This window comes from Oryctolagus cuniculus, chromosome 10 (assembly GCF_051225735.1).
Source record: "Oryctolagus cuniculus isolate XC-2025 breed Fujian yellow rabbit chromosome 10, ASM5122573v1, whole genome shotgun sequence".
Lineage (NCBI taxonomy): Eukaryota > Metazoa > Chordata > Mammalia > Lagomorpha > Leporidae > Oryctolagus > Oryctolagus cuniculus.
The window spans coordinates 2,382,977-2,522,168 of record NC_142876.1 but is presented as its reverse complement, the minus strand read 5'-3'; the positions used below and the strand labels follow the sequence as shown (position 1 = coordinate 2,522,168).

The 139,192-nt window shown below is 55.5% G+C and overlaps 1 protein-coding gene across 20 annotated transcripts; it reads left to right on the top strand.

The window, feature by feature from the left end:
• The first annotated feature begins 29,394 nt into the window (after positions 1 to 29,394).
• ZNF236 (zinc finger protein 236) lies at positions 29,395 to 133,182 on the top strand. Of its 20 annotated transcripts, none has more exons than XM_089304951.1 (32): positions 31,030 to 31,423; positions 37,462 to 37,850; positions 43,972 to 44,114; positions 45,140 to 45,304; positions 53,905 to 54,083; positions 58,384 to 58,508; positions 60,628 to 60,800; positions 62,819 to 62,962; positions 66,631 to 66,834; positions 67,644 to 67,872; positions 72,658 to 72,930; positions 73,980 to 74,183; positions 78,963 to 79,104; positions 79,615 to 79,875; positions 81,987 to 82,240; positions 84,550 to 84,651; positions 85,004 to 85,155; positions 87,419 to 87,522; positions 92,707 to 92,858; positions 94,966 to 95,178; positions 100,491 to 100,770; positions 103,948 to 104,051; positions 105,413 to 105,778; positions 107,071 to 107,216; positions 107,309 to 107,549; positions 107,776 to 107,955; positions 116,660 to 116,847; positions 120,834 to 120,965; positions 124,566 to 124,763; positions 126,543 to 126,672; positions 129,977 to 130,153; positions 130,983 to 133,182. In XM_089304951.1, exons 2-32 carry the CDS (start codon positions 37,847 to 37,849, stop codon positions 131,102 to 131,104), a joined length of 5,487 nt encoding a protein of 1,828 aa, XP_089161077.1. In that variant the 5' UTR covers positions 31,030 to 31,423; positions 37,462 to 37,846; the 3' UTR covers positions 131,105 to 133,182. The 20 variants fall into 20 exon arrangements, 18 of the variants coding, with proteins under 18 accessions (XP_051694547.1, XP_051694546.1, XP_051694553.1 ...); XM_089304952.1 differs by lacking the exon at positions 37,462 to 37,850 and adding an exon at positions 32,666 to 32,713 and having other exon boundaries at positions 31,165 to 31,423; XM_051838589.3 differs by lacking the exon at positions 31,030 to 31,423 and adding an exon at positions 34,866 to 36,792.
• Positions 133,183 to 139,192: the final 6,010 nt, after the last annotated feature.

The following is a 139,192-nucleotide window of genomic DNA, read 5'->3' as shown; positions in this document are numbered from 1 at the left end:
AGGAAGACCTTTCTCTCTGTCTCTCTCTCTGTGTCCACTCTGCCTGTCAAAAAAAAAAAAAAATGATTCTGGCCCTCTAGAGAGCCTGGGCCCGTATAGGGAGGGGAGGGGACACGCGCCCCTCAGGGCCGGCCAACACTCCCAGGGCAGACGCCCTCTTGGGAGACCCTGACACTGACTGGCAAAGCCTGCCCTGCCCCCCTGGGCAGCTCCTGAGTCTGCAGGGTGCGTGGGGCTGCGGCCAGGAGGCAGAGCTGCCTGCTCCATCTCGGGGGCCAGGAGGCAGAGCCGCCTGCTCCATCTCGGGGGCCAGGAGCCGGCAGGTTGCAGCCAGGCCAGCCTGGGCTCCTCCCCCGCCTGCTGAGTGACTGCCCCGTGCAGGGGAGGATGGTCGGTGCCCCAACGTGTGCACGCAGGCAGCACATGGCTCAGTCCTGAGAGCTGCTTTGCTGGCACTTCGAAGCTTCCTGTGCTGGCTCCCGGGGGCCATAAGCCTCTGGCCACCTGTCTGCAGCCACACCCACCATGCAAGTCCCCTGCAAGCCGAGTGGGTGGCCTGTGGCCCGGAAATCTTGCACCCAGGGCAGCCCCAGGCCGTGCGTGGCCCGAGTAGGCCCTCGGATCTCCTGGGGCAATGACAACACTCCTGGTGGTGGACACTGGGGCAGCAGGCAGAGGCAGCCATGGCAACGCACTCCAGGGGAAGGAGAGAGCCCGGGGGGCAGCACCCCACCTCCCATGCTGCTAGGGGCCCGTTTTCTAGATGCTTCCATGGAACTGGGGACTTGCATCAGGCGGTGCTAGGCGTGGGAGGACAGAGCTCATAGGCCAGGTGGAGCCACAGAGCCTGCCAGCAGGGGGCAGTGTGCCTTACAGTCTAGGCAAGTCTAGGTTAGTCCCTTTGGCCCTGGAGCCATGATCCTGCTCACGCACTGGAGGCCTGGGAGCCTCATGCTGGCATTGCCCCTTGGCTGTTGGGGGCCCAGCCAGAAGCCTGGGTCAGGGGAGCCAGGCTGCGTTCATGGGGTAGGGCTGGGTGTGGATCTGCTGGGCACAGCCTAAGTTTAGGGGCAGAGGATGACGTGTGGGGTGGGGCAGGCAGGCGTCAAGGGCGTGGAAGAACCAGAAAGCGATTCTCGGGCACATTGGTGATGGCAAATAAATAAAGTGTGGCCAAAGACGAGGGCCTTCAGAGTGTGGCGTGAGCAGGGTTGCTCTCCTGGGACGCAAGGCAGACGTCCCTGGGGACGACGGAAATGAAGGGAAATTTCAGAAGCCAGAAAAGGTCTGGGGGCCCAGGGCGGAGGTCAGCTGCTGCTTTGTGTAAGGGAAGGTTGTGGCAACCACTCAGGGCCTGCGGGCTGTCTCTGTGACTTGACCGCCACGGCAGGAAGGTGCCACACACCCTGCAGAAACAAGCGGGCATGACTGTGTCCCACAGAACCCCCGTCACAGCAAGCACTGGCCCTCAGGCCCAGTCTGCTGACCCCTGGTTGGGGATGGGAGTGTGGACATTACCCCAAGACCCAAAACCTAAGCCTTGATCTGCCCTCAGGCCTCCCGTTCCTCTCTCTGAGCCAGTTTCTTCATTAGAATGGGGGGCTCGGAGTGCCTACCTCTGGAGCTGGTGTCACAGGGGCAAAGCTCCCGGCACCCTGCAGCCTGCTCACCTGCAGGACTTCCCACTGGAGCAGTCGCAGGGGCAGATGGTGGCTGGGAGCCCCAGTGCTCTGTTGCCTCCGATTCAAATTCCGCGAAGGGTGTGTCTGCCTCTTTGTTGGACCTGACAGAGTGAACACTCTCCTTGTGTGTTCTGCAAGGCGGGCTCTCCAAACTCACCGCCCTGTCACTGCAAGCTTCGGGCGGCACTCGGAGCTGTGGGAGGGCCCTGGCGAGCACGCCGCACCAGAGCACTGCTGCCCTCCACTTAAAGCTCTAACAGAATCCAGGACAGAAGTGCCAGATCTGGGGGGAGGCTGGAGAAACAGGAACTTCTTCCTGGGAATGCCCTCCCTAAGCACATGTTTGGGCAGACGTTTGTGATAACAGCCAGGCAATAAAACATCCCAGCATGTTCTAAACCCTGCAATTAGGGTTATTTGTGTCAAAGAAAATTTGGAAGGCGTGGGTAGCTAAAACAGAACTGACTGCATTTGTGGCTCAAACTTTCACTAAAATATCTGCTTGGAAGATGTCGCTCATCAGAGACACGAGAACGTAGATGGAAAAAGATAGCATCGGGATGGGTGGGTTCTGAAGCCGACAGCGACTCAGGAAACACTGAGGCCACTGCTGCTGCTCGGCTCTGTGTCAGGGAAGGTCCGTGGCATCTAAGGACAGAAAGGCTGTGCAGTGCACGACCTCTAAAATGGGGGAGATGGGGAACAGTCAGTACTGCTAAACCAAAACAAGGAAGACTGCGCCACTTTTATGTCCAGACTTACTTCCTGTGTAAGTGAACAATGGCAACAACGGTGATGGAACCGGTTCCAGATATCTCATAAAGGTTTTATGTGGTTGGGGAAGGAAAAGTTTAGGATTTCTAAATAAATAAATAAAGTTTAGAAAAGATGGAAGCTTTTCCCATTAAGATATGAATAGGACAGGATTTTTGCTTTCATGCCTGCTATTTAACATTGTGTTGGAAGTTCTAGCCAAAGCACTCATGCAGGAATAAATAAATAAGATATACAAGCTGGAAAAAAAGTATAACTATTCCTATTACAAATTATTTGATCCTAAATATAAAATCCACAGAAAAACTATCACGGATTATTTTAAAAATTCATCAGAGTTTCAGCATACAAGATAAACACACAAAATATCAGTTGTATTTCTATGCACCACCAGTAAAAATTCCAAAAAGGAAATTAAGATAACAGTTCCACTTATAGTAACATCAAAAAGAATAAACTACCTGAGAATAAATTTAAGAAGGTGACAGACTTATACACTAAAAGCTGTAAGTTATTGCTGAAAGAAATTAAATAAGTCCTAGATAAATGAAAATGTATACCATGTTCATGGATGAAAAGCCTGATCAGGATGACAAAACAACCTACAAATCTTCAAATGTAACCCATACTAATATCCTAAGAGTATTGCAGTAGACTCAGAATGGCTAAATAGCTCTTAAAACAAAGCCGAAGGACTCACCTTTCCTCATTTCAAAGCAAGAATAACCAAGACAGTGAGGTGTATCACAAGGACAGTCATGTGGACCACTGGAATAGAATTGAGAGTCCAATGGTAAACCCACATCTCTGAACAACTGATGTTCAACAAGGGGGCGAGAACTGCTACCAAAAGTCCAGCCTTGTCAGTGGTGCTGAATCAATATAACAAGGTTGTAAGACAAAGGGAAGAGAAAGTTTAACTCACAAGCAGATGAGGATGGGAGCAGACTGGGAGTCTCAAGAACCCTGTCCGGCTCAGTGAGGGGGGCCCTGGGGCCTTTAAGGGATGTAAAAGGGAGGCTGGGCTGCTGAGGACATGACGAACAGCAAGTCAGGAGCAGATGGCCAGGTGCGCCTGCTAACAGGATGTTTTATCAATCTTGGATGCCAGCGTGGCTCCTTCTGACACTTGCCTGGTGGCTTGACTTTACCATGAGGGCATTGCAGGCACCTAAGCAGCCAGAGAACCATCTTGGGCTGAAAAGGCAAAGTGTGTGTTAAGCTATTCCAGTGTGTCACTCACCAGGACGAAGCCTGCAGCCTGGAGCCTATGTCTGGTGTGCCCTTCATCACTTGTACCCCTTTACGTTCCTGTCTAATGAATTCAGCCCTCTGGTCACACTGACAGGGGAGGGTTAGGCTACTTTGCAACTTCAGCTGGCTTTCCTAAGGTCAGTTTTGGGAATTCACAGGTAAGCATTATTTGTGTTTTGGATGGAACAGACACTCTAGTTAGCTAAAGGATCGGTAGTAAGATTTCATCCATAAGAACATGAAAAGGAAAGATGCATTCGGTGCAGTTGTAAGACAGTTCAGCAGGGAAAGAGTGGTCTCATCAACAAGTGGTACTGCACCAACTGGACATTCACCTGTGTAAGGATGAGTTTGATCTCTTACTTCACGGCAAATATAAATACTAACTGGACGGCCGTCACCATGGCTCACTTGGTTAATCCCCCGCCTGCGGTGCCAGCAATCCATATGGGTGCCAAGTTCTAGCCCCGGTTGCTCCTATTCCAGTCCAGCTCTCTGCTGTGGCCCGGTGTCGCTCCCCCTCTTCGTGGAGGAACGACACAGGACCCTGCGCTGTTCTTTCGTCTGCTCGGCCCTCCCCGGGTTTGCTGCTGGTTCTTCCCGGGTTGGCTACTATCCCTTCCACCTCCGTGGAAGGGCGGTTCCCCCTGGCCACTTTCCCCACTTCCGCAGGGGAGCGGCACACCGCCGGCCGGCTTTCTCGGGGGGCTGCACAGGTGTTCCTTCAGCTAGATGTTCCCCATAGATGTTCCTCACCCCACTGTGCTCCTGATGGTATTTTCTTGATGACTGATGAGGCTGGGCATCTTTTCCCGGGTTTGTTGCACCTGCGCAGCATGGATCTTGAATTCGCTGTGCTAAGAGGAAGAAGCCGGCCACAGGGAGACACGTGTTCCGTGGTGCCATTGGCGTAGCCACACTTGCAGGGACAGGCTGGGGCGGAGAATGGGAAGACGCTGACAGGATGATGGGCACCGGGTTTCTGTTTGAGACAAGAGGTGGCAGTGGTAGCACGGCACAGAACTGTGGCCACGGGCATTCGCAGCAAGGTCCAGTCCCGGGGGCGTGTGAGTGGTCGCAGGTTGGAGCCGCGCTTGTGCGGGGAGATCCAGCCAGTTCCAGCCTGACTTTGTGGAGCCCACCCAGAAGGCCATATCTGGAGGGCACCTCCTGAAACATCAGCTCAGTCCTGGATCTCACTGCTAACGCCCCCTTCCAGGCGCCGCAGCCTGCAGAGCCCACGTTCCACAGGAAACAGGGCGTCCAGTGACAGGGACGACCCACGTGGACAGGCGGCAGCATTTCCTGTAGAGTGACCCCGCCCACCGACATTAGGCGGTCTTCCCCCAAGGGCAGGGCAGGGGCTCCGTGGACCCCAGAGACCAATCACTGCATCTCCACCGGAGCTGGCGTTTCCTTCCCAAGGGGCGCGCACCCGGTGCCTGGGCCGGGTTGCGTCTTCCCCAGGCTGGCGATCTGGGAGAGCTTCAACGCTGCTGAATTCCCTGAGTGCACTTAGCCTGCGGCCCTGAGGAAGACCTAATACGTGCTCCCCCAACCCCCACCCCAGACCCTTGGTGCTGGGATTGGGTATGGGGGGTATTGGCAGAAACCAGACCACGTCTTCTCAAAGGAAGCCAACAACCACTGCTGCGGTCCTTTGGTCTCCTGCGGCCTGTTTTACAGCTCTTTTCCTGCAGCCACTGGGGCCTGGCCAGTCCTGGGAACCCACCCTGCAATGCATGCTGCAGCTGCGTGTGCACATCCTTGGGGCCTCCAGTGTGCAGGGCACGGTGGCCCCCTGGCCTGTGGGGGACAGGTCCCACAGATGCACATCTGTTTGCTGTCTCACAGCTCCGGAAGCTGAAGTCCCCAACCAGGGGGCTGCCAGGACCGCTCTCCCCATGGGGGCACGCGAGGCTCCCCTGCCTCTCCCTGCTGGACCTCCTGGCCTGCCGCAGAGCCCGCCCACCTCTGCCCAGGCTCACACGGGGCTGTGAGGCCCCCTCTGTGTGTGCGCGTCCTGATTTCCCTTGTCGGGACTCCAGTCCCTGGAGCTGGGGCCACCCTGGTCCACTGCGACCTCATCTTGAGAGATCATGTGCACACACACGCTGTTTCCAGCTCAAGTCCCCTGTGGAGGCTGCAGGTGGTATGAACCGGGGGACAGCGTCCCGCCCAGGGCAGGAGCTAGCGAGGACGACAACAGGACCCTGGACAATGATGGATGCATCTCCGCTTAGCTGCATGGGAGGGAAGTGGCCTGACACTAACAGCCCATAATAGTCTGCCTGTTGCCTAGTTACTTGCTATCCTTTCATAATTGTCTCTACCCAAAAGACTGCCAGGCTGTCTTTTTAGGCTCTCTGATAAAAACTGACAGAACTGGCCCTAACCAGATTTGTGCGGGCAAGTGCACTGGCCACTCAGACAGACAGGAGAGTGACCGCGGGCTGCGGGATCCCTGTGGAAGGGGAAATGGCGCACCTGCGATGGCCCTCGGCTGCCATCCTGGAAGCTGGCGCCGCGAAGGCTGGAGCTGTCAGGGCTTGAGGTCTCCTGGCAGGCGCCCTCCCTCCCCAAGGCCAGAGCACAAGACAATCCCTGGGGCCACGCAGTGTGGAGATTCTAGAAGCGGATGGCCAGAGCGCGCCGTGTGCCTGTCATTGTGTCCACGCGGACGGCGCGGCAATGCGTGAAACGCAGTCCTCGGCCTTGGTGGGTTTGTGCCGTGCCCCGAGAAAATGCCTGCGCTCAACCAGAAATACTGAACAGAGCGGCGATGAGGGGCGTCCTTCGAGGGCTCTCCCACATACTCACGGTTGATGTTTGGTCACATTTAGGCACCAAGCATGCCCAAGCAGAGTCTTCAAGAGCGTCAGTCACATAATTGGCAGTGCAAAATGGAAGGAAGGAGAAGCTGTGTGTTCCCCCGCTAATTAGCGGAGCCGTTAATTGGGACGGTGGTGACGCGGCCGCAGCTGCACAAGTAACTCCGTGAATCAAACGGACTTAAAGACGCAGGCGAGCGCCACCAAGGCCGCCTGGCGCAGGCAGACACCGGCGGGCGTCTCCGTGCAGACTTTCCGAACGTGGACCGCGAACACTGCAGACTGCGCATGCGCCTGCTCACATCCTTGTTGGAGACAATGTGCCGCACGTCAGGCCAGAGCCAGGGTGGCACCCGGGGGAACCGGGGCGTGGCGCAGAGGCTGGTGGTGCTCGGCCTCACTTCGTCCCCATCCCACCACCCAGAGGGCACAGCACACGAGAATTCCTGCCCCGCTCCCTTCGCGGACTGAATCTGCGAGGGATGGCTGGCGGCTAGCAGCCCAGCGCCTGCACACAGACTGCCCTCGGTGCTCTGCCGCGCCCAGAGGACGACACGGAGTCGCTGGCTTTCCCGGGGTGAGCGGAGCCCGAGGTCAGCTTCTCTGACTTTGCTGTTCCCACTGTAGGAGTCCAGGGAGGGCCCCCGAGCGACAGGGCCAGCGGGTGCCTCGCCATTTCCATGGGGACCTTTAGACCGGAGACTGCCACCCCAGAACCTGCCCAACGAGCTATTACCCGTCTGAGAGCCAGGCCCACCACCGTTTTCTCGGGAATCAACTCCTCGAGTCAGACTCCTTGCCCAAGTAAAGAGATCTTTGAAAGCAGAGAAAAAAGTATTTTCTATGTATGACGTGTTCAGCATTTCTGGTGCTCCTGGGAGCACCTGAGCCCAGAGCCTCTGCAGGGTGCGTGCGCCACCCCTCCCAGGTCCTCGCCTGCTGGGTCGCCTGCTCTGCCTGGGAAGTTCACTCAGAACTCAGGACGTCGCATGCACGATTTCTGCTATGGTTGCGGGCAGCACAAGCCACCAGAGATGCTTGCTTACCTAGTTTACTTGAAGACAGCGTGCATTGTGTTGTAAATTTTTGACACTGTTTACACCGGGCGTTCACCTTTCAAATTGGGTAAAGGGTTTCAGGTGAAGCTTCTTGGGAAACCCGACCCCTGGACCAACGCAGGACTCATACAGGAGCCTGGGGCTGGGTGAGCCCAAGCCGGAGCCGGGGGCTCCGTGTCGGCGTCCCCACTGCACCCAGCTGAGCAGCCGACTCGCCTTCTGCACCGCCGGTCACGGTCACTGCTCACCCAGAGGCCTTCGGGACACAAGTCCGCTCCCTTCACTGGGCTTCAAACACAGTCTCTCTGACTGCCATGTGGCTGGCTTCAAGCCCTGTCCATGTGTGTGGCAGAGCGATCCTCCCTCCAGCCCGACTGACCGTCTCACCAACGCCACGATACAGAGAACTGTGGCGACTGCAAGCCGCTCACCCAATTGACAGACTTCTCACGATGAATGGGCGGAGTTAGCAGACAAGAGGGGTTGGGCCAGATTGATTAAGAGAGGAGAAAGGAGGCCGGCGCTGTTGCTCACTTGGCTAATCCTCTGCCTGCGGCGCCGGCACCCCGGATTCTAGTCCCAGCTGCCCCCCCTCTTCCAGTCCAGCTCTCTGCTGTGGCCCAAGAGGGCAGTGGAGGATGGCCCAAGTGCTTGGGTCCCTGTACCCGCATAGGAGACCAGGAGGAAGCACCCAGCTCCTGGCTTCGGATTGGTGCAGCGCCAGCTGTGGCGACCACTTGGGGAGTGAACCAATGGAAGGAAGACCTTTCTCTCTGTCTCTCTCTCTCTCACTGTCTAACTCTGCCTGTCAAAAAAATAAAAAAAAAAAAAAGAGAGAGAGAGAGGAGAAAGGAGACCACAATTTTCTCAACAAACAGGGTGAATCAGTGGTTGCCAAGGGTTAGGGGAAGGGGGGCTGCGGGAGGGAGCCCCGGGGGCTCTTGGGGCAGTGAGGAGCCCTTGTGGGATGACACAATGGTGGTGACATTTCATTGTAAGTCTGTCCCGCTCACAGATGGCCCCACACCCAGAGTGGATCCAGAGCTAAACCATGCACCTTGGGCGACAGTGATGTGTCAGCCTGGGGTCAGTGCTGGCTGCAAATGGCCCTCAGATAACCGGAGACCGTGCTCATGTGGGGCAGGTGTACCTGGGAACTCTTTGCATTGTCTATTTTGTTTTGCTGTGGCCCTAAAACTTCTCTAAAAAGTACTCACTAAAAAGTGGCAATATGTCACAGTACTTTATGTGATGAAGTAAAACATTGGATATTCCCCTCTGCAACAGTGTTAATTTATCATATGAGATTGCAATCCAATGCTTGAACAAGATTGGTTAAATTTATGATTCACTTCTGAATCTAAGAAATTTATTGACAAATCCAGTTGCTATTGCCTCAGCAGGATGAGGTATTTTAAAAATGAAATTAATAAGTAAACAACCACCTAAGGACTACAATGACTCACAAAAGATGATCTAATTTGGCATTTCTGGCAATGGAACACAAATCATGCTGTTATAATCCAAACACTGCAATTAGCAATTTTGCTGAAATGAAGACAAGAAAAAACAAAGCTATGATAACTCGTGAATTTAGAAAAACATGAAATCCCAGTCCCGGGGCTGGGAGAGGGCAGGAAGGACTGCGGGGGGGGGGGGGGGGGGCTGGGGAGGAAGCAGCTCTGGTGCCAGAGGCCAGGGCACAGGGTCAGGACAGAGGTCAGCTCAGCCCAGCAGCGGGAGCCCGAGCAAGGGGCGTGACACGGCTCACGGCTGCCTCTGTGTTGTCTGGCTACCTGGCTCCTGCGATTGATTCACATTCTGGCTAAAAGTAGAGAGCTCATGTCAGAACATTGAGGACGCACAAAAAAGGGTAAAGCAAAAAACCGCATGGAAGGTTCTTATGGAACTGGGACAAGCGGCGAGGAAGTGGCATTGTCAGAGCTGTGAGCTGGAGGGGCTGCAGCAGCACCAGGCGACCCGGGACCCCCGAGACCCTGCTGACAGCGCCTCTGACGTCCTTCTCCGCCCACCCTGGGCAGGGCGTGTGCGGTTGTGTGTCCGGGGTCAGGGACAGAAAGCGTGGCTGCGACTTGTCCTCGCTGCCCTGCAGGGGGCGCCTCACTTCCCTCGTCCTCTCACGCCCTGCCCCCTGTGCACCCTTCCTGCAGCCCTAAAGCCGGACGGAACCTGCCTGGCTCTCACTAAACCACCTGCAGGCTCTCAGTTTGGGGACGGATGGGTTTTTGTAAGAGCAGACACAACGAAGATGACAGAACGATTCTGTTTGTTAAGGCTGCGTCTCCTGATGACTTACTCTTCTAGCAGATGCTGCAAACCCTGGAGGTGACCGCACGCCAACCGTCCACAGCGTTCCGTCTGATCAGCGCTGGACCTGCCGACCTTGTCCTGTGGCTCGGGCAGACGCCAGACGGCTTTCAGGCCTTTCCCGATAGTCTTCCTGCCCGAAGCGTTGCTTGCTTACGGCGGCCCTTTCTCTTCCTCTCAAATAAAAAGGAAAGATTTTTATTACAAGAAAACCACTCAGTGGATTTGAAAGCCGACCGTGGAGTACAGAAGCACTAGAGGCTGGGAGCCGTGATGATGTCAGTGGCTGCGGTGTTTTGCACCCACGGCAGCTTGACTTTGGGGCTTGCTGGCTCTCGTTCCCGAGAGGCTGCTCACGATGGGATCCTGCAGAAGCAGAGAGCTTAAGCAGCTTCCTGGAAGTCATCTCAGGCAGGACCCCAGCCCAGGCTCCGCACAGCTAGAGGCAGGTTGAACCACAGTCTCCGCTTCCTCGAAGGCTGAAGACAGGGGGGCCAGGACCCGGGAGGGCTGGGAATGGTGCAGAGCCCAGGTCCTCAGGCTTGGGGGCCAAGGGAGCTCCACCCAGCCGGGGGCTGTTGGGATAGGCAGCCCCGGGGCAGCCCCGTCTGCTCCCTCGTTGGCCACATGAGGCAGCGGGCTGCTCCCCGTCTCTGGATCTCCGTCAGCTCTGGAGTTCATCAACGCCAAGACCTCACACTCGTTGCTTGCACATTGCTGGCACCTGCTGTTCTTCAACACGCTTGCCTGTGAGAAGGAGCACACACGTTTTATAATCAGCAAACTCCAAGGGAGGCCAGGTTATGGTTGCGAGGATACATTTAATATTGTGTCCAAAATGGATGCTATTTTATTTGTTTGCAAGACAGAGAAGGAAAAGGGCGCAGGTTCATTCTTTTGCATTGGAAAGCCAGTTGTCCCAGCACTGTTTGTTGCCTCCACGGAACGGGCTTGGCATCCTAGTGGAAAACCCAGTGACCAAGGACGCCTGAGTTTACCTGTGGATTCTCGGTCCTGTTGCACTGGTCTACATTAATCTGTTCCACTACATTGATCTTACACCAGCCTTTGTGCTGTTGAGATCTCTTTGGCTTTATAGCAAGTTTGAAACCACGACTCCTGCAACTTTGTTTTTCTCTTCAAAGTTGTTGACGTCCCTTGCAATTCCACATGGATTTTTTAGAGCAGCTTCTCCCCTTCCACAGAAAAGGCTATTGGAATTTCGACAGAGAATTTGCTGGACCTGTGTAAGGTCTGCTTCCCCTGGTTTGCACAGCCACTGTCTCCCTCCCGCCCAGGCCTCTTCCCGACACAGGCCTCCCCCGTCAGCACCTGTCGCAACCCAATCGCCCTCTGCTTCTGTATTCCTTCCCTCCAGGCAGCACTGTCCTTGTCTGAGTGCTTGGTCCCTTGGCTGTTTCTCCTCTGTTGCCCTCTGCTGGAATGTGAGTTCCCTGGCAGCAGGCTGCTGTGGCTTGGGGGTGGGCTGTGCCCCCACCAGGGGTCTGCTGTGATTGGCAGCTTGGGGGCGGGCTGTGCCCCCACCAGGGGTCTGCTGTGATTGGCGGCTTGGGGGCAGGCTGTGTCCCCACCATGGGTCTGCTGTGACTGGCGGCTTGGTGCCAGGGTGGGGTATTAGGACACGGTTTGAACCATATTGCGATGGGGCCTAACAGAGGGGGTTCTCGGGGCCCTGGGGGCACAGGGTAGTTCCCAGGCAACCCCTGGAGTCCCCGAGAGAGGGCTGCTAGCAAAGGACCAAGCTCCCTCCCCTGCTTCTCCTGGTTCGGGATTGTGGCCACTTGTCTGGACGTAGGGTATCCCTGCAGCCACTGTGCTATGATGCAGCCTAGAGAAAGCCCCGCCCCCAGACTGAGCCGATGCTGGTGCCACGTCCTTGCACCTCCAAACATGGGCTAAGCGACCCTCTGCCTCCCCACGCGTAGCCCCTCAGGTGTTTTGCTGGAGCAGAGAAAAGCTGATCGCAAGGGCTTGTATGTCCGATCAGAGCTTGAAATCACGGCGGCACGGAGGAGGTGGTAACCCGGGGTGAGTAAGCTCAGAACTGTGCAGGGGGGGGGGGGGGGCTGGGACTCTTCTCTGTCCAGGGCATGAGGGTGGCAGGGTCCAGGCCAGGACGCCGAGTCCCCCTCACCACTCCCGTCTGCACGGCACAGGAGCTGTAGGAAAGGCAGATGGGCTCGACGCTCACGGCTGTGAGGACGTCACAGAGGTGCTGGGCTCTTGTTGATACCCACGTTTCTTTCCCTTTCTCCTACTCAGATACTGTCCCTCTGCATATGGACAATACTTGACGCCAAATAAAGGCGCCGGCACTGGGGCATAGCAGGTAAAGTTGCCTGCAGTGCCAGGATCCCGAATGGGCACCAGTTCGAGACCCGGCTGCTCTACTTCCCATCTAGCTCCCTGCTGTGGCCTGGGAGAGCAGCAGAAGATGGCCCAAGTCCTTGTACCCACGAGGGAGACCCAAAGAAGCTCCTGGTTCCTGGCTTCGGATTGGTGCAGCTCTGGCTGTTGCAGCCATCTGGGGAGTGAACCAGCAGGTGGAAGACCTCTCTCTCTGTCTGCCTCTACCTCTCTGTAACTCTGCCTCCTCAAATAAGTAAATGTTTTTCTAAACAAGCAAATACAGGGGACAGTGTGTCTTTCTCCTCCTTCGTGTGTCACCCCAATAGGAGGATGACCTATTTGATTCAAGAGGCCACAAGCAAGGCGGCTTCGTACTCTGCGGGGCCCGGACGCCCGCTGAGGCTCTCACGCCACACACCCGTGTGCCAGCGGCATTTCTCATTCCGCTCAGTGACTCTGCTAGCACGGGGACACAGCTGTCCAGACTCAGCACCTGGTGGAGTAGCAGGTGTGCCCTGGAGGGCAGGGGCAGCGTAGAGCAAGCCAGGCCCTGCACATGCAGGTGTGGCCTCGGCTGACAGTCTAGGTGGCTGTGACCCTGGACCCAGACCTGCTCACAGCGACGCAGGGGCCAGATGCTGGCACCTGGCAGAGCTCAGAGAAGCAGGTGTTTGCTCTGAATATGAGAAGCAGCGTCTGAGACGCAGGGGTTTATAGCGGAAAGAGGAGGTGGGCGATACTCTGGGCGCAGCTGGAAAGCACGGAGCCATCAGCAAGGGGGATTTTAGTGAGCAGGGCATTTCTGAACCTCTCTGCTCTTTTTTTTTTAATTTACTTATTTATTTGAAAGGTAGAGTTAAAGGGGAGAGGGAGGGAGAGAGAGAGATGGAGGAGAGAGAGAGACGGAGGAGAGAGAGAGAATTCTTCATCCACTGGTTCAGTCTCCAAGTGGTTACAAAGGTCAGGGCTGGGCCAAGCTGAAGCCAGGAGCCAGGAGCTCCATCCGGGTCTCCCACATGGGTGCAGGGGCCCAAGCACTTGAACCATCTTCATCTTCTGCTGCTTTCCCAGGTGCATCAGCAGGGAGCTGGATTGCATGTGGAGCAGCCGGGAATCGAACTTGTACCCCTACGGGATGCCGACGTCACAGGCAGCTTAACCCCTTACACTACAACACTGGCCACCTCTTCTGTTTGTTTACTTTTTAAAAATGTGTTTTATTTATTTGAGAGGCACACACACAGAACGAGAGCGGTCCCCTGTCTGCTGGCTTACTTCCCAAACGCCTGTAACAGCAAGGCTGGGCCAAGCCAGAGTCGGGTGCCAGGAATTCAACCCAAGTCTCCCACACGAGGGGCAGGGCCCCCGATTCTTGAGCTGCTGCCTCCCAGAGCACACATTAGCAGGAAGCTGGGAGACAGCGGAGCCATGGCTGAAGACCAGGCACTGGACACGGGCGCCTCAGGGCAGGCTGCGAGCCTGGACGTCTGCTCCTCATTCTTCTGTGTAACAGGAGGCTGTAGAATGGGGTGGGTGGAACTGAAAACTTGTGGCTTTCTGCTTTAGCAGGGGTCAGACTGTTGACCTCTGAGTCGGGCACGACCCCGCGCCATGCGCCTGTAGGCTTTCCTCTCCGTTCTGCTCCGTGCGTGGCCTGCCGGTGTGCACTCAGCATCGGCTCCCTCCTGGAGGCCCCAGGTCCATCCCTGTCCAGCACTGAGCGTGGCTGGAGGAGCGGCACGAGGTCCCTGCGGTGACGGCAGCGCACAGGCTGTTCTGCCGTGTGCACAGCTGCAGCATTGTCTTCAGACCCCACGAGGAAATCGCTGTGATCCACAGAGGAACATGAAAATGGGTTCTCTCCAGGACGCAGCGAGATCGAGGGGCGAATCTGAGCCTGTACACAATGGAAGCCTTTCACACTTCGGGGCCACTGAAATGTCAGATAAGTCTCAGAGTAGGACGTGGGCTGCTGATTCCTGCAGAAGCCTCAGGCCCTTTGTGGGAGGAGGAGGAGGTGGGGCTGGAGCAGAGAGACAGTGGGCAGGCGGGACTTGGCCAGAGACCCGGCCTCTGCTCTTGCTCTGCTCGCTGTCCCCTGTCTCTGCCTCTGCCCTGAGGCACCTGCAGGGCTCTGGGGACACTCAAGCACTCCCCACGACGTGAGTCCCAGGTCTTCAAGGGGTACAAGTTTGTAACTGGAGAGGATCGTGCGACTTGAATGAGTTACTGGTGGATCAATCCCTGGAGCGATTGTTCCAGAGCGTCGTGTAAAATGCTCTCACAGGTCCCTGAGAAAAACCAGCCCACCCCAGAAGGGAAATGGTGGAGGGCCAAGCAAGAATCCACAGGAGACTAAGCGTCAACGTCCAATAAACGAGTGGAAGACGCCAGCCCAGACTCTGCCGAGGAAGAAACTCGAGAGCCCCCGGCTGCCGGCTCTACACGACGGCAAGGATCTCCCCCAACAGGAACAGCCGGGTGTGAGCGAGGACTTGGGCCGGAGGGAGGGGCGCCCTCTCCACAGGGAGGCACACTCATCCGCACACAGGACGGCTTGGGCTGGGCGGGGTCACGTCCACGTGGTCACCATTTCCCCTGGGGGAGCCGTGCATCTGCAGGAACGTGGGGGCACCCTCATCACTCTGCCTCCCACGGGACGAGAGAGAGAGAGCCGGATGTTGGGCAGAAGGGATGCAGCGGGGAGCCACCGCTCCTCCACCTCGGAGCTCCTTCCCCACAGTCGCACAGCAGCCTACACTCCTTCCAGGTTTTGCTTAGTGGATTCATGTACGTGGTACATTACAGAGCCACACAGTGCAGCTAAGCTCTCCACTGCCCTGAACAGTACAGTGTAGCACAGTGTAGACCAGCATAGGATAGACCAGTGTAGCACAGTATAGGACAGCACAGTGTAGACCAGGATACAGCAGGGCGCTATAGTATGTTACAGTGTCATACAGTGAAACAATGATACCTTGGATAGTGTTGCAAACTAAAAACCTAACTGACTTGCGTGCCTGTTGTTTGCATGGTTTTCTAAGAACTATTTGCTATCCCTGCAGGGTAGGCGAGCAAAGAAACACCATGTGAGCCAATCTCTGCATCCCTCCATCAGGAGCTCGGCAGAGACGTTAACAAGCAGCTGGGATAAAAAGTTGGTGCAGGGCCGGCGCCGTGGCTCACTAGCCTAATCCTCCGCCTTGCGGCACCGGCACACCGGGTTCTAGTCCCGGTTGGGGTGCCAGATTCTGTCCCGGTTGCCCCTCTTTCAGGCCAGCTCTCTGCTGTGGCCCGGGAGTGCAGTGGAGGATGGCCCAGGTCCTTGGGCCCTGCACCCCATGGGAGACCAGGAGAAGCACCTGGCTCCTGCCTTCGGATCAGCGCGGTGCGTCAGCCACAGCGCGCCGGCCCCAGCAGCCATTGGAGGGTGAACCAACGGCAAAAGGAAGACCTTTCTCTCTGTCTCTCTCTCTCACTGTCCACTCTGCCTGTCAAAAAAAAAAAAAAAAAAGTCGGTGCAGGAGCGGGGGTACCTGCCCAAGGGACTCTGCCCCCAGCATCTCCACACCTGTGCATTTCTGTCCAGACTGGCCGTGACGTGGCCTCACCTTGTCCCTCAAGATCAGCCGCTCGGGACAGCTGCCCAGCAGACAAGGGCTCCTGAGCTCCCCTCCCCTCCCAGCCCCTCCCGCCTAAGCAACGCCAGGTCTCTCATCCGGTCCCTGCACAAAGCAGAGCACTGTGGTGAGTGGTGGTGCACGTCCATGGTCCACGCAGAGGACGTGGTGAGCATCCCGTGAGCTGGCCCCTCCCAGCATCCTTGCTTCACAGTGGTCCAGGAAGAGGCCGCCATGGAGGCAGAAGGGGCCTGAGCCCAAGCCCAACAGTGTGGTTGCTGCCCCCAGTGGTGAGCCGGCTCCTGTCCCAGCTGACGGGACACACGTGAGTCCCCATGAACAGTGGCCACATGGTGGCAGCCTGGGTCCCATGCATTGTCACCCGGGTGGGGGCAGTCACTTCCTACAGGGTGCACGCTCCCCTCCTGCTCATACCGACTGCGGGAATGCTGGGCGGGGGTGGGCAGAGCGGGGACTCCCAGGCTGGGGGAGAGCTGGCTGGGCCCGCCACTGCCGTCAGCGGGTTACACGCCACTCCCAGTCCGTGACAACCCTCGGAGGGAGGCGAGAGGCGTCCCCAGCCCACAGCCAGGGAACAACGCGAGGACCGTCCTCCAGCGGGGGGCTGGCCTAGGACTGGCCTAGGACTGTGGACGCGAGCTGTCCTGCAGGGACGGCACTTGTCTGGGGCAGAACTGGGCCTTCTTCCCTGGGGTACTCCCTGTTGCCTCGTGGGTGCTCAGTTCTGCGGCTGACCGGGTTCAGCCCGACTCATCGGCACGCGCATTGGCGGCCATCACGGGAATCCGCCCCAGGCTTTGATTTCCTGCCTCCCGCCCCTCTGCTTGTTTCAGATCTCAGTTGAGATAAAGTGAAAGCTCTAATTTCCTCCCTCTTGTGGCCAAATGTCAGACATATCCTGCTATTTTTGCAGTTGGCTATGAAGCAATTTCCTGTCTCCAGGGTGAACCTCAGCAAAGCAGAGACGAGAGAGTGTGGGCACCAGAGGGCGCGCCAGCAAGCCTTGCTCTGAGCAGATGAAGGCAAACCAGCTCAGCAAACTCCAGGAACCTGGGCGCTAACCATCTGCCTGGGCTTAGGGAACCAACTGCTATTTAATCTGTAACAAGTCCTAAGGAAATTTACAACTGAAACAGTGAGGCAGTCCCACACACCCTCCACGCTGACACCAGTTGCGCCCAGGAATGCAAAATGGCGCAGTCACTTTGTTGTTTAGTTTTTCTTAGTGTGTATTTCTTTTTGTTTTTCATCTGCTTGAAAGGCAGAGTGACAGAGAACACAGAGACACGGAGAGATCTTCCTCTCTCTCGCTCACTCCCCAAATGGCTGCAACAGCCAGGGCTGGGCCAGGTGGAAGCCGGAAGTCGGGAGCCCAGAACGCCATCGGGGTCTCCCACGTGGGCGGCCCTGGAGCCGCTGCTGCTGCCCCCAGGGTGTGTCAGCAGGAGCTGGCCTGGCCCAGAAGCAGACAGCAGGAACTTGAACCTGCACTGATATGGGACAGAGTCACAGCGACAGCCCGATCCTCTGCACCCCAACGCTGCACGGAGGCCGGCTGGGCCGTCTCTCACAGAGCTAAGCGCGGTTTCACCCTGCGATTGAACACCGCAGTCCCTGGTGTTTACTCGATGGAGCTAATCCTCAAAAAGTCTTCACGCATCGCCCCCCAGTGGGAAGTAACAGGTGAATAAGGAGCAGCCTGCGGCGGACATGAACTTGTCAAGCCACAGAGAGATAGGAGGAAACGTCCCTGCCAGTCGTCCAGTCTGCAGTGTGTGACATCCCAGACGAGGCATGACGGAAGCAGGAACAGGATCGGGGCCGCCAGGGGCACAAGAGGGACGACCAGGAGGTGCAGCGCGGTGAGTGACAGAGCTGTCAAAACCCAACACTGGGGCCGGCGCCGTGGCTCACTTGGTTAATCCTCCACCTGCGGCGCTGGCATCCCATATAGATGCCAGGTTCTAGTCCCAGTTGCCCCTCTTCCAGTCCAGCTCTCTGCTGTGGCCCAGGAAGGCAGTGGAGGATGGCCCAAGTGCTTGGGGCCTGCACCCCATGGGAGACCAGGAGGAAGCACCCGGCTCCTGGCTTCAGATCGGCGTAGCTCCAGCCGTAGCAGCCATTTTGGGGGTGAACCAACGGAAGGAAGACCTTTCTCTCTGTCTCTTTCTCTCTCTCTCTGTCTAACTCTGTCCGTTAAAAAAAAAATGTCTGCTGGGGCCGGAGCTATGGTGCAGTAGTGCCAGTGAACCATATAGGCACTGGTCTGAGCTCCGGCTGCTCCACCTCTGGTCCAGCTCCCTGCTAATGCACCTGGGAAAGCAGAAGACGGTCCAAGTGCTTGGGCTCCTGCAACACATGGGAGATCCGGTGGAAGTTCCTGGCTCCCGGCTTCGGCCTGGCCCAACCCTGGCCATTGCGGCCATTGGGATGCTGATGTCACAGGCAGAGGCTTACCTGCTATGCCACAGCACTGGCACCTCTCTAATTTAAAAAAAAATTATTTATTCACTTAAAGAGGAGGGCTTCCCCCACCGGGAGAATACACAGCAGGGAAGCCAAACCAGGTCTGGGAAAAGTACCCTTCCAGAAGCTTCCAGGAAGCCGGGAGGAAGGGGATGGACAGAGCAGCTGGAGAAGGCAAGCAGCCTCAGTCCACTGTGTGTCCAGAACCCCCGCCTGCCGCCCATGCGCGCTCCCTGCGGGACACTGAGCAGCGTCATGTGACCCACTTCTATCCACACCGTCAGGGTTAAATGTGGCAGTTTGGGCTGTACTTAAGCGACCTCCTAGAAGAATCCTTTAGCAGAACCCCTAAGACTAGCGGTTCTCAAATCTGGGGCCAGTGAGAACCTGCTGGAATGCTCCGTGCATGCTCAAGGCAAAGGCAGACACTGCAGTTTCTGATGGGTCCTCAGGCCCACGGGGCGGCCGCCACTCCTCCCTCCTGACCCTGCAGCACCTGGCACAGAGGGAGGGAGAATGGAAGAGGCAGAGAGCAGGGTGGAAAGGAGCGGCTTCTGACATGGGCTGCTCAGGAACGAGGCCTGCAGCTGGCCTGTGCCCCTCTAGCTGAGAGTGAGCGCGATAGGCCCAAGGGTGCCTGGCCAGGCTTCACGACGTGAAGACAAACATGCCCGTAGGACAGGTCAGGCGCGTGAGACGCAGGCGTGTGACTGTTGTGTGTATCGGGACACACTCAGTGTCGCTCAGATACAGACCAGGGCCACCCTCCACTGGTCACCTTCAAGGACTCGCCCTCTCTGCCCAGCGGTCAGAGAGCATATGCACGGCCTTCCACACCCTGGCTCCACGGAGGCGTCCTGCACAAACCCAGGATGCACGTTAGCAGGTGGCTGGGCCATGCTGGGCCGGGCCAGGCACTGTCCATTATGCTGCCCGCCTCTCTGGGGTGTCAGCCTATCAGAGGGCGGCACTGCCCCGCTTCTCTCTGCTGAGCCCCGTTCTGCTGTCCTGAGGCGCGGCTCCAGCACAGTGCCTGGCCCAGCGCTGCTGGCCCGGGACCGGATCCATCCCCGTGGTGGGGCCGTCGTGTCCTGGGCACAGCAGCGCGCGCAGCCGTGTCCATCATGAGCCCGCCGTGCCGACCAAGAATGTCTCCAGGCATCCGCAGATGTTCCCCGAGAGGCAAACTTGCCCTGGGTTAAAAACAACTGAATACAAGGTGGGGAAAGCCGAGTGTGTGGGAGCCTCCTGGGACAGGTCCCCCGCGTGCCCACTGCCCAGATTTGATGCCACCAGCAGAGGTCTCCTCACGTCACTCGTGCTTTCCAGATTCTAATTTTCGAATATATTGTGATGTAATTGAGTCGAGCTCTGCTATGATATGGAAACCTGAGTTATTTTGCTGTATCGTGCTATGAGAAACACGCGTGCAATTAGGCTCTTTAACCATCCCCCACCTTGGCTGGACCTCAGCTTTCCGGGCCCCGTGCTGAGTACAGGCTGATCCTTACCTTGTCATTTCCCAGAGAGACAGTATGTCTGACATGGTCGGCTACTCCTCTGTGTGGTCCAGGCACCAAGTGGTCTTTCCAGCCCTTCACTCTCCGTGCACACATGAAATCATAATAAAGGGAACCCAGCCAAATTCCACCACCCTCCACGCCGGCCACTACAGACAGGGCTGAGTTTTGTCTGATGACAAATGAAAGGGCAATACCGGGGTGGGGTGCGCCTCGGCCTCAAGACTGCACAGCGTGTCAGGGGAGGGGTGGCTGGCTCACCGGAGGGGAGGGAAGCAGAGACGGGCACCTGCATGGAGCAAGAGAGCGGGTGGAACGCACGGGCAATGTGGTCCCCGGGGACGGGGTTTTTCCTACTGCAGGTCCAGGCTGACATGTGGCTGCCAACACTTTGGGCCTCTGCCCCTAAGACAGATGTGTTAGCAATACCTGGTCCCACAGCTGCTGTGTGGTCTCTCACACTTCTTTCCTGTTGAAACTCATTAATAGAGGCGGCCATGTGGCCCACTGGTGAAGACACCTGTGTCCTACGTCCGAGTGTCTGGGTTTGAGTCACTCCAGCTTCCTGCTAACCCACACCTTGGGAGGCAGCAGGTCAAGGCTCAGGTCCCTGGGTTCCTGCCACTCCCGGAGGAGACCTGGATGGTCCGGGGGAGAGCTCGGTGGTCTCGTGTGGCTGCCATCTGCGTGTCCTGCATGCTCTTAGCTTCCAGGGATGCCTACGAAAGGCTGTCATGGGATTGGTTGCTGGTGTTTTGGCTGTGGTTCTGATGAGCTCCTCGTCCTAGCTGCCTGCATCCGTTGCCTCCTCAGAGCCGAAGGTCCCCCAGGATGGTCGTGTTTGCAGAGCAAAGTGGGGGCTGGGGACAGGTGGCCCTCGGTGTTGCTGTTCTCAGGCCTGGTTAGCCAGAATCCCCCCCCCCCCAGGTCTCCTCTTACCCATTTCCCTCCAGTGGCCGTTACTCTGCCCCTCGGCCATGAATTCCCACCCTCCGTGTTGTGCTCAGAGTTGAGCCCACCTCTGCCCCGCGGCAAACTCCCTCTGGCGTGGTTCTGACACTGTGGGTAAAGGTCACGGTGCCCCGGGAACACAGTCTTGCTGTCTGTAACAAGGGTCATGTGGACGCAGTCTGTCCAGGCACTGATGGCACTGCCGGTTACTGCCGCTGTCACTCATTCCATGGGGACCACCGTGCCAGGGCCTTTGGAGGACAAGCATGCAGCCACTTTTTTTAAGCTTTTTTTTTTTTTCATTATTATTTTGTTTGAAGGTGAGGGCTAAATAAAGGGAGGGACAGGGAGATCTTCCATCCACTGGTTCACTCCCCAGATGGTTGCACTGCCCAGCACCAGGCCAGGCCGAAGCCAGGAGCCAGAAGCTTCTTCCAGGTCTCCCAGGAGGGTAGCAGGGGCTCAGTCACTTGGGCCATCCTCTGCTGCCTTTCCCAGGCCATTAGCAGGGAGCTGGATTGGAAGTGGAGCAGCTGGGACACAAACTGCTGTCCATATGGGATGCCAGTGTCACAAGCAGTGGTTTTACCTGCCATGCCAGCCCCACCAAGTCCACGGCTTTGATCCTGCCACCAACTCTGCCAGTAAACCTTGCTCGTCTGTCTCAGACAAGCAAACAGGCTTAGTGAGTGTGGGTGACATGCTGCAAATTCCATGCTTATGTGTAGTGTATTTGATTTCTACCCTTTTTGTTTTTAAAAGTATCTTTTAAAAATATTTATTTATTTATTTGGAAATCAGAGTTAGAGAGAGATCTTTGATCTGCTGGTTCACTCCCTAAATGGTTGCAATGGCCCACACTGGGCCAGGCCAAAGCCATGAGTCAGGAGCCACGAGCTTCATCTAGGTCTCTTACATAGGTTACGGGGCCCAAGCCCTTGATCTTCCACTGCTTTCCCAGGCACATTAGCTGGGAGTCAGATCAGAAGTGGAGAGCCAGGACTCCAACCAGTGCCCATATAGGATACTGGCATCACAGGTGGCAGCTTAGCCCACTGTGCCACAACGCTGGCCCCTCCATCCTACTTTTCAGTGACACTTCTCATCATGCCATACAGTGGTTTCCATCGGTGTCTCAGAAATTACACCTAAATGAATTTAATTAGCTCTTTAAATTTAGGTTCCTACAAAAGTTAATGTCCTAAAGATGTTGGAAACTCTTTCATGCAGACCTCTTTCTGTTTTCAGAATCACTGGCAGCGGTCTTCACATCGGATCCGTGAGACTCGCTCATTATTCCTTGGAGGTTATGATTTTCAACATGGTGGCTTTCTTTCTTGCGCTGATAAAAACCAGAAGGAAGCCTCCACGAACAAGCAGTCTCCAAGCTATCGATAGAGTTTGTCACCTGAGTTAAACACCCCAAGCCCCAGGGGCTGAGAAGGGCTCATGACTTCCTCCCCGCCTGTCATGGTAAAGACTTGCTGACGCAGCAGTCCTTAGATTAGTACAGCTTCTTATTTGTCTGGTCTTGGTCTGGCCTTCAAGTTCTTGTTGCCCGCGTCCCCACCTTCCTGTTACACACCATTAATCATGGTAAGCCAATCGACTGTTGTGACGACTCCCAACTCCGCAGGCCTTGCTGTTTGCGGGAATAGAGAGCAAGCAGAAGAGAGGCCGAGGCTGTTCACTCTGGCTACAGCAAGGAGTCGGGCTGTCACTTGGATTTGTCAGTAACTCAAAGGCAGGCAGAGGAGGGGGGAGGCTTCAGAGCAGAGAGGGAAACAGTGCCCTGGCTGGAGGCGGTCACCTGGGGCAGCTGCAGGTGGCTCATGGACACAGGCATCTTGTGGATTGCTTAGGGGAGCATACTTGGCTTTCTCTGATCCTAAGGAGGAACTGGGAACAAAAATGAAGGAAATCGTCCCTCATCGAGTCGTGCCCATTTGGGCCTGATTGTTACAGAAGTTGTTCAACTCTTGGATGGTAACAGGAGACAGCTCCTGGCTTCCTGCCAGTCTGACTTCCACAGGCAGTGGCCTGGGCTATTTATTGCAGGGAATGCCAGCTTTGTGGACTAGTGTCTGCAGGTTGAGTCAGAGTTCTGTCCGTGTTTCTGTTCCGTCTCTTATATGTTGACAGCAGCGAAGCATGTTAGTGGCAGAAATATGTAAAATCTGTGTGATTAGAGGTCAATTTTCACATTATTGAAAAGAAGTTCATACTTTGCACTGTTATTGATTTACTCTTAAAATAGTTATAGGAATTCAACATCAAATTTATTTGAGAGGAAGACACAGTAGTAGGAAGAGAGAGGAGGAGACAGGGCAGTGGGAAGAGAGAGATCCCCCATTCAGTGGTTCATTCCTCAAATGCCTGCATCAGATGGGATCCGGTCAGGTCAAAGCCAGGGGCCAATAACTCAATCCCCTGGGTGGTAGGAACCCACTTACCCGAGTCATCTCTGCTGCCTCCCAGGGTGTGAATTTGTAGGAAGCTGGGGTCAGGAGCCAGGGCGAGGGCTCAAACTCACGTATCCCCACATGGGACACAGGTGTCTTAACCACTAAACACCCGGCCCAGGAGTCAACTTTTTTCACTCATCAAATAGCTAAAGTGTTTTCCAATCCAATGATTTCACCTTACTGATGAAGAAAAATGCACTCATTTTCTTCAAATTTAATGGGAAATTCTAGCACTTTATTTAAAATTTTTAATTTTATTTGAAAGGTTGAGTCAGAGAGAGATGGATCTTCCATTTACTGGTTCACTCCCCCAAAGGCTGTGACAGCCAGGTCTGTACCAGACCAAGGCCAGGAGCCAGGAATTTCATTTAGGTCTTCCATGTGGGTGCAGGGGCCCAACCACCTGGGCCATCTTCCGCTGTCTTCCCAGGTGCATTAGCAGGGAGTTGGATCAGCAGCAGATCAGCCACAATTTGAACTGGCATTCCAATATGGGAGTCCAGAGTCATGGTCATCACAGGTGGCTTTAACCCGCTGTCACCATGCTGGCCTTGATGCCAATAGGTATACAAAACAAAGGGTGTCTAAGGAAATCAGCATGATAAACTGGTAGAAATCTCCAGAACCCCCCAGGAAGTGATCTCTCTAAAGCTCACAGTTCGTGGTGTGCTCGGCAACAAAGCCCCTCCAAGATAGTGAGATTAAAACACAGACCCCCAGGTTTCACCTTCAAACCCTCCCTAGTTCTACTCTTTCTAATGAACCATCTTGTCCCTGTCCCTGGTGCCGAAACAAAATATCAAGGACAAGGTTTGAGGGTAAAGGACAAAGTTTACTGTTAGCGATGAGAATGGTAGCAGACTGCCTATCTCACGCACTACTGTCCTGCTGAGACGTCTGGGTTTTTACTGAAGCTGCAGGGAAGAGGGCTGGTCTCCCAGAACACGCGGGAGGAGCAGCACGTCTTCAGGGTAGCTGTGCTAACGGCCAAAACCGGTCAGCCAGGCGCTGAGCAGGTCACACGACTGCCGCTCGGTGCTCGCGAGGCTCTGTGGGTGAGGAGGTCGAGCCCAGCTCTGGTTGCCTGAACAAGTCCAGACAAGATTTCTAGACTCCTATGGCATTGGCAAAAGGGGAAGCCAGCCACTTAACCTTGAAACATCACGTGGTGCTTTGCACCAGTGGCCTGGGAGACACCATGTGGCTGGGATGAGTGAGGCAGAGCTGTGCAGCTGTGCACGGCGGGAATCTGCCGCCCTGTGTTTGACAACGGCCAGAGCCCACTCCTGTAATGCTCACGTTGCCCTGCACCCGCTCACAATCTCACTCAGCGAAATTCTTCCCCAGAACCTTTGGGTGAACCCTGCTGCTTTGCTCTTCAGGATCAAGTTTAGACGCAGCTGCTCCAGGGTCTCAAAAGCTCTACCCACATCCACTTGCTCATTCATTTGGCTTCTCACGTGCACCAGGCCAGTGACAGGCTCTGGGCATACAGCTGCCGTGGTCAGGGGACCAGCTAACCTGTGGACAGGTATGGACACGTACGCACTGTGACACGTGAAATGACAAATGCCAAGCAGGGGACAAATAGTTAAAAAGCAAAGCCACCTTTTAATTGTCATTTAATTCTTGGGTATGAGAATGGGCTTAAGACCTTTATTCTTTCCTCCAGCCTCCAGGGAAGGGGCCAGTATGACACTGTTCTGGGCCAACAGGTACCTGGGTGCCCTGACTGAGCAGGGTTGGGCACTTTTGGCAGAGCCTCCGGGAAGTAGTTGATTTCAACATCTGTGCCTTTGTCAGTTAATGAAGCTCATGATTTCTCTTGTGGTAGAAATTAAAATGTATACAACTGATCACAGTGGACGATTCTTGTCCACAGCAATGAACATGGGGGCTGGCACTGTGGTGTAGCGGGTAAAGCCACCACCTGTGTATCAGTACCCGACATGCACGCTAGTTTGTGTCTTAGCTGCTCCATTTCCAACCCAGCTCCCTGCAAATGACTTGGGAAAAGCAGTAGATGGTGGCCCAAGAGCTTGGGTCCCTGCACCCATGTGGGAATCACAAATGAAATTCCTGGCATCTGTCTGGCCCACCCTGGCCATTGAAGCCATCTGAGGAGTGAACCAGCAAGTCAAAGATCTTTCTCTCTCTGTAACTTTCAAATAAATAAACACATCTTTTTTAAAAATGAATTTTGTTAACTAGAGATGAAACTGGCTTCTGTCCTGTAGGATCAATAACCCCACTGTACAAAATCATAAAATGTATATAACAAAATAAAACACTTGGGAAGACTTTGGCCTAGTGATTAAGACAACTTTTAGGGCACCTGCATTCCATAAGGGAGTTTCTGGAGTAGAGTCCTGGCTTTGTCTGATTCCAGCTTCTTGCCCCGGACACCCTGGGGAGCAGCGCCCAACAGCTAAAGTGCTTGGTCCCTGCCATCCATGCAGGAGACCTGGACTGAGTTCCTGGCTTCGATTTGGCCAAACGTGGGCTGTTGAAGCCATTTGGGGAATGAACCGGTGAGAGAGCTCTTTCTCCTGCTCAAATGAAGTTTTAAAATTTACCCTTTAAACATTCAGTGTGCGGTGCCACGGCACCAAGGCTATCCCATTGCTTTTACATTAAGTATGCAGGGCTGGGGCACCAGGCCCATTCATGTGGCTGTGCAGCCTTCCTTCCCCGAACCTCTTCCCCCACGAAGCACTAACTTCTCACCCATTTTTACCTGGCACCTGCATCTACTCTTCCACGTCCCGTCTTTTTGAATTTGGCTACTGCAGGGCCCTCATACAAGTGGAATCAGACTGTTCATCCTCTTGTGGCTGACATTTCACTTAGCTCCACGTCTTCATCGTGTCACCTAAAGTGACTTCCGGACATTCTATTATCTAGGAATGATCAGAAATGATCAGATTGTCTTTTCCCATCTGGGGAGGGAAAGATTCAACTCTGAGTAGGTTCAAAGAGGCTGCAGGGGTATGACTTCACCTTCATGACACACGTGGGACGCAGATCGGTTACTATGTGTGCAGGCTTTGCCAAGCACTAGGTGCTTGCTGCGTTTTGTCTCAGTTGTGGTAGATGAGTTAATTCAATCGGTGAAGGGGTAAGGGTGAAAAGGCAGGGAGACTGGTCAGGAGCCAGGGCCCAGGATGTGGCACCCCGAAAGATTCCACTTGGCATACAAGTCAGTCAGAGCTGAAACCCCTTACCTGCTGAAAAGCAGTCTCTGGAAAGACCTTGACTGTCATACCCCCCCCCCCCGCCCCCGCAACTTGTCCTCCCAGAGCTGAAGAGTCGGCACACATCCAGACCTGGTGCCACCTGTCTTTCCTAAGGTGTGAGCGGCTACCAGAGAGAAGCCCTCAGAACTGGAGGCGAGACTGATGGGAGAACGCCAGGCCCCAGTAGAGCCTGTGACCCTAACAGCAGAGTGGCTGTAGGGGAAGCTAGGTGAGAAGTGGTTGGCTTTGGCTCATAGGCATTGGGAGCAGACAGAACTGGGAAGGGGCCAACCGAGGACTTGGTAGAAGAGGACAAGCAGGAAGGATTCCCAGGCACTAACCAGCAGCAGAGAGGAAGAGGTACTTATCAACCAGAGATCAACTCCAAACTAAAAGGGGCCCAAAGGAGCATGCACTATACGGCCCCATTTCTATAGAACGTGAGAGATTCAAACTGGTCTACAATGTCACAAAGCAGAGGTGGACTCAGAGGGGGGGAGGGAGACGGTTGCTTCCAGGCGCTGGTTCAAGGTTCCTGCACATCCAGACTTACTGCAGTTTGCTGTACGTCAAGGGGGTCCAGAAAAGCTGGGGTGCAAAGGGTCTCGCTAGGTTTCCGGGGTACGGGATGGCAGGGATGAATGCTCCCATAGGAGGACTTGCCGAAGAGCCAGTGTGGCCGAGTGGGCAGGCTGGTGAGGTCTGAGCGAACTTCCAAGACGCACGGTTGGGAAGCTGGGAACAGTGAGGAAGCGGCTGAGCTCGGGGAAGAAACCCTGGCCAGCAGGACTCACTCTTCTTTCCGCGTCAGGTAGGCCTGCTGGCTGCGGACAGCGTTCCTGCTCACTTGGATTCTGGGCTCCGATGACAGCAGTCCTCTCTGGGCGGTGCCCGCTCCGGCTGTCTCTGTCCTCAGCCCCAGACTGCGGCCTCACGCTGCAAGCCTCATGGAACAAAACACAAGTCCTCAGAAGCCCCCCACGCCTTCTTCCTGTGCTCCTGAGGTAATAACCAGGGTGACAGGATGTCGGCAGGGACCAGATTCAGGGCCTGGGACAACAAACAGCCAAAAGAAAACCCATGTGCCACTGGGGAAGTCCCCACGTGGGAAGGGCACTAGGAGGCGACCTGCTGGCCGACTCTCTCCTGTGCTGGTCCAAGTAACACGTTCCTGAGGTTCCTCAACACCTCGCTTAGAAGCAACTACTTCGCTTTCATGCAGGTCAGGCAAAAACTGCCCACCTCCCGCTCCGGTTCTCAGGCTCACCAACCTTGCTTTGGTGTTAGACGTTTATCTTCTGCTAAGGGACGGTATTCAGAAACAACACCATAAAACTGGTCGGGGGTGATGTCCAAAATACTGCTCACCAGGGCTGGTGCTGGGTGTGGCAGGCTAAGCCTCCGCCTGCGGCGCCAGCGTCCCATGTGGGTGCTCACCCGTGTCCCGCCGCTCCTCTTCTGACCCAGCTCTCTGCTATGGCCCAAGTGCTTGGACCCCCGCACTCATGTAGGCCCAAATGAAGCTCCCGGCTTCGGACAGGCCCAGCTCCAGCCTCTGCGGCCATCTCGGGAGTCAATCAGTGGATGGAAGACCTGTTTCTCCCTCCCCCTGCAGCTCTGCCACTCAAATGAATCTTTTTTTACAGACTACTGCTCACCTTCACTATGCCTCAGCAGCCACACAAGACAGCAAGCTTATAAGATCAGCATCAGGGAAAACACGCGTTACTCAAACCACAGATCACTTTTATGCGTCTGACCAGGTAACTACACTTTTCCTGCTTCTTGGGCTAAGTGGCCCAGGGTCTGATGATTAATCTATGTTTTCCAACCATAACAGACCCTACGCAGTTAGTCTAGGCACTTTATTTTTTCTCCATCCTGATTTTTCATCTATATAATTTTGCAAATGGCTTCAATCCTTTTCAGATCACAATAGGATATAAACTCACATACACCCCAAACACCCGTATGTCCAGACACTTTTCTGGTTTGCCTTCCCACACACGCACAGTGCTGCTGTAGTTATCAGGTGGAGTCCTCTCTGGTGCAGCCAGAAGCCACGTGGGATTAAGGGTAAGCAGATTTGGTTCTTATCTTGGGTCTACTTACACCCACGTGGCCTCGGCCGATTACCGGAGTCCTCCGGATGCAGGCGTCTTTGGCCCCGGTAGGAACCATGCGAGCAGAGGCGTTTACGTCAACGCGCGGGCTAACACGACAGCTACCAAATCCCGTCTCGCAGCTCACCGCCCAGGGCTTCTCCGGACCCGGAGGAGAACGTGCAGACGCACCGCCCACCAAGGAGCCTCGGCTTTTTCCTTTCTTTGCTCGTCCTGGCCTCCAGCTGTTACAGATGCAACTGGTTCTTAAGACCCAGTTAAAAGAACACCTTTCCGGCTTCCACTCGTACTCACTCGCGGCGTGTCTCCGCGGCTCCACGGGCACCTGAGCGCCGCGGGGTCGCTCCGGCCCGCCGGGTCGGGGGCGCGTCTGTCCCCGCAGCCCCCAGCTCTGCGCACCGCCTCGGGGGCACCTGCGGGCCACCCGGCGCTGGGGCGGACGCGGTCACCGCGCCAGGACACGCAGCCGGCTTCCCGGGCCCAGGGGCCCCTGCTCTGCCCGCAGCCCTGCGGGCGCCCATCAGGCTCCGCTGCGGCCCGTCCCGCAGCCCCGCACACCCGCCCCGCAGCCCGGCCGCCGGCGCCCGCCCGGCCAGGTGACGCCGCCGCCCGCTCGGCCGCGCCGGGCCCGCGCATGCGCCCCGCGCCGCCCCCGCCCCCACCGCCCCGCGCCCAACGCCCCCACCGCGGCCCGCGGGCCATGGAACCCGCCGAGGCCGGCGCGGTGCGAGCGCCGCCGCCCGCGCGTCCGGGCGCCTGACCCCGTGAGCCCGGCGGGCCTCGCACGGGCCCCGGCGCCGGGCCTCTCCGCCCGCCTCCGCCGGCTCGGCCCCGGCCCGGCCCGGCCGGGCGCGCCCCCGCCGCCACCCGCGCGTGCGCGCGCCCGCCGCCGAGAGGGAGCGCCGAGTGAGGGGTGGTCCGCCGCCGACGATGCCGCGGGGCCGCCCCCCGAAGCCCAGGGACGGCGCGGCGCGCGGCGACTCCGGTAAGGCCCGCGGCCTCGCCCTCCGCGCCGGGCGCGGCCGCCGCCGCCGAGTGCCCGGATGGCGCGGGGGGCGCCGGGAGCGGCGCGGCGGGCGGGGGCCGCGGACCCGGGCCGCCGACTGGCCGGGCGGGCCGCAGCGCGGGCGGAATGATACGCGCGGCGCCGCGGCCCCTCCGCGCGCTGGGCCTACTTTCCTGGGCCGGGCGGCGGAGGCGGGGGCGGCCGCCCGCCTGCCTCCCTCCCTCGCGCCCTCCCTCCGCCTGCGCCGCCCCTCCTCCCTCCGCCCGCCCCCGGCCCGCTCCGCGCCCCCTCCCCGCGCCCCCGCCGAGCCCGCGCGGGAAGCGGGTGGGGAGAGCGGCCGCGTCCGCCGGCCGGCCGGCGCCCGGAGGGACGAGGGGGCCGGCGCGGCCTGGCCGGGCGCGGAGCGCGGGGCGCGGGGCGGTGGGCCTGCGCGCGGCGGGGCGGGCGGGCGCGCGGCGGGGCCGGCGCGGAGCGGGCCGGGGGCGCCGGGGCGCTCGCCCGGGCCGGCCTCCGGGCCTGCGGGGCTCCCGGGCCGCAGCACACAGTAGGCGCCGGCGGCCCCGGAAGCGGGCTGGGGCGCGGCCGCCAGAGGGCGCTGTGGCGCGCACACAGTAGGCGCCGGCGAGCCCCGAGCCCGGGCCTGCCTGAGGCGCCGCGGCCGCGCGGGAAACGTCTGAGGGCGCCGCCTCGGCCGGGGCGGGCGGTGGACACCCGCAGCCCGGCCGCTGGCCTGTCGCCCCAGCCCCGCGTGGACGGCCGGCGACCCCTGTGGCCACGCAGGCCGGGCGTCCACGCGGGGCTGGCAGCGCGGGGAAGGGGTCTCTGGTGTCCGCGGGCGACCCCCGGGCGGAGTTGGTGCCCGGCGTCGAGGGGCAGGCTCTCCTTGCGGCGTGAGGAGCCGCGGAACCCACGGAGGCCCGGTGTGCACGGAGGCCGTGTCCATGCGGTCCTGTGCGGTGCCAGCCCGGGCGCCCGGCCGGGGGAGCGGCTGTGCTGGGCCTGGGCCGGACTGTTCGGGTCCCCGCCGTCTGACAGGCCGCGTCCACCCCTCCCACGGAGACTCCGTGTCCCTGGGGACGCCGGGCTCAGCACTTGCTGTCCCTCCGCCCGCCGGGAAGGCCACACCCGGGAACCGCCCTGGGATCCCTCATCCCGCACCGCAGGGCCGCTGGGACCCTCGCGCCATCCCCGAAGCAGGGCCGCGTGGCAGGGCCGTGGGCCTCGCGAGGCGTGGGCTGGACGCTCCCCACCCTGCCTTGCCAGAGCCGCCTGGAGTCCACGCTGCCCGCGAAAGGCTGTCTTGCCTCTGCGTACAAAGTTTAATATAGATTGGTTTTTCCTTAAGAGATACAGGACAGTTCAAGTTTTTGTTTCTCCTGGTGTCAGTTTGCTAAGTTTATTTACTCATTTATTTAAAGATTGATTTATCTGAAAGGCAGAATTACAGAGAGAGGGAGAGGTCTTCCATCCGCTGGTTCACTCCCCAGGTGGCCACAACGGTTGGAGCTGTGTCCATCCAAAGCCGGGAGCCAGGAGCTTCTTCTGGGTCTCCTACGCGGGTGCAGGGGGCAAGCACTTGGGCCATCTTGTACTGCTTTCCCAGGCCACAGCAGAGAGCCGGATCCGAAGTAGAGCAGCCGGGACTCAAACTGGCGCCCACGTGGGATGCCGGCCCTGCAGGCGGCAGCCCTACCCACTGTGCCACAGCGCCGGCTTTGGTATGTTTTAAGAGTCATCTAAATTTTCAATTTATTAACGGCACAAAGGTCCTGGGTGTCCCCTGGAGACCCCGTGGGCCCCTTTCCGTGTCTTTTCCTCTCAGATTTGCCAGGGTTTCTCAGTTTCACTGATCGCTTCAAATAACCCAGGTTGGGTCTCCACTTCCACGTGCAGTTTTCTGCATTAATTTCTTCTCTTCATTTCCTCCTTTATTTCCTGTTGTTTCTGCTCACTTCTTGGTGTGACTTCCCCTAATTTCAGCTTCCTTTTTATTGCGTACATTTGAGGCTGCACGCTTGAAGCTGCTGCCAGTGCCACTGTGCTGCAACTGTCCTGTGAGACAGGCCGGGGCGGGCGAGGGCCAGGAGGCGCGAGAGGACGCTGTTGCCGTGTGCTGGGTTGCTCCCCAGCGCGTCCAGACATTTTGATGTGGTTATTTTTATCTTCATTAAGTTCAAGATTTTTTTTCCAATTCTCATTGTGATATCTTGCAGTTTACTCAAAAGTGTACAGCCTAGTGTTTAAGCACTTGGGACTTTTTTTTTAAGATTCATTTTTTATTTATTTGAAAGGCAGCGTTACAGAGAGAGGAGGAGAGACAGAGGTCTTCCATCCGCTGGTTCACGTCCCAGGTGGCCACAATGGCCAGGGCTGGCCCAGGCTGAAGTCTGGAGCCTGAAGCTCTGGGCCTCCTGTGTGGGGGCAGGGGCCCCAGCACTTGGGCCCCCTCCTCTGCTTTTCCTAGGCCATCGCCAGGGAGCTGGATTGAGAGTGGAGCAACCAGGACTCAAACTGGCACCCAGGTAGACGCCAGTGCCTCGGGTCGGGGCTCAAGCTGTTAGACCACAATGCTGGCCAACACTTGGGACTTTTAAAGTCACTTTTTGTGGTTGATTTCTGGTTGAGTGGCACAGCGGTCAGGGAGCTCACCTGCCATCGTAACTGAAGCTTGCTGAGACGTGTGTCGTGAGGTTTTACCTCCTGTGTGGAAATGTTCTGTGTGCTTGAAAAGAGTTTGTTGCGTGTCACTGCTTCTTGTCTTCCAGTTACTCCAGAAAATGCATTAGATACTGAGGTCCCCCGTGAGGGTGAGCTGGTCTCTTCCTCCTCGCCTCTTCTCAATCTTTGAGTTTTCTCAGCTGCGCGGGACATCTGCTTTACTGCAGCAGGGCCTGGTCTGCTGCTGCCGCCGGCTGGGTCTCGTTCTGTCCTTTTAGTTTGTCCTTCTGCCCTTGATGTAGGTCGTTCCTCCTGGAAACAGCACGGAGGTGACTTCTTCCTCTCTAAAGGTAGTCTGACGTTCTTGTCTTGCAGTCGGCATGCTGAGTGTAGCTGCGTTTAAGGCATTTGGGATATGGAAGTTGGTGTTTGCCATCTCACTGTTAGTTTTGTGTTTGATTCATCTCTTGCTCAGCCAAGTCCCTGGTCCCTCTGTGCTCACGGGACACCTGCGTGCGCTCTCTCTGTTCTTTCATGATGCCCTAGGGAATTAGTGTGCTTCTTCAGGTGGTAACATCCAATGTAAATGGATTTTTGTGCCACGTCCCAGACGGTTCCTGGGCCGTCGACGGCGTTCGTGCTGCTGACCACCCCGCTGTTTGCAGTACCGTTGGAGTGCATTGTGATTGCACTTGGCGCTTAGCTGGAAGACTCGGATGCTTCCTTGTGCTGGAATGCACGTGACGTAAAGCGTGCTGTGGTTTCTGAGAGGAGCATGGTTCCTGGCGTTAGCACGCACGGCGTTCTGCAGCCATCGACCGGAGATTGCTCGTAACTCCACGTGGACACCCTGAGCTCCTTGCAGTCACTCCCAGTCCCCCCCGCACCCCGGTCGCTGGCACCGACGGATCTCCTTTCTGTCTGTGGATATGCCCGACCCAATGTCTCGTCTCAGTGGACTTGTGGTACGCGGCCCCTTTCACCGAGGTTCTGTTGTCAGCGCCCGTCAGTCCTTTCTGTAGCTGATCATAAGCCGCCCGTGGATCCGGTCATCGTCTATCTGTTGGTAGACAGTTAGGTGGTTTCCACGTTGGGCTGTTGTGAGAAGAGCTGCTGTGAGCATGTACACACTTTTGTTTGAACGCTGGTTTTCGGTTCCTTGGAGTGGAGTTGCTGGGCCGGACTTGCCGGACCGTGGGGCTGTGCCCTTTGCCATGCCCACCAGCGGTGTTAGTGTTCTGGTTTCTCTGCATCCTCACCAAAGCTTATTGTTTTCTGTTAGTATTCACTGTGGCCATCCTCATGAGTGTGACATGGGTGCTCATTGTGCCTCTGTTTTTGGAGGAACTTTTCATTATTGTGTGCAGAAAACTCAACGGTGCACCTCCATTGCAGCTTCTTGGCCAGCTCCGTAGCCTTGGCCTTCCTCTCAGGAATGGGTAGCACAGAGCGGACCCGATACATTGCCTTACTAGTGACGAAACGTAGAGCTCCTCCTATCTGTCGTTGTAGTTGGGCCCAGTGGCTTCCACCAGCTTAGTAGGAGCATCTTTGTCTCCCAAGTTCACCTGCTGAGGGTGATGGTGGTGCAGGTCATCTTTGAAACAGGCGCCCTAACCTGCCTTGATGAGTGGTAGGGGAGCTCCTGACAACACAGGACAACCAGCTCTGTGGGACCCATGTCCTGAGCCCTCTTCCCCTTGACCCAGGTGCTGACAGTGTTGACCCCCACTCCGGGGATGGGCCGTCTCCTGGCGGGGACATCCCCTTTACCTGAGGTTGCTTTTCAGCCCAGGCCAGTGGCCTCCGCTGCTTCTCTTGCTTAGTCTCTGGTCCGTGCTGGCGGGCAGCTCCCGTGGCTGAGTAGCTGTTTGCTGGTCCAGGGCCTAGGGAAGCTGGCTAATGGCAGGGGCCACTGTCAGCCACTGCAGCTGGACACATGGGACCATTAGGTGGGGTCCCCTTTGGGCCAGCTGCCTGTTGAGTGCCAAAGTCCTTGGACTTCTCTCCTCCTGCTGCCTTGTGCCGGCAGGGGCCGCCTTCTTCCCCTTGGCCTCTTTTCCTTTTGGTGTCTGGGGCTGGAGGAGCGCTCAACCGTGATTTTGTGTGTAGTTCCCTGATGATTAATGAGTGAGCATCTTCTCACGCATCTGTTGGCCATTTGTGTTTCGTGGAGAAACCTGCAGTTTTTTGCTCATTTATCTTGATGGTTTCTCCCGGGTGTTGACCTGTGAGATTCTTCCTGTGTTCTGGGTACTAGGCCCGTATTAGGTAGAGGATCTGCAGGTTTTTCCCGCATTCTACAGCTTATCTTTTTTACTTTCTTGATAGCGTCCTTTGACACACAAAAGTTTTTAATTTTGATGAGGTCCGATTTATCTGTTTTTTTCTTCGGTTACTTGTGGCTTTTGGTGTCAGAATATTTAAGAGCCCCTCACTAAATCCACAGCCATGAAGCTTTCTCCTATGTTTTACAGTTTTGCTTCCCAAATTGAGGTCTTTGACCTGTGTCAGGTTAGTGTGGTGTGAGGTGAGGGTCTGCGTTCGCTCTTTCACACGTGGGACACCCTTGATCCAGAGCCACTTGTGGGAGTCTGTGCCTTCTGTACCGGCCGACCTTGGCGTTCTCTGATTCAGAGGTCGGTAACGCTGGCTGTCTTAGTTTGTTCCTGACCTCTGCTCTGTCCCCTGGTCTGTGTGTCTTTAGGCTGGTCCCACCCTGTTTTGCCGTGTCTGCTGCACTTCACACTGAGACACATTAAAGTCCATACGTGGGACAGCGTTGTGAGTGCTTGTTTTCGAGCAGCCCCCTCACCGAGGCTGGGGGTGCCTCCGCCCTGCGCTTCTAGGAGATGGTAGTTGTGCATCACTGTGTGACAGCCCGGGTCTGAGGCTCACTGTTGCGTTCCTCAGCTGGCGATGCTTGCAGAGAGCACCCCGGGGGGCTCAAAGACTCAGTGCTCGGTGGATGTCAGGCAGAGGTGGGGGGGGCAGCTGCCGTCGGGGCGGTGTCCGTTTCCTTTTTTTTTTTTAGATTTATTTATTTTATTTGGAAGTCAGTGTTATAGAGAGGTAGAGGCAGAGGCAGACAGAGACAGAGAATCTTCCATCTGCTGGCTCACTCCCAAAATGGCTGCAACAGCCAGGCTGGGCCAGGCTGAAGCCAGGAGCCAGGAGATTCATCTGGGTCTTCCACATGGATGCAGGGGTCCAAGCATTTGGGCCGTCTTTCCCTGCTTTCCCAGGCACATTAGCAGGGAGCATTGGGAGTGGAGCAGTCGGGACTCGAACCGGTGCCCATGTGGGGTACCGACATTGCCGGCAGCGATTTTACCTCCTGCACCGCAGCGCCAGCCCCAGAGAAGTCCTCAGTTTTAAGGAGGCTGTGCTTCAGCCATACTTGAGAAGACAACGCATGATGTGTGCAGACCCTTACTGCCTTTTCCGCTGTGTACATGACGGCGGTGGGGGAGCCGTGGAGAGCAGGAGGTGACGGGAACTCCGGGCTGCAGTGGGTCCAGTTCGCAGGGACTCCTGGTTCGCTGCCGGGGCAGGATCGGCATACTCTCTGTGAAGGGCCTGGTGGTATTGTGGGTCATACAGTCTGTGCTGTAAGTGCCCAATCTGCTGTTGCAGTCTGAGTGCCCACAGGCAAGCCAAGGAGCCTGGCCGTGTTTCAGTGACAGCCGGTTGACAAACAGGGCTGGGCCCTCGTCCCCCAGCCTGGCAGGAAGGACAGGCCTGGAAAAGAAAGCTGTGTGTGGGACTTTGAGGCGGCTGTACCGATGTCAACCAGGAAGTGTGGTCAGCTCAGTGAAGAGGGAGGGCCTGCCGGCGTGCTGAGAAGTCTCTAGGTGCTGCACCCCAGGCCGCCCCCCAGGCTAGCTGATCGCTGGCTGGTTCCCGACAGCAGAGGCCAGTGTGGCTGCAGAACTCTGTGTTGAGCTTTTGTGTGCAGCAGCCGTTCAGACGCCTGGCCTCTCGGTGAAGGCAGGAGATTGGTCTGTGGGTACCATCAGCAGGGCGTGTGTTCTTGTCTGGGTGTGTTTTGTTCTGGGTGACCGCTCCTGCACCTCTACCCGTTCTCGGGTATTTGTGCTGTTCTACTTGCAGCCTGCTGTCAGCAGTGCTGCTGTGAGTTCTGAACTTGCCTGTTTGGTGCCTTGATGTGCACGTTGTTCTGGGCGGTACCAGGAGTGGAGCTGCTAGGCTCGAGGGTGCGGGTCTGTTCAGCTCTGCTGGGCGCTGCCAGACCGGTTTCCAGAGTGGGGTCACAGCCATTGCACGCCAGCGGAGTGGTCACTTCCGGCAGTGCCACACCCTCAGCAGGACTCCAGCCATCCTGATGGGCATGCGCCCTACTGGTTAAAGAGCATTTAGCAGGATCGTTTCTTCCGTGCTGTAGAACTCCGGTCTCCACCACGCCCACGTGAGTAGGGGGACCGCGTCTTTATCCTCACGGTGTAGGGCAGGGTGTGGTCGGCAGGGCGAGGGGTGCCGGGCCCAGCGCGGAGGAGGCGAGTGCTCCCTCGCCATCTCCTGGTCTGCTGGGTCCCTGCCTTTCCGCGTCTGTTGCAGGTGGGCTTGGTGCCCCCCTACACTCTGGACCCCACTTACCCCACGAGCACACAGGCTCCTGGTGCAGTGCTGATGGCAGGTGTGTGAGTGGGAGTGGCAGCCAGCAAACCAGCAGTTGGTCTAACATGGGAGTTAAGTTTTTTGCACCGGCAGAGGAAGGCCAGCCTAGAGCTGCGACCTGGCAAGGCGGTGAGGTGCAGACACGCAGGGTTTCTCTTGTTGAGATTTTACTGTAGTTTTGTTATATTTGGGTGGCGTGAGTGTCGTTTCCGAACATACATCCCCCCAAGTTTAAATTCTTTTGAAAGCAAACACTTCAAAGGAATTGATGCTCCTTTTAGAGTTGGCGAGGGTGAATCAGCCACCGCGGCGTGACTGGGGCGCTGGCTGCACAGCCTGGGAGATGGCACAGCGGCTTTGAGTGTGCACCTGCTGGCGGCACCTCCGTACCCGGGAAGCACTTTGCCCACGTGCTGAGGGCGTGCGCTGGGTCTAACCCGGCTTCTTCCCTGTGCTGCAGGCCTGTTTGACCTCATGTGGCATGGAGAACACCACCGCTTCAGGACACAATTGTCATTGAACCGCCTCTCTCATCTGACACACGGGGCGCTGCGGCGTGGCTCCCGACTGAGTGTGTTCATACACGGCCCTAGGCGTACACGACGTTAAAGTCCATGCCCGTCGCCGTCTGGACATTGGGTGCCCTCAGCTGAGGGAGCTTCCGCTTCTGAGCTGAAAACGAGCCCTGGGGCCACCGCCGGCACCTGGCTTCCCTGGGCCGAGTCCCCTGGAGTTCAGCTTGACTTCTTCCCTGAGCTTCTTCTGAATGGGCAGTGCGTGATCGCGGCTCATGATTCAGTTAGTACGCTAATTATACGAGTCCCTTCATAGCGCCTGCCGTCCAGATGGGTGAGTTGGTTTCTATACAGGAAGCCCGTGTGATTGTCTTATTCTGCAGTTTTACAGGAAACTGTATGCTCTGCAGCCTATCTCTGCCCCTCCCCTCCCCCACCTCTCATTTAAAGACATGGTAACCACTTTCCATGGAATGCATTTGGGGGCTTGTTTTTCTTATTGCTTGATTGATTTGAAAAGCAGAGTGACAGAAAGAGTCTTACATCTGCTGGTTCACTCCTGAAATAGCTGTAATGGCCAGGACTGAGCCAGGCCAAAGCCAGGAGCCAGGAAGTCTATACAGGTCTCCCACGTGGGTGCAGGGGCCCAAGTGCTGGAGTTGTCCTCCTCTGCTTTCCAGGCACATTAGCAGGGAGCTGGATTAGAAGTGGAGTAGCTGGGACTCAAACTGGCCTTGTGATATGGGATGCTGTCATCGAAAGCAGTGGCTGAACCCACTGTGCCACAATGCCAGGGGTTGTTTTCCTTGTGAGTTACGTTTCATTTCCAGCATGCAGGTATTTGAGGAGATAACACAGAAAGAGGGAGACTCCTTGGCTTTCCATACATGTCTGGGTCAGGTGCTTTGGGCTTGACAGGTGGGTGTTCTGCCCAGAGGAACGAGGTGCTTAAGGCGTGCTCAAGACCCAGTCAGGGCATTTGGTTTTCCGAGAGAGATCCTGCAGAGAAAAGAGCACAGACACGTTGAGGCTGGCTCCTGGGAGCAGCTTGCATACCTGTACAGGCCGAGAGTGAGCAGACCCAGCTACGGCTGGGGAACCGACCACCCGCCTTGCGTGGTTCTGAGGGGCAGGCCGTGAGTCGGGAGTCTAAGTAGGAGCTGTGTTGATGGGCCGTGGGGGCTTCAGGTGGCTGGGCAGAGGTTGTCAGGTCATGAAGGCCCTGGAGACACTGGCATGCTGTGGGAAGCGTTGGGCGGGGGCCCCCACTGTGTGGGAACCTGAACGCTGGCCCTTGCGGGCAGAGCAGCAGCACAGAGGAAAACCTGGAGGAGAAAGGAGTTAGTAACAGGACAAAGAGTGGCAGAGAGTATCCAGGGTGTCCAGGGAGTGCTGTGGACAGGGCACCGGGGCCGGGGCCTGGCCGTGCCAGCATGGGGAATGCAAGGTGGCAGGCAGTGGGCACTGGGAGCACACAGGGAGGTCAGCTGTATTTTAGAAAGTTTTTAATTCAAAACATAAAATCAAACGAATGGTTTGGGGGTTAGAGTTACTTTAGGAACAACCTGACGTGTGTCTCATTTTAGTGTTGAAAGTACTTCATGGGGCTACACGCGTGGCAGAGATTGAAGTGGGTGCATGAGGCATTGGCATGCAATAATGCAGTGGGGCTGGCTGGAACTTGGCCGCGGATCCCGGAGAGGCATTTTGTGTAAGAGAACGGCACACGACATAGGCTCTGCAGACAGAGACGAATGGCAGGCCTTGGCTGTTAGGACTTGGCTGGTGAGCCTGCTTGGCTGCGCTTGATCTGGGGGGATGAGGAGGAGGAGTTTGGAGATTGCGCCTGTAGTCCGTGCCCTGACAGAGCAAGCCTGGGTGTAGACACTGGACAGCATGGTCAGGGGCTGACGGGGCGTTGGCCGGCAAGCGTGAGGGCTAGAGATGGCCGTGGCCCTCAGTTGCTGGGGGCTGCTGTCCCTGTGCCATCTGGAATCATTCTTTATTTGTCACAACTCTGAGATGGGTTTGTTATTTTTGAGGTGGTGGACAGTTATTATACGCTATTTAGAATGTATTTACACGAGGACTTAAATTGATTTTGAAACTAGACTTCAGACTGCTTTCCTCAGGACTGGCAGAGCTGTTCAGACGCATTCCTGTAATGTCAGTTTTTGTTTGATTTGGATAGTGGATTGAGAGTTTGGGGTGGCAGAAAGGGTGACTGATGGCAGTGAGTGGTGGTCGTGTGTTTATGTGTAAGGTGTTTGCGTTGCATAAGTTGCCTGAGCGTGCTGCACCTGGGACCCTCACAGGGTTCCCCTGTCTTCTCCAGCGGCACAAGCACGTGGCTGCAGATCACTGGAGCTCTTAGCTTTGGTTATGGATAAGTGCGGGTAGCCCCATGCTTAGAGGATGTGTGTGGATGTATGGGTGTGTGTGGATGTGAGAATAACTGTTCTGGTCTGGGTGTGTGTGTGTGCATGTGTGAGTACCTGTCTGGTCTAGCTGTGTGCATGCACGTGTGTGAGTACCTGTCTGGTATAAGTGTGTGTGCACGTTGTGTGAGTACCTGTTCTGGTCTAGGTATGTGTGTGAGTACCTGTTCTGGTTTAGAGGTGTGTATGTGTGTGCATGTCTGTGAGTACCTGTTCTGGTTTAGAGGTGTGTATGTGTGAGTTCGTGCCTGTCCTGGTCTAGGTGTGTGTGTGTGCATGTGTGAGTACCTGTCCTGGTCTAGGTCTGTGCATGCACGTGTGTGAGTACCTGTCTGGTCTACGTGTGTGTGTGTGAGAGTACCTGTCTGATCTAGGTGTGTGTGTGCACGTGTGTGAATACCTGTCTGGTCTAGGTGTGTGTGTGCACATGTGTGAGTACCTGTCCTGGTCTAGGTGTGTGTGTGTGTGAGTACCTGTTGTGGTCTAGGTGTGTGTGCATATGTGTGAGTACCTGTCGTGGTCTAGGTGTATGTGTGCATGTGTGTGAGTACCTGTTCTGGTCTAGGTGTATGTGTGCACGTGTGTGAGTACCTGTCCTGGTCTAGGTGTGTGTGTGCACGTGTGTGAGTACCTGTCTGGTCTAGGTGTGTGTGTGCACGTGTGTGAGTACCTCTTGTGGTCTAGGTGTGTGCATGCATGTGTGTGAGTACCTGTTCTGGTCTAGGTGTGTGTGTGCACGTGTGTGAGTACCTGTCTGGTCTAGGTGTGTGCATGCCCGTGTGTATCTGTCTGGTCTAGGTGTGTGTGTGTGAGAGTACCTGTTGTGGTCTAGGTGTGTGTGCATGCCCGTGTGTGAGTACCTGTCGTGGTCTAGGTGTGCGTGTGCACGTGTGTGAGTACCTGTCTGGTCTAGGTGTGTGTGTGTGCATGTGTGTGAGTACCTGTCTGGTCTAGGTGTGTGTGTGCACGTGTGTGAGTACCTGTCTGGTCTAGGTGTGTGTGTGCACGTGTGTGAGTACCTCTTGTGGTCTAGGTGTGTGCATGCATGTGTGTGAGTACCTGTCGTGGTCTAGGTGTGCGTGTGCACGTGTGTGAGTACCTGTCTGGTCTAGGTGTGTGTGTGCATGTGTGTGAGTACCTGTCTGGTCTAGGTGTGTGTGTGTGCATGTGTGTGAGTACCTGTCTGGTCTAGGTGTGTGTGCATGTGTGAGTACCTGGTCTAGGTGTGTGTGTGTGCACGTGTGTGAGTACCTCTTGTGGTCTAGGTGTGTGTGCATGTGTGAGTACCTGTCTGGTCTAGGTGTGTGTGTGTGCACGTGTGTGAGTACCTGTCCTGGTCTAGGTGTGTGTGTTCACATGTGTGAGTACCTGTTCTGGTCTAGGTGTATGTGTGCATGTGTGTGAGTGCCTGTCCTGGTCTAGGTGTGTGTGTGCACATGTGTGAGTACCTGTCTGGTCTAGGTGTGTCTGCAGATGTGTGATTACCTTTTTGGTCTATGTGTGCATGCACGTGTGTGAGTACCTATCTGGTCTAGGTGTGTGCATGCACGTGTGTGAGTACCTGTCTGGTCTAGGTGTGTGCATGCACGTGTGTGAGTACCTGTCTGGTCTAGGTGTGTGTGTGTGAGAGTACCTGTTGTGGTCTAGGTGTGTGTGCATGTGTGAGTACCTGTCCTGGCCTAGGTGTGTGTGCATGTGTGTGAGTACCTGTCGTGGTCTAGGTGTGTGTGAGTTTGTGCCTGTTCTGGTCTAGGTGTGTGTGTGCACGTGTTTGAGTACCTGTTCTGGTCTGGATGTGTCTTCATACGCGTATGTGAATGCCTGTGAGTGCCTGTTCTGGCCTGTGTGTGTGTGTGTGTGTCTGCTCTGCCCTGGGAGACATGATACATGTCTACTTCCAGAAATCCTACAGGAAGTTCTACTTTCAAAAGCAGCTGCCCTTAGCCGGGCTGGCCCATTGGGTGGCCATGCACCTGATCACACCCTTCCTGGCTCACTGGGCACTGAAGAATCTCTTGGCTATAAGGCGGAGACCCCAGCAGAGTGGACCTGTGCCAGACGCAGAGCAGGGCACATGGCTTACCAGCAGCCCCTCCGTGACCTCTTGTGGGGTTAGAGTCTTTATCCCAGGATGGGCCCGTTTGCTGGACCACAGATGCTCTTGGGGAAAATACCCATGAACTTGAAGGTGTGGTTTGGAGGCCGAGGACACCGCTCAGAGAGAGCAGATTGAGAGGATGAAAAGGAGGCGCCATGTTGAATCTGGAGGCCACTTAGTCTAGTGGGAGGGGCTTCGGGGGGGCCGGGCCTCCTGGTTAGAGAGGGTGCCTTGCAGCAGTGGGTGCAGGAGAGAAAGTCACAGTTGCTTTGTTTTTTTTTTTTTTAATAATTTGTTCTTTTTTATATGTAAAAGATTAATTTATTTATTTGAAAGGCAGAGTGACAGAGACAGAGAGATCTTCAGTCCACTGGGTCACTCTCCAAATGGCAGCAATGACCTGGACTAGGCCTGACTGCTACCAGGAGCCAGGAACTGCATCGGGGTCTCTGTGGGGGCATTGTCAGGAAGCTGGATCAGAGGCGGAGCAGCCAGGACTCCAGTGGGATGCTGGCACTGTGCCCCAGTGTGGGCCCCTGGGGTTTAAAATCAGGCTCCACGTGGAAGCTACAGTACCTTTGTTTTTCTCCTCTAGGCACACTTTAGTTAGAATTGCCGGTTTCCGTTTGTTAATTAAGTGGCTTCTCGTGCGGGGTCGTGTTGAGGAGTGCTAGCACAGAGGCTGTGAGCCTTGCTTTCCTCTGTGCCGAAATCGCGGCTCCATCTCGCACTTTAGAAGCTGGGTAGAGGCGCTCTTTCTGCGCTGTACTTGGCCGTAGGTTAGGACACCAGCTACTGAGTTGTCCGACTCGCTCTGTGCAGCTCGCGGTCCCTGCTCGTGGGCGCTGGGTTGTAGGTGAGCCGGCCACGGGCTGACAGCCCCAGCCTGGTGGAGGGAGCTTCCCGTGGCTGTGCTGCTCCTGAGCGGACCCGGGTGTCTGTGGATTGATTAACCCGAGGGTTTGTGTGTGAGCATGTCTAATCCTTATAGATTAGGTGAGCTGCATGTGTGCAGCCAGTTGTTCACTTAGCGAATCGTGGGTACTCAGGGCCCTTGATGGTGTTCTTGACGAATCCTGAGATTCTTCAGTCATGACGTTAGCTGTTGTACTGGTCCGTATTTGAGAACACCTGTGTGTTTAGGGAGGTTTCCTGGGATGAGTTTGTGGACACTGAGGACTGGTCAAGGCACTGCAGCCCCTCGTCTCCCAAGCCATGGGAGGCCACAGGAGTGTGTTAGTTTGTTTTTTGCTTAATCTTGCTTTGCACCCATTTTCTGAGATAGACTGAATTAGTGAGTTAGCCTATAAAGGCTTTTCTATGTTTGCTGAATGGTTTGTGAATCTGTGTATTTTCAATGACTTTTCCAAGTGACTAGGTGAAAACTCTGTGTCTTGTAGTGAAATAACCCTGAGAAGCTAGGTCATGGTGTGCGCATGCGTGTGTGTGTGTGTGTATGTGTGTAGGTGTGTCTGCATGTATGTGTGGAGCTTGCACAGGTATGTGCATGTGTGTATATGGGGGAGTGTGTTTTTGCAGGTGTGTCTGCTTGTATGTGTGGTGTACATGTGTGCATGTGAGCCTGTGTGTGAGCTTGTGCAGGTGTTTGTATAAGGGTGTGTGTGCAGGGGCGTGGGGGTATACGCCATTGCATGTGGGTGGGTGGCTGTCCAGTTTCAGGAATCCAACCACTGGTTTCCAAACATCCCACCTACAAGGATTTAGAATTCTCTTTTCCCAGATCTCCATCACCTGAACAGTTCTCATTTCTAACTGTAAAACATGTTCATTTAAAAAGTTCTGCATATCATTAACTTCATGTGATATTTGGTTTCTAAATAATAGCCACAGAATTTAGTTTCATTGATGGGATCAGAATAACAACGGTATTCATTGTCTATACCTATGCGATTTTGTAGATGGAGTTTTAACATTGAATGCAGAGAACACTAATTATGACGAGCCAGTCCCAAACTTCCACAAGTGTGAGATCTGTCTGCTGTCTTTCCCCAAAGAGTCCCAGTTCCAGCGCCACATGAGGGGTCACGAGCGAAATGACAAGGTATGTATTCCCCGAGGGAGGCCCGGGCTGCGAGCCTCGGACAGCGTCGGCTCAGTCAGCACAGTCGAAATCTCTCTCGTGCATTAGGCTCCTCAGTCGTACAGCCTGGGTACCGTATACGTAGTTTGGCATTTTTGCTTGTTTCTGAGAGCCTGTTCTAGGGAATCAGTGTGCATTGAAGTCATTATGTGTGCACAGAGAAATTCTTTAAAAGTCCAATTTTTTGGTAGCTTTGACTGCTGGTGTATTTTGAAGGGTTTTCTCCAGCAGGGAGTTTCGCCCTGCGTGGTCTTGGCTGTGCGGTGGTCTTGTGGAAGGCGTGGGTGTGCGGGGAGCGGCAGGAGCCCCAGCAGACCATCGAGCCCTATCCCGTGGGGCCCCGTGTGGAGTCTGTCAAGAACTTTGGTGTCGTAATGGGGTGGTCAGGGAAAGTGGCAGTTAAGAGCGCTTGCTGGCTTTTTCCCCGAATAGGTGCCCTGGAAGCCGGGAGCTCTCTGGGTTGGCTTTCAGCCATCTGGCGGAGCTGCAGCTGTAACTACGGAGCGCCAGCACTGGGCCCATGGGTGGCGTTCTCCTGCCAGGCTGATAATCCCAAATCAGGACTGGCCCTCACCAGGCTCTGGGCCTTCAAGTCAGAGGCAGGATCCCTCCCAGCCTGGGAAAATTTGGGGCTGACATAAGCAACTCTGTTCAAATATAGAAAAAGTGGGTCTGATGACTTCAGTTACTTGAAGTGGTTTGGTTTCCGAGAGTGAGTGGGTCAGAGGAAAAACCCCCAGGGAGCGGAAGTCTGTCCTGTGTCTGCCGGGGCCCCCTTGCCCGAGACACCGCGTGTGCTCGAGAACACGGCCTGCCTCTGCCGTGTCTGCTTAGGACACGCGGACTTGAGGTCCAGGGCAGGCTTCCCAGGTTTTTCGGGAGACCGGCTGCAGGCTGTGCTACTTGCTGATGTTCTAGGAGCAGTTATTGAGCACGCGTGTGGGACAGTTGTATTTCAGGGCTTCTTTACTTTTCTCTCCACATAGCCACATCGCTGTGACCAGTGTCCCCAAACATTCAATGTTGAATTCAACCTGACACTGCACAAATGCACCCACAATGGGGAGGACCCCGCCTGCCCCGTCTGTAACAAGAAGTTCTCCAGAGTGGCTAGTCTCAAGGCGCACATTATGCTGCACGAGAAGGAAGAGGTATCGTGACCGTTTCCCTGTGCTCTGCCGTGAGTGTGAACACGCATCTGATTGGTAGTTAGGTGTGAACCAGCTGTCAGGGATCTAATGACCATTACATTTGCCTCGGCAAATCTCTGGTTCACCAGTAAAATGTCTTATTTCCTGGCTCTGTCAGTAGTAGGGGAGAGACCTTTTAAAGGTAGTATGTTTGCATGTCCTCGTGAGGGGCCGGCCGCATGTTGCAGCAGGTTAATGAAGCTGGCGTTGCATGTCAGAGCACTGGTTCATGTCCCGGCTGCTCTGCCTCTGATCCAGCTTCCTGCTGATGTGCCTGGGAAGGCAACGAGATGGCCCACTTGAGCCCCCGCCGCCCGTGTGGGAGACCCATACGCAGTTCCCGGCTCCTGGCTCCTGGCTGAATCCTGGTATAGCCTTGGCTGTTGTGGTCATTTGGGGAGTGGACCAGCAGATGGAAGATTTCTTTATTTCTCTGTCTCTCTCTTTATCACTCTGCTTTCAAGCAAATAATAAATAAATCTTTGTAAAAATCAAGTATGGGGCCAGTGCTGTGGTGTAGTGGGTAAAGCCACTGCCTGCAGTGCTGGCATCCCATAGGGGCGCCGGTTCAAGTCCTGGCTGTTCCACTTCCGATCCAGCTCTCTGCTATGGCCCGGAAAAGCAGCAGATGGCCCAAGTCCTTGGGCCCCTGCACCGACGTGGGAGACCCAGAAGAAACTCCTGGCTTCGGATCAGCGTAGCTCTGGCTGTTGCAGCCAATTGGGGAGTGGACCAGTGGATGGAAGATCTCTCTCTCTCTCTCTGTCTCTCTTTCTCTCTCTGTGTAATTCTGCCTCTCAAATAAATGCAGAAATCTTAAAAAAAATAAATAAATAAAGTAGGTCCACATGAAGTAGGTCCACACGAGCAGAAGCTATCCCTATCTCCACCCCCTTCTTTAATTTTTTAAAATTTATTTTATGGAAGCGAGACAGAGACAGACAGATGGACACAGAGATCTTACATCTAGTGGTTGACTCCCAAAATATCTAACATCCAGGGCAGGCCGAAGCCAGGAGCCAGGAGCTCAGTCCAGATTTTCCACAGGGCTCGCAGGGCCCCAACTACTTGAGCCGTCACCTGGTGCCTCCTGGGAGGCACATAGTAGGAAGCTGGGATTGAGAGTGGAACCTGGACTTGAACCCGGGCAATCTACCTTGCCGATGTCCCGAGTGATGTCTTAACTGCTACACCAAAGCCTGCCTCCCCAAGCCCCCTTCTTCAAACAGGGATGAACTTATGTAGGATTCCATGGTGGCTAAAAGTACTTTTTCCCCCTTGAAGACGATGGAATGTTGTCGCTGGCTCCTGGGTGCCTTGTCGGGTGGGCGTCCGGGGCAGAGAAGAAGGTGTTGATGGCCAAAGCAGGGGACGGTTCTGAAAGGCTCCAGGCACAGGGTCCTGGGCAGAGTTCAGGACGGCGGGTGCCTGTGCTGGGGTGGGTGTCTGATTTGAAGTGCGAGTGGCTGTAGCTTTCAAGCTGTGCACACTCTTCCACTTCCCATCCCAGACTGTTCCTGTGGAGCGTAGGAAGAGTGAGAGCCAGGAGGTAAAGTCAGCCCTGTTTCTGAGATAGTCACTGATCATGACCTGGTACGTTTTCTTCCTGAAGCACAGAAGTACCTACAGTATTTCCATTGCAGAGATAAAATTTATATCCTAAAAATCAAGTTTGTATTTTCTATGGGGGTCTGCGTCCATTTTTGTAAGTGCCTTTAATTTTTGTTTTTAAATAATCTTATTTTTGTATTTTGCAATCTTACTAGATCAGCAGTTCATGTTTATTTTGGAAAATGGTAGAGTCAAAGGCGTGTGGAATCCCCGTGGCGGGGGCTGCAGCTGGCACAGCTGGGGGTGCGGCTGGAGGCGGAGCTCCGGCTGGGCAGGAGCAGTCTGCGCAGGTCTGTCCTGTGCCGGAGGTGCAGTTAGCAGGGCCTCACGAGTGTGCACACTGCCGAGGTTTCATGTTCTCACCACCGGTATGTTAAACACCCTGCTCCAGCCAGTGCACCTGTATGCATGCGTCACAACATCTGTTGGACGCCATGGCTGTATAGTCAAGTCAAGAACTTTTTTTAAATCTTCTATAATCACCACATGTGGAGAGAACGCATGGGCTCCTGCAGACTTTTTCTGTACCTGCTTTCTGTGCTGGTTTTTAATGTCTGAAAGCCTAAGTGTGCCGTTTTCCGCAGTCATTATTCTCCACCTGTCAGTCAAGAGTGCTTCCCCATCGAGTGTGACGCACGTGGACTTGGGGTCACGTGTAGTCCTTTTCTTTATTTCTCAGCGCTGAAGCTGTGTGTTTGTTTTCAGTCTTAGAGAAGCATAGCCATGTATGCGAGTCTTTTTGTGCATCTTCCGTTACTTCCTTAGGGTGGATTGTTGCAGTTGGATTTGGTGAATCAGCGGATGAGCGTTTTTCCCAGGTCTTCACGGAACGCCACCTTCTGTTCTAGAAAGTGCGTGCTGATTCAGACCCGCACGTGTGGGAACGCACGTCTCCTTCAACTGCAGTGCTGTGCCGAAGTGGCCGTACTTGTACTTTTGGAAAGCAGAACTGTGTTCAGTAGCAATGTTAGACTAGTTTGCAGTGAGCGCACTGTGCCCACAGGCAGGAAGCAGTGCAGAGTGTGCACACTGCACTTGGTGCAGCCTCCTGGAGCCACTTGTCCTTTTGTGTCCTCCGGAGGACAGGGCGTCTCACGCTCATACAAGTCTCCTTTGCACCTTCGTTCATCCAGCCCACGTGGCTCACTGCCTTTCTTCCTCGGAACACGGTGTGTCTCAGGGGTGTGAGCTGGGATCACAGAGCTGGCTCCTCTGATTGACCCCCGCCGTGTGTTATGTTGGTCTGGGGTCAGAGGGGCGCTTCAGGCCCTTTGTGTCCACAGAGCTGTGAGGAGCACAGGTGTGCAGGCACAGTTCACCAGATGAGGAGCCGCCCCCCCACCAACGTCACTTGTGTGAGGATGAAGACGCCCTGGGCGGATATAAGTGGACAACTGATTTCTAGAGATGGAATTGTTAGAACAAAGGATATGCAAATTTAAAATTGGAGGTTGTTAAATTGTTTTTCAAAGAGGTTTTATCAGCTTATACTCCAGCCAGTAAATAGTACGTGGAAATACCCAAGTCTTCATATAATCTTCAGTATTCTTGTTGTAAACCTTGTCTTTCCCAATCTGATAATTGTAAGATGGTATATTTTTGTTGTTTTATATTTATTTGAGTGAAATTTACTATGTCTTTATTTTTTAGCCATTAATATTTTTCTGTCTTTTAGGTTTTTTTCTTAAGGATATACTTATTTATTTATTTGGAAGGTGGAGTTAACAGAGAGGCAGAGGCAGAGAGAGAGAGAGGGAGGGAGGGAGGGAGAGAGAAGTCTTCCATCCACTGGTTCACTCCCTAAATGGCCAAAAGGGCCAGGGCTGAGTCAGGCCTAAGCCAGGATCCAGGAGCTTCTTCTGGGTCTCCCACATGAGTGCAGAGGCCCAAGCACTTGGACCATCTTCTGCTGCTTTCCTGGGTGCATTAGCAGGGAGCTGGATTAGAAGTGGAGCAGCCGGGACTCGCTGGTGCTCCCCTGGGATGTGGGTGTTGCAGGCAGCAGCATAACTCACTGTGCCCAACACTGGCTCCAGTTTTCTTTGCTTTTGAGGAGGGTGGGTGAGTGGACTTATATTACTGACTTGCTCTTGTAGATTTATGCAAATTTTTGTATACCTGGGGAGTTAGTATTTTCTGCCTTCTATGATGGAATTCTTTCTTGGTCTTTGTTATTTTTTTCTGGCAGATATTTTCATTATAGATTATTAAAAATTAAAAAAAATTGTATTTGAGAGCAAGACAGAGATGGAGGGATAGGGGAAGGGGGAGCGAGCGAGAGAGAGAGATTGTTCTCCAATCTGCTGGTTCACTCCCCAGATACCTGTAAGAACCAGGATTGGGCCAGGCCAAAGGCAGGAGCTGGGTGCTCAGTCCATTTTGCTCAAGGGGGAGGCAGGAGCCTAAATACTTGAGCCATCCCCTGCTGCCTCCCTGGGTGTATATCAGAAGGAAGCTGTAACGGGGAGCAGAGCTGGGGCAGGAATGCAGGCACTCTCACATGAGATGTTAACAGGTGGCCAAACTCTCATCTCTGTTTTTATACACACAGATTGGAGAGGCAGAGAAGCAGAGCTCCTGATTGCTGGCTGCCACCTCTCCGGACGCCTTCCGTGACCAGGGCTAGGCCATCGATGTGCTCAGGCTAGGCTCAGCTTCCACCCTTGGCTGCCACCCCTCTAGACGCCTTCAGTGACCAGGGCTAGGCCATCGATGTGCTTGGGCCAGGCTCAGCTTCCACCCTTGGCTGCCACCCCTCTAGACGCCTTCAGTGACCAGGGCTAGGCCATCGATGTGCTTGGGCCAGGCTCAGCGTCCACTCTTGGCAGATATTTTTAACTCGTCATGCACTGAAATGTTCAGTCTACTCCTTTATAGATTATGGTCCTGTGACTTCCTGCTCTAACGTTATTTAGCTGGCGTCTCACTGCGTCTTCTAGTGCAGACCCTGCACACAGAAGGCAGCCCGCAGCCCGTTGAGCACTGGGGCTTCTGCTGGTACTTCCAGCCCTGGTGCTCTCTGCTGGGCGGCGGCGCCCTCACACACTGCTCTGCAGGAGCCCGGCTGCGGCTTACCCGCCCTGCCCCAGGGGCAGGTATGAAGTGGGCCCTCCTCTTCCTCTTCCAGTTTGCCTTGGGATCCAAGGCTCCCAGTGAACCGCCCTGGAGAGGAGCACAAAGACAGAGCCTGGGCGGGGGTGTGAGGGCAGGGGTTAAGTGTTTGAAGGTCTGGAGATGAACTTCCCTTGAAAGCCAGAAGACACCAGTGGTGCCCACGGTGTCATGGGCCCCGTTCCCCTCACCTTGCCTGGGCTCCCATCTGCTTCTGCTGTGTCTCCACTGTTTCTCTCGATCATAATTGGCAAATGTCTATGTGCTCTTATTTCTCTTCCCTGGCTTATTACCTGGGAACTTCAGAATTTTGTGTAGCTTTTTAGCTGATATTTTTATTTTGATTGCATAAAATTTTGGAGTTGTTTGGGGAGGGAATTGAACATGTTTCCAATATTGGTTCCTCGTGGGAATGTGCTGTGTCAAAGCCTCACGGGGCAGTGTCTTGTTTCTGTGTGCTCAGCACACCAATTAAATGCATTCTTAAGTAGGTTGAGGGGGTCTTTCAGTAGTTTATTTATTATTTGTTACTAGAAGAGCAGGCATTTTGTGTATTGATTTTACAGGCTCTTTCCTACCAGGTCGTGTTGGTTTTTTTGGGTATGCATCTCAAATGATAATTGGGTGGTAGGTTGTTTAATTTCATTTTCAGCTGGCATTTGGGGGTTTGAAGACAAGCCCAGGTCATCATCTGTCATCAGAGACTCTGGGGAGGGTACATCCTCCTCACGTTTTACTAGAAAGTTCAGATTTCAGAGTTGCAAGAATGGGTGGATGAGTATTTGCACAACAGTTTTTAGACTCACTGATGGCTAACATTTGTGAAATCTCACCTTCCCTGCTTTTCTGAACAATTTTAAAACGAGTTCCAGACATCACATTACTTCACTGCTAAATACTTGAAAGATTTGTTTCCCCAAACAACAGTACTTTCTCTCATCACAAAACAGTGATCGCACTGGAGAACTGAACAGCGCCTTAGCAGTCCGTCCTCAGCTGTCCTCATTGACAGGGGAGAGAGAGACTCACACAGAATGTGGGGGCGGAGGGAGGAGTTCCCAAAGGAGGAGCCCTGACCTAGCATGTGAGAGGACAGCGTGAGGGTCAGGTGGACGTGGTGCGGGTGTAGGAGGAGGGGGTGAGGGTCAGGTGGACGTGGTGCGGGTGTAGGAGGATGGGGTGAGGGTCAGGTGGACGTGGTGTGGGTAGGAGGATGGAGTGAGGGTCAGGTGGACGTGGTGTAGGTGTAGGAGGATGGGGTGAGGGTCAGGTGGACGTGGTGCGGGTGTAGGAGGATGGGGTGAGGGTCAGGTGGACGTGGTGTGGGTGTAGGAGGATGGGGTGAGGGTCAGGTGGACGTGGTGTGGGTGTAGGAGGATGGGGTGAGGGTCAGGTGGACGTGGTGCGGGTGTAGGAGGACGGGGTGAGGGTCAGGTGGACGTGGTGTTGGTAGGAGGATGGGGTGAGGGTCAGGTGGACGTGGTGCGGGTGTAGGAGGATGGGGTGAGGGTCAGGTGGACGTGGTGTGGGTGTAGGAGGATGGGGTGAGGGTCAGGTGGATGTGGTGTGGGTGTAGGAGGATGGGGTGAGGGTCAGGTGGACGTGGTGTGGGTGTAGGGGGATGGGGTGAGTAAGGTGGACGTGGTGTGGGTGTAGGAGTATGGGGTGAGAGGTTAGGAGGACGTGGTGTGGGTGGGAGGATGGGGTGAGGGTCAGGTGGACGTGGTGCATGTGTGAGCATGCTGTGAGGGTCAGGTTGACGTGGGTGCGGGGCTGGAGGAGTGACGGAGCCACTCGCTCAGCATCCTGCGCATGGTCCACCCTGCCTCAAACACTTCCTCTTGTGTCATTGGGGTTCCTTGATCCTCTGGTACGGCCTGGCAGTTTTACTCCCTGGTTAGATGCACAGGGTCTGAAGGGATTGGAAGTAGGTAGAGTCGTCATAAGCCGGGGGGCATTTGAAACAGAGCTTTCCCAGGGGTGTGGCTTCATCTTGGCTGTGGCGGGAGGGCGGGGAGGGGCTCCATCCCGCAGTGGCCTTTGCTCAGACCCCCCTGAGTCTGCGCTCCAGGCCCAGGGTCCTGCAGTACGTGAGTCTGATCACTTGGTCATGAAGTGTGGGGGTCGGAGATGGAGGCGAGCCACAGCAGCGACAGCGGGCGTGGGGTCAAGTTTGAGTCTGTAATTAAGACAGGAGCTGTAACAGGGTGGTTGTTGGTGAAGGAGAAATGTTTTCTTCAGATTACACATGCCAGACACACCCTAGAGTGCAGAGGTTGTACAGATGTACATGTTTATGTATTTATTTTAAAGAGGCATTGTGCGTTTGATAGATGGGTTTTTCCTCCTATCAGTTTTCTAGAACAAAGTTTCTGTCAGGTCGCACGCAGCCGAGTGGTTCATGACTCACGGCAGCCACACAACAGTTCCGGTGTACAGGGACCCAGGTCCTGGACGTGTGTGTCCCTTCTCGTGTGTCTCTGCAGTGGCTTTGGGTGATGGGGTTCAGAGACACCGGCGAGCTGGCGCTGGGCAGGGTGTGAGGCCAGCGCCAGTGGCTCGCCTGTCCTTTGGAGATGACGCGTTGCATCTATTGACAGAGCTGCCCCCTTTCACCTGGCACAGCTCGTTGAGAAAGATGTTTCCGGAAAGGACTATGTGGGGGACCCTCAGGGTGAACGGACGGGAGCGTGTGTGGCGTCACAGTTGAAGTGGTTATTGAGCACTTACTGCGTGCTGTCTGCTGTAACGTCCCCTCTTACGCCTTCATGACGGGGGAGGGCAGGTGTTGCTGCGCCCTCCCAGGGGCCGTGGGGCACGCCTGGGTCCATGCAGCAGGTGACTGGCAGGCTGTGCATCTGTGCACCAGTGTCACCTGCTGACAGGAACACGCGTGATGTCGAGTTTCCAGAGCCGTGTGGAGAACAGCCAGACAGAGGGAGGGCACCAAACAAGCGAAACGAGTTTGTCGTGTGTGTCGGTTATTAAAACATATCCAGGCCAGCGCCGCGGCTCACTAGGCTAATCCTCCGCCTTGCGGCGCCGGCACACCGGGTTCTAGTCCCAGTCGGGGCACCGGATTCTGTCCCGGTTGCCCCTCTTCCAGGCCAGCTCTCTGCTGTGGCCAGGGAGTGCAGTGGAGGATGGCCCAAGTGCTTGGGCCCTGCACCCCATGGGAGACCAGGAGAAGCACCTGGCTCCTGCCATTGGATCAGCGCGGTGCGCCGGCCGCAGCAGCCGTTGGAGGGTAAACCAATGGCAAAGGAAGACCTTTCTCTCTGTCTCTCTCTCTCTCACTGTCCACTCTGCCTGTCAAAAAAAACAAAAAACAAAAAACAAAAAACCTACCATATCCAGAATATTGCTGATTCACACATCAAGGGTGATCAGGAATTTCGCGTTACTGGTTTCTGCCCCGAGTCCATGGCCCTCCCTCTGGCATCACACTCAGTCTGACTCTCCAGAGGTACAGTCCACCCCACTGCAGACCAAGCTGAAAGACTCCGTTTAACTCCGGGTATGAGCTGACATTACACTCTAACTTGAGCCATCTGTGGCATCCTCTGAGGTCTTCCTGGAGCAGGTAGACTGGTGCCCGTCACCCAGCAGCAGTGAGCATCCACCTTGCCCAGATGCTGTGTCGTCGTCTTTTCCTCTTCCCAGTGTTCTGTTTTCTCCCAGTAAGGAAATGCGTTGCGCATGCGCAGATTTGTGTACAGTGCTGTGTTTTTGATGGGTGGAGTGTGATTTGTGCACAGGCCGTTTGTGATACTCGGTCCTTTGAGAAGCAGTTCTTTTGGAATACTTGCTCTGCTCATCGGTGGCGTTTTCCTTTGCAGAACCTCATGTGTTCCGAGTGTGGGGACGAGTTCACTCTGCAGAGCCAGCTGGCCATACACATGGAGGAGCACCGGCAGGAGCTGGCCGGGACCCGGGTGCACACTTGCAAGGCCTGCAAGAAGGAGTTTGGAACCTCGTCAGAGCTCAAGGAGCACATGAAGACTCACTACAAGATTAGGTAGGAGGTGTTGCCGGAGCTCGGAGCTCGCCACAGAGGCCGACGTGATGTGTAGTAGAAGCGGCTGCCTCCAGTCCGTCACGTGGAAATATTTGTTGCTTTAGAAACAAGCACACAGCAAAGTGTAACTGCACAGCCGAGTGGGGTCAGCATGGCCTCTGGCAGCATGGCTCATGTGTTCAGGAGGCAACGCCTCCAGGAGTTAGTGGGCAGAGGTGGGCAGCCGGCATGACCACGCCCGCCACGCTCAGGGTGGCTGCTGAGTGTTGCTGATGGCAGGTGGCCAAGCGTGTGAAGGCGTCTCGGCGGCCCCGGCCAGCACCTTCTGCAGTGAAGTGGTTTGTTGCTGGCAGTCGCTGGAGAAGGCACACGTGCCCAGCACGTGTGTTCTCAGCCTCATGCAAACGTGCGTCCTCCTCAGCTTAACCCTTTCTTGAGCATGTCACGTCTTCCCTCTTCTGTCCCTCTGCCCAGATCAGATGCGGTGCCATCATCTGTCACCTTACTGAGTTAGATTCTCCAGCAGACTCTAATAGCCGGTGTGCCTGGTGCCGGTGGCGAGATGCATCTCCGGTACCAGGTCGGAGCCCTGTGACCGGCCGGCTGCCCGGCGCACCATGCTCCACACAGAGCTCATCTCACACGGCGCTGTTGAACCGTGCCTTCTCCGTGCACCCCACATGCTTGCCTTGATGAAATTCCTCTTTTATGTTGATTAACAAGGTTTCATTTGCCTAAGTTGGTCTGCTTAAACTTACTTTTATTTTACATAGAAATTTATCATTTTTCTTGGCTGAAGATTTTAATAGTCATATGCACAAATGTAAATGCCTAAATGGCTTTATTTTATATATTTTTTATTTTTAAAAAGTTTCTGTTTAGCGTGCAACACGTGGGTGTACAGAATAAGCAGATCAGACGAGCAGCCATCTGCTCAGGTCCTGGATTTGCAGCTGTTCCTCTGCTGCAGTTCTTCCGGCACTGGGAGTCTGGGGCCGTGGTCGCCCCTCACTGGGAGTCTGGGGCCGTGGTCGCCCCTCACTGGGAGTCTGGGGCCGTGGTCGCCCCTCACCGGGCAGCACTGCACTGGGAGTCTGGGGCCGTGGTCGCCCCTCACTGGGAGTCTGGGGCCGTGGTCGCCCCTCACCGGGCAGCGCTGCACTGGGAGTCTGGGGCCGTGGTCGCCCCTCACTGGGAGTCTGGGGCCGTGGTCGCCCCTCACCGGGCAGCACTGCACTGGGAGTCTGGGGCCGTGGTCGCCCCTCACTGGGAGTCTGGGGCCGTGGTCGCCCCTCACCGGGCAGCGCTGCACTGGGAGTCTGGGGCCGTGGTCGCCCCTCACTGGGAGTCTGGGGCCGTGGTCGCCCCTCACCGGGCAGCACTGCACTGGGAGTCTGGGGCCGTGGTCGCCCCTCACCGGGCAGCGCTGCACTGGGAGTCTGGGGCCGTGGTCGCCCCTCACTGGGGAGTCTGGGGCCGTGGTCGCCCCTCACTGGGAGTCGGGGGCCATGGTCGCCCCTCACCGGGCAGCACTGCACTGGGAGTCTGGGGCCGTGGTCGCCCCTCACTGGGGAGTCTGGGGCCGTGGTCGCCCCTCACTGGGAGTCGGGGGCCGTGGTCGCCCCTCACCGGGCAGCACTGCACTGGGAGTCTGGGGCCGTGGTCGCCCCTCACTGGGAGTCGGGGGCCGTGGTCGCCCCTCACCGGGCAGCACTGCACTGGGAGTCTGGGGCCGTGGTCGCCCCTCACCGGGCAGCGCTGCACTGGGAGTCTGGGGCCGTGGTCGCCCCTCACCGGGCAGCACTGCACTGGGAGTCTGGGGCCGTGGTCGCCCCTCACTGGGAGTCTGGGGCCGTGGTCGCCCCTCACCGGGCAGCACTGCACTGGGAGTCTGGGGCCGTGGTCGCCCCTCACTGGGGAGTCTGGGGCCGTGGTCGCCCCTCACTGGGAGTCGGGGGCCATGGTCGCCCCTCACTGGGCAGCACTGCACTGGGAGTCTGGGGCCGTGGTCGCCCCTCACTGGGGAGTCTGGGGCCGTGGTCGCCCCTCACCGGGCAGCACTGCACTGGGAGTCTGGGGCCGTGGTCGCCCCTCACCGGGCAGCGCTGCACTGGGAGTCGAGGGCCGTGGTCGCCCCTCACTGGGGAGTCTGGGGCCGTGGTCGCCCCTCACCGGGCAGCGCTGCACTGGGAGTCGGGGGCCGTGGTCGCCCCTCACCGGGCAGCGCTGCACTGGGAGTCGGGGGCCGTGGTCGCCCCTCACCGGGCAGCGCTGCACTGGGAGTCGGGGGCTGTGGTCGCCCCTCACCGGGCAGCGCTGCACTGGGAGTCGGGGGCCGTGGTCGCCCCTGTACTGGGAAGCACCTTTTAAAGTATTTCTTTATTTACTTGAAAGGCAGAGTGACAGAGCGAGAGAAATCTTCTATCTGTTGGTGTTCTATTCCAGGCTGGGTCACCTGGACTCTAGGAGCCAGGAACTCCATCTGGGTCTTCCACACGGATAGTGGGAACTCGAGTGCTTGGGCCATCATCTGTTTCCTCGCAGGGGCATTAGCAGGAGGCTGGACTGTACACATGGAGTGGCCAGGACTTGAACCAGGCACTCCCACACGGGACGTGTTGTCCTAAGCAGTGCCGCAGTTCCTGCCCCAGAATGTGCTATTCCTTTTTTTTTTTTTTTAATTTTAACATTTTTAATTTTATTTATTTGAAAGACAGAGTTTACGCATGCACACACACACACAGAGAGAGAGAGATCTTTTATCTGCTGGTTCACTCCCCAAATGGCTGCAACTGCCGGAGCTGGGCTGGTCTGAAGCCAGGAGCCAGGAGCTTCATCTGGATCTCCCACATGTGTGGCAGGGGCCCAAGCACTTGAGCCATCTTCTGCGTCTTTCCCAGGCCATTAGCGTGGAGTTGGATTAGAAGTGGAGTAGCCAGGACGTGAACCAGAGCCCATGTGGGATGCTGGCGTTGGCGGCAGCGGCTTTGCCTGCTACACCAGAAGGCGGGCCCCAGAATGTGTTTCGGTACCCATCGCCCAGCCTCCTCTTGTCCCTCTCTCCCCATCACAGTCTCTGGTAGTCACTGCCCTACCTTCACATAGATTGTCGTTACTATTGTTTTTAACTCTCATATAGGAAAGAAAACCAAAGGTTGCCTTCTGTGTCTAGCTTGGCATAAGGGTCTCCAGTTCTGTGCACTTCGCTGCAGATGTGAGGGTTCCATTGTTTCTGTGGCTGAGCACTGTGCCATTGGGTATGTGCACCCCACCTCCACGCAGCCACGCAGCCGCTGCGCACCCCAGCTGACACACTGTGCAGTGTGCGGGGAGTACAGGTATCTCTTCCATGCGCTGCATCTACAACCGGAAGTGCATTACCCGTGGCCTCTGTACTGTGCTCTGGGTTTTCTGTAACAGCTCTGCTCTTCTGCACCCCTCCGGGGGTGTGTGGGACTCCGAGTTCCCCGCGTCCTCGCCATTTTGGTAGTAGCCATTCTGACCAGAGCGAGATGGTATGAGATGGTAGGGCCTGGAGGTTTTGCATCTCTCTGGTGGTTAGTCTATTGAGCATGCTTTCACCTATTTGTTGGCTGTTTGTGTTTTGTCCTTTGAGGACTCTGTTCATATCCTTTAGCTGCATTGTTTGTTGTTGAATTTGTTTTGACTTCTTTGTATTCCTTGGTTTAATCCTTTGCCGGATAAATCACGTGTAGACGTTTTCTTCCAGCCTGTCAGCTGTTTCCTCACTGTGGATTACTTGCCTGTGCAGAAGGTTCTGAAGTTGATAGAATCCCGTTGACCGTTTTGCTTTTGCCGGCTCCCACAAGGCCAGGCCCAGGAGAGAGCAGCCATTTGCCTTGGAGCGCAGAGGAGAGGCTGCAGTTGTTGGAGGCTGGCGTTTGGACACTGTCAGTCCCAGGCGGTACTGGGAGCCGGGAGCCCGCAGCAGCCAGCACACACGCGAGTGGCCGTGGGCATCACACTGTGGGGCTGCCCGGGCGAGCTTTTTCTCAAGACTCTGCCTCCCCTGCCCTCTGCCCCCTGCCCGCTGTTCTGGCTGTCTGACCCGGAAAATCCAAGTTTCTCTTTTCATCAGAAATAAGTGAAACGGATTTGATGATATTGAATATGCAGAGCTAACACATGTGTACACACACAGACACACACACACACACGGTTGACTTACCATTGAAACGTGCTCCGATGACCACGCGGCTGAACTTCCTGGTGGGATTTGTGTTGGAATCTGTCCCATGGGGGACTCGTCCTAATAAGTGTTTCCCCTGCCTTGCAATAGGGTGTCAAGCACGAGATCCTATAATCGCAACATCGACAGAAGTGGATTCACATACTCGTGTCCACACTGTGGGAAGACGTTCCAGAAGCCAAGTCAGCTAACCCGGCACATCAGGATCCACACAGGTAGGGGAGCCTTGTCTTCTGCGTCTCGAGGGAGACTGCACCTGTGTCCTGGCGCAGGTCTGGCCTCTGCAGCTGCACACTGTCCTGATGAAGCTGCTGGCTCCAGCAGTGCTTTCCTCTCCTGCTGGAACTCAAGGCGGTTGGGCCGGTCACTGTCATAACTGACAGAGGAAGCCCGTGTCTAGTGCCGTGGGGAAGTGGCTGACGTGCAGCGGGCCGGCGGTGGCGGGAGGGGGCGCCGCTGGTGCTTTTTTGTTGGTGTGCTGTTTGCTCTCATTGAACCCACAGATGTTTATGGAGGGATGAAGTGTCAGGTGCTGTGTGAGGCTCATCAGATCTCAGTTAACAAAGAACACACTGGTCTCCATTTCCTCCTGTAATTTTGCCTTTGCTAACTGGGCTGTATAAACTCAGTAATAAAAATCTCGTTTCCCCATGCCTCATCTGGGTCCTTGCTCAGTTTTGCTCGGATGTCTGAGAATGAGCCGAGCACTCGTGGAGGGTTACTCTGCCTTGGCGCAGACCCCTCTGTCTTGGTATGAGGCCTGTCTGAGGAGGACGGAGGAGAACAGCACAGTGTCCGACTTGGCCGCTGCAGGCCGCGGAGGAGGCTCTGAGGGTCTGTGCGTGGCTGCGGTGTGTGCCAGCCCCTGCTAATTGTGCCACGCCTTGTGGCTTCTCCCCTTCTCCAGATTTCGGTGGAATGTCTCTGGGCTGTGTGCTGTAGGAAGATTTTGAAGATACCTGCCAAGGGGAAAAATTGTCTAAAACATGTGCTAATGCATTATTGTATTTGTGAAGTGCATACTGTAGTTTGTATGCCTTGGAGTCACAGTCAAAAGAGAAAACAGTTTAGAAAAAGGTTCACTTTCCCCCGAGCGGAGCTGTGAAGTAGGCGGTGGAGCGAGTTCTTCCCCGGCCCACTTCCTAGACGCCGTTTACCGTCGCCTGCCGCTTGTGTTCTTGCCCTGCGCCCAAGCCCCCTCCGCCCCAGAGGTGCGCGGGCACAGGCCGCACACCTGCCCCTGGGCTTTACACACCCTTGTTGCTGCCGCCTGTGGCCCGTGGGCCGCCTGCTCACCCAGCCCTGACAGCTCTCACCGGCCAGCGGGGGTCAGCAGGTGGAACCTGGCCTGTGAGGGAGGTGGGGGCAGTCATCTCGGGGTGCCACTGCCCCTCCTCTCACACACGAGCTGGGCTTGGTCTTGGGATGGAGGTGCCTCATGGCGGCATTGCGATGCAGTGAGGAGCCTTCTAGGGGGGCCATGGTGTGTCTGGGGGTGCAGAGCAGGCAGAATGTTCCCATTCCCAGGAAGGGCCTCCCGTGACCTGCAGCTCTCAGTGTGCGCCCTGGCTGCCCGCCCCTCCTCTCCTCACCCCTGCTTCCCACCTTAAAACAAGGCCATCTCCTGTTGGGGCCACTCTGAGGTTAGTATGTCCGATTCATTTATCAGCTCAGGTAAGAACCGTTCCCAGAAGCAGGGACCTGCTGTTTCTTCTGACTCCACTGCTTTCTTGTGGAGTCAGGGGAGGACGTTCTGGGCAGAGGGGCTTCAGAGGCCCAGAACGGAAACAAACGTGCCTGGTGTGTCCAGGGGCGGGGGCGTAGAGCAGTGGGAGTGGCTGGAGGTGGGTGGGAGGCTTGGCACAGGGGCCCTGGAGATGCTGCAACCCAAGCCTCTACTCAGAGTGGGCGGGGATGCCCTGGAGGGGTCTGAGCAGAGTGCTGCTGACTTAGACTGTGAAGTGTGAGAAAAGCGTGTGGAGGGCCAGAGTGGAAGCAGCGAGCCTGCCTCAGGGCAGCGGGGGTCCTGGGAGAAGGACGGTGCCACAGCCCAGGGTGCCCTGGGTGCATCTGGGAGGCAGAGAAAGCGAGGGAAGGGATGGCTGCAGGCCTTTATCCTGCTTGCCTGCATGGCCTGGGGCAGGTTTGGGAGGGGGTCCAGGGGCCAGCTTTGTAGGTGTTAATTTTGAGTAGACTTTTGTTAATGTGAGTCTAGAATCCCAGAGAGCTGTTTTGGCTGGAGGAATAGCTTTGGGCTGTTGCGTCTGGGTAACATGCATATTCTGCTTTCATTTGTGTAATGAGGAAGTGACTTTTGATGCCTTCTCTCTCTAGGTGAACGGCCATTTAAATGTAGTGAATGTGGAAAAGCTTTTAACCAGAAGGGGGCGCTGCAGACCCACATGATCAAGCACACAGGTGAAAAGCCCCACGCCTGCGCCTTCTGTCCGGCTGCGTTTTCTCAGAAAGGGAACCTGCAGTCGCACGTGCAGCGAGTTCACTCGGAGGTAACAGGCCGCTGGGGACCAGAGAACCCGGGAGTCTGACATTTCCTTAAAAAGGCGCTTGTGTGTGTGCCGAGTGGACCTTATCTCAGTAGATGTGTGTGTGGAACCTTTCTGGTTTGTTATTTATGGAAGAAACAGTAAATGCGGTCTCTGTCTTTGATGATGATTATGCAAATCATCCAAGTAGCTTTGTTGGTTACAGCTGCATCAGCCTGAATGGTGCATTTAATTCCTTCAGCAAACCTGAAACACGGACCCGTCAGGTGTAAGAAATTGAAAGACCGGGACTGAAAGGGAGGAAACAGCACTTTTCCCAGTGCTGCACTCTGATGTGCCCCCGGGGCGCCTTCCCGCCCCTCCCCCCAGAGCCCCGGACCCTGACCGGTGAGCAGCTTATGCCTGCTGTGTTCCCTCTCCTGCCTTCCTCTGGAAGCGGTTCTGTTAAGCAGCTGAACTTCACTAATTGTCCCATGTGATGTCTTATTCATAGGCTAATGGTAGAATATGAAGAAATCTTTAAGCAACACAAATAACTTTTATCATGAGTTAATTTATTCTGTAAAACTATTGTGCAAAATGAAAAGTCTGGTTTTCCTAAGGGCAGTGTATGTTTTTATTTGTTCCTTGGAGTAATACCTTAAATAATAAGTGAACTGAGAGTGAATTGTGTACTTTTATCCAAACCTAATAAAAACAAGAAACAGACATTATCTTTGCTCTTAAATGAGCAGAATAAAATTTAAAATGGAAAATCCTCACACACATCACATAGTTTCATAAGCAGAGTCAGTGAGGTACTTGAAAAAAATCTTTCTGGGGGTGGGCAGTGAACTGTTGAGACACCTGGGTCTAGTGTTGGAGTGCTTGTGTTGTTCCCCGCCCTAGCTCCTGAGTGCAGCTCCCTGCTAATGCAGGCCCTGGGAGGCAGCAGTGAGGGCCCAGCTAACGGGGTCCCTGCCCTCATGGGGAGACCTGGGTGGAGCTCCCGGCTCCCAGCTTCCACCCTGGCCAGCTCTGGCCGTGGCAGGCGTGTGGGGGCATGAAGCAGCAGACAGGAGCTCTGTCTCTTTGCTGCTTCTCTTGGTCTAGCTCTCAAGTAAGTAAACACAAAGGAAAAGAAATCTCCAAGGGTGTGTGAATAGTAGTGAGAAACTGATCATGTGAAGTGGGGAGTTGCCTCTGAGTGAAGGTGGCTGCTCACGGTAGAGAGAGAGAGAGACTGTGTGTGTGTGTGTGTGTGTGTGTGTGTGTGACACATACAATAGTCCCTCACTAAACCCCAGAACAGCCCGAGGTGCTCCCCAGGGCTGCTGGGTGACTGTGGACCTGTACAGGGTGGATTGTTCCAGAAAGTGCCTCTGGCCTGGTCTGTGGCTAGTGCCCTCTCCTGTGAGGTGTCCCGAGTGTCGAGCTGGCCTCCTAATGAGACGCCAGGTGTGGAATGGTGGACTGATGGAGCCTCCCTCGTCGCAGGGGTGACCGTGCTGGGCCGAGTGATCCTGAGAGAGCGTCTAGCGTGCTGTGTGTTCACAGGTGTTCTCGGTTGTCTCACTGCCCCCTGGAGTCTGTTTCCGGCTTCGTGGTCACGGTTATGTGGGATGTAAGCACTGGTGATGACAGCTCGCACTTGCTGTGCTCGTCCCTCCGGCCGTGTCAGCCGCGGCCCCCGAGCTCGCTCACAGCCATGCTGCCGTCTGACCGTGCTGCCTGCGCTACTGAGTGATGGTCAAGCCGCATAACAAATGGGGAACGTCTCAGACATGACAGCCGTGCTGTTTTCATTAAACTGCCTGAGTAACTGAAAGACGTTTCTGCACTCTTGAATCACTTGTAATTCACAGGAAAGATGTCCGTTTCAGTGGTCTGGCACTGGCAGTTCGAGCAGAGTTGGGTTGTTGGTGTTAGATGCCATGGAAGGGTACACTGCTCCTGTCGCTCTGGAGGGGATGCTGGGTGATGTCGAAGTCTGCCTATCTAACGGCTGTAAAAAGGCTCTGCTTCCTTGTGTCTTTCCTCAGGTCAAGAACGGGCCCACCTACAACTGTACAGAGTGCAGCTGTGTGTTCAAGAGCCTGGGCAGCCTAAACACCCACATGAGCAAGATGCACATGGGCGGGCCGCAGAGCACCGCGCGCCCCGCAGAGACTGCCCACGTCCTAACGGTGCGTCTAGGGGGCTGCTGCCGGGAGGCCGCTGCTTGCCCGGGGCCTCTGCCAGTGGACCATGTAAAACCCAGAAGGTGCCATGTGGACATAAGGTGGCTGTGTTTCTAGATGTCCCAACTGATGGACTGTCAGTGACTGTTCAGAATGAGATGTATGTTGTCATTTGTACAGTCAGTGTCACTGAGGATTAACTGCGTTATCTTTCCATTATAATTTACCTTGTATAGGTGACATTTCTCCGTTTCTAGTGTGACAGTGATGATTTTTTGCTAGCCCTTTTGTGAAAATAAATTCTCTTTTCCAGTACATACATTTAAAAATTGCATGCCTTCAAGTAGACACACATACATACACGTACAGACATTACCCCTACACATAGCACACACACAGACACACAGAGATGTTACCGCTGCACGCAGTGCACACAGACACACACAGAGACATTACCCCTACACACAGCACACACACACAGACACACACACACAGACGTTACCCCTCCACGCAGCACACACACACACAGACACACACAGACGTTACCCCTCCACGCAGCACACACACAGACAGACACACACACAGACGTTACCCCTACACATGGTACACACAGACACACACACACAGACATTACCCCTACACACAGTACACACACACACAGACGTTACCCCTACACATAGTACGCAGACACACACACAGACGTTACCCCTACACATAGTACACAGACACACACACACACACAGACGTTACCCCTACACACAGTACACACACACAGACACACACAGACGTTACCCCTACACATAGTACACAGACACACGCACAGACGTTACCCCTACACATAGTACACAGACACACAAACACACACAGACGTTACCCCTACACACAGTACACACATACACAGACACACACAGACGTTACCCCTACACACAGTACACACACACACACAGGCACACACAGACGTTACCCCTACACACGGTACACACAGACACACACACACACAGACGTTACCCCTACACACAGTACACACACACACACAGATGTTACCCCTACACATAGTACACAGACACACACACACACAGATGTTACCCCTACACATAGCACACACAGACACACACACAGACGTTACCCCTCCACGCAGCACACACGCATGCTTCTGTCCTTTTGTGTTAGGCTCAGCTGTTACTTCCACGCTACCCTCTCAGTTGATCAGAGTAGGCAAAACCTAAACGTGGCCTATGGCACCTTATGAGGCGTTGCCATTAAACACAGAGATCTCGGAAATCTTGGGTGAGCCCCAGATGCGGCTAGAGTGTGGCACCCAATGGGTAGCGGCTCAGCAGTGCTCCATGCGCCCAGGGCTCGTGTGAAGTCCACATCCGCCTCCTGCCAGCATGGCACGTGGGCCCCGGCAGGGCCGGCTTGCCAGCACTGGGTTCACTTGCAGTGTCTGTCTGGCACGTGGGCCCCGGCAGGGCCGGCTTGCCATCACCAGTCCTTTCACTGCCCTTTCTTGCCTCCTGCCTTTGCAGCCTGCTCCAGTTCTTGGTCTCTTCCTGATCAGGGAGAATGTTGCACGCTGGAGAGTAAGGTCTAATAGTAAAGTCTTGAGAATTGTGTTTTGAATTGAGTATTCTTTATGTTAAAAATTCAGGGTGTAAATTAACCAAATATTAAGAGTTTTCATGGTTTCCGCTGGCAATATGCAAGTCAAAATGTGGATGCATTGTTGAATAACCTGAAGTAATAATTCAGATTATTTTAAAGTTCATGTTCTCAGTACAAAACGGAAATAGCAGGGCAGGGGTGGAAGCCTGGCTGCCCGCCGCCCGCCGCCCTCCCGGGGCTGTTTGTGGCACGGCAGGGCAGGTGCACGTCCTCCCGCTGCTGCCCGGCGTCAGTGTCCTGCCCCACGGCTGGTTCTGCACGCTCCTGATCTTCCGACCTCCGCTTTGGAGACGTCCTCTGCTTCCTGTGGTGGCCACACTTTTAATTTCCTTGTATTCATTTGTCTGTTTGTAATCAGATTTCTAATTTCTGAGACTCTGCTTGTGACCTGGTCGCCGCTGCCTCAGGACATTTGCTGGGGTTGAGGCACTTTCCTCTGGGGTCTAGTTACAGGGGTCGTCTCCCCTCCCTGTCTCCTGCGTGCTGGGAGATGCAGCGGCCAGCCCCGTACCCACTTCCCACGGGGCAGGGCCAGGCAACCAGCTCCCACCGTGGGGACCTGGGGCAGTACCCAGGGTGGTCGTGTTCGGCCGAGGCGCCCTGGTCCTCCCCAGGCAGGCTGTGCGAGCTAAGCCCTTGCTGCACCTGTCCTGCAGAGGACAAGGGGCTTCGATTTTGGGACTAAGTAATTTTTCTGCTGTTTTTTTCTTTTATTAAGACAGTTTTGGTAGAGCAGTTTGAGGTTTATAGGAAATTTGAGCAGAAGTTACAGAGAATCCCCGTGTCCCCCTGTCCCTCGGTTCCCCCGTTGCTGACACCACACTTTGGCGTGGTTCGTCGGGACTGTGTTCAGCTGCAGCCCGTGGTCTCCCGAGGGCTGGCGGGGTGTGCGGCCTGTGGAGGTAGCGCCCAGGGCCCCAGCTCCACCGTCTCCCCGTTGCCTGAGTTCCTGCGGGAACCCCAGCCCAGCCCCTCCTCGCGTGTTCTTGGCTGTAGCATTATGGAGTTTATTCCTCCAGTGTCCCTGTTTTTCAGAAGTTTGTAGAATTTCTTTGACCTCAGCGGTTCCTTATTTTTAGATTTTGTGGGTTTATACTTTTTAAGTTCCTTCCCTCTGTTAGTGGGCCAGCAGGAAGATGCAGGCCTGTGTGTTAATGACCCCTGGACTTTGCCGTCGGCACTGCGAGCTTCAGGCCTGTGGAACGGCACAGCTCACCGAGGTTGTTCTGTTAATAGCCAGTATTGTGTGTCGCAGGAAAATCGGCAAAGCTGGCATTTAAAATTGAAGTTTAGGATAGCGAGGTTTTCAGGTTCTTTAGAACATTGCCTGTTTTTCTTTTCTATTTTTAATCAAAGAGCAGAATTGTATATTTATTCATTGATGTATTTCAATGCAACATACAAAGTGTATTTAACAACATGACAGGGAGACTCAAGCAGGCCCTTGGGTTGCCCCTCTTCCAGGCCACCCCTCTGCTGTGGCCCGGGAGTGCAGTGGAGGATGGCCCAGGTCCTTGGGCCCTGCACCCCATGGGAGACCAGGAGAAGCACCTGGCTCCTGCCTTCGGATCAGCGCGATGCGTCGGCCGCAGCGGCCATTGGAGGGTGAACCAACGGCAAAAGGAAGACCTTTCTGTCTCTCTCTCTCTCACTATCCAAAAAAAAAAAGAAAGAGAGAGAGAAACTGGCCAGAGCTATAGGCTCCTAGCAGCTGCATCTGCCTGTGCCCAGTGGCTGTGAAGGACATGCAGCGCCCCCTCATGGACACATGTGGGAAGGCGCTCACTGAGACCCCCAGATGGAGGAGCCTTCCAAGGGGAGCACAGGGTCCTGCGGTGCCCCAGGGGCTCGGCTGGGTGCTAGGCCTCCCCCACGCCCCTCAGGGCACCGCAGGGGCTTGGGCGCCTGTTGGGAAGCTGCTCTGGGTTCCGTGAGGCTGGTGGAGGGCTTGTGCCAGTGGCCGTCCTACGGGGGACCGTGTTTCTGACGGCCGCGTTGCTCTGTTTCAGGCCACACTCTTCCAGACTATACCACTGCAGCCGGCGGAGGCCCAGGTTGTGTCCACGGCGACTCAGCAGAACTCCCAGGCGGTGACCGACGTCATCCAGCAGCTTCTGGAGCTCTCAGAGCCGGGGCCTGTGGAGTCCAACCAGTCCCCGCAGCCAGGGCAGCAACTAAGTATCACCGTGGGCCTCAACCAGGACATCCTCCAGGTGAAGCCCGGGGCCCGTCGGAGACAGGGCTCGCTGCCGGGGACCCAGAGAGCAGGGCTTGCAGTCAGGTGTCCTCACTGAAAGCTGTCTGAATAGAAAAACGTAGAACCAAAGGAGCTTGTCCAGCGGCTTATGGGCAGTGTAGACTTCTCCATGCTGTTAATCTAAGTTAAAGGAAGCCGAGAGCAGGCTTCTCCAAGCTTCTCTGGGGTTGGCCCCTGTGGGTGGAGGTGGCGGGAGGCTCTGCTGTGCTGCTGCCCGGCAGGCATGGGTGTCCCCAGAACAGTGCAGGCCCAGGGCAGGGGACGAACAGTGGGCCCAGAGCTCGCCTCTCTGTCTGACCCCCGCCCGGAGTGGCCGCTGAGCCTCTTCACTTCCAGACATGGGTGCCTCCCCCCACTCTCGGCTGTTTGTGTGAACCAGACTCCTGCATCTTCCTGGTGACAAGGGGGCCAGGGGTGTGCAGTCTGGGTGTCTCCAAGGTACACTCGGTGACCCTAGGCTGCCCACATTATCCCAGGTCAGACTCCTAGCAGTGAAACTGATTAACTTCGCTTCCCCTTAGTGTAGAGATGAATGAAAGCTTAAGCTTAATGTCCGGGTTGCGGGGGGCTGTCAGACCCCGAAGGGATGTTTCTGGCCCAGCCTGGGCAGCCTGGCTTACACGCGAGGACTCGGAATTGCAGGCTTTTAGTTTTTGGAGTGGAGTGAGATGTGGTGGGGGAAGCTTTGTGATGTCTTGTGATTGACTTTGGCAGGCAGACCTGGGCCGTTGCATCTTCTAACCTTTTAGTTCTGTTCTGTCTCAGCAAGCCTTAGAAAACAGTGGGCTGTCTTCAATTCCAGTTGCAGCACATCCCAGCGACGCCAGCCACGCCAAGGCCTCAGCCACACAGACTCAGAGCCCAGATGTTTCCAACGTGTCCACCGAGCCAACAGACCCCCCAGATGCAGAGCAAGAGAAAGAACAGGAAAGCCCAGAGAAGCTGGATAAAAAAGAAAAAAAAATTATGAAGAAGAAATCACCATTTTTACCCGGTAATTGTTTCCGGGTGCCAGCTTTGGGTGTCCTGGAAGGCGCTGATGTGGGTCTGGTTGCTGCAAGTCTGGCTCGGCTGCCCTGGAGTGGTATTTAGCGTGGCATTGTGGCAGCTGTGACGTATCTTGAATCCGGCCTGGCCCCCTGGTTGCCTTCTTTCCGGTGGCTCGTCTCCCGCCGCGTCCCAGGCCTGAGTGAGGAGCGCTCTGAGTGTTCTTGAGATCACTGCTTCCTTCGGTTCCTGCCCCTGGCGCCTGGTGCACCGTGGCTGCCTTGCCTTCCTCCTCGTTTGCACCTGTGTGTTGCGCGTGCCGACTCCCGCGGGGCTCGCCCATCTCACCTCTCCTCTCTGAGTCTGGGCGCCTGCCCCGCCCTCATCACAGTCTTCCTCCACTGTTCGGCCACGGGGGCGGAGCTGGATTCCTGCGTGTCTCACATCCCCGCGTTTCCTGGACGCGCTTTTCCGCATCCACAGCCCTGTGCTGCTCTGCCTCCGTTCTCCCTGCTGGCCTGGGCCACCCCAGTGCTGCCTGCCCTGCGCTCCTCCCCCCACCCCCGGCACCCGGCCTCTGTGGGTCTCGGGCGTCTCAGTGCTGCCTGTTCTCTTGTGAGCCCACAGTGCGTCCTGTGGAGCCGGCATTTACCGGGTCTTCCCTGTCTTCCTGGCACACTGCTCTTAGGAGACTTCTTCCTGGCACGTGGGCAGCAGGAGCTTTCCCACTGCTCGGCCTGGGGCGCTCTTCCCTGGAGTGTGGTAGTGGGGTCCGGCTCTCCGTTCCCTGCGTGCAAAGTAGGGTGCTGGGGTCTACGCGGCGTAGCCCCTGGGACTTCTGGGCTAAGGGGGGCGAGAAAGGAGGAAGAGAAGCCATTGCCGCACTCTGATTAGCTCTGTGTCTCGTGGGTTGTGGGTGTCTGGTGCTGGGGCGAGCGGGGGCTTGGGTGCGCACATCCCGTGTCTGCGTGCCCGTTGGAGTGCTGGGCTAGCTTCTTGCCGCTGCACCCCGGGAGGCAGCAGGTGCGGGCTCAGGTGTGTGCTCCCGGCCACCCACCTCAGAGGCCTCGACGGAGTTCTGGCTCCTGGCTTTGGCCCGGCCCCGTCTCTCTGTCTCTCGCTGTCGATCTTGCTCTTTGAAATAGGTGAAAATAAACAAGCACATAAGAAAGTCCCCAGATGTTTTGTGTTAAATTTGTTCTCACTGATATTTACGCCTCAGGCATCCCGTGAGGAAGTGTCTGAGCTGTGCGGGTCGGGGGCGGCAGTGTGCGCCGTCCGCCTGCTAGGGTTTCGGCAGGGACGCGGTCAGTTGCTGGCCTTCCGGGCTGTCTTTCTGGCTGAGTCGTTGGAGCTCTTGTGCTTTCTGGATGTTAATGCTTTGCTGTTAAGTGTGCTTCAAGTCTCTTCTGCAGCTGAGTGCCCCCTCACTCTGCGGTGTATTTGATGAGTAGATGAATTCAGCCACTCACGTTTAATGAAGCTAAATTGACCAGACTGTATAATCCAGGCGCCTGGTATCTGGTTTAAGAAATTCAAAAATCAGCCGTTTGCATTTAATTTGGCCATTTCCCTGGCCCTTATTGTGGTGTGTGATGTGTTACGAGGCTGGCATCTTGGGTTTTCTGTTCTGATCATGTGGGTAATAGTTGTCCAGCGCCTTGTGCTGAGAACTCTGTCCCCCGCAGCCGCGTGCACCGTGAGCTTGGTTTTCTTCCTGGTGTCAGCTCTAGGCTCTCGGCGTGGGCCGCGTGTGTGCGTCTGTGCTGCTGTGCGTGGGCGTGGATGCCTTGGGGGCACGGTGTCTCTCGCGCCTGCGAATGCCTTTCCCTGCTGTGCTGCAGGCAGGTCTTGCACATCCTTTGTACGACTTACTCTTCTTTGTTATTTTCTTTGTTGTTGCTGGAAACCAGGGGCGGGCAGTGTCCAGCCTGCGGGCCACTTCAGGCCTGCAGAATCATTTCCTCCGACCCTGGCCAGGAACCGCAGGTGGGACTCGAGATTGAACTTGCTCTCGTGCCTGGCTTTGGCTCCTCTTTCTGTTTGGGAACCGTGCCTCCAGTGAGGGCCTCCGTGGCAGGCAGGGGCTGCCCACAGAGCTGAGGCATCCGGAAGTGCTTGAGCCTGCACTCCCTGCAGGACCCATCAGCATGGCGGCCGCCCCCACCCTCCCTGTGGGACCCATTGGCCTGGCGGCTGCCCCCCACCCTCCCTGAGGGACCCATCAGCCTGGCGGCTGCCCCCCACCCTCCCTGAGGGACCCATCAGCCTGGCGGCTGCCCCCGCCCTCCCTGAGGGACCCATCAGCCTGGCAGCTGCACCCCCCCGGGACCCATCAGCATGGTAGCCGTCCCCGCCCTCCCTGCGGGACCCATCGGCCTGCGGCTGCCCCCAGGGAATACCTGCTGTTTCTGAGCGGTGGCTGTTTCCCAGGGGAGCCTCGCTCCTGCAGCCTCGCCCGTGAGTGAGGAGGGCAGGGCCCCTGCTGCTCTGCCCTCCATCCCTCCCAAGGCAGCCTTTTACCACACGTGGGCGGGGAAGGTCACCTACGTGGACGTTATTTTCAAGTCGTCTTTTTCTGCCTACTACCTGATTTTTCAAAGTGCCTGAGTCGCATTCTGTTCAGTGAGTACATCACGATTCGTCATGCGCTGCTGAGGAAGTGAAGGGCTATTGAAGTTACCTGCAGACTTTTGCTGCAGTGGGTGTGTCATCAGCATGTGTCCGTGTACCTGTAGGAGGCATCTCCAGAAGTGTTGGGAGCTTTGAAGGGTACATCATATAAGATGGTCGTAAGGTTATAATTTTGAGATAATTTCATTTTTTCTCCTGAATTTTCTGAGAGAGACTTGTAGATACCACAGAGCTTCAGAAAATTCTTAGAAAAAATAAAAATGCAAAATTTCCTTGAATTTTTGAAGCCCTTCATGTAATATCCTAAATGCTTTCTAATTCCCTAAATAACTCTACACCCGTGAGCTTGCATTTCCTAAAATCAAGGCTGTCCTCCTTCATCACCATGGTGCCGTCATCAGTACCAGGACGCTGGTGCACGGCCCTCACTCAGTCACTGTGTCAGTAAGTGCCCGGAACGCAAGGAAGGCAGTCTTGTCCGTCCTCTGAGTGCTGACAGCAGAGTGGAGTCACAGCCCAAGCCCAGCCTCTCCACAGGCTGCGCTCAGCTAAGCTGATGGGTTAGAAAATGGCATCCTAGTGTCCTTTTAATCTGCATTTTCTTACAAGGAGTGGGGTGAGGGCCTTTCATGTAAAGAAAACCTGTGTTTTTCCTTTAGACTAGTTCTTTTTTTAAAAATACTTATTTATTTATGTGAGATGTAGAGTTACAGAGAGAGGAAGAGACAGAGGGAAAGATTTTCCATCCACTGGTTCACTCCCCAGATGGCCACCAATAGCTGGAAGTGGGCCAATCCGAAGCCAGGAGCTTTTTCTGGGACTCCCATGTGGGCATAGGGGCCCAAGCACTTAGGCCATCTTCTGCTGCTTTCCCAGATGCATTAGCAGGGGCCTGGATCAAAGGTGGAGCAACGGAGACTTGAACCGGTGCCCGTAGGAGATGCTTGTGCCACTGGTGGAGGCCTTGCCCACTATGCACAACGCCAGCCCCTTGACTAATCTTACTTTTTGTTGGCTGTGATACCCCGAAGATGATGGTGTTTTGCCAGCTGTTTTTGTAACATGCTTGTTTGTCTTTTTGACCATTTTGATTTTATGTGGGTTCTTCATCTGAAATGTGTGTCTGTTTCCATTTCTTTAGGTGAATAAAGCTAATCAGTTAAAAAGGCAAAAGGAAGCCTCCTGGACTTTTTTAAGATTTTAATATTTCAGAGATCATTTTACTTAGTACATTTTCTTTTCTTTTTTTTTTTTATTTTTTTTTATTTTTTGACAGGCAGAGTGGACAGTGAGAGAGAGAGACAGAGAGAAAGGTCTTCCTTTGCTGTTGGTTCACCCTCCAATGGCCGCCACGGCTGGTGCGCTGCGGCCAGCGCACCGCGCTGATCCAATGGCAGGAGCCAGGTACTTCTCCTGGTCTCCCATGGGGTGCAGGGCCCAAGCACTTGGGCCATCGTCCACTGCACTCCCCAGCCACAGCAGAGAGCTGGCCTGGAAGAGGGGCAACCCGGGACGGAATCCGGAGCCCCGACCGGGACTAGAACCCGGTGTGCCGGTGCCGCAAGGTGGAGGATTAGCCTAGTGAGCCGCGGCGCTGGCCTACTTCGTACATTTTCATGAACTTTATGGAGATTGTTCTTCAGTTGGAAATAGTTTTAAATTTTATTCAGAGTTGAATAGTATTTTGAGTTGTAAAAGATAAAACTTATTTGATCTGGAATTCTGCAATATCAAATGTCCTGTTTCTTGGTCTTAATTGTAAATTCCATTTCATGGATGAAGGAATTACTGCTGCGCCATTATTTGCATTTGTGTTATCATCTTGTGATATCAGAGAGGCTCGGGGAATTCCTGCTGTACCTCCGCCCTCCTCGTGGTGTTCTGAGTGAGCCGGGTGTTAGTGATGGCATCCCTCCTGTTCCCGAGCGAGAGCCCATCTGCCCTGCGGGCTCCTGGTGGAGTCCTGTCGCCTGTTCCCGTCACTCTTGTTCCCTGTGGGCTGGGGATTGTGTCCGTGTGGACTCCCGGGGTCTTGTGCCGGGGCAAGCCGCAGTCCTCAGTGACTGCTGGCCGAGACTCTGCGGCGGGTGCCGCGCCTGCCTGTTGCCGTGCTGCACCTCTGGGCCCAGCTGTGCTGTCTTCCGTCCCCTCGCTGCAGGCTCCATCCGAGAGGAGAACGGGGTGCGGTGGCACGTGTGTCCCTACTGCACCAAGGAGTTCCGGAAGCCCAGTGACCTGGTGCGCCACATCCGCATCCACACGCACGAGAAGCCCTTCAAGTGCCCGCAGTGCTTCCGGGCCTTCGCGGTGAAGAGCACGCTGACGGCGCACATCAAGACGCACACGGGCATCAAGGCCTTCAAGTGCCAGCACTGCATGAAGAGCTTCTCCACCTCGGGCAGCCTCAAGGTGCACATCCGCCTGCACACAGGTGCGCGCGCGTGTGGCGGGTGCCTGCGCCCGGAGCAGGGCGGAGAGGGGGGCCTGGACGAGTGGCGCTTAGAGATGGACATAGGACTGCAGGGTGAAGAGGCCCCTCCTGGGGAGCCAGATGGAGAGTAGCCTTAGACTGGGTGAGTTCTCCAAGGAGACCCCCTAGGACCCGTGTGGGGGACCCGTGGTCTTGAGGCGGCAGAGGGGGAGGCTTGGCCCCTTGGGGCCAGGGCCCTTTCGCAGAGGCCTTCAGCAGGAAGGCAGCCGAGAGCGTCGCCCTACCCTGCGGTGCCTCTCAGCACGGATGCTGTGTGGGCTCCACGTTTCCTTAAGGAACAGCATGACTGAGATCTAATTCACGCATCGTAAATTCTCTCCTTGAAAGAACACGATTCACAGTTGTGCAGCCCACACCACTGAACAGTTTTGTGGCATTTTTATCACCCCCGTGGAAGCCCGTGTTTGCGAGCAGCGTCTCCGTGTGCTCCTTTAGCATGCCCTGGCTGGGCTAGCCCTGGCGTTACTCAGTTGTTGTCTGGGATCTGCACTGTCATTCCCTCAGACAAGGGGGGGATGCAGCGGTGGGGGACAGTGAGGGCCGGTCCCCACCGTCATTCTCATCACTGCTTAGAGCCAGCAGCAACCACTTGGCACTGGCTTGTAGACCACCAGGTGCGGTGTGGCATCCCAGCAGCCCCCTGAGAGAGCCGGGAGGGTGGGGTGGGGGTCTGGGTGCTCTCTGTGCTGTGCAGTTCTGCAGGACTGCTTGCTGGCTGTCTCCATGTCTGTTAGAGTTTCAGGCTTTGTCCTGAAAACAGTCAATGTTCCTTTTTATTTAACATTCTCCTGTTGCATGCCTTAACATCTCTAATACGCATTGTACAAACATGAGGGAAAATAGAACAGTGGATGAAGTCCTTGAAATTGCAGGCATGGAACAGCAAACTGAATGTTCAGCAGGGTTGGAGTGCGGTGTTTTCTGTTGGCACTCTTTGTTGAGGTGCCGTTCCTTGAAATGATTCTAAAGTGTGCTGTTATTTTTCTCAGGAGTGAGACCTTTCGCTTGTCCCCACTGTGACAAAAAGTTCCGAACCTCAGGCCACAGGAAGACCCACATTGCCTCCCACTTCAAACACACGGAGCTGAGGAAGATGAGGCACCAGCGCAAGCCTGCGAAGGCCCGTGTTGGCAGAACGAACATGCCTGTCCCCGATATTCCTTTGCAGGAGCCCATTCTCATAACCGACTTGGGTAAGGCGGATGGCAGTGCTCTTGGGATTGGTCCTGTGCTCTTTGCTCTGGGGCCCCGTGTAGGATGTGGCCTTGGGGTGGTCCATGTGGCTGGGTAGCATGAGGACTTAGCATGGCCCATGTGGCTGGGTAGTGTGAAGACTTAGTGTGGTCTGTATGGCTGGGTAGTGGTAGGACTTAGCATGGCCCATGTAGCTGGGTAGTGTGAAGACTTAGCGTGGTCTGTATGGCTGGGTAGTGGTAGGACTTAGCATGGTCCGTGTGGCTGGGTAGTGGTAGGACTTAGCATGGTCCGTGTAGCTGGGTAGTGTGAAGACTTAGCGTGGTCTGTATGGCTATGTAGTGATAGGACTTAGCATGGTCCATGTGGCTGGATAGAGGTATGACTTAGCGTGGTCCATGTGGCTGTGTAGCAGTATGACTTAGCGTGGTCCATGTGGCTATGTAGTGGTAGGACTTAGCATGGTCTGTGTGGCTGGGTAGTGTGAAGACTTAGCGTGGTCTGTATGGCTATGTAGTGGTAGGACTTAGCATGGTCCATGTGGCTGTGTAGCAGTATGACTTAGCGTGGTCCATGTGGCTGTGTAGCAGTATGACTTAGCGTGGTCCATGTGGCTATGTAGTGGTAGGACTTAGCATGGTCTGTGTGGCTGGGTAGTGTAAACTTAGCGTGGTTTATGTGGCTGGGTAGTGGTATGACTTAGCATGGTCCTTGTGGCTGGGTAGTGTGAGGAGTTAGCATGGTCTGTGTGGCTGGGTAGTGGTAGGGTTTAGCATGGTCCACCTGGTGTCCAGAACTAAAACCTGTAGAAAAATGATCTCTCAGAACTGGAATAAAACTGGGAGCCACGCTGTCCTGGTCTGTCTGTGCTCCTCCCACAGTTCCGGAGGCTGGACGCCTAGGATCTGGGTGTGGGCGGAAGTGGTGTCTGCGAAGGGCCTTTTCTCTGAGCCACTGCCCCCTGGCTGTGTCCGCACGTGGCAGAAGGAAGGGGAAGGGTCTCCAGGCCCCACCTCTGATTGTTGCCACATTGGGAGTAGGCTTCAACATGTGGCCTATAAGCGTACAGTCGGTCTGTGTGTGAATTTACACTTCTTATTTTTTAAACATTTATTTTTAAGATTTCAGTTATTTATCTGAAACTCAAAGCTATAGAGAGAGAGGGAGAGAAAGCGTGATCTTCCATCTGCTGCTTCAGTCCTGAGATAGCCACAATGGCCAGCCTGGGCCAGGGCGAAGGCAGGAGCCAGGAGCTTCTTCTAGCTCTCTCCCATGGGTGGCAGGGGCCCAAACCCTTGGGCCGTCTTCTGCTGCTTCTCCTAGACCCGTCGAAGGGATCTGGATTAGAAGCGGAGCAGCCAGGATACCAATTGGCACCCATGTGGGATGCAGGCGTAGCCAGTGGCAGCTTTACTGGCTAGGCCACAATGCTGGCGCCTCTGTCTGCCCTTTCCCAGGCACACTACAGGGGATCTGGATTGGAAATAGAGCAGCCAGGACTCGAACCTGCCCACATGGGATGCCAGCATTGCGGGAGGCTTCACCTGCTGGGCCAGCCCCGAGTCCTGAGTCCTGAGGGTTCAGTGGGATGCCTGGGTCCTGTTGGCATCACAGGTGCCTGGGTCTTAGCCTGGTCAGTGGAAGCTGAGTTCTCCCGTGTCTGGGCCGAGGACGGCGGGTGGGAGTGGTTCTGGGAGGTGGCGTGATGGTTTCTTTCCGTGTCTGGCTTCACTGTTATTTCTGTTTGTGTCATCACTTCTCTGACTTTGAGTACCCCGGGGCCAGAGCAAGGATGCTGCTCTCCTCATCTGTGTGGGAAGGATTCGGATAGAAACTTGATGGGGAGAGGGTTTAGGTATAGAATTCTCACAGCGACTCGGCTTACTGGGACAAGTCTGGATATTCCAGTCCCACAGAGTTCCTTAAACCACAGTGTGTTGTACACCAAGACTGTCACTTTAAAAGAATTAGGGTGCACTACCAGTACTCTACCAGGTGATTTAATCTCTGGTCAGCAGGGATAGATGGGCCTGAGGCACTGGAGGCCAGGACCCCAGGCCACGGCTCAGCTGACAGAGGAGAGGCTGGCAGGAGTGGGTGTGTGCAGGGCGCGCTGTGGTGTCGGGAGGGGATCTGGGACGCAGAGTTGTGGCTTCCAGGGCCACAGCAGAAAGGGCTGCAGGAACTGGAGAGGCAGGTGGGTGGTTTCTCAGGTCAGTGGCGGGAGGCCTGTACTCGTGGAGGATGGCGTGGATGTGGAGGACGGTCCCCGCCCTTGCTGCGGGCTGCAGTCTGGTAGCCGGGTGTGCTGGCGACCAGGCATCTCCAGAGGAGACTGTGGGTCACTTTGCTTCAGGGGAGGCTGGAGTGTCAGCAGCGGTGGCTGTGTGAAGACCCCGGCATCAGCCGTAACCAGGAGCCTGGAGAGCTTGAGGCTTGCCTGCTGTGGTGAGCTTGGTGTCCAGGTGGCTGTAGGAAGCCCACACCTGGGGCCTCCCTTGGGCCCTGCCTTGCAGTCTGACTGCCTGGGAAGCCTTGAGCATGCCTCGTCCTTGCTCCTCAGACAGATTCTCTTTTTTTTTGTTTAAAGATTTTATTTATTTATTTGAGAGGTGGAGTTACAGACAGAGAAGGAGAGACAGGAAGGTCTTCCTTCTGCTGGTTCACTCCCCAGATGGCCGCAACAGCCAGAACTGGGCAGAATCGAAGCCAGGAGCCAGGAGCTTCCTCAGGGTCTCCCATGCGGGTGCAGGGGCCCAAGCACTTGGGCCATCTGCTGCTTTCCCAGGCCACAGCAGTGAGCTGGATTGGAAGGGGAGCAGCCGGGACTAGAACCAGAGCCCACATGGGATGCCGGTGCTGCAGGTGGAGGGTTAGCCTAGTAAGCCACAGCGCCAGCCCCCAATGCTTTTAATGTGGGAAATGACAGAAGCCAAACAGGCTTTCCTGTTCGTGGAGTGCACTGTTTCTTCCCCTGTGAAACACGTGAAACTGCTGTTGGGCGGCTCTTAGTCTTAACAATTAGGAGGTGAATGTGGAATTCCTGGTCCCTCTGCTTCACTGGAATTCTGTTTCTCTCGCTTTGATGAGTTTGATTATAATTACTTATAATTATTTCATATTCAGTATCTTTCTGTCTTACTGCTTTTGGTATAACTTATCTAATGAACAGTATGAATCAGTCTTCCTAGTTGTATGTCACACAATTCACTTTAGTGCTAAGGGGAGAATTCTAACAATTCTGTGTTGCTGGGGCCAGCTGCTGCTGCAGCACCAGCATCCCATAGCGGACTGCTGGTCCAAGCCCGGCTGTTCCTCTTCTGACCCAGTCTGCCGCTGAGGTGCGTGGGCAGGCAGTGGAAGATGGCCCAAGCGCTTAGGCTCCTGCCCTCCTTGGAGGAGGCCAGGATAGAGCTCCTGGCTTCTGCCCGGCCCAGACCTGGCTGTGGCGGCCATCTGGGGAGTGAACCAGCAAGATGGAGGATCTCTCTGTGTCTCTCTCTCAGTCACTGCCTTTCAAACAAATGAATAAGTCTTTTTAGTGAAGTGGTCTGAGAGACCATTCTATTAAGTTCAACAAGGAGCAAGAAAATAGCCAATCAGATGTTATTTGAAACTTATAATTTTTTTTATTTTTTAATTTTATTTGGGGGATAGAAAGCAAGAGCTCCCATCTACTGGTTCATTCCCTCAAATTCCCACAAGGGTCAGGGTTGGGCCAGTGGCTTGAGCTCAATCCAGGCCTCCACACCAGTGGTAGGAACTCAGTTACTTGAACTATTACCCATGGCTCTGTCCTCACTGGCAGGAAACGGGTCAGGAGTGGAACTGGATATTGAACCCGTATGAGATTGTACTCTGCTATGAAACGTGGGCATCTTCACCACTGATTAGGTTTAGTACACTTGGTAGACTTCGGGCATTATTCTTATTTGCCATTTTGGTGAATATTCACATGTTTTGGAGGTGCTGGACAGCAGTGAATGCAGTGAGACAGGGAAGGGCTCCCAGTGGGGGAGCAGCCAGTGCCTGCCTGGTGGACTAGGAGATGGCACCCTGTGAGCACAATGGTGGAAGCTTGGAGGAGACGGGTTTTGAGGGAAAAAATTGAAATGGAACCTGGACTTTTAGGGAGAGTCAGGAAAAACAGTGCATTCAGAGATGCATACGCGTTGCCTGGGAATTGGTGTGGCTGTAGGAGGGGAAGGGTGCGGGTGTGGCGCTGGTTCAGGTCCCAGCTGCTCCACTGCCAGTCCAGCTCCCTGCTGATGCCCTGGGGAAGACCTGTACGGAGCTCCTGGCTCCTGGCTTTGGCCTGGCCCAGCCTCAGCCGTTGTGGCCATTTGAATCAATGGATGGAAGATTTCCCTCTCTGTCTTTCTCTCTTTTTGTAAGTCTGCCTTTCAAATAAATAAATCTTGAAAAAATTTTGGTAATCCCTGATTCACCTAAATTTTGGATATAATTATGTAAATACAATGTCAGCCATGCCTGTATAGAAAGTAAATGTGGAGATTCTAAAAACTGTCTCTGGGATCGAGGGAAGTCATATGACGGTGGAGATCCTCCTCTTGCTACGAAACAGTAAACTAAATGATAAGTGTTCCTCTGTAAGTGTTCTCTCGGCGCCAGCTCCTAACCCAGCTGAGGGAGCGCTGGGCTCCAGGATTGGAGTCTGTCGCAGAGTGTGCAGCGTCTGCGTGACACAGGTGCCCTTTGTTCCACGTTAGTACTTGCAGCACGACAGCGAATCTTTCCTGCTTTGTTTGGCTCTGTAGGTCTTATCCAGCCCATCCCAAGAAACCAGTTTTTCCAGAATTATTTTAATAACAACTTTGTCAACGAAGCAGATAGGCCGTACAAATGTTTCTACTGTCATCGTGCGTATAAAAAATCTTGCCACCTGAAGCAGCACATCAGGTAAGGTCATGGGTGCAGAGATGGAAGTCGGTTGTGTTGCCTTTTGATATTTAAAGGATCACATTTGACCCACAAGACACGTATTGATAATTAATAGTTTTCATTGTTTAGTGTCTTGACTAAGATATTTTACCCAGAAATTTCCACCAGACCTTGTTTTAATCCCTATCATATTTCAGCATTTTCAGTTGCAATGAAAAGTGAAAGAACTATTTGGTTTATTTAGCATTATGTTTACTTTTTTATCTGTATTCATTGTTAATTCTTAGTGCTAGTTCAGTGGAAAGAAAGTGGCAACTTGACCATGACTGAGTGGAGTCAGGAGGACAGTGTGGTTTCCTGCACACCCGCACTGCAGCAGCCGTGTGACCTTGGGGCCCAGGGCGTCTCGGCTGTGAGGTGGCAGGAGCTGCGAGCGTGGCTAAGACATGGTGCTGGTGAAAGAGTGGACAGGAGTGCAAGCTAGTCAGAGAACTGGAAGACATTCGTGGCAATATTTCTTCTTTTTAGGTCACACACAGGTGAAAAGCCCTTTAAGTGTTCTCAGTGTGGAAGAGGCTTCGTGTCTGCAGGCGTGCTCAAGGCACACGTACGCACGCACACGGGGCTCAAGTCGTTCCAGTGTCTGATCTGTAATGGGGCTTTCACCACTGGGGGCAGCTTACGGCGGCACATGGGCACCCACAACGACCTCCGGCCCTACATGTGTCCCTACTGCCAGAAAACGTTCAAGACCTCACTCAATTGCAAAAAGCACATGAAAACCCATAGGTAGGTGTGCTTCCGGGGCCACGCTTCCCCATCTTGATCATTCCCAGGTGTACTGGGGGCTGCTTTTAGGAAATGCTCGTCTTTGACTCCTGTGTTAGCATCTGCAGCTGGGTACGTGGGCAGAAGAGATGGAAGCATCAGTGTCAGATGGCCTCTTGAGACCCCTAAACTAAAACGTCCACGTCTTTATCTTTACCATGGCATGCATGTGGTCTGTATTGGCGCAGTGCCTTGTCCGCTGACAGTGGGCGATGGATGAGCTGAGATGCTGGGCTGCGTCTGATGCAGTCAGGCAGGGGAGATTTTGGAAGAGAAGTCTCCCATGGGCCTGTGATTCCCAGGCACGGCATTAGCACGTCGCGTTGCTCCTCGTTCTGTGTCAGCCGTCCACGAGGCCTCCTTCGGTCTGACTACGGCTCGGCCTCATAGGGCATCCAAGAGCAGTGTGTTTGGACCTGGCGCTTGCTGCCTGAGCCCTTGAGCAGCGCAGAATCCTGTACTGTACAGTAGGGCGTGGCTAACGTGGCAGCCATGTCCCCTCCCGGGAAATGCAATAGAAGTTACCGCAAAAAAGTACTGACCCTCCACCCGAGAATGCTTACTTCTGAGTGGTGTCACCCTCATGCACCCCATGGAACCCTGGCGATGGTTTCTGTGGTGGTTTGGCTCTGAGTGCCACGTGCTGTCCACAGAGTCGTCTTGTTTGATTTGAGCAGAGATGATGGCTTAGCTGAGACCTGTCCCCACCGCTCAGCCCAGTATTGGTGGCGCCAGTGAGCATAGGCACTCCTGTCAGTTGTGCGTGCAGGTATCCTTACTGCCTTTCCTGGAGGGAGTTATGTGCCGCGCTTATGTCCGGGAACTGGGGATCTGCATGGCCTTGACACGCAGGATGCCTGAGTCTGTTCACTGCCACGGGGTTGGGTCGCCATGTCCTGAGGAGCTCAGACCTCGCTTGCCCCTGGCCTGTCTGTCTCTGTCAGGCCTTTACAACGCACCTTCGGTGGTAGAGTGGGGACTGTGAGTGTTAAAGCCCTGTTTATGCAGCCAGTGGCCAGTGGGCTGATTGTGGGACCCGCTGCATGGTGTGGGGAGTACTGCCTGCCGTGGCCTGCCACGGGCTACCGAGAGCTGTGAGCAGCATCGCGTGTGGTGCTGAGGAGGAGCCTCACAGACCGAGGGCTCTGCCCCATGACAGTGGTGCTTTTGTCATCTACAGCGTGGGCACCTGGCTCCTGCAAGGAGAGGGCAGGCTGAAGTCTCAGGAACTCCAGAACACTGACTAAAAATAGGCATAAAAGGCTGCAGTAGTAAAATCCATGAAAGCAAAAGTTGAGTGGACAGAACTCAAGTGTCCGCCTGGCCAGGTGCTTGTGCAGACCTGCGCCCTGGCTGCGGGGCGGTGTGTCCCCTGGCTTTGTGTCGTGGTCACAGTGCAGGCCTCCATTCCGCAGAGAAGCAGTGGAGCCTTGACTCTTCTGAGATGTCAGAAACGAAGAGGGGAGATTGTGTTTGAACGAAGTAAGGGTGGACTTCGGGTGGGCAGATCGAGAGGAACCTCGGGTGGATCGTGTGGGTGTGGAATGAGAAAGAAGGAGGAGACGCCACCTTGCCTTAACCTGTGCAGGCACCCGAGCCAGCCTGCTGAGCAGGTCTGTGTGTGAGGTGGGTTTTTTTTTTTTTTTTTTTTTTAAAGTTTTTTAGATTCATTTACAAAACTCAATTCTCTTTTTTCTCTTTGGAAAAGAGACTGTTGGCCTTGATGCATATGTGCTGGGTGTGTTTTGTACCGGCTCCCCTGGTGTGGTTCTTTGAGCCCTGGGCCCCCCGTGGGATTGGAGCTGGGGCGTTGCACTCTCAGGCGGTGGCATCCTTTCTTGTCCTGAGACTCGTGAAAGCACAGGGGTGTGCTGTCCTGCCTCCCCGCGTGCCGTGGCCTGCAGCCTGAGACGGCACTTGCGCGTGAGATGCCGTGGTTTCTCCTCTGAATTGCTCAGAGTGACGTAATTTTTAGCTGCATCGTCGTCACGACTTTAAAATGAAAGGCGTGACGAGCAGGTGGTTGGCAGCGGTGCCGGCACCTGATTGCACACGTCCTTGGCCTCTCGAAGGTACGAGCTCGCCCAGCAGCTGCAGCAGCACCAGCAGGCCGCCTCCCTCGACGACAGCACCGTGGACCAGCAGAGCATGCGCGTGTCCGCCCCCCTGCAGGTGCAGCTCGAGAGCGCCGAGCTGCAGCAGACGGCCGAGGCGGTTGCTGCAGACCCTGAAACCATGCTGGACCTGGGGCCACAGCACGTCGTGGCTGCAGAGGACACGGCACTGGGTCAGCCGCTGACCGATCAGCCTTTGGACGCAGACGAAGGTAAATGTTCCAGGAGGGCTGAGGTCAGGACGACCCTCGTGGGGTGCTGTAGCCCTTCACCCAGTGCAGTGCTTTGCTCTCCCATCTCTGACTTCTTAAAAAGTCATTTATGTATCTGAGAGGTGGAGGGAGACACACGGAGAAGAGAGCGGCCATCTGCTGGTTCACTCCTCAGCTGCCCACGGTGGCCCTCTAGTTGGTGCTGAAGCTGGGAGCCAGAGAGTGAATCTGCGTCTCCCACGTGGGTGGCCTCACCGCTGCGTGCCGGGCCCTGTATTAGTAGGAAGCTGGACTCAGGAGCAGAGCGGAGTGCTGAACCCAGGTGCTCCGCTATGAGATACAGGTGTCCGAACCGGCAGCCTAACTTGCCGCCCCCGTGCCTGCCCCTTAAATCACAGTGTGTCCTGCATGTGCGCGTGTGCACGGACGCTGCTGCCGTGTCCACCGTTGCCCATGTCCTCTTAATCAGACTTCCACTCTCCACCGTACTAGGTTTCTGAGGGCAAGTTTTTTGTTTTTTTGAACATCTGATTACTTGGTAGCAAAAAAAGTATTTGAAATCCTAGGACTGTCCGTGTTTTGGTGTGGGTTCTTCCCAGTATTTTGGTGCAGGTATGCAGGCCCACGTGTACCCACGTGCATGGTTTGGCATGCCTCCAGAATTACGGAAACGCAGTCTTAATAGGCCTGCTTCTGTGTGACATTGTGTCCCTTAACACATGGACGGTGTCCTTCCTCTCAGGCGTGCCTTTATGCGGTCATTGGTACTCTGCTGTGGTGCCCCGCTGTCCACCCACAGATGGAGCAGTCAGGGAGCTTTTGCCAGGATGGACAGCACTTCACAGAGGGCCGGTGCCATCACAGGTGGTGTGCCTGGTGGCCACGCTGACCTGTGTCCTGGCGCAGGTGTCTTCTCAGGCAGCCCTGGTGACAGCATGCTGGCCCGGGTCCTTTCACTTTTTGGGCGTGGCGTCCCCACATTGACTTAGTCTGTGGGCAAAGTCATATTCCTCATCCCCAGTGACACTTGGGCCTGCACGTACCCTAACAGCCTTTAAATGGCATTGAACATTCTGACAGTTTAGAATATTACCTTATAGAACAACATCTAAGTTTTTTTAAATTTTTAAATTTTATTTTATTTTTATTTATTTATTTTTGACAGGCAGAGTGGACAGCGAGAGAGAGAGAGACAGAGAGAAAGGTCTTCCTTTGCTGTTGGTTCACCCTCCAATGGCCACCGCGGCCAGCGCACTGCACCGCGCTGATCCGAATCTGGGAGCCAGGAGCTTCTCCTGGTCTCCCATGGGGTGCAGGGCCCAAGTACTTGGGCCATCCTCCACTGCACTCCCTGGCCACAGCAGAGAGCTGGCCTGGAAGAGGGGCAACCGGGACAGAATCCAGAATCCGGTGCCCCAACTGGGACTAGAACCGGTGTGCTGGTGCTGCAAGACGGAGGATTAGCCTACTGAGCCGCGGTGCCGGCCCACAATATCTAAGTTTTAGGAAAAACTGGAACAACTTTATGAAGATAATGCCATAACCAAATTTTTAGCAGTGTATTTATGCTTCCTATTTTTTTCCAAGATAAACTGTTTAAAATTTGAATACGTATGCATGTGTGTTTTATTGGAAAGGCAGAGAGAGACAGAGACGTGTGCCCACAACAGGCAGGGCTGGGCCCTCAGTCCAGGTTTTCCGTGGATGCCTCCAGCTCCCAAGCCCTTGAGCCATCAGCACTGCAGCTCCGGGTGTGCATTCGCGGAGTGCTGGACTCGAGAGTGGAGCTGGGACTGTGATGCAAGCACCCAGCACGGGATGGGGCGTCCTGAGTGACCTCCTAACTGCCGCGCCACACACCTGCCCTTAGAGCGCTGTGTAAGGAATTGTTATGTTTCTTTATGTTATATTGCAAAGGCAGGCGCACAGAGAGACAGAGATCTTCTATCTGCTGGTTCACTCCCCACATACCTGCCCCAGGCAGTGATGGGCCAGGCTGAGCCAAGAACCCAGAACTCCATCTGTGTTTCCTAAGCAAGCGGCAGGGACCCAAGTACTTGAGCCATCACCGCTGCCTCCCGGGAGCACACTAACAGGAACCGAGATTGGAAGCAGAGCAGCCAGGACTCCGTCAGGCACTGTGATGTGAGATCCGGGCAGGCACCCCCAGCGGCAGCGTGACCACTGTGCCGCACCCCCACTGCGAGGCTGGTTTTTACAAACATCCTGGAGTGAGCCTGGGGCAGAGTGGCAGATGGGAAGTAGCTGCCAAGTGTGTGGTCTCCTTTCCTTTGCACGCTCGTCCTTAGATGGGTTTGCGGCCCCCCAGGACCCTCTCCGAGGGCACATGGACCAGTTTGAGGAGCAGACCCCGCCTGCGCAGTCCTTCGAGCCAGCAGGGCTGTCACAAGGTCAGTAGTGGGTTTTGAGTGAGCTGTGTGTAAGCAGCGCCTGCCGGGTTTCACGTAACGAGCCCAGTGCTTTCTGCATGTGTTGTGTGTGGCGTCAGGAAGCAGCCTGCGTGTCCACGTCTACCTTAGTTTCTAGCCAAGAGCAGGGGCTGAGGTCCAGCAGTCGGGGGAAGGTGGCGGGGAGGGGGTCCTGGCACACGGCACTCCGTCCTGGCTATGGCCAGACACTGGCTGCACTGATCTTGACACCAATTCAGAAAGCAGAGATGACCCTTTAGGTATTTTTTCTAGTTTTTTAGAGGCTTTTCTGTGTGACTTTAACGCTTCTGAGAGCTTGTCTGACTCGTTGCAGGTTTCACAGTGGCAGATACGTACAGTCAGCAGCCTCAGTTCCCAGCCGTCCAGCAGCTGCAGGACTCCAGTACGCTGGAGTCTCAAGCCCTGTCCACAAGCTTCCATCAGCAGAACGTACTGCAGGTCCCTGGTGCCGAGGCGGTCAGCGTGGTGAGTGACGGAGGGCCCACACCCGGGCAGCGGTCAGCACTGCCGTGCTGGTCTTCACTGTCATAGCTGAGGTGTACGCACGTCTCGGGAGAGCATGCGGCCTTCACGCAAAAATCACAGTGTTTAGCAAGTGGAGCCTTCCGTTTTCCTCAAAATATTTTAATTTTACTCAAGGTTTCCAATACCATGATGTGAATTTGCCTTTTTGGTTAAAAGCCAGGAAGGGAGTGAGTAGAGTATAATGTAACATCAACTGAAAGGTATTATGTTGCCTTGGGCACTAAACCTAAACGTTTTTGTTTGTAGAGTTCTAAATATGGCAGAAGGAAAATATTATGAATGATGATACATTAAAAGCTTAAATGCATTTTTTAAAAAGATTTATTGATTTTACTTTTGAAAGAATTACAGAGAGGCAGAGACACAGAAAGAGAGATCTTCCGTCTGCTGGTTCACTCCCCAGATGGCCTCAATTGCCAGAGCTGGGCCAGACCGAAGCCAGGAGCCAGGAGCTTCTTCCAGGTCCCCCACATGGCTGCAGGGGCTCAGGCACTTGGGCCGTCTTCGACTGCTTTCCCAGGTGCATTAGCAGGGAGCTGGATGGGAAGTGCAGCAGTAGGAACTTGAACCGGTGCCCACGTGGGATGTAAGTGTTGCAGGCAGCAGCTTAACTTGCTGTGCCACAGCACCGGCCCCAAAATGCATAATTTAAAATTTTTATCTCTTAAAAATTTTATCTCTTATTCAAGTTGGAAACATTGGATTTTTGTATCTGGAAATTTTTTAGTGCTGCTACAAATGATTGACCAATGAATTGTGATCTTTCTCTTTTTTAAAAGATTTATTTATTTATTTATTTATTTATTTTGAAAGTCAGAGTTACAGAGAGAGGGGGAAGACAGAGAAAGAGAAAGCGAGCAAGCGAGCGAGAGCCTCTTTTGCTCGTTCACCTCCCAGATGGCCACAATGACCTGGGATGGGCCAGCCTGAAGCCAGGAGCTTCAGGCGGGTCTCCCACGTGAGTGCAGGGGCCCATGCATTTGGGCCATCTTCCACTGCTTTCCCAGGCCATAGCAGGGAGCTGGATCAGAAGTGGAACAGCTGGGATGTGAACCACGTGAGACAGTGCCCACGTGGGATGCTAGCACTGCAGGCTGCAGCAGCCTCACCCACGATGCCACACGTGGGCCCTGATCGTTCTTTCTTTAAATTCCACCATTGTAGTTTTACCCTGGTGCAGGGCTGTCTCCTCCAGTGGGCAGTTCCGAGGGTTCTTTCATAGCTCGAAGCTCTGTGACTGACAGCAGATGCTGCCTGGGTGGTCGAGAGCACGCTAACACTAGCTTACCTTTTGCTCAGCACTATGCAGGCCCAGCTCAGGTGTTGCAGAGCTGGGCCCTGAAGGCAGGCAGAGTGGACACAGGCCCTTGCTTGCAGCATCTTACAGCGGTGCCCCACGGTTGGCACTGTGTCTGTCACTGTCCCTTGCCCTGAAGGTTGGCTTCCCCTGTGCCCTGTGTGTGACACGGTGTTTGTGGAGCGACTGGAAAGCGCCGACCTGGCCGTGTCAGGAAGGCGGGGTCACGAGACTGGCTACAGGCCTTGTTCTGTTTCTGACGAGAGAGAAGACAGCCTTCTCAGAAAGGGAGATTTGTATTCTCCGTCAGTGAGGGTCAAGCTGATGGAAGAGTGTTTTTTCATTAAGATGTTTCAGAAGGGCCGGCCCTGTGGCGCAGTGGGTTGACACCTTGGCCTGAAGCACCGGCATCCCATATGGGCGCTAGTTTGAGACCTGGCTGCTCCACTTCTGATCCAGCTCTCTGCTGTGGCCTGGGAAAGCAGTAGAAGGTGGGCCCCTGCACCCGCTTGGGAGACCTGAAGGAAGCTCCTGGCTCCTGGCTTTGGATGGGCACAGCTCTGGCCTTTGCGGCCAATTGGGGAGTGAACCAACAGATAGAAGACCTCTCTCTCTCTGTGCCTCTCCTCTCTCTGTGTAACTCTGACTTTCAAATAAATAAATAAATTTTTTAAAGTTTCAGAGTCTGTTTCATGGTAGATGAAAGTTTGTGTTGAAGGACATTAATAGACAATAAGCAGGCCTTGACTTTAAAGTATTGTCGGTGACGTAACTTGCTTGCGGTTCTTGGGTTGGTTCAGATGACCGCAGTGGCCTGTTGGGTTCCCTCCTCGTCCTTGTCCCACATCATCGTTGTTTACTCCCAGACACTCAGAATCGTTTGCTTGATACCCCGTTCCGTTTCAGACAACACGCTTGATTCCGGAGTCTCCCCAGGAGCAGCTGGACCTGCGGACGCAGCGGCCCGCGTTTCTGGAGGATGGCGAGGATCAGAGCCGGCGCTCATACAGGTAGCCCCTGCCCATGCCGGGTACCTCTTGACAAGGGCGTTGCAATGTAGTCATCGTGAGACTCTCTGAGTTAGGTCCATTGTCATCCTCATTTTAGAAAGAAAGATCTGAGACAGGAGCTGACCGTGCTGGTTTTCGCACCACTCACAAGCCCCAGGGCCAGGGCGTCTTCAGCCCGGCACTGGTGTGCTCTCTGGAAGCTGCCTTGCCGTGTTAAGCCATCGTTGCCCTTCACCTGGCCCCTTTCTGGCCAATGAGTGGTCTTCAAAAAGTTCATGGAAATGAACATTGTGAAAAAACTATGCATGGATCTCAAAATTCTTACAATAAAATAAACTTCATTTTAAATTCCATTTTCACAAACTTTTTGGAGTCCCTGGCATGTGAGGACCTGTGTGCCAGGAAGCAGGTGACCCCTAGGACAGCTGTCCCAGGGAGCCTGCCCCCATATGGAGCAGGTGCTTGGAGGACCTGGTGAGCCTAGGAGAGCTGCCCCCGGGAGCCTGCCCCCATATGAGCAGGTGCTTGGAGGACCTGGTGAGCCTAGGACAGCTGCCCCCGGGAGCCTGCCCCCATATGGAGCAGGTGCTTAGAGGACCTGGTGAGCCTAGGACAGCTGTCCCAGGGAGCCTGCCCTGTATGGAGCAGGTGCTTGGAGGACCTGGTGAGCCTAGGACAGCTGCCCCCGGGAGCCTGCCCCCATATGGAGCAGGTGCTTAGAGGACCTGGTGAGCCTAGGACAGCTGCCCCAGGGAGCCTGCCCTGTATGGAGCAGGTGCTTGGAGGACCTGGTGAGCCTAGGACAGCTGCCCCAGGGAGCTTGCCCCCATATGGAGCAGGTGCCTGGAGGTCGCTGGTGAGCCTAGGACAGCTGCCCCCGGGAGCCTGCCCGTATGAAGCAGGTGCTTGGAGGGCCTGGTGAGCCTAGGACAGCTGCCCCCGGGAGCCTGCCCCCATATGGAGCAGGTGCTTGGAGGGCCTGGTGAGCCTAGGACAGCTGCCCCCAGGAGCCTGCCCTGTATGGAGCAGGTGCTTGGAGGACCTGGTGAGCCTAGGACAGCTGCCCCCGGGAGCCTGCCCCCATGTGGAGCAGGTACTTGGAGGACCTGGTGAGCCTAGGACAGCTGCCCCCGGGAGCCTGCCCTGTATGGAGCAGGTGCTTGGAGGGCCTGGTGAGCCTAGGACAGCTGCCCCAGGGAGCTTGCGCCCATATGGAGCAGGTGCCTGGAGGTCGCTGGTGAGCCTAGGACAGCTGCCCCCGGGAGCCTGCCCGTATGAAGCAGGTGCTTGGAGGGCCTGGTGAGCCTAGGACAGCTGCCCCAGGGAGCTTGCCCCCATATGGAGCAGGTGCTTGGAGGGCCTGGTGAGCCTAGGACAGCTGCCCCCGGGAGCCTGCCCCCATGTGGAGCAGGTGCTTGGAGGGCCTGGTGAGCCTAGGACAGCTGCCCCCGGGAGCCTGCCCGTATGAAGCAGGTGCTTGGAGGGCCTGGTGAGCCTAGGACAGCTGCCCCCGGGAGCCTGCCCTGTATGGAGCAGGTGCTTGGAGGACCTGGTGAGTTCTTGACTGGCTCACACTGTGGCTTGTGCTCACAGCGAGTAGGGCAAACATGTTGCTGAAAAATCAAAGACAACTCTATGTGTTTCCAAAAGTTACAGTGAATATTATCTTCTGCAGAGACAGCCTTAGCTTCAAAATATTTTAATAATTTAATTTCCTTAAAATTCTTTTGAAGTCAGCTTTTCCAGAGCCATTTAAGAAAAGCTGTGTTTCATGACTGTATAGTCACCCTTGCACACTGGTGAGCCACCTTGCAGCAAACGAATGGTCTTAGACGGGATTTCTGGAGGAATGAGCCTGCTAATATTGATACCATGTAATTTTCGAAAGGCCAAGTAACTCCTTTGTCCCAAACCTGTCTGTCAGCTTCTTCATCTTCAGAAGTATACTGTCCTGAGATGTTTATGAATCGTGAATCCAGAAATGCACCAGGGCAGTGGTTCTTACTTTGCAGAGCGCATGGGTCCTGGGGCTGCGCAGGTGGGCTTTGGCACCTCTGCAGCACTCCTGTTATTCTGTTCACTCGGTCGCTCCACGTGGACTGTGTGCTCATGTCTGCTTTGAGAATTTGCATTATGGTTCTAAAGTACCACTAATCTAAGGTTTTCTCATGACTCCTCCATGACATCTGCTCATGACATTACTCACGCATCACCCACCCACCCAGCAGTCTGTCCACTCATGTGTCCACCCACTGAATCGTCCATGCATCCATCAAGTGTTTATTAAGGACCTGTAATGTGCCAAGCACTATGGGCTGTAATAGTCAGCAGAACTCAGCACTCATGGAGCTTAGATCCCAGTGGAAAGAGAGAATAGCTCAGTGAGTAAGTAGACTGCGTGTAGATGAAATGTTCCCTGGGCACTGGAGGAAGAGAGAGGAAGAGCTGTACCTGCTAAGTGCCACGTGTTAGCTAGTCAGAGTCACGGCTGTTCTGGATGCATTTAGGAGATAGAACCTACGGGACCTGTGACAGCCGAGAAGCGAGAGAAAGAGGAGGCTCAAGGATCTGCCAGGATTTTGAGCCAGATGTCTGCACGGAAGAGGTGGCTGTCACCTAGGAAGGGGAGATGAGTGTTGAACAGGATTCAGGTCCCCAGGCTGACATCTGAGGATGGCGGGAATTGAGGGGGCGGTCCGGACTGGAAGTACAGGTTTGAGAGTTGTCAGAGCAGAGACCAGCATTTCAGGCGGAGGGGTGCATGTCCACAAGAAGAGGCGTGGCGCGAAGCCCCCAGCCTGGCCATGCCACTTAGAGGCGGGCGAGGCAGGGAAGAGCCTGTGCCGGCCTGAGGTGTGCTAGCTAAGAGCTGGGAGGGAACGCGGAGGGAAATGCTGGTGTGCACCTGTGTGCCAGGAGATCACAGGCCCTTCTCCAGGACATGAAGAATTGTGGAAGCTGTAACGCTCCCTGCCCCATGGAGTGTGCTGGAGTCACCTGCACCCCTGGCGTTCGGCTTGTTTCCCGTTCTCTGCCTGACCTCATCTGGGGAATGTGCTCCGCGAGCTGTGGGAAGTCGCTGGAACCCTGCACACGGCTGCCTCGTGGCTGCTGCCCTCAGTGACAAGGCCGTGTGCGCTGGCCTCTGGGACTTAGGCAGCTGTTGGGCACTTCAGGAGGACTGTGGTCGGCAAAGCAGGCAGGTGCGGGCTGGGAAGAGGGCAGGGCCCTTGCACAGGCAGAGAAGGTCCGTCTTCTTTGTTGTTACTTTTTTAAAGATTGGTTATTTGAAAGAGTTGGGGGGGAGGACAACATGTACTCTTCCGTCTGCTGGTTCACTCCTCAGATGGCCACAGCAGCCAGGGCTGAGCCAGGCCAAGCCAGGAGCTCCATCTGGGTCTCCCATGTGGGTGGCAGGGGCCCAAGCACTTGGACCAGCTTCTGCTCCTTTCCCAGGTGCACTGCGGGGGGTTGGATCAGAAGTAGAGGAGTTACTTGGCCTCTGGGACTGAACTGGCTGCCATGTGGGCTGCCAGCGTCACAGGCAATGGCTTTACCCACTCTACCACCACAGCAGCCCCAGAAGGGTCCATCTTGTGTGGGCGGTGCTTGGTCCTTCAGGTGAGGGTGAGACCAGAGGGAGAGGGCCTGCTTGTCGGACCTGCTCTCCCCAGGACAGCCAGGAGCGCCTAGAGTGTAGTTGACTCTGAGCAGTACATGAGACTGTTCTGCAGAGCTTGCTCTCCCCGTCCAGGAAGCTTTCCTCAGCGGATTCCAGCTGGCCCCATGGTACAGAGAAACCGTGCCGATCAGTGCGTCTCTCCACCACGGACACGGAGACAGAGCCCATCCTGCTTCCAATCCGGTTTATCTTTCCATCATTAGATGGAGACTAGTGCTTGCTTTCTGTTTTTTTTTTTTTTGTTTTTTTTTTTTTTTTTTTTACAGGCAGAATGGACAGTAAGGGAGAAACGTCTTCCTTTTCTGTTGGTTCACCCACCAATGGCCACTGCAGCTGGCACGCTGCGGCTGGCGCACCGCGCTGATCCGAAGCCAGGAGCCAGGTGCTTCTTCCTGGTCTCCCATGCGGGTGCAGGGCCCAAGTGCTTGGGCCATCCTCCACTGCTCTCCCGGGCCACAGCAGAGAGCTGGACTGGAAGAGGAGCAACCGGGACAGAATGTGGCACCCCGACCGGGTCTAGAACCCGGGGTGCCAGTGCCGCAGGTGGAGGATTAGCCTATTGAGCCACGTTGCCGGCCATGCTTTCTGTTTTTAATAGATGGCCTTGCCAGACCCCATGTTTTTTTAAAGACATTTATTTATTTGAAAGGCAGAGTTAAAGAGGGGCAGAGGCAGAGAGAGAGAGGTCTTCCAACCACTGGTTCACTCCCTAGATGGCTGTAATGGCTGGAGCTGTGCCGATACAAAGCAGGAGCCAGGAGCTTCTTTCCGGGTCTCCCACACATGTGGACCATTTTCCACTGCATTCCCAGGCCACAGCAGAGAGCTGAATCAGAATGGAGCAGCCAGGACTGGAACCGGTGCCCATATGGGATGCCGGCGCTGCAGGTGGCGGCTTCACCCACTACGCCACAGGTCCGGCCCCACCAGACCCCATTTGTTGGTGGGAGTGAAACTTCACACACCTTCGCATGTGTGCAGCCTTTAGTGCAGTGTCCCTAACTGCCTCCTTGAGGCTACAGCTGGGGCACGGGGGAGCAGAGCCGTGCCAGTGGAGTTCACTCTCAACCTTGCAATGCAGGGTGGTTTTAATCTGGAATAATGTTGTGTGTTGGGTACCAACTGAGGGAAAATAGTCCTGCGGCTTGATACAGTCTTCACAGTGCGCAGCGCAGTCTGGTGCACTGTTTCGTACAGCAGAGTTGGCTGGGGATCGACGTGCACTCACTGAAGAAGGCAGGGCCGGACGAGTCGGTTTCTCTGGAGCTGGACTGCTGTCTGCAGGCATTGTTCCAGGACTCACTCATTTGGAAGCAAGATACATGTCAGACCCCGGACACTTAGCAGAGTTTGGTCGGGCATTTTATTATGGCTCACTCTGTGTGTGTTGTCAGGTTTAGAGTCGGAGAGCCGGCTTGGCTCGTGTAAGGGTGCCCGCCTGTTGCAAGGCTGTCAGGGAAGATGGTGTGATGGTGTCTGAGCGCTGTGTGTTTGACTTACAGGTGTGACTACTGCAACAAGGGCTTCAAGAAGTCCAGCCACTTGAAGCAGCACGTGAGGTCACACACGGGGGAGAAGCCCTACAAGTGCAAGCTCTGTGGGCGTGGCTTCGTCTCCTCCGGAGTCCTCAAGTCGCACGAGAAGACACACACAGGTCCTTGTCTACCTCTCATGTGGAGAGTATCCTTTGTTGCTGTTTTCATTTAAAGGACTTAGTTATTTAACAGGCAGAGTGATGGAGAGAGAGGGGGAGAGAGAGAGAGAGAGAGGTCGTCTGTCTGTAGGTTCATTCCCCAAATGCCCACAACAGCCAGGGCTGAGCCAGGCTGAAGCCAGGAGCCAGGAACTCTGGGCCTCCCATGTGGGAGGCAGCAGCTCAAGCACTTGGGCCATCATCCACTGCTTCTCCTGCATATTAGCAGGAGGCGGGGCTTGAGCTGATGGTCTGATAGAGGATGTAGGTGTCCCAGATGCTGGCTTACCCTGCTGTGCCACAGCGCCAGCCCGTTGTTGTTTGAGTACATAGCAATCAGTTCACCCACTTTGAATGTACAGCTCTGTGATTTTAGCACGTTCGGTTTTGCAGCCTCCCTACTGTCTAATTTTAGAACATTTTTGTCACCCGCCCCATACCTGGTGCTGGGTGACCCTGGGTCTACTCCAGCTTCATGGACTTGCATGTGAACAGCCTGAAGCAGCACGTGGTCCCCACCGAGCAGAGGGTGTGCAAGAGCACGTGGTCCCCACTGAGCAGAGGGTGTGCAAGGCCGCCTGTGCGGCCTGTGCCGTGCGTCGGTCCTCGCTTCCCCATGGTGGCCAGGCTCTGGCCCACCACATGGCCACCCAGCACTCGGTGGACGGCTAGGTCATTTCCATTCTTTGAGTATTATGAGTCATCCTGCTGTGAACATTTGGGGAGGAGTTTCTGTGTCGCTTCTCTTCATTTCTCTACCTAGGGATGGAACTACCAGGTCGTGTGATAACACCGTCTGGACTGTTGAGCCTAGCAGGTGGTTTTCCCGAGCCACTGCATCGTTGTGCAGGCCCGTCAGCGGGCAGTGTGGGTTCTGATTTCTCCCCACCCTCACCAGTGCTTGTTCTTATCTGTCTGTTCTGCTGTGACCCTCCTCGTGGGTGTGGAGTGGCCTCACTGGGGTTTAGATATGCATACTCCAGTGGCTGATGATGTTCTAACTCTGTGCTCATTTTCAAATTAGAACAATTGTTTTATTATCATTGAGTTGTACGAATTTTTTTTAATATGTTCTGACTACTCAGCCTTTCAGATAGGTGGTTTGGGATCACTATGTTGTTAAACATACTGCTTTTATTTACTTAACACAGCCAACATACTTACTTAGCATATTAATAATAGATATTTAACATCAACAAGTTGTTCTAAGGGCTTACACGACTATGAAGGAGCCCTGCTCAGAAACACTCACCCAGACTGGAGGGACGAAGTTTTGTGGGCGGGTCTGTGGCAAGTGGCTGGCACTGGGTGTCAGCGGGTTTTGGGAAGGTTTATGGAGGGCAGCAGGCCCTGCTGAGGAGGCAGAGAGGGGCCTGTGCCCTCACCAGGGCCAGGCTGAACTGTCCTGGCAGTGGGCCCCCAGCTGCTGAGGCAGATCGCTGTGTACACTGCTGGGGCCTCAGCTGATGGGAGAGGGGAATCATGTTGGAGCTGTATAGACTACTTCCGGTGGGAGCCAGGTGGGAGCTGTGTAGACTTCTCCTGGTGGGAGCCATGTGGGAGCCGTGTGGGAGCTGTGTAGACTACTCCTGGTGGGAGCCATGTGGGAGCCGTGTGGGAGCTGTGTAGACTTCTCTTGGTGGTAGCCGTGTGGGAGCTGTGTAGACTTCTCCTGGTGGGAGCCGTGTGGAAGCTGTGTAGATTCTCCTGGTGGGAGCCGTGTGGGAGCTGTGTAGAAGCTGTGTAGACTACTTGTAGGGCCTCGGCTGGGTCACTGGCCGTGGGTCTGAGGAGAGAATGGGTTTGCACAGTCTCTCCTTGGATGGGGTAGAAGTGGAAGAGGACAAAGAAGCCCTGAGTTGTCTGAGGACACACTTCTGGGCGGCTGCAGCTTGCACTGGCCAAGTTCTTAGAGCAGCCCATTCCTGAAAACTGGGAACCCCAGCACACGCAGTGTCTGCACCGCGGTGGCTCATTAGTGGTGTCTGGGCTCACTTCTCACTGCCGACAGCCGTCAGCTAACAGATGTGGTTTCTCTCTGCCGTCTCTGTCCTGCTGTGCTGCCCAGGGGTCAAGGCGTTCAGCTGTAGTCTCTGCAACACCTCGTTCACCACCAACGGCAGCCTCACGCGGCACATGGCGACACACATGAGCATGAAGGCCTACAAGTGTCCCTTCTGCGAGGAGGGCTTCCGGACCACCGTCCACTGCAAGAAGCACATGAAGAGGCATCAGGCAGTGGCCCCGGCGGCGCCCACAGCGGGGGAGGTGGAAGCAGGAGGTACTTCCCGCTTGGGCCCTGGCTCGCTAGGTGGATGCTGACTTAGGAGTGAATTTCTGTCCAGATCCAGCCTGGCTGGGTGTGGCTTAGACGTAGTAGCACCCTGGACTTTAGAGTGTTCTCCGGTCTCATTTTCTGATTTGTGGAGTTGTTTGTGGAGTTGAGGGGATGAGCACGTGGAGCTGAGGCACCATCACATCTGCTGTGACTCCGGCCTTCTCCCCTCAGTTGCTTGTCCTACAGCTACTTTGAGTCCCTTTGGACTTGAGGTCGCAGTCAGAGTGTCCAGCGTCCCCAGTGTCTCTGCAGGGGAGGAGTGAGTCCTGACAGTTTCCTTGCCATGCATTCAAATAACCAAACCACAGGGTGACGTGGCAGAGCAGCCGCGCACGCCACGTCTTCCATAGACAGCTCCGAGCAGACAGCGGGAGTGAAGGCCTCGAGTGTTGGACGTGCACGTACTGCGTCCAGAACCTGTAGTTTGGAGAGAGCTAACTGCTCACTGACATTCAAGTGCAGCGTCTCCAACTTAACTACTTGTCCCCATCAGCTCAGGAAGCTGCAGGGCCACGGAGCCAGTGACTGGGGACTGTTAGGGCCTCACCAGCAGCCGTGTACAACCTTGCGTGGAATCTTTCCCACGGCAGAGAAATTGCTTGCTAAGTCGTTTTGTTTTCCCTGAGCTCACTATGGCTGTGGAGGGGTTTGGACTTCCTTTCGCTGTCCCAGTTGTGCCTTTTTAGTGTAATATCCCTGCCCTCCTCCTGTCCTGTCCTGTGTGTGTCTGTTACTCACTGTGCTCCCTGTCGCTGTCCTATACTATGTGTGTCTGTTACTCACTGTGCGCCCTGTCCTGTACCGTGTGTATCTGTTACTCAGTGTGCTCCCTGTCCCTGTACTATACCATGTGTGTCTGTTACTCACTGTGCGCCCTGTCCTGTACCGTGTGTGTCTGTTACTCAGTGTGCTCCCTGTCCTGTACCGTGTGTATCTGTTACTCAGTGTGCTCCCTGTCCCCGTACTATACCGTGTGTGTCTGTTACTCAGTGTGCTCCCTGTCCTGTATCGTGTGTGTCTATTACTCACTGTGCTCCCTGTCCTGTACCGTGTGTATCTGTTACTCAGTGTGCTCCCTGTCCCTGTACTATACCGTGTGTGTCTATTACTCAGTGTGCTCCCTGTCCCTGTCCTGTGTGTGTCTGTTACTCACTGTGCTCCCTGTCCTGTCCTGTGTGTGTCTGTTACTCACTGTGCTCCCTGTCCTGTACTGTGTGTATCTGTTACTCACTGTGCTCCCTGTCCCTGTCCTGTCCCGTGTGTGTCTGTTACTCAATGTGCTCCTGTCCTGTACCGTGTCTATTACTCACTGTGCTCCCTGTCCTGTACCGTGTGTGTCTGTTACTCAGTGTGCTCCTGTCCTGTCCCGTGTGTGTCTGTTACTCAGTGTGCTCCTCTCCTGTACCATGTGTGTCTGTTACTCACTGTGCTCCCTGTCCTGTCCCATGTGTGTCTGTTACTCACTGTGCTCCCTGTCCCTGTACTATACCGTGTGTGTCTGTTACTCACTGTGCTCCCTGTCCTGTCCCGTGTGTGTCTGTTACTCAGTGTGCTCCTGTCCTGTCCCGTGTGTGTCTGTTACTCAGTGTGCTCCTGTCCTGTCCCGTGTGTGTCTGTTACTCAGTGTGCTCCTGTCCTGTCCCGTGTGTGTCTGTTACTCAGTGTGCTTCCTGTCCTGTACCGTGTGTGTCTGTTACTCACTGTGCTCCCTGTCCTGTCCCGTGTGTGTCTGTTACTCAGTGTGCTCCTGTCCTGTACCGTGTGTGTCTGTTACTCAGTGTGCTCCTGTCCTGTACCGTGTGTGTCTGTTACTGACTGTGCTCCCTGTTCTGTACTATACCGTGTGTCTGTTACTCACTGTGCTCCCTGTCCTGTCCCGTGTGTGTCTGTTACTCAGTGTGCTCCTGTCCTGTATGTGTGTGTCTGTTACTCAGTGTGCTCCCTGTCCTGTCCCGTGTGTGTCTGTTACTCAGTGTGCTCCTGTCCTGTCCCGTGTGTGTCTGTTACTCAGTGTGCTCCTGTCCTGTCCCGTGTGTGTCTGTTACTCAGTGTGCTCCTGGCCTGTCCCGTGTGTGTCTGTTACTCAGTGTGCTCCTGTCCTGTACCGTGTGTGTCTGTTACTCAGTGTGCTCCTGTCCTGTACCGTGTGTGTCTGTTACTCAGTGTGCTCCTGTCCTGTACCGTGTGTGTCTGTTACTGACTGTGCTCCCTGTCCTGTACCGTGTGTCTGTTACTCAGTGTGCTCCTGTCCTGTACCGTGTGTGTCTGTTACTCACTGTGCTCCCTGTCCTGTCCCGTGTGTGTCTGTTACTCAGTGTGCTCCTGTCCTGTCCCGTGTGTGTCTGTTACTCAGTGTGCTTCCTGTCCTGTCCCGTGTGTGTCTGTTACTCAGTGTGCTCCCTGTCCTGTACCGTGTGTCTGTTACTCAGTGTGCTCCTGTCCTGTACCGTGTGTGTCTGTTACTCACTGTGCTCCCTGTCCTGTCCCGTGTGTGTCTGTTACTCAGTGTGCTTCTGTCCTGTCCGGTGTGTGTCTGTTACTCAGTGTGCTCCTGTCCTGTCCCGTGTGTTTCTGTTACTCAGTGTGCTCCTGTCCTGTATCGTGTGTGTCTGTTACTCAGTGTGCTCCCTGTCCTGTACCGTGTGTGTCTGTTACTCACTGTGCTCCCTGTCCTGTCCCGTGTGTGTCTGTTACTCTGTGTGCTCCCTGTCCTGTCCCGTGTGTGTCTGTTTTCACTGTGCTCCCTGTCCTGTCCCGTGTGTGTCTGTTACTCAGTGTGATCCTGTCCTGTCCCGTGTGTGTCTGTTACTCAGTGTGCTCCTGTCCTGTACCATGTGTGTCTGTTTCTCACTGTGCTCCCTGTCCTGTCCCGTGTGTGTCTGTTACTCACTGTGCTCCCTGTCCTGTCCCGTGTGTGTCTGTTACTCAGTGTGCTCCCTGTCCTGTCCCGTGTGTGTCTGTTACTCAGTGTGCTCCCTGTCCTGTCCCGTGTGTGTCTGTTACTCACTGTGCTCCCTGTCCTGTCCCGTGTGTGTCTGTTACTCACTGTGCTCCCTGTCCTGTCCCGTGTGTGTCTGTTACTCAGTGTTCTCCCTGTCCTGTCCCGTGTGTGTCTGTTACTCAGTGTGCTCCTGTCCTGTACCGTGTGTGTCTGTTTCTCACTGTGCTCCCTGTCCTGTACCATGTGTGTCTGTTACTCAGTGTGCTCCTGTCCTGTGCCATGTGTGTCTGTTACTCACTGTGCTCCCTGTCCTGTCCCGTGTGTGTCTGTTACTCAGTGTGCTCCTGGCCTGTCCCGTGTGTGTCTGTTACTCACTGTGCTCCCTGTCCTGTCCCGTGTGTGTCTGTTACTCAGTGTGCTCCTGTCCTGTGCCATGTGTGTCTGTTACTGTGCTCTCTGTCACTGTTCCTGTCCCGTGTGTGTCTGTGAGTGTGCTCCTGTCTCTGCGCCTCTTTGTCCCTTCTGTGGTCTGTGTTCTCGCAGGGATTCCCTTCACTCATCTACACATTTCTCCCTGGTCGCCCTGTGCTGGTGGAGACCTGAGTAGACTCTGCCCCAGGTTCTGCAGGAGGGAGATGGAATTTTGGCTGGCTGTTCTCTCTGGAATTCTAGCAGTAGGTGTTGAGTGTCTGGCCTTGTGCCTGTGACTGACTGTCTCCTGCCTTCCTCCCTCCCCTCTCTCTCTCTTGTTGGTTTTCCCTGTATGTTCTACAAAGGACTATCCCGTTTGTTCAGCTAACTGACTCATTTTTAATTACTGCTCATTTTGTCTTTCTGTTGCATTTTAATTTTTTTAGTCTGTTATGCAGTGATGACTTCCCTGCGCCCAGAGTTCATTTTCCTCTGTGATGTATGTTTTCTTAATTTATATTCATTTTTTTTTTCATTTTATCTGATAGGCAGAGAGACAAAGATGTTACGTCACAGCTTCTTTCCTCATGCTTAGGCAGCTAGGGCTGAGCCAGGCGGAGCCAGGAACCTGGAATTCAGTCCAGGCCTCCCCTGTGGGTGGCAGGGACCCAGCTACTTGGGTGTCACCTGCTGCCTCCCAGCAGGAAGTGAGAATCTGGAGTGGAGTTGGGACTCAAGCCCAGGTGCTGCATCACAGGCTGTGGGCACCTCAGGGACCTGCTGCCCGCTCCCTGTGACGTTGTAAGAGCAGTTCATTCTTGCCTTTACCCAACTGAAATACACCCTTACATTTTGCTAAGAAAAACACACATACACACATATATGTATTTCAATTTTTATTTTTATTTATATTAAAGTGTTACAGTGGAGACGGGGGAGGGGGGGAGGTCTTCTGTCTGCTGGTTTGCTCCCTAAATTGCTGCAGTGGCCAGAGCTGAGCCGATCCAAAGCCAGGAGCCAGGAGCTTCTTCGGGGTCTCCCACGTGGGTGCAAGGGTTCAAGGACTTGGGCCACCTTCTACTGCTTTCCCAGGCCACAGCAGAGTGCTGGATTGGAGGAGGAGCAGCCAGGACTAGCAGCCCATATGGGGTGTCAGTGCTTCAGGCTGGGGCATTAACCCACTGTGCCACAGCACTGGCCCCTGTACATATGTATTTTTTAACTTTTATTTTCTTTTTTACAGTAAGTCTTTTAAGTAGAAGCTCTTTGTTGATTTCTTAGTTTTGGTTCCCATTTTTAGGCTCCTGGTTTTCTTTACCTGATGATAAATCATTTTGTGCCCTCAGTGGTAAATGAGCACAGGCAGCCAGTGCACACGTGGATGGTTTCAGAGCCCACTGTGCACCTGCCGTCGGGCTGCTCATAGAGCTTTCACCCTGGCACCTGCTGGTGTAGGCAGGCACCACCCCAACCCAGGTACACATGCCCCGCCAGGCAGCCCCAGGTGTAGGCAGTCACCAGTCACCACACACACACACACCCTGCCAGGCAGCTCCTGGTATAGACAGTCACCACATACACACACACACACACACACACACACGCATGCACACACGCCTCCGCCAGGCAGCTCCTGGTATTGGTAGTCACTCCCCCGACAAACACACACACATGTCCCTAACTGATGTTGGCAGTCACCTACACACATACACACACACCCCACACACACACACGCCCCCACCAGGCAGCCCTGGTGTTGGCTGTTTCCCCCCATGTCCTTGTTTCGTTGTCCAGCAAAGCAATGGTGGGAAGAGCTGATGGAGTTACTGACTTCAGCTCTGCTTCCTTACTGCCGAGTGACTCTTCACTAGCAATGTGATCCATATCGCTGTGTTTGATTTAGACATGGGGATGGAGGAGGAAGACAGTTCCGACAGAACCGTGCCCAGAAAGTCTCGCCCTGAGGTCATCACGTTCACCGAGGAGGAGACGGCGCAGCTGGCCAGGATCCGGCCCCAGGAAAGCGCCACTGTGTCTGAGAAGGTGCTGGTGCAGTCGGCCGCCGAGAAGGACCGCATCAGTGAGATGAAAGACGAGCAGGCGGAGCTGGAGGCCGAGCCCAAGCACGCCAACTGCTGCACCTACTGCCCCAAGAGCTTTAAGAAGCCCAGCGACCTGGTGAGGTGCGGCCGCAGACACACCCTGAGGAGTGCAGACACACCCCTGGCAGATCCCTCCTGCACAGGGACAAGGGCGTGGCCGCAGACACACCCCGGGCGGATCCCTCCCGGCACAGGGACAAGGGGTGGCTGCAGACACACCCCGAGGAGTGCAGACACACCCCGGGCGGATCCCTCCTGGCACAGGGACAAGGGCGTGGCCGCAGACACACCCCTGGGGGATCCCTCCCGGCACAGGGACAAGGGGTGGCTGCAGACACACCCTGGGCGTATCCCCCTTGGCACAGGGACAAGGGTGTGGCCGCAGACACACCCCGGGCGGATCCCCCCCCCACCCCCCCACCCCCCCCCCCCCCGGCACAGGGACAAGGGGTGGCCGCAGACACACCCCGGGCGGATCCCCCCCCCACCCCACCCCCACCCCACCCCCCACCCCCCACCCACCCCCCCCCCCCCGCACAGGGACAAGGGCGTGGCCGCAGACACACCCCGGGCGGATCCCTCCTGGCACAGGGACAAGGGCGTGGCCGCAGACACACCCCAGGCGGATCCCTCCTGGCACAGGGACAAGGGCGTGGCCGCAGACACACCCTGGGCAGATCCCTCCTGGCACAGGGACAAGGGCGTGGCCGCAGACACACCCCAGGCGGATCCCTCCTGGCACAGGGACAAGGGTGTGGCCGCAGACACACCCCGGGCGGATCCCTCCCGGCGCAGGGACAAGGGGTGGCTGCTGCCACGCGAGCTCCCTCTGAGTGTTCACCAGGAAACTGGCGTCTGGAGGCTGCTGTGCTTATTTCCTGTGGTGTGGAAGTTCTAGTAAATGAGGACTTAGAAAATTCGCTTATTGTTATGTATTTGAAAGGTAAATTGACAGAGGATGATAGAGACAGAGAGCAGGATCTCCCATCAGCTGGCCATGACTGGGGCTGGACCAGGCCAGAGCGAGGAGCCAGGAGCTCCAGGTCTCCTCTGTGGGGTCAGAGACCCCAGCATTTGAGTGCCATCTGCTGTCTCCCACGTTGCCCGTTAGCAGGAAGCTGGACCGGAAACAGAGGTGGACCTCTGTTCTAGGGGCTGTGGGATGTGGGTATCACAGGGGACTGCTAAACCTGCTGCACCACAGTGTCCACCCCAGGACGAGTTTATTTGTCGAGGAAGATGTGGTGCTAGGCTTGTAGGTGTGCGCAGGAGCAGCAGACACCGTCCTGCCCCAGAGACCCCTGGTCTGTGCAAGGAGCGCAGAGGCAGGCCCGGCGAGTCGGGCTCAGGAGGAGGTGGCAGGAGGCCGCCAGCCAGTCAGCAGTGAGCGGCACATGAGTCCGGGTCCACACAGTGCTGGGGAGGCTGGAAAACCAGGCGCATGGTGGTGGACGGCAGGGGCCCAGGACAGAAGGGGCTGTTGGTGCGTTTGGAATGGAGGAAGGAAGAAGCAGCGTCCAGCTTTTCTCCTGAATACTAGAATAGTTGCTCAGACGAAAGAAGGATGCTTCGTTTTTGCTCTAGGAGTCAGAACAAGTGAATGAAAGTATTTAATAAAAGGAACCAAGATTGTAGGGCGGCAGTAGCACAGCAGGCAGCTACAGAGGACTGCGTAGGGCACCTTGTGCGTGCTCCTGTTCCAGAGGCCCGGGCAGCACCAGGACAGCGTGGCTGTCTAGGGAACGTCTCAGCTGACAGCGCCTCCACGGTTCCATTCGGAGGCTCACTGGGGGTGAGAGCACAGAGAGGAATCCCGGTCGTGGGGCCTAGAGAGCCTGTGGACTGCGCTCTGTTGGGTCCGTGGGTGCAGTCCTGAGTAGGCATCGTGGAAGCTGATGTGTGCTCTGAGGCTGCAGAGTACAACCAGAAAGTTAGAGGAAGGAGAGGTCCGGGGCCTTGTGACAAAGGAGTTCGGGTGTTGTATAAGTGGGAGTCCAGCGTGGCCTGCGGCTGCCTGTGGCCAGGGATCAGTGAGGAGTGAGGAACAAGCTGACCGGGAGAGTTGGCTTCACCAGTGGGTTATTGGTGGGTCACAGAGGAGCGCTATGCCAGGCCCAGGAGCCAGTTTGGATATGTTTTGAGGCAGCACCTGTGGTGGACACCTGCCAGGCTAAGGCCGGCAAGTGACGAGGGGTGGGACATAAGCACCGTGGTGTCTCCGAGGAAGGTGGAAGGGACAGGAAGCCTGGCTGAGCCTGGCGGCCGGGGTACTGCTTATCTCTTGCTCATTTTAACCCAGGGCAGCCTCAGCCCCTTCATTGCGTGTCGTGGTCCAGCACAGCCTGAGGTAAACAGGTGTCTGCTCCATGTACAAGCAGTCAGTGTTTACACAGACGTCAGTGGTAAACCCTTTCCTTCTTCCATCCTTACGTATCCATGCGTCCTTCGCATCGGCGTGTGTATCGCTCAGGGTGTCCTGTGAACGTGGTGCTCCATCTGTCTCCAGACCGCTGGTGATGCCCTCAGGGCATCCAGGCACCTCCTGTGCCCCGGGAGGTCCTCGGGTCCCTGGGAGCCCCTGGCACCGGCCTTTTGGCTGGCTGTCCTCCCAGACCTGTGCCCTGACCTTGTTTTCGGTGCTGATAGGTGCTGTCTCCTGGCTGATCTGTAGGAGCTCTTTGGTTTTTATGAAAATGACCCTGTTTTCCTTTGTCTTGCAAGTATTTTTTGGTCTTTGTTATTTGGATCAGTTGTTTATTTATTTATTTTTTTTTAATAGAGTGAAGCTCAGAATTTTATTTGGCCAAATTTAAGCAGCAGACAGCAATATAATTTTATTTTTTTGTGGTTAATTATAAATTTAAAATCATTAAGTTTTTCCTTAAGTTTCTTTTTATTTATTGGCAAGGCAGAGAGTTTACAGAGAGAGAGAGAAAAAGATCTTCTATTTCTTGGTTCACTCTCCAGATGGCCGCAATGGCCAGGACTGGGCCAAGCAAAGTCAGGAGCTCCTTCCAGGTCTCCCTCGTGGGTGGCAGGGACCCAGACACTTGGGCCATCTTCCGCTTCCTCAGGCACATTAACAGAAAGGTGGATCAGAAGTGGAGCAGCTGGGACCTGAACTGGCAGCCATATGGGATGCTGGCATTGCAGGTGGTTGTTTGACCTGCTGTGCCGCAGTACCAGCCCTGTGAAGCTGTGTCTTGATGTATATATTTAAAAAGAAAACCACTTAACTTGCAAATATCTTTTGGATAGGCATGTTCGAATCCACACGGGAGAAAAGCCATATAAGTGTGATGAGTGTGGGAAGAGCTTTACCGTCAAATCCACCCTTGATTGCCACGTGAAGACACACACAGGTAAGAGCAAACCCCTGCGTTGTTGGCAGATCCTGAATGTGAGGCTTTGTCTCTGTGTGTGGTGCACATCGTTCTCTGGAAATGAGCAGTGGTGTGACAGGGAGCGTGGGCTGCAGTGACGTATGCAATCGCCAGTCTCTGAGCGACGCTTGCTTTGAGTTCTCCTGTGAACAAGGTCTCCCCTGAGTCTCATCTAGGCCAGGGCTGTCCAAAACCTGTGGACTCAGCAGATCCCATGGCAGCTCTTGGGCTGCAGTTGTGTTTATGGGGAGAAAAACCCCACGTGGGACAGGATTACTGTCTAAGGAGCTGAAAGGTCGTTGCACGGCTCCCAGTAGGAGGCTGGGCGGCTCGAGGCCAGTTCCCCACCTCTGCCGAGTGTGGCTCCCACACTGGCTGCGCAGCCTCGCGGTCCTCGACGGGACGCCACCTAGGAGGCAGATTGCTGGTGAGCGGGCTGCTGCCCTGCCCTGCATGGCGTTCAGATGCAGTTCCAGTTGCCACGGGAGAGTCTGTGTCTGGCGAGCTGTTTGTGACCATCACGGGCCAGGAGTGTTGTGAGTCCTAGGGTTACGCTGATCGGTGGAGTTTATATTCTCAGCCTGAACAAGTGGATGCACGTGGAGGTTACACCTCATGGGGTGGTGAGGTGATGTGGTCTGGCTATCCCGTGTGCAGAGGCCTTAGCTTCCTTAGCCTGTCTCCTTGGGCAGCACTGAGAGCCTGCTAGCCGTGAGGGCACGGGCTGTCAGCCAGCGCGCGGATTCCTGACTCCCAGCGGCGCCTGGCACCTGCTTCCCCCACTGGCGAGCACGTCTCTGTGGAACCCCGCCTGCCACCCCGGCCCCACTGTGGAAGGAAGGTTGGATTTCTGGGCCCCAGAACAGGGCTGGGAGCACAGTGTCACTAGCCCTTGGCAGTAAGGGCTGGCTCTTGTGTCCTGGACGGGCTCTTCAGAGCCGCATCAGAGCTGTTGACACCTGGCAGTCTGGGCACAGGACACGTGAGCCACAGGCCTGGGACCCCGCAGTGAGCGCTGGCCCTGTACACTGTCCGGAAGAGAAAGCGAGAGGTGCCACGACGCTCGGGTGCCCCCTCTGAAACCAGGCAGAAGTGGCAGTGGTGCCGAGTGCACTGAGTGGCCGCCCTGGTGGCTTCCGTACCGGGGAGTGGCATCCGCCAATCAGGGCTCAGTGTCCTGCAGGCTGCGGGCTGTGGAATGCATAGCGTCCCGGGGTGAGAGAGCTCCCTGCAGCCCCGTGTCCATGGGCTCAGCACCTTGGCGGCCTCACAGCCTGCTGGGCGGGGCGTCTGAAGGTGGCCGTGGTCCTGGCCCCGCTGACCCGGCTGTCCGTCCGCAGGTCAGAAGCTCTTCAGCTGTCACGTGTGCAGCAACGCGTTCTCCACGAAGGGGAGTCTGAAAGTGCACATGCGCCTGCACACGGGAGCCAAGCCCTTCAAGTGCCCGCACTGTGAGCTGCGCTTCCGCACGTCCGGCCGGAGGAAGACACACATGCAGTTCCACTACAAGCCCGACCCCAAGAAGGCCCGGAAGCCGGCGGCTCCAGGCTCCTCGGAGGGCCTGCAGCCCGTCAGCCTGCTCAGCGCCGCCTCCTCCGACCCCAGCGTGTTTATCATGAACAACTCTGTCCTCACCGGGCAGCTCGAGCAGAGTCTGCTTCAGCCGGGGCTGGTGGGCCAGGCTGTTCTCCCCGCCTCCGTGTCAGGTGAGCCCTGGGCCCGCGACCCCCGCCCGGCCCGCAGCAGGACGCCTGTCTCCCCGCCCCCCATGCTCTGTTCTGCCTCCAGCACTGCCGCCTTTTGTACCCTGGCCTTGTTTCTCTGTGGCGCCTGTGCGTTTGCACCTGCGTTTCTCACCTGGCACTCGTGGATTTAGTAGTGAGCTGTGCGGTTGACAGATGCTCCTGAGTGCTGCTGTGACCGCTGGGTCACAGAGGGCCTGTTGGGTTTACGGTGGCCTTCCCGTGACAATGGCAGCTCTCGGTAGTGATCAGGTGCCACGCTGGGCCTTGCCTTCTGCCTCTGGGACTTGTGCAGTCTTCTGGGACTATGCTGGATAGAGCCTATCAGTGGGGTTTCTCTGAGCCACTTTCTGACCTTTTTTAAAATTTATTTATTTACTTGAGAGGCATAGTTACAGACTGAGGGGCAGAGACAGAGATATCTTCCATCCACTGATTCGCTCCCCAGATGACTGCAACCCCAATCTGAAGCCAGGAGCCAGGAGCTTCTTCCTGGTCTCCCACATGGGAGCAGGGGCCCAAGCACTTGGGCCATCTTGTGCTGCCTTCCCAGGCCATAGCAGAGAGCTGGAGCAGCCGGGACTGCAGCTGGCACCCACATGGCATGCTGGCGCCTGAGGCAGATGCTTAACCTACTGTGCCACAGCACCGGCCCCTGACAGTTTGAAATGAGCAGTATTGTTATCTCTTTTACAGAGTTTGCTTTGCGATGGGTAAATCAGATCACGAGTGTGTGCGCATGTATGTGTAGTACGGAGCATGCATCAGTAGTCCTTAATTAGATCACGTTGCAGTATTATGAAACTTACTCATTTAAAAGTCCTCCTGTGCGGCAGGTGCTTGGCCTAGAGGTTACGACACTGTACGATGCCTGCATCCTACAGGGGGCGCCCGGGCTCCGCTCCTGGCTCTGGCTCCTGATTTAGTTTCCTGCTAATTCAGACTCTAGGAGACAGAGTGAAGGCTCGGGTGACTGGGTTCCTGCCACCCGTGTGGGAGGTTGGAATCGAGCAGTGGCTCCTGACGTTGGCCTGCCCAGCCCTTGCTGTGGTGGGCATCGGGGAGTGAACCGACGGCGGGGAGCTCACTGTGTCTCTGCTGTCCATCTTTCTCGCTGTTTCCCCCTCTGGTGTCTCTGACTCTCCTGTAAATAAACTTGAAAACAATAAAGACATAAAAATTGCCATGTGGAGAACGACTTCAGCGTTGAGAATGTCGGCAATACTCAGCCGCTCCCTTTCTCTTTCTCTGCCCAGCTGGAGGTGATTTGACCGTGTCTTTGACAGATGGGAGCTTGGCCGCCCTGGAAGGCATCCAGCTGCAGTTGGCTGCTAACTTGGTTGGACCAAACGTTCAGATTTCTGGGATCGATGCTGCCAGCATTAATAACATCACACTGCAGGTATGACAGCTGCTGGCAGCCCCTTGCTTTTGTGTTGTCTGGAGCACGGAAAGCACGGACTTTTCACGACGAGCGTCGGTGTTGCCTTACAGATCGATCCAAGTATTCTGCAGCAGACGCTCCAGCAGGGCAGCGTGCTCACTCAGCAGCTCACGGGGGAGCCTGGCGTGGCCCCACACAACAGCTCTGTCCAGACAGGGGACAGCACTGTGCCCGCCAGCGTTGTCATCCAGCCCATCTCAGGCCTGTCCCTGCAGCCCACGGTGACGTCCGCCAACCTGACCCTCGGCACGCTGTCTGAGCACGACTCTGTGCTGGCCACCAGCAGCAGTGGTACGAGCTGTTTGCTTCTCTCTTGCTTCGAGTCACGTGGGTGGTGTCAGGACCGTGTGGTGGCCTTGCACCCGTCTTTCTGCCTGAAGTAATAAGAGATGACTGCTGTTTCATTTTGAATCTTTCTCTTTTTGAAGTAGTGACTGAAGTAAAATATTTTGGCCTATCGAAGGGGGAAATGTGTGTTTTCAAGCTTGGTTTTGTTTTGCTTTGTGATCATGACCAGGAACTCAAGACCTCACTCAGGCGATGGCTTCCCAAGGTCTGGTGTCCACCTCCACTGGTCCGCACGAGATCACCCTGACCATTAACAACTCGAGTTTGAGCCAGGTCCTGGCGCAGGCTGCTGGGCCCACCACCACGTCCTCCTCGGGGTCTCCACAGGAAATCACGCTGACGATCTCTGGTTAGTGAGTCACCGTCCTGCACGGCCTTTCAACGGCAGCGTCCATCTGTCTGACTTGAACCTCTTCCCATAGCACTCAGCAGGAATCGGAGGTTGTGCTCAGTAAGGCTGTGTACTTCGCGTGGGCTGTCCAGGTGTAGTGGACGTGATGTGATGCAGTCCAAATCTAGTGGTGCAGGGGGAAATGGTGGTTTGTCCTGTCAGATTTTGAGGAGAGTGGGTGACTTAATTATTGTGGTTTTATTCTTAGAGATTTCGCTGCCTCTGGTGAAAGTGTCTTGGTTAGCAACGAGGAGGTGATGTGAGTTCGTGGGTGTGGCGTTCCATTCGACTGGGAGATCGCTGAGCGGCGTCAGCGTGTGCGCGAGGACAGTGGGCACCGCGGTGCTGCTGCTTGTGTCTTCCGCAGCCACACAGATGGCACAGGAAATGCAAAGCTGGTAGAACGCTGGGAAGCGTCAGCGACAGCTTCTGGCGCCGTGTGGCAGTAGAGCTCACTTGTGATTGACAACTGCAAGCCTCGATCACAAGGCTGTCCCTGCCTGTCCCGGACTCTGGCCTTCTGAGTTCTGTTTTCCCCTTGTGTGTCTCTTCTTGACCGCGGTCCCCGGAGCTGCTGGCGGGCTCTCAGCTCGGTGTTGTCGGACTGTCTGCTGTGCACTTCACGCTTGCCATCTGTAGCTATGAGCTCTTCCTAGCCCAGCACCAGTGCTTAATTTGGTTACAGCCCTCCCTGTGAACCTGGTGTTATGTAGCAGTTGTTAAATATTGACACATTGGATAGTAGTTCGTTTAAGCTTCATAACCATCTATGAGATAGTTGTTAAAAATATGAAAACCGCCTGCTAGAAATCAACACCACCTCAGTAGAAACCAGCAGCCCTGTTTCTTTGTGAGGGACAGAATCCTTGGCCACTTCCCCCGGGAGGTCTGTCTGGGGTCTTAGTTCTTCGTCAGTGCAGTGCCTGTAAAGGTTAACAGTGGAATTGAAAGGAAAGTTGTTTAGAAGAAATCAAAACCCTCTTTATTTTAGGGAGTGTCTTTATTCGTTTTAGTATGTGAGAAATTTGAGAGTTTATGTTTTAGATGGGGCGTTGCTTTTGGATGACATGCTGTGATTAGACAGCAGAAGTTAGCCATGAATTTTCTGTAATTCAGTGACCTTCCTCCTTCCATTGTAGATCTGTGAATTTCAATGTTGGAAATACAGGTGAATAATTTTTAAGAAAGCTACTTTGCTGATCAGATTAACTTTCAGTTGTTAGTCCCTGCAGTGTAGCAGGCTTTGTGCCTTCAGAAAGAAGCAGTGTGCGTTTCGCATGCGGCCCTGGTGTGTGTGCGGTGCTGCGCTTCTCCTGAGTGCCCCTGGTGTTGGTCGCTTGTCACCTTTGTGCTCACGAGCACTGAAAAGTGCAGAGGAGTGTGACCGCCTCCAGGAAGGACTGGCTGGGAGGGCTTACCCAGGTACAGGACTTCGCACCGTCAGGGAGCTTCGGGTGCGGTTCCTTGTCTGCTGCTTCTCACTGGGACCCCTGGTCAGCACCTCCTCCCGGTGCTCTGGAGAGGCTGCAGGAAGCCAAGTGGCTGTGGAAAGCACCCAGAAGCTCTGTGCAGGCTTCCCGTCATGTGGTAGGGTGGTCTTTGTCCCATTACTGTACAGAGTTATAAATGCTTGTGAACACCAGAGAGTGGAGCTGTCACTTCAGTTAAGTTTTGCAAATGTCCAGCAGCTTATGAGTCCCAGTTTAGAGAAAAAATTAAACCCTGGGTAGAAAGCAATGGCAGTCTTTTCCCTCCCCAAATTAATCTTACACACAAACAATAACAGTTAACTGGTATTTGTAGCCAGTTATTAATGAAAAATTGTGTAAAACAGTTGATACCTGGCTGCTTTGTACAGCTCCCACGCATCGTTCACAGTGAGTCTTCCCTGCAGAGGACAGACAGCATTGCTTTGTGCGTTGCCTGTGCTCGTGCGCGTAGTGCGTCGGCCTTCGCTGTTCTGGCTCCTCCCAGTGGCCTCGGCGTGGGGATCTTCATAACGCACTTGGCGTGCGGCATCTTTTTGTCTTGTTTACACCTAATTTGGAAGTGGGATTTTTTTTTTTTTTTTTTTTTAGTTTTATTTATTTGTTTGTTTGAAAGGCTGAGTGGCACAGCAAGGAGGAGAGACAGGAGAGAGACTTCCCATCTGCTGGTTCACTTCCCAAATGCTTGTAGCAGCCAGGACTGGGCTAAGCCCAAGCCACAAGTCAGGATCTCCAAGTACTTAGGCCATCATCCACTGCCTCCCAGGTGCATTAAAAACAGATCAGAAGCGGAGCCTGGCCTTGGTCGCAGCACTCCACTGTGGGTGTGGCTGTCCAAGCTGGGGCTTCACCTGTTGTACATGACACCCATCCCTGCCAGCAGGATTTGTAAAGCGTCTGTCTTGATGAACTCTCTCCAAAGCATGTAGTTTTCTTTCCAGGAAAAGTTCAGTAGTTCGTTTTATTCTCATGTTCATTTCCAGTTCCCACACATGCCTGGTGTGGAACCAATGGCACGTGGTGTCCCAGGATGTCCTGTCGTGCTAATGGCCACAGAGTGCATGTGCTGGGGACAAGCAGGGGCCTGGGGAGTAGGGGTCAGGGGAGTGGGCTTCTGTTCCCCTTCGTGATGTCCCTTAGATCCATTTCAACATGTTTTCACCAAACTTGGCAGCCTACTGCTTTTGGAAATATTTTATTTTATTCAGTAAAATATGATTTTAGTGCTTACATACGGAGAAAAATGAGAACTCTCCAGATCTATTTTAAAATACAGCGTGCAGAGTGTGTGTCAGTCTGTAACTTTGGTGAGTGCAGTTCATCCTGGGTCCTACTTCTCTGTAAATGTTACTGAAAGTGAGAGCTTTGAGGATGGTAGTGTGCTTGTAGACACACGCTGGAACATGCAGTGGAAAATTATCTCCAGACACCACAATGTCCATTCCCATCGAGGTCAGCATCTTAGCACAGCATAGCCCCAGGGAAGTAGTGGACTCAGTGGGGCGTCAGACTGTGGACACCTACAAACAGTAGCGGTCAGCAGGTGCCGCCTGAACAAGGTGCCGCGTGAAGCTCTTTGGGCCCACAGCTCGTGATTTGCCGAGAGGAGTGACCTGGGAGAACTCAGCTCTTCCTCAGTGCGGGGAGCGAGCCAGCTGTTCCCGCACAGGCTCAGTGTGTACAAATGCAGAGTGCCGAATCCTCTCTGGGTCATCCAACAGCTGACAGTGCTCTGGAGCCACCCTGCATCCCTGACCCCTGACGTCTGGTGGCGAGTTCTACGGGGCGGGTGTCGGGCAGTCATGCAGACGTCTGGAGTGACCTCCCGCAGTGCTGGCTGTACTTGTGTGTGATGTGGGGGTCGTTGGTATGTATGCAGTTAGCACTCGTGGCTTTGCAAAGCTGTTCCTTCCTGGCCCAGCAGTGCACGTTTCTCGCGCCCCCTTGCGTTGCCCTGCAGTGTGCATCTCCTGGCGTCAGCGGAGCATAGAGAGTGAAGGAAGCAGCTTCGCCGCACTGGGGATGTGACACTGGAGTCAAGCAGCCGGAGTGTCGAGGAGAGCGTGTCTTGTTTTTCTGTACCTTGCAGAGCTCTCCTTGGATCTGTTTGGGGAACGTTTTGTGTGCTTCACAGATGTGCGTCCTAATTTAGCTGTTGGTTTGTGTGGTGGAAGCCGTGTGTCTGCTCCACGCTGGGAGTCGCAGTGTTCTGGGTCACAGTGGCTACCAGGGGGCGGACGTTTCCTGATGACTCCACAAATGCACGTGGAGTGGAGGGGGGGGCATGACGCCGTCACGTGGTGACACAGTTGGTGGCTTCTCAGGAAGCCCTGGACAGCCCTGGGACTGTGCAGGGACTTCTGGATGCTTCTCCTGTGTGAGGAAGGCCCCTTAGAGGAAGCAAGGAGGAGGCCTGAGCTCTGTCCATCTTCTCATGTATGAAGGGTAAGTGAAGAACCTTGCCTGGGGGCTGGTGCTGTGGCACAGTGGGCTAAAGCCCTGGCCTGCAGTGGTATCCCATATGGATGCCAGTTTGAGTCCTGGCTGTTCCACTTCCCACCCAGCTCTCTGCTGTGGCCTGGGAAAGCAGTGGAAGATGGCCCAAGTGCTTGGGCCCCTGCACTCATGTGGGAGACCTGGAAGAAGTTACTGGCTCCTGGCTTTGGAATAGCTCAGCTCTGGCTGTTCAGGCGATTTGGGGAATGAACCAGCAGATGGAAGACCTTTATCTCTCTGGCTCTACATCTCTATGAAACTCTGTCTTTCAGATAAATGTTAAAAAAATTAAATAAACAAATTAAATAAACAAATTTTTAAAAATTAAAAACAAAGAAGAGCCTTGCCTGATCACAGGTGGGCAGATGGAAGTGGCTCCAAATCTGGATTTCCAGCCAGTGATCTTTTCTTCAGGGACATTGCCTCCATTACCACCCCTGGTCAGCTCAGCTGTGGCGTCTGTGTGCTCCCCTGTGAGCTGACCTCTGACCTCCATGTGCTCCCCTGTGAGCTGAGCTGTGCCCCCCACATGCCCCTCTGTGAGCTGACCTGTGACCTCCATGTGCCCCCTTGTGAGCTGGCCTCTCCCCCCCCCCCGTGTGCCTCCCTGTGAGCCGACCTCTGACCCCCATGTACCCCACTGTGAGCTGACCTCTGACCCCCATGTACCCCACTGTGAGCTGGCCTGTGCCCTGCATTTTCAGTTTGTTTTATTTGGAGGAATTGTAAAGCCGTATCATAGGAGCTAATCCTTTACTTTCTAATTTGAAATGAGTGTTACTGTTTTCATCTAAAGGGAATCTTGGATTGTACTACAATCGACTTGAGCTCCAAGCTTCGGGTTCTTAGTCTATAGTGGGTAACATCTCAGAGTCTGTCGTGCTACTGAAGTTAGATAAGCTCTCGACACTGTCTTCTGCGTCATTGCTTGCTTTGCGGGTCGTGTATTGTTTTCTCTGGAGTTCCTTAGCAGCTGTGAATCCTCGCCTCTCCCGCTCTGAGTTCCTTAGCGGCTGTGAATCCTCGCCTCTCCCGCTCTGAGTTCCTTAGCGGCTGTGAATCCTCGCCTCTCCCACTCTGAGTTCCTTAGCGGCTGTGAATCCTCGCCTCTCCCGCTCTGAGTTCCTTAGCGGCTGTGAATCCTCGCCTCTCCCGCTCTGAGTTCCTTAGCGGCTGTGAATCCTCGCCTCTCCCGCTCTGAGTTCCTCCTGCCGTTCAGACATGCCTCTCCTGCCCCTGGGCCGGGCCGTGTGGCTGCAGCCTTGGAGCTGTTAGGAATTCAGCGCCCCCTTGGCTGAGGAGAGAACTGGCCGTCAGTGCAGCAGTCTTGGCTTCCAGGGGACTGCTGGACAGTGCCAGGGAGCCCGTGGCAGATCTCCAGGGCGGCGTGCTGGGTTCTGTGTTTCAGTTTATGTGGTTTCTTGCGTGCGTCCCGTGATCTGAGACATGGGTTGGTACAGCTGGTTACTTAATGCACAGTCGTAGATGTTATGACAGGATTGAGAAGTGACGTAGAATGAGAATGCATGCTTCTTGTGCTGTCATGTGGCCAGTTAGACAGTGAGAGTCAGCCTCACCCCGACGGTCAGCACAGCCTTTCCCCGATGGTCAGCACGGCCTCTCCCCGACGGTCAGCACAGCCTCACCCCGACGGTCAGCACAGCCTCACCCCGACGGTCAGCACAGCCTCACCCCGACGGTCAGCACAGCCTCACCCAGACGGTCAGCACGGCCTCACCCCGACGGTCAGCACGGCCTCTCCCCGATGGTCAGCACGGCCTCTCCCCGACGGTCAGCACGGCCTCACCCCAACGGTCAGCACAGCCTCACCCCGACGGTCAGCACAGCCTCTCCCCGACGGTCAGCACAGCCTCACCCCGACGGTCAGCACAGCCTCACCCCGACGGTCAGCACAGCCTCTCCCCGACGGTCAGCACAGCCTCACCCTGACGGTCAGCACAGCCTCTCCCCGACGGTCAGCACTGCCTCTCCCCGACGGTCAGCACAGCCTCTCCCTGATGGTCAGCACGGCCTCTCGGCAGTGTCTCAGGCTTGGGGTCCTTTGGGCAGCGGTGCTGTTTCCTCTTTGCAGAAACATGCGCTTTTTGCTGATTGGATTTTTTCCTTTCATTTAGGCTCTTAGACTTTACAAATTTACTTATTTACGTCTGTGCGTATTCATTTCTGTTTGTATCAAAGAGAGAGCCCCCATCTGCTGATGTTCTTCCCAGACGCCCAAAGTGGTTGAGGCTGGACTTGGGCTGGAGCCAGGAGCTGGGATCTCAGTCCCGGTCTCCACGTGGGTCACAGGAACTCAGTTCCTGGAGCTCTGACCACTGTCTTCCGGGGTCTGCACCAGTAGGAGGCTGGAGTTAGGAGCTGGAAGCTGCTGTGGAACCCGGGGACTCGGGCTTGGGGTCCTTAGACGGTGAGTGTCAGCCTCACACCGACGGCCGGCACAGCCGCAGCCCTGTGTGGGCTGAGGGTGCCTTCACTGCTGGGCCAGCGGCCTGCTGCTGGCCATGTTAGTGGTAAAGTCGGCCAAGAACGTTTCTCTCTGTGTGTCTTTTTTTTTAGATTTATTTATTTATTTTTGGTTTTGAAAGAGTTACAGATACAGAGGAAGAGAGAGAATCTTCCATCCACTGGTTCATTCCCCAGATGGTTGTAAGGGCCAGGGCTGGACCAGGCCAAAGCCAGGAGCTCCCTCCAGATCTCCCGCCTGAGTGGCAAGGGCCCAGGCGCCTGGGGCACCCTTGCTGCTCTTTGCAGGCCATTAGCAGGGACCTGGAGCAGAAGCGGAGCAGCCAGGATTCAAGCCGGCACCCGGAGGACCCTGGCCTCCTCTCTTCTCTCCCTGACTCTCTACCCCTTAAATAAATAGTTTTCTTTTTGTATTATGACTTCTAGAGCTTTTAAGGAATATGTAATTAGGAGCTTTTTGTGACTTGTAAAATTAGTTAATTTTGTGCTCAAGAATATTTCCATGTTTTCCTACTGTAGTCCTGTGTTCCTTTCAGCCCAGTTGAGGATATGTCTCCTTGCTCTGGTATCTGGACAGACTCTTGAATTAAGACCCAGAGGTTCGCCCTTGGAGTTGACCCTCTGTGCGGTTGTTTAGCTTCCCTGCACTTGGCATTGGGATTGATTGAATGAACACAGAGGCTTCTGTCCCTCTGAGGCCCTCCCCTGCTGTACCGCCCTGCAGCCTTTGGGTGCATTAGTGACCCTGAGAAGTCGCAGGCGCTTCTCTGTTGGGGCCTTCCACTGAGGTTAGGGTGAGGGCCGGCCTCCTTGCTGGCTGAGCAGTCGTGAGTTGTCTCAGCCTTGCCTTTTTCCTTCCCGTGTGACCCTGGTAGGACTCAGGAATGTGCTTCCCCGCGCTGGGCCAGCCCCCACCCGGCCCTCCTGGTGACCCGCGTCATGCAGCACCCTTCTTCCTGTCTTGGTCCAGTCCAGTTGCGTGCGGGTTGCAGGAGCCAGGAAGCGTGGCGGGAGCGCGGGTTGCCTCGAGGTGCTGTGCTGGTAACTGGAGTGCTCAGGCGTGCAGGCGTCCTCCACACATCCACACTCCCCCTCCTGCCCCACGTGCCTGAGGATTCAGCTCTGTGCGGGGCGCCCGGGCAGGCGGGAGGGAGCTGGCGTGGTTTCTGCGGAGCCCCAGCCTCCTAATGGTTATACTGCTTTTGAAGGTTCCAGGTCTGTGCAGCACAGTGTGGGACTCCAAGAGTGTGGATCTGTGGAGGCCTTGTAGTTGGAGAGCTCCAGTTTCAAGTAAGTAACTAGTTCCCTGCTGGCCCCGTTCCTAGGGGAGGCTCCCGGCCACTGTGCCCAGGTCGCAGAAGGCGCTCAGCGGTTGACTTGGCTTTGTTTTGAAATCTAGTTAGGGAACAGCCTTTCTGCTTATCTTTCATTGATTGTCTTGGTGTCCTTAGCCCCTAGCCCAGGGGCTGCTGTGAGTGGCTGATTGGTGCCTGTTTGTGGCCGAGTGGGCCAATGGACGGCTGGCGGGCTGTGCCTCCCTACGTGCGTGCTCACGCCCACCAGCCACAGCTGAGAGCTGCTGCCGTCGCCGCCCACCCCAGGACTCCGAGGGTCCTCGGCTGCTCCGTGTCCCAGGAAGGTGCGCCGTGTCTGTCCAGCGAAGGAAAGGCCTGTCCTTGCCCATTCTTCCTTCCTCACCGTTGGCTGCAGGGGGGAGTGGCTAAAGGTTTTGTTGCCATTTCCTGAGGAAGTGAAGATGTCACGCAGGATAAGTTGATGTTTAAAGATACGTGCGGCTTCTTTTGGTGGCCTGTGTTCCCAGTAAGTAGACGCGCAGGGGATGGAGTGAGGCGCTGAGCAGAGGTGGCCGGATCTGTCTGTTCAGCTTGCACCCGTCGTTGCCCGTGGCGCTCACGCAGTTGCTTTGTTCGGCCGGAGCTCCTGAGTGCTGGTGCTGCAGCAGGAGCCGGGACCGGGACTGCAGGGCCGGCCTGCACGCTCCTTTCGCTGGCTTTTCTCTGTGCGTACTCATTCGGAAGAGCAGCCTTGTCAGGTTATTGGAGTGAGAGGTCTGTGGTTTCCTTGACGCCTCTGTAGGGTGCTGCCTGGTGAGGGGAGCTGGCGCTCTCCTCCCTGCGCTGACAGCCGGGCTCGCTCAGCTTTCTTACTGACGTGCTGTCTGGCCTCTTTTGTAGAGCTGAATCCTGCGAGCGGGAGCCTGCCTTCGTCAACACCCATGTCCCCGTCAGCCATTTCGACTCAGAACCTGGTCATGTCTTCGTCAGGCGTTGGGGGAGACGCCAGCGTGACGCTGACCTTGGCGGACACTCAGGGCATGCTGTCGGGAGGCCTGGACACCGTGACACTCAACATCACCTCTCAGGTGGGTGCCCTGGAGCGTGCAGATGGCAGCTACGGACCCTCTCAGAACGGCCTCTGCACACAGTCTGCATTTACTCTCCTAGGTGTATCTTCTGGACACTGATTTTCGTGATGGGAGTATTCTCTTTTCCAGCTTAAAAAAACATGTTTAAAGGAGGAAAAAGGGGTTCAGACAGTATGGAAAAGTGTAGAAGATAGAGCTAAACAGAAACAACCAGCCATCCACTGTTCGTCCCTCCACAGAGCCGCAGGGACCTCTGTCCTCACATGCAGACACCAGCTTCCCCTCCTCGGAGGCGAGTACAGCCTGCACGGGCCGTGCGTTCTCCCCACTCTGTCGTGAACATGGCCCCTCTGTCTGACAGCCCCCGGGGCTCCGCTCTGTCACCCCAACCCTAGGGTTTGATGGGATCCAAGGCAGCTACATTCGGACATGATGCCTTGAGCTCAGATGCCACACACCTCCTCAGAGTTTGGCCAGCAAAGCCATGATGATGAAGTACGGCCAGTTAGGAGGAGGACTAAAGGACAGCTGGCCGTGAAACACCGTGCCAGAGGACACCGGCGACCGCGGCTGAACCTGGCTGCCGTCGTGCGAGGAAGCTGAGCCCTGTTCAGTTCCCTTCTTGGCCTTTTGGGCTCACTGTACCAGAGAATGGTAACAACTCTGGCGTCCAGAGCAAGACTGGTGCCCGTCCCTGTAGGGCACCTCCCTGAAGCTCTGGCTCTGCCCCAGGATCAGTGGCCAGAAAGACGTTTCTGTCGGGACGGTGGCAGGACACTCACACCCGAGGCAAGCAGGCCTTCCCCAGGCCCTCACCAAGATGTCCCCAGCACAGCCCTGTCCTGGCATGACAGGCCGGCGCCAGCCAGGGACCCATGCCCGTGGATACAGCGGCTTCCCCTCTGGCTCAGTAACGTCTGGGTGATCAGCCTCCTCTCTTCCTGTCCCAACCTGCCACGTTTCTTCCGGTGAAGCTGCTGGGCCAGCCCAGGACAAGCCTGTGTGGACCCAGGAAGCCACGTCTGGTGTGTTCTGTGCAATAGAATTCTTGCCCAGGTTTGGCCCAGGGGGTGCCTGCTTACATATCCTAGCAGTGTTTTCTTGTGTGTATTATTCCACTTAGAAGTGGTGGAGTAGAAGCAGTTGCCTTAGGTGTAGAGGGCAGGTGTGTCTGGGTGCAGGAGCTCAGTGTCCTGTGGGGGGGCGGCCATGCTACAGAATTCCCCACGGTGACGCCACGCTGGGCGGGGACGCCTCTCCCTCTCAGACTGAGAGCTAATTGCTTCCTCCCCCTTTTCCTTGGCTGCCGTGCTGCTGCTCTTCTGTCTAGAGGTGGGCATGGTCATGCGATGTCTCTGGTTCAGACTTGGGGGCTGTGGACAGCTGGGGGCCAGGGCCTCTGGTCACACACAGCAGTATTCTCAAGTACAAAATTTTACAAATCAAAATGGCGCGTTAGCCTACCTTGTCCAAAAAGTGGTTAAAACCCCCAGCAGAAGTGAGAGGCTTTTCCTGAGTCTCTGCTGCTGGCTGAGACCTGCAGTAGTCCTGCGCTGATTTAATCCTCTGAAAACCGGGAAAAGCCAGATCCAGCGTTTCTTGACTTTGCGCGTGGTGTTTTCTAAATAGAATGAATCCTGGTATGAATTAACTCAGCACTGTTCTCAAGAGATTAATGAACGTACAAGAAATGTCTATAGGTATTGTAACTGATAATGATAAACATTAGACCTGAACATCAGAAGCTGGTGATGAGAAATTAGCATTTCTGATGATTAATGTAGAGATCAGTAGAGGTCAGGAGATGAATATGGAATGGCTTCATGTACGTTCTTAAAATTTCCTGTGCTTCTTGAATTTGGTGAAAGCTAACAGCAAGGAAAGAGGAGCATAGAGAAATCCAATATTCAGCATTTTCCTGCAGTTAAAATTTCATGCAGATTCATGAAAAATACTAAGACCTCCCTAAAGGAAAACGCCTATAAAGTAAACATTTAAATTATTGTAAATTTTAGAAAGAAATGAAAAGAACAGATGCTTATTATTTATTACATATATTTTGGGGGGTTTTATCATTGTGAAGTCTTAGAAAATAGTTGTATAAGAAAAGAAAATTTGTCTTTTTTTAAAAAAGATTTATTTATTTACTTGAAAGAAAAAGAGAGATCTTCCGTCTGCTGGCTCACTTCCCCAGAACGGTTGGGGCGGAGCCAGGCAGCAGCCAGGAGCTTGGAGCTTCTTCCGGGTCTCTCATGTGGGTGCAGAGGCCCAAACATGTGGGCCATCTTCCGCTACTTTCTGAGACCATTAGCAGGGAGCTGGGTTGTAAGTGGAGCAGCCGGAACACAAACCAGCACCCTTATGGGGTGCTGCCTTGTGGATGGTGGCCTTACCTGCTGTGGCACAACGCCGGCCCTGAAAATTGGTCTCAAGTGGTTTTGTTAAGTAGTTTAGTTATGGGCAAAGTTGAACCCATAAAAGCCAAAATTTTGAAACAAATACATTTTTATAAATCCATAATGAATCCTGATTTAAATTTGAAAAGGGCCCAATTTTAGGAGAATATTATTCTGGGTGGGTGATAATTCTAATCCAGAAACAGTTATTTTATTTTGAAATACGATTTGTTGGAGTGGAAGCTGAAGTGCAGTGATTTGAAACCTACTGACATGAAGACGACTTGGAGGGAAAATGCCGAGGGCGGCAGCGGGCGGGGAAGTTTCTTTCTCAGTGGCACGCTCGAGAGGACTCCTCTCCCTGAGCTGTGCGCAGTCGTGAGCTGGGAGGGCCTGTGCGCCGTGTTCTGTGAGCAGGTGCGGGCCTGCGCCTCGGGAAGCCTGCTCGGCAGGACAAGGCGATCTTAGTTCTTACTCTGGAATACAGGAAGAAGTGGTTTCCTTATAGATGAAGGGAGTTATTTCGTCTGTATTCTTACCGCTTATTAAACTCCTTACAGATGCTTGACCTGGGTAAGCCATTGAAAACTTGCGATTTGGGCTTCTAAGTGTGGTTTTCTTGGGTGTCAGTGAAAGGTCGGAGTTTGCCTGTGGAGTGTTTTACCACAGGTGGCAGTGTCAGGGTAAAGTGAGCAGGGCTGCTAGCCCTGCTGTTTAGGGCTTGCTTTCTTTTGAGCCGTAGTGTCCATCCTCTGCAAGTTACTGGTATTAAACCACTCGTGTCCTCCGTGGGTCTGCATGTGAGTGGAGCGGTGTGGCTGGCCGTCTCTCTGTCCCTGCTGTTGCCGAGGCTCCCCCATGCTGCAGCGTGTCCCCACACTTCTCTCCTTGTCTGGACCGTGACACCCGGTCCTGTGTGCACCCCACTTGTAATCCCCGCCCCTCACTCCTTGTCTAGACCATGACACCCGGTCCAGTGTGCACCCCATTTGTAATCCCCGCCCTTCTCTCCTTGTCACAGACCATGACACCCAGTCCAGTGTGCACCCCATTTGTAATCCCCGCCCCTCACCCCTTGTCCAGACTGTGACACCCGGTCCTGTGTGCACCCCACTTGTAATCCCCGCCCCTCACTCCTTGTCTAGACCGTGACACCCGGTCCTGTGTGCGCCCCACTTACAACCCTCACCCCTTGTCTAGACCATGACACCCGGTCCAGTGTGCACCCCATTTGTAATCCCCGCCCTTCTCTCCTTGTCACAGATCATGACACCCGGTCCAGCGTGCACCCCATTTGTAATCCCCGCCCCTCACCCCTTGTCCAGACTGTGACACCCGGTCCTGTGTGTGCCCCATTTGCGATGCATCCAGACTTGCTGGACGTTAGGCAGTTTCCACTTCTTGCTGCTGTGGACAGCGCCGTGTGCTCCGCTCCCCAGTGGGCAATGGGCACATCTCTGGGGTTGCTGAGCTAGATGGTGATTCTACCAGCTTGTTTTCCAAAGCAGCTGCCTCATAAAACGTCATAAAAATCACCACTTGCATGGCTGTTGTACAGTATATGAAAACCGGAATTGTCTTTTCCAGGGCCAGCAGTTCCCAGCGTTGCTCACGGACCCCTCCCTGGCCAGCCAAGGAGGCGCGGGCTCCCCACAGGTCATCCTAGTGAGCCACACCCCGCAGTCGGCAGCTGCCCCCTGTGAAGAAGTGGCCTACCAGGTGCGGTATATCCTTTGTTCATACACCTACAGATTTGGAAGGGGTGGTGGTACAGGGTCATGGACAAGGGTGGCCTGGGCAGCTGGGGCCAGCCTCTAGGGACGTGTCCCACAGCCAAATCCTGTGGTGACAGATACAGGATCTCATTGTTTCATTCCATGATTTTTTGGGGCTGAGGTTTTATTACCACTAAACTAGTGGGCAGGCATTTGGCCTAGCTGTTGGGGTCTTCATGGATGCCTGGGAGTATCAGCTGTAGGGACCCCAGCTTCCTGCCGGTGCAGACCCGGGAGCAGCAGGTGATGACTCAAGTAGTTGGATCCCTGCCGTCCACACGGGCGCTCTGGAGTGAGTTCCTGTGTTAGAAGACACTGCTGCCCAGTAGGAAGTCCAGAGCTTGTGGCTCGTGTCCCAGGGGCCAGCCAAGTGTAGACCAGTTTTGGTGCACGCAGGCCTGTGAGCTGGCTGCGCACCCTGAGGGGCAGACGGAAGCAGCTGTGGCCTCGTGGTCGCTGTGGCCATGCCTGAGGAGGGCAGCTGCCCAGTCCTGTTTCAGAGAGTGCTCCTGGCACAGTGCGGTGCACACCTTACCTGCTGCCTGGATGCACCGACCAGCAAACCGAACGGACATGCTGTTTTCTAAGCTGTGATTTCAGCATTCAGCTTACTGCAGCTGGAGGAGTCCTGTTTGTCGGGGATTCCCGTGCCCAAGGGAGCCTGAATGTTCTCAGGCCGGGGACAGCCTCCGCCTGACAGCCATCGCGTGCTAGCTAGCAGTGCCACAGAGCACACAGTCTGAGCGGCCAGAGAAGCCCTGCGAGGTGCCGTCTGTGTTGCTCTGCCGTGCTAGAACGAGCGGCGTTCGGTCGCTGCCTGCTCTTTCCGTGCTCCTGGAAGGCAGCTGGAGCCAACCAAAGCTTCTGGGCCCGGGTTGCCCTCAGCTCAGTCCCTTCCAGCCCCTGCCGCGCCCTGGCTCCGGCCCGTGGTGCTGTGCGCCTCCTAACTCCCGTGCTCGCTGCCTGGGGCCATAGACAGCCCTCCGGCTGTGTGCCGTCCCATGTGTAAGACAAGGTGTCTCCTGATGGCCACCCCAGGGACAGGTCAGAGAGACAGGACACAGCAAGCTCCTGGCCCTGGGTGCAGGTCCTGGCACAGCGCTGTCATGCTGGCATCTCGCTTACCTTGCCTTTCCATCCCAGGTTCTGAAGGCAAACCCATGCTGAGTGAGACTGCGGTGTAGACGTGTGTGTGTTGGGAAAGGGCTGTCGAGAGCCGCCTCCACAGCCAGTCTCTGCTGCAATGGCCAGAGCTGGGCTGATCGGAAGCCAGGAGCCAGGAGCTTCCTCAGGGTCTCCCATGTGGGTGCAGGGACCCAAGGACTTGGACCGTCTCCCATTGCTTTCTGAGGGACCTCAGTAGGGAACTGGATCAGAAGTGGAGCAGTCAGGATCTGAAGGGGTGCCCATATGGGATGTGGACACTGCAGATGGCGGCTTAACCCACCATGCCACAGTGGCAGCCCCCCTCGACACTTCTACAATTTATTTATTTAAAAAGCAGGGTCCAGAAAGGGAGAAAGAGAGAAAGAAGGATCCTCCATTGCAGATTCACTTCCTCAGTGCGCACATGGCTAGGGCTGGGCCAAACCAAATCCAGGAGCCTGGAACTCCTCCATTCAGGTCTCCACGTGGGTGGCAGGGACCCTTCGCACTCGAGCCATCCCTGCCTTCCAGCGTGCATGACAGCAATGGCCGGACTGGGTCCCAGGCACTCCCACAGGAGGTGCACGTGTCCCAGACAGTGGTGTCACCCACTGAGCCAGATGAAGCCCCGCTGCCCCTCTCGATGTGCGTTACTCGGTGAGGTGCCTGTGGCGGTGCCTGTTTTTATGCACAGGGAAACTGAGGTTCAAACGTAAGTGAAACCTCTCAAGATAGGTTGCTTGTGAGAGACAGCAGGTGTTGAACCGGCTGGGTGTCTGAACACAGGAACAGAGCTTTCGATGGTCGCTCTTGGGCTCCCTGTGAGTCGCCATCTGCTGGTCTCCAGGCAGGTTTTCAGGAAGAAGCCAGCTTGTTAGAGGGAGGCTGGTTACGTGCTGGGCCTGTCTGAGGTGAGCTCAGTAGGTCTGTGGCCGCGGGTTGAGAGGGGCAGGGCCAAGTCCCCTCGCCCCTGCCCAGGCAGACCTGCCCCTCAGGCTTACTGCCCCGAAAGCTGATCCAAGAGACTGGTGTGGGCACACTGGCAGGCTGCATGGCTCAGCTCAGCTCAGCCCACCTGGAACAGAGTCCCCTCTCCGTTTGGCACCTCAGTGTATTTTCACGTGTGCGTGGTCACTGGAGGCACAGTCCCAGCGGGGGCCAGCAGCCTCACTGTTGCTGGAAAGCATTTGTGTGTAGAAGTAGCATTGTGCTTAGTGCTTCCTTGAGTGAAGTGGGACTCACGTAGAACTCTTGCGTGCCGTGAGTGAGGTGTCTGTGTTGTGGGCCTCACATAGAACTCTTGCGTGCCGTGAGTGAGGTGTTTGTGTTGTGTGCTGGTGACCGTGCCTGCAGATGGACATCGTCAGTGTGGCCTCTGTCTCAGGCAGGTGCGGGAGTGTGCGCACCACCACTCCAGTGTTTTCCTCATGCTCTTTGTTCACAGGAAGTACCTTGTGTGTACACGTCCAAGCATGTTTTGTTTGTGTGCGTACCCACATGCGTGTGCACACATCTGTCTGGGGCGTGTCACACACTCACAGTGTCTCTTCTGTTTCGTTCTTTCTTCCCCCCACACCATTCTTTTATTCCAGCACAGATTAATAATGCCAGAGCACCCTGTTGAAATCTTGTTGCAGTTAAATATTTTCCTCTAGTGTGTATTCCAGGATTATGAACAGTTACCTGAGAAATTAGGAATAATGAAAGTGTCAGAAAGTACCGTCAGTTTTCTTGTAATCGTTGCCTTAATCCTCACGCATTTCCGTCGCACAGCTGACCCCTGTTGTGTGCTGACCAGGCTGAGTATCAGCCCCTCCTACTCTTCGTATCGGTTTCTGAAGCGGTGGCAGCCGGGCAGAGGAGCTGAGCCCTCCTGGTCAGTGTGGCGCCCACGTTGATGGAGGCGCCTTCTGCTGCTGCCGATTGGCGTGTGGTGCGGCTTGGTGGGAGTGGTCCTCAGTCAGAGCATTCTCAGAGTTCGTGGCGGATTCCTGTCCCAGCCCAAGCTCAGCAGCGCTCAGGGGCGCGCGCTGTGTGCAGGAGCTCACGTGGTCCCCATCCCGGCAGGCTGGTGGCCGTGTCACTACGCGCTCTCAGCTGCAGGAACAGGCATGTGGGGGTCCACTCTGGCCCACAGTGGCCTGGATGGCACTGCCGGTCCTGGACTCTGCACCTGGTCTGTCTGGCTCTGGCCGTCACTCGTTTGTCAAATCTTGGTTGGTCAGCCCTCGTCCGGTGTCCCTGGCTAGATCTGACCAAGATGATGCAAGGTGCGCCCTGTGGGCCAGCGTGTCCACATCTTCGTGGGCCTGTTGTGATCCTGGCCATCTGCTGCCGTGTGGAATGTGCTCATCTGATGCTGAGAGAGGCAAGTCACCAAATTTCTGACCCACTCTAGGTGACGGATGTCTCAGCCACCCTGGCCCAGGGCACCCAGCCCGAGAAGGAGGGCCGGGCGCGCCAGTGCCTGGAGTGTGACCGCGCCTTCTCGTCGGCCGCCGTGCTCATGCACCACAGCAGGGAGGTGCACGGCCAGGAGCGCATCCACGGCTGCCTCGTCTGCAGGAAGGCCTTCAAGCGTGCCACGCACCTCAAGGTAGCCCTCACCCGGGCCGGGCAGGAGCCTGGGGAGAGATCCCCCATGTCTGAGAAGCCTGTGGCGCACAGCCCTTCACCACGCGCTTTGGTCGTGGCCGTCTCTGGTGCGCATCCTCCCGTGCACTTCAGTGTCGGTTTCTGATGTGGGTTGGAGCGGCGTTGCACCACTTCTCACCTGTCAGACCGGCCATCCTGGGAAGGCTCTAGGACGCAGGCGTGCCCGCCACAAGGTAGCAGGCCTCCCAGGGGAGGTGGCCGCAGCTGGTGAAGTGCTGCGCACTCACCTTGGGCAGCCGCCCTGCAGGTGCACCTCCGCACACACAGGCTCCCTGCACGGCGTTCACGGCCATGGCCATGTGGTTGCAGGTGGTTGGATGTCCATGAGAGGCAGCTCGGGGAAGGCCCAGGCAGCAGGAGCAGGAGCAGGAGTGGGCAGACTCCCAGCTGAGTGATGTGCAGCCCAGGGCTCTCCTTCTTCTAAGGGAAACCACGCGGAAAGGGCCAAAAGCCAGACAAAGTCTGTCCTGGACAAACCTGACCAGTGCCACTGGAGCCTGAGTCGCACGTGGTGCGTGTCCAGTGCTAGGTCATGGTGTGGGTCCGTCAGTCTGTGCTGGTGCCTCCTGGAGCCCCGCGGCCTGCTTCTGGTGCTAGCAAAACATGAGCTAGATCCCAACAGAGGGTGTCCCACAGACCCTGGCCAGCCCTGTAGAACCGTGCAGGTCCTCACAAGCGAGGCCAGTCAGACACGGTCAGGGGAGGAGCACGAGGAGCAGATGAACACAGAGCAGGGCATGAGAGCGCGCACGGGCCTAGCGACCGTGCGGCAGCTGTGGCAGAGCCAGGACAGTGCACGCCGAATGCAGGCCCTGGGTGCATGGGGAGTGCATGTGTCTGCTCGAGCCTTCCACATTTCACATAGCAGGCGCTCACTGTGTGAAGACAGGGGTCCCAGAAACGGGGAACTCTGACCTTAGCACGCTCAGGGTTCAGTGAGATTGTCGTTAGCTGTGGCGCCGCCTGGGGCAGCAGAAGCCCAGGCTCAGCCTGCTCACCACGGAGGGCGCCTGCCCCTGGCCAGGCCGGCACTCGCCCTGTGCTGCCGGAGTGCCCAGTGGAGCCAGGGCCCAGCCTCTCGGTATCCTCCTGTGCTGTCTGGCCGTGGAGTGACGTGACGCCTGTGCACGTCAGACACTCGCCACGCGCTGCCTAGGGAAAGTTCCTGCAGACGGTGGCTCGGCCGGCACTGGTGAGCCTTGGGAGCAGGAGGCGGTGGCACCCAGTGCCCTGCGGATGCAGGCAGGTGAGCACCCTGGTCCCAGGGCGCAGTCTCTGCCACACGTGACCCTGCAGCTTCAGGAGGCTGGGGCCGTGGTGAGGCAGGAGCCTCCGCGGTCTGCAGGCTTTATGGAGAGTGTCCTTGAAGGACGTCTCTGCCACCGGCTGTGTCCACCGCTGAAGGAGGAGCGTGACGTGGCGCTGTCCCTGGACTGGCTGTGGTGTCCTCATTGCAGCCCGTGGGAGGACTGTGTATGGCCCATTGGAAGCAGGTGTGGCAAGGCCACATCGTTTGTGGTAGAGCTCAGGTTGGAGCCTGGGGTCTCTCCATCTGGCTCCTGGTGACAAGCTCTGGTCCTGGGGAACGCAGCACCACGTGGCCTGGTCTCGTGGTTGCCACTGGTGCTTCGGTGTGGGGCTTGGTTTCCCCTTTGTGCTCTGTGGTCTTAGGTTCTGTTAGCGTCCTCATGTGCGTGTCGCTTTGTGCTATCTCTGCCAGGAACACATGCAGACGCACCAAGCGGGCCCTTCCCTAAGCTCCCAGAAGCCAAGAGTGTTTAAATGCGACACCTGTGAAAAGGCGTTTGCCAAGCCCAGCCAGCTGGAGCGGCACAGTCGCATCCACACAGGTAAGGGGTGCGAGGCCGCCATGCGTTTGCTTTGGAAGGAGACAGCGGGACTGGGGACGTACAAGGGCCACAGCTTCCAGGCCCCCTCGTTGTGATCCGTGTGTCATCCTCACTAACTCTCAGCTCGGACACACTGCGGCTTGTGTCCTCACCCTAGAACGGAAGCCGCGGGCAGGAGCCCCTCCTGTTAGGACAGGCACACGGACCCACCCACCCAGCCGGCCCTGCGGCCCCTGTCCTCTGGTAACGCTGTTGGAGCCCTTCTGTCTGCCTCCTCCCGTCACGTCCCGCCTCTCAGGTCCCCTGCTCCACCCACAAGGCTCCCTGCTCTCAGCCCCTCGTCCACGCAGTGGCCACACTGAAACCCTGGGCCAAAGGAGCACCTCTCACACACACACACACACACACACCCCGGCCTGGCTAGGGGCTCGGTCACCCACGGCTCCATCACGGCACCTGGCACGGCCGTGCCGGGTCCTCCACTCGCCTGCCCCGTCGTCCCTCTGCTTTGGAGCACAGTGTTCCCGGGGCCAGTAGCCTTCCCCTTCTCCCCGAGCTGTTTTCTGAGTCGTCCTCTGGCCTTGGCACATGTAGCCCTTCCCCGGGGGGCTGCTCCATGGCCACCAGGGCCCCAGGGCCCACATGGCCACCCCTCCTGGGTTCCCTCCCATCTCCCCCCCTGGGCTGTGGCCTCCGTCAGGGACCTGGAGCCTCCGTGTGTGTGGTTGGAGTTCTATGCTGAGCTGCTGTTGTTTGCATGCCTGCTCCAGGTGAGTGCCGTTTGCTGTGGTGGTGAGGTAGGTGCACGGCACTGAGCACCGTGGGAGCGCGGAGGTGACTGGAGAGTGCAGGGGAGCTGCAGGCTGGGCACCGGCAGGTGCCATCTGGGAGTGTGGAGAATGGGCGCGCCGTCTACACTGAGCTGCACTGGTTGTTGTCTTCCTTTAATCTCCTGGTCTATGTGCTTCATTAAATATTTCCATAGCGTCTCTCAGAATGAGTGGTTTAATAACAGGTATCTGTTTTTTCTCTTTTTTAAAAAGATTGATTTATTTATTCGAAAGGCAGAGTTACAAAGAGAGAGAGGGAGAGACAGAGAGAGGTCTTCCATCCACTAGTTCATTTCCTAAATGGCCACAACGGCCAGAGCTGGGCTGGTCTGAAGCCAGGAGCCAAGAGCTTCTTCCGGGTCTCCCACGCAGGCGCAGGGGCCCCAGCACTTGGGCATCTTCCCTGCTTTCCCAGATGCATCCAGGGAGCTGGATCGGAAGTGGAGCAGCCCGGACATGAATTGGGGCCTGTATGGGATGCCAGCACTGCAGGCAGTGGCTTTTATCTGCTGTGTCACCGTGCCAGCCCCTCTTTTTTTAATTTTAAAAAATTCGTCTATTTTCATTTTTGAAAGACAGGGAGACAGATACAAAACATCTTATAGTCACCAATTAAATCCTCAAATGCCTGAGCAGCCAAGGCTGGGCCAGGCTGAAACCAGAACCTGGACGCAGTCCGGGTCTCGCACTTGGGTGGCAGAGACTCAGGTACTGGAGCCCTCACCACGGCCTCCCCGGCTGCATGTCAGTAGGACGCTGAGTCAGAAGCTGGAGTGTCTGGGACTCAGACCAGCCCCTTGAGCAATGGAGCGACGTAGCTACGTGCCAGATGCCTGCCCCACGCCCCGGGTGCCGTGTGCCAGATGCCTGCCCCACGCCCCTGGGTGCTGTGTGGAATTTTCCCTTTCAGTTTCTCAGATACTCACTGCTCATGCAACTGTGAAACATTTAATATTTTAGTATTTTTACCTGATTTTTGGAAGCAGCATTTGTATTTGTTCCTGAGTTGTGTTTTCCTCTTTGTGACTGGAGGTAAGGTGGTGGTGGTGACATCTGCTGTCCTGCTCTTTGTAGTTAAGTGGATCGTGAAGACTGGTGTTGGGCCGTGTGTGTGCGTGTGCATGTGCACGCATGTGCACACTGGAGCCCACCAGGTGGCTGATGGACCTGATCTTGACTGTGTCGCTTAGGAGGATGTTCTCTTTACCCCCCCCCAACTTTTTTAAACTTACAAGATTTTCTTTTTTCATTTTATGCAAAAGGCAGTGAGACAGAGAGATCTTCTGTCTACTTGTTCATCCTTAAGTGCCGTGCGGGTGGGAGCTGGGGCAGTCTGAGGCCAGGACCAGGAACGCTTTGCAGGCCTCCCGTTGGGCACACACGTCAGCGTGTGACCGGGAGCGCATGGACAGCCAGGGTGCGCACTCATGACCCCGAGCCCGGCTTCCTGAGGGTCTCTTGTCTGCGGGTGCTTGGTGCCCTGCGTCTTGGGCTGCCTGTTGACAGCACACGGTGTTCTGGCTTCAGGGCCTAGCACTTGTCCTCCTGCTGCAGCCTCGCTTCATGCAGCCCCAGCTAACCCTGAGAGCTCTGGGAACAAGCCACGCATGTTCTGGAATCGTTGCCAGTCATGCTGCCTTGGCTGGGACTTGTATAACTGCAAGGACTGGGGAGGGGACCGGCTTTAGTTTCCCTTTGTTCCGGACCCCGTGAGACAGCTTCCACGGGATGGGAGGGGGGGGAGCAGGTGGCGTTGGGGCAGTGCGGGGTGGGTAGCGGAGCCAGACGTCGGGCCTGGCGCCCCTTCCTCTCACTCTTCAGTCTCCCTGTTAACATGAGTGCAGTTAAGTAGCGTTCACAAAAGCACGTGTGGTCTGTTGAGTGGAGCTGGTATTCTCGTGTCCTTACTGTCTTCGTTTAAACCATTTATGCTCTGCTTTTTATCATGGGTGCTTCTGGGGCTCTGAGTAGTGCTGATGGGAGTTCTGCTGTCCTGGCACGGAGTGGCTTCACCAAAACTCTTGGATGGGCAACAGGCGGCTCATCGCCGTGTCCCGGGGCTGGCGATGCGGTGCGCAGGTTAAACCACTGCCTGCAACACTGGCATCTGGGACCGGTGTGCCGGTGGAGTCCTCGCCGCCCGGCTTCTGATCCAGCTCTGTCAACGTGCTTCAGAAAGCAGGGATGATGGCCCAAGCACGTGGGTCTCTGCCACTCGTGTGGGAGGCCCGGATGGAGTTCAAGGGTCCTGGCTTCAGCCCGGCTTAGCCCTGGCTGTTGCTGTCATCTGGGGAGTGACCCAGTAGGTGGGTCTCTCTGTCTCTTCCTCTCTGTCCCACTGCCTTTCAAATAAAATAAACATCAGAAAAAAACACAGCCAAACCCACCGTGGCCTCTTTTCTTCAGGTTCAGCTTCTCTCACACGCTTGTCAGCAGCGGCCTGAGAGATGCTGACCGTGGCCTCTGTCCTGCAGGGGAGCGGCCCTTCCACTGCACGCTGTGCGAGAAAGCCTTCAACCAGAAGAGCGCGCTGCAGGTGCACATGAAGAAGCACACGGGGGAGCGGCCCTACCGCTGCGCCCACTGCGCCATGGGCTTCACGCAGAAGAGCAACATGAAGCTGCATGTGAAGCGGGCGCACAGCTGCACTGGTGAGAGGCCCTGGCGCCGCAGCCCCGCGCACGGGCTCTCCCAGGGCCCGCGGGGACTGGGTGTTGTGTGTGGTGCGCCCGCAGGGCACGAGCCAAGAAAGCCCGGCCTGGGGCCAGCGAGTGCCCAGGTCAGACTCTGGGCTTTGGTCAGCTCACCCCTTAGTGTCTGCTGGCTCCGAAGTTGGCTGGGAGCAGCCCGCCCCAACACAGGACCTGGTCAGAATGTATTTCTGATTTGTTTCGGCAGAGGGTACAGAACTTTCTAGGAGCAAAGCGGCCCCCCAGACTTGAGTGGGTGCATTGAGTGGTCAGTGGACAGAGCTTCCCGTAGCCTGGGGGCAGCACTCAGGAGGCCCTGTCGGTGCCGCTGCTGCCTCCGTGTGCCGTCAAGGGCCGTGGAGCTGCATGGCAGTGGCCGGCAGGTGCCCTGCTGCTCAGCCGGCGTCTTTCGGCCCAGAGGACACCTGGCTGCTGCACTCCACCAGCCTGGTGCTGTCAGAGTCGGGATCCCGGGCTGTGGGATCGCGTGGGCTCCCTCTTGTTGACTCTAGGCTGTGTTTCGGGAACGGGTATAGCAAACCTGCAGAGGAGGAGTTAGAAGTAGGGAAGTCCGCCATGCCTGGCATGATGGCTCGGTTTGACGGGTGTGAAAAGGTGTGTGTGCGTGAGCAGCGGGGCCTCTGGGGAGCAGGTGGGCGGAACATCCCCTCCGCGGGGCGAGATTGCGTGCTCCCTCCTCGCCTGAGCCTGCCGCCCGAGCCCACAGGGCGAGGCGAGCGAGGAGCTGCCTGTCTGAGGCTGTGCCTGTCCTTTCTCTGCCTGTGTACAGGAACCTTGCCGGAGGCCACTGGGCACCCGGAGCAGGACGGGGAGGAGCTGAGGACCCTGCACTTGGAGGAGGTGGTGCAGGAGGCGGCGGGCGAGTGGCAGGCGCTCACCAACGTGTTCTGAAGCCGGCCGGAGGACACGGCCCGGGCCACGGGCCAGGACGGCGCACCGGGATTTCTGTTTCAGGGCTTCAAGTGTTGGAAACACTACACAATCGGTTTTTAGCTCTGAAATTCCCTAAGAATCATTGTCTTTCAGAGACTGACAGGAGGGAAGCTGGGAAAGATGTAGACGTGGCGTTGCCCGTTGTCTACAGATCACTGAACTCAGGTACTGCGAGAGGCAGGTGCATCTTCCACACCTCGGCCGGTGCATCGGTACGGCAGAAGCTGCCGGTCTTCTGTCACTTAGTGTGATTTCGTCGTATTAGCAGAGACAGAGTCAACATGGAGAAGCGTGCCAGATGTCCGCCATGCTTCCTGTTAGGCGAGGCGTAGCTTAGAGCAGGAAAGTGTCCCACCGCACAGGGAAGTTTTTGCCACTTTTTTGTCTGTGCATTTGGAAAATTAGAAGAAATCGACTCTTTGTAGTCTGCCATAAGTTAATGCAACCAGTACCTTGAGAGCTGGCTGGCCCAGCGCTCTCCTACGCGGACCTCGGGTCCTGCAGAGCAATGCAGTGTGGGGCGGCAGCAGGGAGGCCAGAGGAGCTGGCCCAGGGCCGGTGCCATGGCCACTGCAGGAGCGTTTGCTCAGGTGCGCTGGGCGAGGACCGCGCCCGCACAAGCCATCCCTGCAGCCGGGGTGCGCAGGCCGTGTGCCGGGAACGGGCAGCGCTGCCCCGTGGTCTCCACGCCGCGACCTTCTCTTTCAGCCTGAGGAGCGTGTGTTTTATTTCAGGGAATTCTCAGTATCATCAACGGTGCCACAGCAAACACGTCCCAGACGGAATCCCACCCACGCGGGGGCCGCGCGCGCATCGTCCGCGCGGCATTCCAAAGCTGGGAAGGCCCCTGGCTCCACGTTGGTGTCCTGTGCTGTGTACAGACAGCCGCGGGCAGGCGGCAGGCGGCAGGCGGGCTCTGCGGCGGGGCTGTCTGCTCTGTGAATAGCGCCCGGGGCTCCGCGCCCCACCAGCACTTCAGATCAGTATTGTGTCATTTCTCCCGCAGAGGGGTCTCTTTTCCATTGTAATATAAAGCTGGGTTTTATTTTATTTTCCTGAAAAATAATTGCCTTTATTTTCTCTCGTTGCCTCCTTGGTTCCAGAAGAGAGTAGTTTTATTATAAATATCGTATGGACTTTGTGCAGTGAGAGAGGGGCTCGTTGCCGGTTCCTAAGAAGGAGACGTTCACTGTTAGTCGGGAAGGCACCTTCCGATCCTGCTGTTGTTCACCTCTGCGGATGTACATACGTGATATTGATGGTGAGATGGAAACTTTTGTTACGTGAAGATATTTAAGTCAGAAAACTGTTAAATAATATTACTTTTTTTCCAAACTGCTTTGTGTATTGTATATTTTTTTAAGAAAACGAAAGCCTTATTTGACTTATTCTTGTGATGCTGGACTTATTATAAATCTCGAGGTTTCCCTGAATGTCAGTGTGTGTAACTGGCTGTTGTCAGTCTATTCAGAATAATTGTAAGTGTGCTAGAGTTTCAAAGGTTCTGCTTTTAATGCACTTTTTTCTTTTATATACAATTTTGTATTAAAATATTTTAGAAATGTTAGTTAATTTTGGTGAACAAATATCCCCCAAAGTTGAAATTATTGGAATTTTAAATTTTCGTTCTTGCTGGGCTATTTATTTTGCTTTTAGCATTAAATGTCACCTCAGGACCCCTTTGAAAAGGGTGGTTTAGTTTCCAAATTGTACAGAAAGCATAGTTTAGTGAACTGTATTAATTAATTATGCCTATGTCAGGCCTTAACAGATGAATCTAAAGCCTATTTTTATTTTGGTTAAAGAAAAAGAAATCTATCAATAACCCATTTTATGTCTTCTCTCAAATTATTGGAAGGCAAACACAAGACATTTACTTACTGGTTTGATCTACTTCCTGATCACAAAAGCTGCTTCTTTGCAAAACATTCCTTGAAAAATGTAAGGATTTGGGAAGTTGTACTTTCACTTGAATCTTTGTGGTTTACAGGCTGATCTTTATATTCTGCTGGCTGATTAAAAAGTCCTGCTAGAGAGATCCAGCTTCCTGCGTCACCGGGGTTTTGCATAGAGTATTGTGTTTCTAGACCACCTCTGCGTAGCATACTGCCTTGGGATGACCATAAATTTGAAAGTGATATTCGGAAATGTGATCGATGCTTTTCTTTTAAAAATACTGAAGGTAGACAGGCTCGCCACTTGGGTTAACTCCAGTCCAGGTGTCTTTCACAGGAAGAGCTTCACTGCCGCTTGGCTCTACCTCCGTGAAGTCTGCACAGCGCAGGTGTGGCTCAGGAGAGTGGGCCCCCGGCCCCCGGCCCCCGGCCCCGGCCCCCGGCCCCCGGCCCCCGGCCCCGGCCCCCGGCCCGCCCCCTGGCCGGCAGGCCCAGCTGTCTCTAACCCAGTGTCCTCGTGAAGTCATTGTTAAACACGAAAAGGAGCTGAGATGGATCCCTCCCCGTCCCAAAGACACTGAACTTGGAGCCAGGCTGGGAACTGGTGCCGCGCCGAGGCCAGAGCCGTGGCTCCTCGTGGGCGGCCTGCGAGTGAACTCTCAGGCGCCCCCGCTCCCCAGGCTCCGCTGTGCTGCTTGTCAGGGGCATAGGAGCGAGTGCGCAGGGGAGCCCCGCCCCCACAGCCCCCCTGCGGGCAGCTGGGACCCTGAGGGCGCCGATGGGGCAGGAATGCCTCCTAGCCACGGGTCCCTCTGCTCCTCCAGTGTCGTCTTCCTGCCCCTCTTCTGTCCTCGGGGACAAGGAAGTCTGGGTTTCAGGCTGACAGCTCGTGTTCCGTGACCCCTCCAACCTGATGTGCCGGACACGCATGTGTCAGTGCAGGCGCGAGATTTAAAGTGGGAGTGAGCTTCTGTCCTGTGGCTTTTCCTCGCTTTGGGAGAATATTTGCAACGTGTTGAGACAGACATCTCAACCTGAGAGGTCCTTCATGTCAGCAGCATTCTGTAAAGGAACTACACAAGCTGTATAGAACTGCTTTCCTAGTGTGCGTTTTTAGGGATATTTCATGCCTGCTTCCTACGTAATTTTTTTCCCCAAAGGTTATTTCAAAGTCAAAACTGTGCCCTCCCCTCACACACACACACACACACACACACACACAAAACAGTTAATCAAGTGTTGATCATTGCTAATTTATTATTTTTCTAAAACTTATCGCATAGCAAGTGAGGTGGGGGAGATTTTGCAACTGACCCTCCCCAACTACAGTTACCTGTTTTGATTTTAAGATTCGTGTATTTATTTATTTGAACGGCAGAGCAACAGAGAGGGGGAGACAGAGAGAGAGGTCTTCCATCTGTTGGTTCACTCCCCAGAGGGCGGCCACAGCCAGATCTGGGCCCGGCAGAAGCCGGGAGCCAGGAGCTCCATACAGGTTCCCCGTTTGAGCCACCTTCCACTGCCTTCCCAGAGGCATCGGCAGGAAGCTGGATTGGCAGTGGGGCAGCCGGGACTTGAACCAGCGCTCTGATGCGGGCTGCTGGCCTCGCAGGTGGCGGCTTCACCACATCACAACACCAGCTTTGCCGGTTAATCTGTACTCTTGTAGTGTAGATGCTTTTGTTTCTTTTTATCATAAAATTTCAAAGGAACACACATGACCCAGCTTAATGGGCCATCTCCACCTGGGGCCTCCGTGTCTTGACTTCATTCTAACGAGAAACCCATTGAAATCTCGCACTCTTGTCTGCAGCGTGAGGCGGCGGGATTGTGCGCGTGCAGGAGCCCGGCTCCCGCCTCCTGCTGGCCTCGTCTTGGCCTTGGCAGGGTCTCGGACCAGGCGTCCTGTGGTCCCTGTGTGTCCCGTGCACAGACGCACACGTGCTCAGACGGACGCGCTCACGGTGTCCACGTCCACTGCCCTCAGGCGCTGTGGTAGGGCTTTATTTTTTTATTTTTGGTGAGAATGACTAATAAATATTTAAGACACTAAAAAATAAAGATCAGTAGAAATGGCAGAGCAATAGCTGGTAAGCATAAAGGATTTTGCTATTTAATCTTTTTTATGTGTAACACTTCACAGCATGAACACTTTTGTATTAAACCGAGATTTGTATTCTATTTCAGATTCTAAAATGACATAGTGATTTGTTCTTAATTCACCACTAAAGAAAGTTTTTAAAGTTAATTTTTTTTTTATTTACAGAAGAGTTCTCTTTTTATCTTGAGAATTGTTTCATGGTCTATTTATACATTGGATGATATTTATTTAATCCAATTTTGTATTAGAAATGGATAGTTATGCCAAAAGCCACTGTGCTGGCTTTAAAAATAATAAAAATAGTTTTTGTATTATTTTAAAACTCCTGTATATTTACTTATTTGGGTTGGGGTCAGCTGTAGCTGGTGTCCAGGTAGCACGCTCGGCACGGGCCCGCCAACACCAGGTTGCAAACCGACCGTCGCGGGCAGGGAGGACCGTCCTGCGATCCTTCTCCAGGGCTCTGCTTCCTCTCACCTTGGAACGGTTCTTAGGAGTGGCTTGACAACCAGTCGTGCTGTATCCGTGTGCTGCCGATGATGTGGGGGGTGTTGGACTTTCCTGGGACATCAGCGTGGCTTGTAGCATCCGCTTTAACCGGACGTGAGTGCATGTGGCTCTGTGCCGCATTCGCAGGTAGAAGTTCTCGGTCTGTAGACTCATTATCCCCTTTGGCAAACTGAGGGCCTCTGTGCAGAGCAGGGACCCCACACGGGACTGAGACAGTGGAAATGGTCCTGCTGGACGCGCCCGGGCGGGGAAGCCTGCCGCACGCGTGCAGAGCCTGAGGCCTCCGTGGGGAGGGGCTAGTGGTATTTGTTTTACGATTTATTTATTGGGAAGTCAGTTAAGAGAGGGAGAGACTTCCATCCGCTGGTTTGCTTCCTAGGTGGCTTCGACAGCCGGGGCTGGGCCAGAAAGCTGGATGGGAAGTGGAGCAGCCGGGTCTTGAACCGGCGCCCATAATGGGATGCTGGTGTCACAGGCGGCGGCTTTACCCACTACGCCACAACACCGGCCCCAGGATTTTTTTTTTTTTTTTTTAAACTATGAGATCACAGAGAATTCGTTCCCAGGGCAGTGGGTGGTCTCAGCTGCTCGTGAGGTTTTTGGGGTGCCTAGCTGTGATGATGCCATACAGAGCCTCGTGGGAGCGTGATGAAGGCGCAGACACAGCCCAGTGCCGAGCGCCGTCTCCCAGGGCCAGTCCGGCTGGGCTCCCTGCCACACGACCGGATCCTTCCCAGCTCCTCTGCGTGTGCGGGGACCGGCTGGTCCCCATCCTGTCGCACACCAGGCTGCAGGGCGCCACTGCCCCCTTGGGATGGGGCTGACTCGGGCTCCTGTTGGGGTGGGCGTCAGGCCTGTTTCGGGCCCAGGCCCAGCTCACTGGGCAGATGGCTAACTCGGCCACACCGTGCTGCCGTTGTGATCACCTCCTGCCTCCCTAGGGAGAGGGACAGGCACGGCCTCACACGGCCCTGCCGAGGAGCGGATGGGTGCCCTCCCCATCTGAGGAATCAGCGAGCGCCGCTGCCTCAGTAACCACGCTCTACAGCAGAGAAACGCTCACGGGAACGCAAGACAGCTCCCATGTTTCCCAGCCACTGGCTTAGTGACCACGGGTACAGGTGGACAGCAGCTGGCCATCTACCCCAGGGCGCCCTCCAGTCGGGTTTCGCAAGCGGAATCCAAAATACCTTGTATCCTTTTTGTAGCACCTTCGTTGTTGAAGCAGCATCTAATTTACAGAAAAGTCACTAGGGCCCCAGGAGATGGTTCATGGTTGGCCCTCGGGACCTCCGCTCCCACGTCCGGGGACGCGATGAGCCATGTTGGCAAATGCTGGAAAACAGCGTCTCTACTGCACACGCGGTGCAGTGGTGTAGCGACAGTTTGCGTGGCTTCTCCATCGCATGGTGCATTGTCAGTGGTCCATGGTGACGTGGAGCACACGGGGCAGGTGCGTGGAGGGGGGGGGTCTGTGCTCGTCCGTCATTCCAGGGATGTGAGTTCAGACCCCACGGTGGGCCCTGAAACCAACGTGTCCCCGGCGTGCCGGGGACACTGTACTCCCCCCCGCCCCCACACACACACCACCCTGCTCCTGACATTCTGAAAGCCACTGTCCAGCCGGCAGCACGTTGTCCCCAGGCCTGTTGATCGCTGGGTTAGGGGACTCGGCCGGCCAGGCCTCCTCCCTGCGGCCCCTTCCCCCTTGCTGACCTGTGACCCAGGAGGCCCTGCAGCTGGGTTTCCCCGTCCCCACTCCAGCGTGTGTGCCGCGATTCCTACACCAGGACCCAGGACCGGGACCTCCACGTCCGTCTGCACTTGCTGTTGGGAGGGCGTTGCCCCCCTCCCTCTTTGCCTAACGTGGGCTGGGCACGTGGATTCCTAGCGTGTTCAGCGGACTGCAGTCCTTAGGGCCTTGCTTTACTGTGGTGCCCACAGAATCCCGCTCCTTTGGGTAGCGCCGAGTCCTTTGGCTAGGGGCCCGTTACTCCCCGAAACACCTTGTGGCTCCTGGCAGTCACGCCTCATCCAGAGACCCTTCTTCCCTCTGGTGGAGAGTGGGGTTTGCAAAACTACAGCAGGGGCCAGCGCCGTGGCGGGCGGGTAAAGCCGCCGCCTGCAGTGCCGGCACCCCGTGTGGGCGCTGTTTGGAGTCCCAGCGGCTCTATCCCGGGGCCCCGCGCCCACTTGGGAGACCCAGAAGCAGCTCCTGGCTCCTGGCTTCAGATCTTCCCAGCTCCCATGATTGCAGCCATTGGGGAGTGAACCAGTGGGTGGAAGACTCTGACTCTCTCTCTCTCTCTCTCTGCCTTTCAAATAAATAATTCTTAAATAAAACAAGGAGCCAGAGCTGGGGAAACCTGCACGCATGCATTGTGTGCTGCCTCACACGTGTGCCCACACGTCCATCTCTGTCTCCACCTACATATGGAGCCTTGGGATCCCACTGATGCCCTCAATCCAACCAGTGGGGGCTCCTCCCCAGCCCCACCCCATCTGTGGGCAGCTGCATCCCTGCCCAGCGGTGAGCCGCTCAGAGCCTGCCCTCTGCAGTCTGCTAATTTGCCGGTCCCCCTGTCAGTCTCAGCGCTCCTGCCTGGGTCCCCCGAGCCCTGGCCATCCCCGCCGTCCCCCAGGAGGGACCGAGAGTCCTCTCCCCGGTCAACACAGCTGAAGGGAGACCAGGAGCCCCCGTGGGTGTTGTCAGGGGACCTGCCGCCCGTCCTCTGCCTGTCCTCCGGTCTCCATGCTGATGTAGATTGGAAGCTGGAGCCGGGCGTGGAGGGTCGAGGCCTGGCTGGGCCGGGCAGCTGCCTCACAGGGTGGACGGACGCCAGGTGCTCTGGGGTCTTGGGTGAGCGAGTTCTGGGCGCTTGCCGGGTGCTGCTGCGGTCACTCCCGGGTGGCGGAGAGGGGGGACTGCAGGGCCCGCACCTCCCTGGGCTCAGGCGGGGCCCTGGGGCTGCTGGAGACTGGGCAGGGCCCTGGCTGGGTCCGGAGCTCCGGCTGCTCCTGGGGACACCGCGAGACGGCCGCCTGGCCAGGAACCAACGCGGCTGCCAGGGGCTCCACCTGCTGCCGCTCCGCCCCCAGCCTGGGGGCTCTGTGTGCCGGGCGGATTCCCAAAGCCTGGGAAGCGGGGGCTTGCGGAGAACTCCCCTGCCCCACCTGCAGCCATGCCCAGCCCAGGAGGACGGTTCTTCCCGCAGAGGGACCTCCTCTACCCGGGGAGCCAGCCCCCTGCCCCGCCATGCCCGCCCCCACCCGGGCCCTGTCCAGAGCCCCCGCCCGCTGCGCCAGGCGCCTCAGGCCCCCTCGAGGCTCCTGACAGGCCGGAGCGGGGAGGGGCAGCGCAGGGGCTGCAGGTGGCCGGGGACAGCGCGGGGCAGGGTCTCGGTTCCAGGATGCCCGCTCAGCGCCCCTCGGGCTGCCCGCCGTGCCCAGCCAGCGCCGCGAGAGCAGGACAGGAACTGCCAGCGTCTTCAGGGGCAGTCGGTGTTCAGTGGGGACAGCCCCGGTGCGCCTCTTCGCTTT

Bases quoted from the DNA above. Each gene is read 5' to 3' on its own strand.
- ZNF236 (XM_051838586.3), top strand. From the start codon at position 29,630: ATGCCGCGGGGCCGCCCCCCGAAGCCCAGGGACGGCGCGGCGCGCGGC. The intron at 100,771-103,947 runs GTGCGGCCGCAG...TCTTTTGGATAG, and splicing joins AAGCCCAGCGACCTGGTGAG to GCATGTTCGAATCCACACGG. The intron at 126,673-129,976 runs GTAAGGGGTGCG...TCTGTCCTGCAG, and splicing joins GCACAGTCGCATCCACACAG to GGGAGCGGCCCTTCCACTGC.